This window comes from Monodon monoceros, unplaced genomic scaffold (assembly GCF_005190385.1).
Source record: "Monodon monoceros isolate NGI ecotype Baffin Bay Population unplaced genomic scaffold, NGI_Narwhal_1 Super_Scaffold_13, whole genome shotgun sequence".
Classification (NCBI taxonomy): Eukaryota; Metazoa; Chordata; class Mammalia; order Artiodactyla; family Monodontidae; genus Monodon; species Monodon monoceros.
This window is the reverse complement of record NW_021703769.1, coordinates 31,266,795-31,410,973: the sequence shown is the minus strand read 5'-3', so window position 1 is coordinate 31,410,973 and position 144,179 is coordinate 31,266,795. Positions and strand designations below refer to the sequence as shown.

The window sequence follows — 144,179 nt, the reverse complement described above, 5'->3', positions numbered from 1 at the left end:
GAATAGTAACCACACATGAGGGGTGTAATCTCAAAAAGCAGAACTACAAACAATAACAGAAGGTTCCCCAGAACACAGATTGGAGTTGTATATATTAACCCACTTCCTAATATTCAGAATCATTTAATTACTTGCACAGACTGCCAATGAAAATGTAAACTAAGATCTAATTGACCAACCAAAGAAGAGTCGTACAGGAAGTTTCTCTACTGCAATGGTCTTCAATCAGCATTAGTGGAACATGTTAAAATACAGATTCCTGGTCCCCACTCCAAGCTTGAAATCAGAACTTCTGGGAGTGGGGCCCAGGTGTCTACGTGTTTCAATAAGCTCCAAGGTGATTCTGAACAGCCAACCAGGACGGAGAACCAGTGCTCTGTGGGGTGGGGAGACACACTACGGCCATTGCCAACACACAGACTGGACAATTTTAAGAGATATTTGGTAAGAAGTAAAGTTGGGGTTTTATAACTTAAAATAATAGACTGAACACTCAAATTTTTTGTGCACGAAACAAATTATTTCTATTTATTTCTTTTAAAATATCCTTCAATACTACACAGTAAAATGCATGAATCTTAATTTACTGAGATTGATTTTTACATATGATGCTTTGGTGTAACTATCACCTGTCAAGATGCAAAATATTTCCAGCATCTCAGAAAGCTCTCACGTGCCATTTCCCAGGACTCTCTTCCCCTGCCCAAGGGTACCATTATTTTAATATCTATCACCACAGATTATTACCTTTCTTAAACTTCAAACAAATAGAATTATACGTGTGCTATTTTCTGTGTAAATCTTTCATTCATCCATAGATCTCAAAAAGACTTTTTAAAAGGCATAAACCAAAAAAATGAAGACAGCAGGAGAGGAAATGACAGCCACCATATTTTGGAAGCTGGATCACAGTAGGATGTATGGTAACTGAGTTGGTAGACATGAGAAAGTGGAATACAAAGTCAACAGTGGGAAAACCCAAAATGCAACCTACTTTACTCAGCAGAAACCCCGAAAATTTCAGGACTGAGGGTGACGCTGAAAACAGAATGAGGTTGAGAGCCTAGTCGTAAGCAAACAGATGTCCAGATTCTCCTCTTCAGTACCATCCAAAGACTGAAGGACTGTTTTTCCTAGAGAGAACACAGAGTAGACACCAGGTACAGCTGTGGGCAGGAAGTATCTTATCAAAAACTGGAAAATAGGCAAAAATCTGTCTACATACTGAATGTTGACACTACAGCCCTATTCCTCCTCTTGTTCGCTGAATTCTGGCAGCGCAGGTAATACCGCTGGAACTGGGCAGACAAGTTTTCTTCTCTAGAGATTGGCCTAGCCCAAAGGGGAAAGACGTAGAGATAATGACATGGAATTTCCCTAAAAAAATAGCCCAACCAGGTCATTCTATGAGACCTACAGGTCAACAAGGTCACCCACAAGCACAGAACTTCCCATCAATATTAGTGACCTGCACTTCAACATGAGCAGACAAGCAAACATTTGAGGAAATCCAAGGATAGAGACAAAAATAATACTTAGAAGAAAGTAACTCAGAAGGGACAAACACATATATATCTGATATATAAATATATATAAGATATACAAATATATAAATATATTAAAATATACTATTTATATAAATATGTAATATAAATTAAATATATAATGTACTATATGTATAAATATACCTCCAGGTCATCTGTGTAACTCTGATGTACTCCTTTTAATTACTGCACAATATTCTGTAGTGTTATGCCACATTCAAGCATGCCTCCATTTGTGGGCATTTTTATTCCTACTTTCTTCTGGCACAACAATATTATAATAAACGTTTCTGTACCAATTTCCTTTTGTATAGACTGGTGGTTCTAGTTCATGAGATAGATTTCCAGGAAGGAGTTACAAGGGGGCAAAGATAAATGTATTTTTAAAATTTTGTTTCTTTTCACTCAGGTGTAATTTATGTACAGTAAAATACACAGTTCTTAAGTGAATGGCTTTGTAAAATTTTAAAGGGTATATATATATTTCTTTTTTTAATTGTGATAGATGTTGCCAGATTGTGTGTATAATTCACGCTTCCACAGCAAAGAGTGAAAGTGCCTTTTGCCTTCACATCCCTGCCAGTGATTTTTTTTTCTAATCTGATAGGTGTAAAGTGATATTCATTGTTACTTTTTCGCGTTTCCCTGGCTGCTAGTGAGTTTGAACCTCTTGTCACTTATGGTTTAACTATGAATTTGCTTCTCCATAAATCATCTTTTCGAATCTTTGCCCATTTCTTTTCTGATGGGTGGTTGATCTTTTCCTTGTGAATTTGTAAGACCTCTTTGAATATTAGTGATATTAACTCTGTCATCTGCATTACTGATATTTTTCTCAATCTATCATTTATCTACTAACATTGTCTATGGTTCTTTTTCTCCATAGAAGGCTGTTAATAACAGCTAAAGGTGGAGGGGTAATGTGGGTAAAGATCTGAGAAGAAAGAAGGAAAGGGACAGGTAAGAAGGAAAGGAACAGGTAAGAAGAAAAACAATACTACATTTGAAATAAACCCTGTGCATTTACGTAAAATTACATATCAGTTTAAAGAAATTAAATACAAAGATTTTAAAAAATTTTAAAGAGGGGCTTCCCTGGTGGCGCAGTGGTTGAGAGTCCGTCTGCCGATGCAGGGTACACGGGTTCGTGCCCCGGAACGGGAAGATCCCACATGCCGCGGAGCGGCTAGGCCCGTGAGCCACGGCTGCTGAGCTTGCGCGTCCGGAGCCTGTGCTCCGCAACGGAAGAGGCCACAGCAGTGAGAGGCCCGTGTACCGCAAAAAAAAAAAAAATTTAAAGAGATAACGGGACTGCTTTTCTTTTTTTTTTTTTTTTTTTAGTTTTTGGCCACACTCCTCGGCATGTGGGATCTTAGTTCCCTGACCAGGGATCAAACCTGCGCCTCCTGCATTGGAAGGCAGAGTCTTAACCACTGGACCACCAGGGAAGTCCCGGGACTGCTTATCTTTTTAATTAAACTCTTTATATTGAGATAATTTTAGATTCACATGCAGTGGCAAGAAATAATATAGAGAGATTCAATATGCCTTTTACCGTTTCCTCCAATAAAAACATTTTGTAAAACTATAGTAAAATATCAAAACCAGGTTACTGACGTTGATACAGTCAAGATTCAGAACAGTTCCATCACCACAGGGATCCCACATATTGCCCTTTTATAACCACACCCACTTCCCTCCCATTCTTGCTCCCTCCTTAATCCTTGGCAACCACTAATCTGTCCTCCATTTCTATAATTTTGCTCAAGTATGTTATATAAGTGGAATTATACAGCATGTAAATTTTAGGATTGGTTTTTTTCACTTGGCATAATTTTCTGGCATAAGATTCATCCAGATTGTTGCATGTATCAATTGTCATTCCTTTTTTAATGCTGAGTAGTATTCCATGATGTGGACACACCATGACTTACATAACCATTTACCCATTGAAGGACATCTGGATTGTTTCCAGTTTGGGACTATTACAAATAAAGCTGCTATGAACATTTGTGTACAGGTTCTTATATGATAAATGCCCAGGAGTACAACTGCGAGGTCATATAGTAGTTGCATATTTACGTTTTATGAAACTTCCAAACTATTTTCCAGAGTGGCTGTACCATTTTACATCCCCAACAGCGACGTCCGAGTGATTTAATTTTTCCAAGTGCTCACCAGTGTTTGCTATTTTCACAATTTATTTTAAGCATTCTGATAGGTGTATAGTGATATCTCATTGTGGTTTAGGCATAATTTGGGAATGGAAATCCCAAGCTGTTATGGGTTCATGCAGCCCCATTCCCTATACAACCTCCCTACTCAGCCCAGCACTCACAGAGAGTCCCTGGCCATGCCAGGGACACGCTCTTCTCCATACAGCACAGTGGCCAGGAATCGCAAGTGCCTGTCTTGTCTCTCCTAGAGATGGGGAAGGGGTTGGGTATTGTCATTCCTTAACACCCTCCTTCTCATGAATACTTGGAAATGAGGTGGATTACACTTGTTACACTTCCAGCTAACCAGAGCTCTTTCAAGATTAAATAAAATAAAAATCTCAAAAATATGTTACACACTTCCCTGCTTCTCAACATTTTATTAAGGACTCAGGATCACTCATGTACTCATCCATGCCACAAATGTTTGTTGTGGTCTTTCATACAAACGAAATCACTACTATAAAGCATAATGTAACATGATAGTTAAGATTATATTGGAATGCCAATGGAAGCCAGTCTGCTTAGGTTTAGAGACTCAATTCCCACCTTCTAATATATGGCATTGGACAAAGTAACTAACTTCTCAATGCCTCAGTTTCCCCACAGCTCATGGGATTGCTGCAAGGGTTAAACTGGAATAATTCTGATGAAGAGCTTAGTGCAGTGCCTGGCACATATTAGGACTCAATGAATGATAACTATTATGGTGACCATTTTGGGGTGCTTACTCTATGCAAATCTCTGCTCTAGCAGATTGACTTAAATGATCTCTTTTAATTCTCACAGTGAGCACACAGAGTTGATGCCAAATTTTCATAAAAAGTGTAACTGAATCTTGAGGAGACTCTTCTATGTGCTGGATTTGTGTTAAGTGATGCAAAGAGGGGGAATAAGATGCTCTCAGTCCTGTCAAGTTTGTGGAAGAGACAGAAAAAGAACATGGCGATGATCATCCAGAGTGATGGGTGAGTGGAAGTGAAAGCATAAACAAAGTCTGTTTTGGAGTCCCAGAGCCATTTATCAACCATTTCACTCCTTCCTCCTCTTGCAATGGCCCCCAATAGCACATCTTATGTTTCCATGGACTGTGCTTCTGTTTCTGCCTCTTTTATGTTTCGTCAGTCTAGTTTTCTCTCCCTGTGGCAATATCACATTGCCTTAATGACTCCAACATTTAATGTCTTGATATTTAATAGAACAGAACCTTACCACTACCTTGTTCTTCTCTGACAAGAGGGTCTTGGCTATTCTTGGGTTTTTATTCTTCCATATCAGCCTGTTGGGGTCCAGAATAACTTTATTGGAATTTTTCCTGGAATTGCATTGTATTTATAGCTCAATTCTGGGGAAATTGACAACTTTATGGCATTGTACCTCCCTACCCATAAACATGGCATTTCTCTGTATTTGTTAAGATATTCCTTATATCTTTCAATAAAATTTTATCATTTTTCCTGTAGTAAGTCTTGTTCTGACAGGTGAAAATCCTGAGTTTACATGGAAAGCCTCCTTATCTTAATTTCCAAAGTGCTCATATAGTTTTCACTGATTTTCATTGATAGTGGCTGATGCTATAGAACTTCAAGAAGAGCTCTTCAGTCTAGGTTTTCATAAAGAGGTGCAAAGGCTGGGAGGAAACATCATCCCCAGGAGGTTTTTAATTAGTTAATTTTCTCATCCACTTTTTCATGGGGAAAAGAAAATGATCACTGCTTAAGCAGTGTTCCAGGATTTAAATAGGTTTTCAAAAGTTATATTCTTTCACTTTTCCAACAGACACTTTTACTCCATGTGCTTGGCACCATGTTGGAGGCTACCAGGGAGGAGCAGGTAGGAAGCATATTGTAATTGGTGTCTGTCCTCCTAGAATTTACAATGTCTCTATATTTTTTTAATTGAAGTATAGTTAATTTACATTGTGTGTTAGTTTCAGGTGTAGAGCAAAGGGATTCAGATATATATGTATATATTCTTTTTCAGATTATTTTCCATTATAGGTTATTATAGGATATTGAATATAGTTCCCTATGCTTTGGTAAACATAACTTTGTTTTCTATGTCTGTGAGTCTTTTACTGTTTTGTAAATAAGTTCATTTGTATCATGTTTTTAGATTCCACATATAAATGATATAATATGATATTTGTCTTTCTCTGACTTACTTCACTTAATATGATAATCTCTATGCCCATCCATGCTACTGCAAATGGCATTATTTCATTCTTTTTTATGGCTGAGTAATATTCCATTGTGTGTGTGTGTTTGTGTGTATATATACACAAATACCGCATCTTCTTTATCCATTCATCTGTCAATGGGCATTTAGGTTGCTTCCATGTCTTAGCTATTGTAAACAGTGCTGCTATGAATATTGAGGTGCATGTATCTTTTCAAATTAGAGTTTTCTCCTGATATATGCCCAAGAGTGGGATTGCAGGATCACATGGTAATCTACTTTTAGTTTTTTAAGGAACCTCCATAGTGTTCTCCAGAGTGGCTGCACCAATTTACATTCCCCATCAGCAGTGTTCATTTTTCTCTCCACGCTCTCCAATGTTTATTATTTGTAGACTTTTTAACGATGGTCATACATATCCATATAGAGACAAGTCACCATTTGTCATTTTAAATTCCACAGCCCAGAGCTTCAAGCATTTCAACCACTGATTTCAGTTTGTTCCTCACATTTGGCCCAAGAAAAAGTGATGATGTTGCCTGAAAATATGCTTCTTCTTCATCCCCATAACATACTTTCCAAAAAACTTTTGCCACCCCTTTTTTATGAAACCAATGGCTTCCTTTCTTCTATCATCCTATCCCTCATAAAGAAGGAGATGAGCGTCTCCTCAATACACTGTCTTTTTCTTGGCATGTGTGAGTTTCTTGTATTATGTCAGGTAGTACTATCTCTATCATAAGCCTTATATCTCTAACTGGAGAACAAAAGACTTCACCTGCTGTTAGAAGAATTTTATGTCAGCATTGGAGGAGATACGTTTTTGGAGGAGGGGACTTAACAAAGGAGAAGAGAGTAGTTGAAATTTAGTGGCCATGTACAGCCCAGAGGAGAAAAAGATTGAGGCTGTCCCACTTGCACTAATGAAAAATAAGCCTAGAGTATGGGATAAAGGAAGGGGTATGCACATCCCCCTGCCTGTAACTTCCCAAAGGAAAAATAATTTGAAACTATGAAATATGATAAAAACTTACCAAAGTGTATTGTGTATACATTTTGTAGGCAGGTAAATTGTGAAACATAAGTTACATTTCCCTTCTGCAACAAAATAGAAGTTATAAATCTTCCATCAATGTAGAAAAGAAAATGTAAGATCAGATCACTTTGGTGTAACTCAGCCATGTACATTGTTCAGATTATGCTATCTCTACATCCCTGCACCAACTCCTTCATGTTGACACGTGCAGTTCTCTGTTGCTTGGTTCACACACTTCATATTTTCCCTTCAGCCATTAGACCTTTTAGGCATGTTTGGCTGTGGTTTCCTTCCAGCACTGCACTGTCTAATACAGTAGCCATTAGCCACACATGGCTATTTAAATTTTACCTAATTTAAGTTGAGGACTTCCCTGGTGGTGCAGTGGTTAAGAATCCACCTGCCAATGCAGCGGACATGGGTTCGAGCCCTGGTCCACGAAGATTCCACATGCCACAGAACAACTAAGCCAGAGCGCCACAACTACTGAGCCTGCACTCTAGAGCCCGCGAGCCACAACTACTGAGCTTGCGTGCCACAACTACTGAGGCCCGCGTACCTAGAGCTTGTGCTCCACAACAAAAGAAGCCACTTCAATGAGAAGCCCGTGCACCGCCACAAAGAGTAGCCCCCCCTTGCTGCAACTTACAGAAAAGCCCATGCTCAGCAATGAAGACCCAATGCAGCCAAAAATTATTTTTAAAATGGAAGACATTTTTAAAAAATTTTAAATTGAGCAAAATTTAAAATTCAATTCCTCAGTCACACGACACCACATTTCAAGTGCTCACCAGCTACATGTGACGAGTGGCTTCTGTGTCAGACAGCACAAATATGGAACATTTTCTTCTCTACTGTACAGTGTTGTTCTTGATAATTGGAAAAATTTGAAAATCATATTAGAACAAAAGTCTCTCTCTTTCCTCCTGACACCTCTCCTCTCTCTTCCCTCCCTCCCTTTCTACCACAGCCTCTTCTTACATCTGGTTCAGAATTCCTAGAAGAGATTGGATAGGATTCTCCAGGGTTTGGGGGTGTGAAGAAACCCTGAACGCTACAACAATGACTCCAAACTTCTTATAAAGCACCCCATCAATAAAAATACTTGAGCTGCAATCAAAGGAAATTTTAAAAGGATGAACTGAATATGAAATAAACATTTAATAAATAGTTTTATAAATTCATTCATTAATAGGTTGATAGTTTATTATAATAAATAGTTATTAATATAGCATTAAAATATGCTTATTGTTAGTATTTTGAATTAAACAAAATTCAATACACTTAACTTTTTTTAATGTTGATTTAACATTTTGTGATAATATTATAGAAGGTCTATTTCTTTCAACACTTGCATTTGATTACTGTTGTATCAGAAGAAGACTTCTCATAAAAAGTAAATGTAGTAAGGACATCACTGGATGTGCTCTCCCAAATTGTGATACTCATTTTTCTGTCTCTTCCACCACCAAATATGTAAAAATTCACCATATTCCCTGATGTTCTTGCAGACTAGTCAGAAGGTGCTGTATTCTTCTGTATTTAGCAAAGTGTTTCAGTACAAAACCTACCAAAATACTTCATTTGGAAAGTTTTAAACAGCTCAACAGTTCTGTTTCCAAGTCCCCCCACCCACATTTTTTATTGTGGTAAAAAACACATAAGTAAAATTTAACATCTTAACCATTTTTAAGTGCACATACAGTTCAGTGTGTTAAGTATATTCACATTGTTGTGACTGTATCTCCAGAACTTTTTCATCTTATAAATATGAAACTCTATACCCATTACACAACTCCTCTTTTCCCCCTCTACCCTGCCCCTGGTAACCACCATTCTACTTTCTGTTTCTATGATTTTAACTATTTTACATACTTCATGTAAGGTCCTCAAGGTTTATCCATGTCATAGCATATGATGAAATTTTCTCCCTTTTTAAAGCTGAATGATATTCCATTGTATGTACACACCACATTTTGTTTACTCTTTCAACTGTTGACAGACGTTTAGGTTGCCTCTGTCTGTTAGTTATTGTGAATAGTGCTGCTATGAACGTGAGTGTGCAAATATCTCTTTGAGATTCTGATTTCAATTCTTTTGGATATATACGCAGAAGTGGAATTGCTAGATCATATGATAATTCTATTTTTAAATTTTTTTATTCCGTTTTTCCATAGCAGTTGAACCAGTTGCATCCAACAGTGCACTATGGTTCTAATTTTTCCACATCCTCACCAACACTCATTATTTTATGTTGTTTTTGTTTGTTTAATAGTAGTCATCCTAATGGGTAGTAGGTAATGTCTCATCGTGGTTTTGATTTCTCTGATGATTAGTGATATTGAGCATCTTCCAATATGCTTGCTGGCCATTTCTATATCATCTTTAGAGAAATATCTATTCAGGTCCTTTGTCCACTTTTTTTCCTTTGTCCATTTTTTAATTGGGTTATTTGAATTTTTGTTGTTGAGTTGTAAGAGTTTTTTATGTATGCTAGATATTAACCCTTTATCAGCTATATGATTTATAGGTATTTTCTCCTATTCTATAGATCGCCTTTTCAGTCTGTTGATTGTGCCCTTTGATACACAAAATTTTTTAAGGTTGATGTAGTTCCATTTGTCTGTTTTTGCTTTTGCTGCCTCTGCTTTTGGTGTCATATCCAAGAAAATCCATGCCACATCTAATGTCATAAGTTTTTCCTCTAGGTTTTCTTCTAGGAGTTTTAGGTCTTAAGTTTAGACCTTTAATTGATTTTGATTTAATTTTTGTATATAGTGTAAGATAAGGTCCAACTTCATTCTTTTGCATATGAATACTCAGTTTTCCCAACACCATCTGTTGAAGACTGTTCTTTCCCCAAGATCTTGGCACCTTTGTCAAATATCCTATGACCATAACACAAGAATTTATTTCTGGGCTCTCCATTCTATTCCATTGTTCTATTTGTCTGTCTTTATGCCAGTACCACACTTTTTTGATTACTGCAGCTTTGTAATAGGTTTTTTATTCACATTATAGAAGTACAGTTGATTTAAAATGTTGTGCTAATTTCTACTGTAAAGCAAAGTGATTCAGTTACACATATATATACATTCTTTTCATATTCTTTTCCATTATGGTTTATCACAGGATATTAAATATGGTTCCCTTCCTATACAGTAGGACCTTGTGGTTTATCCATTTTATTTTAAATTTTTTTTGAAGCATAGTTGATTAACAATGTTGTGTTAGTTTTAGGTGTACAGCAAAGTGATTCAGTTATGCATAAACATGCATCTATTCGTTTTTAAAATTCTTTTCACATTTAGGTTATTACAGAATATTGAGCAGAGTTCCCTGTGCTATACAGTAGGTCCTTGTTGGTTATCTATTTTAAATATAGCAGTGTGTACATGTCAATCCCAAACTCCCAATCTATCCCATCCCCCACACACTCTTCCCCTTGGGTAACCATATGTTCATTTTCTAGGTCTGTGACTCTGTTTTGTAAATAAGTTAATTTGTATCATTTTTTTAGATTCCACATATAAGGGATATCACATGATATTTGTCTTTTTCTGTCTGATTTACTTCACTTAGTATGATAATCTCCAGGTCCATTCATGTTGCTGCAAATGGCATTGTTTCATCTTTTCAATGACAGAGTAATATTCCATTGTATATATGTACCACATCTTCTTTACCCATTGATCTGTCAATGGACATTTAGGTTGTTTCCATGTCTTGGCTATTGTAAACAGTGCTGAAATGAACATTGGGGTGCATGTATCCTTTCAAACCATGTACTTCTCTGGATATATGCCCAGGAGTGGGATTGCTGGATCATATGGTAGCTCTGTTTTTAGTTTCTTAAGGAACCTCCATACAGTTCTCCATAGTGACTGTACCAACTTACATTCCCACCAACAGCATAGGAGGGTGCCCTTTCCTCCACACCCTCTCCAGCATTTATTGTTTGTAGATTTTTTGATGATGACCATTCTGACTGGTGTGAGGTGATATCTCATTGTAGTTTTTGATTTGCGTTTCTCTAATAATTAGTGATGTTGAGCATGTTTTCATGTGCCTCTTGCCATCTGTTTGTCTTCTTTGGAGAAATGTCTATTTAGGTATTCTGCTCATTTTCTGATTGGGTTGTTTTGATATTGAGCTGCATGAGCTGTTTGTAAATCTTGGAGGCTAATCCCTTGTTGGTTGCAGTATTTGCAAGTATTTTCTCCCATTCTGTGGGTTGTCTTTTTGTTTGGTTTATGGTTTCCTTTACTGTGCAAAAACTTTTGAGTTTAATGAGGTTCCATTTGTTTATTTTTGTTTTTATTTCCATTACTCTAGGAGACAGCTTAGAAAAGATATTGCTGCGATTAATGTCAAATTGCTGTCATTTATGTGTTCCACCTTTATGTTTTCCTCTAAGAGTTTTATAGTATCTGGTCTTACATTTAGATCCTTAATTCATGTTAAGTTTATTTTTGTGTATGGTTCTAATTTCATTTTTTCTACATGTAGCTGTTCAGTCTTCCCTGCACCATTTATTTTTTATTTTTTTAATATCTTTATTGGAGTATAATTGCTTTATTATGGTGTGTTATTTTCTGCTTTATAACAAAGGGAATCAGCTATACATATACATATATCTGCATATGTCCTCCCTCTTGCATCTTCCTCCAACCCTCCCTATCCCACCCCTGTAGGTGGTCACAAAGCACCAAGCTGATCTCCCTGTGCTATGTGCCTGCTACCCTGTAGCTATCTATTTTACACTTCCCAGCACCATTTATTGAAGAGATTGTCTTTCCTCCATTGTATAGTCTTTCCTCCTTTGTCATAGATTAATTGGCTACAGGTGCCTGGGTTTTTCTGTGGGCTTTCTATCCTATTCCACTGATCTATTGATTTATGTTTAAATCAATAAAACATAAACATTGATTTACGTTTTTGTGTCAGAACCAAAATATTTTGATTACTGTAGCTTTGTAGTATAGTCTAAAGTCAGGGAGCCTGATTCCTCCAGCTCCATTTTTCTTTCTTAAGATTGCTTTTGCTATTCATGGTCTTTTGCATCTCCATATAAATTTTAAGATTTTTTGTTCTAGTTCTATGAAAAATGTCATTTGTAATTAGATAGGAATTGCATTGAATCTGTAGATTGCTTTGGCTGGTACAGTCTTTTTGACAATATTGATGTTTCCAATCTAAGAATATGGTATATCTGTTCCATCTGTGTCATCTTCAATTTCTTTCATCAGCATCTTATAGCTTGCAGAGTACAGGTCTTTTTTCTCATTAAGTATGTTTTTCCTAGGTATTTTATTCTTTTTGATGCAATGGTAAAAGGGATTGTTTCTTTAATTTATCTTGCTGATCTTTCATTGTTAGTGTACACAAATGTAACACATTTCTGTGTATTAATTTTGTGTCCTGCAACTTTACTGAATTCATTGATGAGCTCTAGTAGTTTTCTGGTAGCATCTTTAGGATTTTCTCTGTATCATATCATGTCATCTTCAAACATTGACAGTTTTACTACTTTTTCAGTTTGGATTTCTTTTTCTTCTCTGACTGCCATGGCTAGGACTTCCAAAACTATGTTGAATAAAAGTGGTGAGGGTGACAGGCCAATAGCACTGATGAACATAGATGCAAAAATCCTCAACAAAATACTAGCAAACAGAATCCAACAGCACATTAAAAGTATCATACACCATGATCAAGTGGGGTTTATCCAAGGAATGCAAGGATTCTTCAATATATGCAAATCAATCAATGTAATACACCATAATAACAAATTGAAGGAGAAAAACCATATGGTCATCTCAATAGATGGAGAGAAAGCTTTCAACAAAATTCAACACCAATTTATGATAAAAAGCCCTCCAGAAAGTAGGCATAGAGGGAACTTTCCTCAACATAATAAAGGCCATATATGAAAACACACAGCCAACATCATCCTCAATGGTGAAAAACTGAAACCATTTCCACTAAGATCACAAACAAGACAAGGTTGCCCACTCTCACCACTCTTATTCAACATGGTTTTGGAAGTTTTAGCCACAGCAATCACAGAAGAAAAGGAAATAAATGGAACCCAAATCGGAAAAGAAGTAAGGCTGTCACTGTTTGCAGATGACATGATACTATAGAGAATCCTAAAGATGCTACCAGAAAACTACTAGAGCTAATCAATGAATTTGGTATAGTAGCAGGATACAAAATTAATGCACAGAAATCTGTGGCATTCCTATACACTAATGACGAAAAATCTGAAAGTGAAATCAAGAAAACACTCCCATTTACCATTGCAACAAAAAGAATAAAATATCTAGGAATAAACCTATCTAAGGAGACAAAAGACCTGTATGCAGAAAATTATAAGCCACTGATGAAAGAAATTAAAGATGATACAAACAGATGGAGAGATATACCATGTTCTTGGATTGGAAGAATCAACATTGTGAAAATGACTCTACTACCCAAAGCAATCTACAGATTCAATGCAATCCCTATCAAACTACCACTGGCATTCTTCACAGAACGAGAACAAAAATTTTCACAATTTGTATGGAAATACAAAAGACCCCGAATAGCCAAATCAATCTTGAGAACGAAAAATGGAGGTGGAGGAATCAGGCTCCCTGACTTCAGACTATACTACAAAGCTACAGTAATCAAGACAGTATGGTACTGGCACAAAAACAGAAATATTGATCAATGAAACAGGATAGAAAGCACAGAGAGAAACACACGCACATATGGTCACCTTATCTTTGATAAAGGAGGCAGGAATGTACAGTGGAGAAAAGACAGCCTCTTCAATAAGTGGTGCTGGGAAAACTGGACAGGTACATGTAAAAGTATGAGATTAGATACTGTCTAACACCATACACAGAAATAAGCTCAAAATGGATTAAAGAGCTAAATGTAAGGCCAGAAACTATCAAACTCTTAGAGGAAAATATAGGCAGAACACTCTATGACTTAAATCACAGCAAGATCCTTTTTAACCCACCTCCTAGAGAAATGGAAATAAAACCAAAAATAAACAAATGGGACCTAATGAAAGTTCAAAGCTTTTGCACAGCAAAGGAAACCATAATCAAGGCCAAAAGACAACCCTCAGAATGGGAGAAAATATTTGCAAATGAAGCAACTGACAAAGGATTAATCTCCAAAATTTACAAGCAGCTCATGCAGCTCAATAAGAAAAAAACAAAAAGCCCCATCCAAAAATGGCCAGAAGACCTAAATAGACATTTCTCCAAAGAAGATATACAGACTGCCAACAAACACATGAAAGAATGCTCAACATCATTAATCATTAGAGAAATGCAAATCAAAACTACAACGAGATATAATCTCACACCAGTCAGAAAGCCATCATCAAAAAATCTAGAAACAATAACTGCTGGAGAGGGTGTGGAGAAAAGGGAACACTCTTGCACTGCTTGTGGGAATGTGAACTGGTACAGCCACTATGGAGAAGAGTATGGAGGTTCCTTAAAAATCTACAAATATGGCCTCCTTGGTGGTGCAATGGTTGAGAGTCCGTCTGCTGATGCAGGGGACGCGGGTTTGTTCCCCGGTCCTGGAAGGTCCCACATGCCGCAGAGTGGCTGGGCCCATGAGTCATGAGCGCTGAGACTGCGCATCCGGAGCCTGTGCTCTGCAATGGGAGAGGCCACAACAAGGAGAGGCCCAAGTATCGCAAAAAAAAAAACAACAAAAACTACAAATAGATCTACCATGTGACCCAGCAATCCCACTACCTGGCATATACCCTGAGAAAACCATAATTCAAAAATAGTCACGTACCAAAATGTTCATTGCAGCTCTATTTACAATAGCCAGGAGATGGAAACAACCTAAGTGTCCATCATCGGATGAATGCATAAAGAAGATGTGGCACATATATACAATGGAATATTACTCAGCCATAAAAAAATGAAATTGAGCTATTTGTAATGAGGTGGATGGACCTAGAGTCTGTCATACTGAGTGAAGTAAGTCAGAAAGTGAAAGACAAATACCATATGCTAACACATATATATGGAATTAAAGAAAAAAAATGTCATGAAGAACCTAGGGGTGAGACAGGAATAAAGACACAGACCTACTAGAGAATGGACTTGAGGATATGGGGAGGGGGAAGGGTAAGCTGTGACAAAGTGAGAGAGTGTCATGGACATATATACACTACCAAACGTAAAATAGATAGCTAGTGGGAAGCAGCCGCATAGCACAGGGAGATCAGCTCGGTGCTTTGTGACCACGTAGAGGGGTGGGATAGGGAGGGTGGGAGGGAGGGAGATGCAAGAGGGAATAGATATGGGAACATATGTATATGTATAACTGATTCACTTTGTTATAAAGCAGAAACTAACTCACCACTGTAAAGCAATTATACTCCAATAAAGATGTAAAAAAAAAAAAAGTGGTGAGGTTGAACATCATTTTCTTGTTCCTGATCTTAGAGGAAGCGCTTTCAGCTTTTCACCATTGAGTATGATGTTAGCTGTAGGTTTGTCATATATGGCCTTTATTTTGTTGAGGTATATTCCCTCTGTGCCCACTTTCTGGAGAATTTTATCATAAATGGGTGTTAAATTTTGTCAAGAGCTTTTTCTGCATCTATTGAGATGATCATGTGGTTTTTATTCTTCAATTTGTTGATGTGGTGTATCAAACTGATTGATTTGTGAATATTGAAAAATCCCTGGGATAAATCCCACTTGATCATGGTGTATGACCCTTTTAATGTACTGTTGAATTCAGATTGCTAGTATTTTGTTGAGGATATTTGTGTCTATGCTCATGAGTGATATTGGCTTGTAATTTTCTTTTTTTTGCAGTTTTAGTATCGGGTGATGGTGGCCTTGTAGAATGAGTTTGGGAGAATTCTTTCCTCTGCAAATTTTTGGAATAGTTTCAGAAGGATAGATGTTAATTCTTCTCTAAATGTTTGATAGAATTCACCTGTGAAACCATCTTGTCCTGGACTTTTGTTTGTTGGATGTTTTTAAATCATAGCTTCAATTTCAATACTTGTGATTGATCTGTTCATATTTTCTATTTCTTCTTGGTTCGGTCTTGGGAGAATTTCTACGGATTTGTCCATTTCTTCCAGGTTGTCTATATTATTGGCATAGTTACTTGTAGTAGTCTCTTATGGTCCTTTGTGTTTCTGTGGTGCCATTGTAACTTCTCCTTTTTCATTTCTAATTTTATTGATTTGAGTCCTCTCCCTTTTTCTTGATGAGTCTGGCTAAAGGTTTATCAATTTTGTTTACCATTTCAAAGAACCAGCTTTTAGTTTCATTGAGCTTTTCTATTGTTTTCTTTGTTTCTATTTCATTTATTTCTGTGCTGATTTTTTTGATTTCTTTCTTTCTGCTAACTTTGAGTTTTGTTTGTTCTTCTTTCTCTATTGCTTTACCTGTAAGATTAGGTTGTTTACTTGTGATTTTTCTTCTTTCCTGAGGTAAGATTTTATTGCTATAAACTTCTCTCTTAGAACTGCTTTTGCTGCATGCCATAGCTTTTGGATCATTGTGCTTTCATTTTCATTTTTCTCTAGGTTTTATTTTATTTCCTTTGATTTCTTCAGTGATCCATTGGTTGCTTAGTAACATATTCTTTAGCATCCACATGCTTGTGCTTTTTACAGTTTTTCTTTTCTTGTAGTTGATTTTTAATCTCAGCATTGTGGTCAGGAAAGATGCTTGATATGATTTCAATTTTCTTAAATTTCCTGAGGCTCACTTTGTGATCCAGCATGTGATCGGTCCTGGTGAATGTTCTATGCGCACTTGAGAAGAATGTGTATTCAGCTGCTTTTAGATGGAATGCTCTATAAATATCAATTAAATCCATCTGGTCTAATGTGTCTTTTAAGGACTATGTTTCCTTATTGATCTTCTGTCTGGATGATCTCTCCATTGATGAAAGTGGGGTGTTAAAGTCCCCCACTATTCTTGTGTAACTGTCATTTCTCCTTTTGTGGCTATTAGCATTTGCCTTATATATTGGGGTACTCCTATGTTGGATGCATATATATTTGCAATTGTTATATCTTGTTCTTGGATTGATTCCTTGATCATTATGTATTGTCTTTCTTTGTCTCTCTTAACAGTCTTTATTTTAAAGTCTACTTTATCTGATATGAGTATTGCTACTCCAGCTTCCTTCTGCTTTCCATTTGCATGGAATACCTTTTTCCAACCCTTCACTTTCAATTTGTATGTGTCCCTAGATCTGAAGTGGGTCTCTTGTAGACAACATATATATGGGTCTTATTTTTGTATCCATTCAGCCAGCCTATGTCTTTTGGTTGGAGCATTTAATCCATTTACATTTAAGGTAATTATCAATATGTATGTTTCTATTGTCATTTTCTTATTTGTTTTGTATTTGTTTTTGTAAGTCTTTTTTCTTCCCTTCCTATTTTTTTCTCTTCTCTTGTGATCTGGTGACTAACTTTAGCATTGTGTTTGGATTCCTTTTTCTTTTTTGTGTGTATATCTATTGTAGATTTTTGGTTTGTGGTTACTATGAGGTTTTGATATAGCAGTCTATATATAAACAAGATTGTTTAAAATTGCTGGTCTTTTAATTTCAAATCCATTTCCAATATCATGCATTTGTTCTCTCCTCTTCTCACAATTGCTGGTTTTGATATCATATTTGTGTGCAGACGATTTCGTACCTTTACTTTGTGTTTACCTTTACCAGTGAGCTTTTCCATTCATAATTTTCTTGTTTCTAGTAGTGGCTTTTTCTTTTCCACTTAGAGAAGTTCCTTTAGCATGTGTTGCAAAGATGATCTTCTAGCTTTCTCTTGTCTGTAAAGCTTTTGATTTCTTCATCGAATCTGGATGAGAGCCTTGCTGGGTAGAGGATTCTTGGTTGTAGGTTCTTCCCTTTCATCACTTTAAATATATCATACCACTCCCTTCTGGCCTGCAGAGTTTCTGATGAGAAATTAGCTGATAACCTTATGGGAATTGCCTGGTATGTTATTTGTTGCTTTTCCCTTGTTGATTTTATTATTTTTTCTTTGTCTTTAACTTTTGTAATTTGATTACTATGTGTCTCAGAATGTTCTGCCTTGGGTTTATCCTGCCTGGGACTCTCTGTGTTCCCTGGACTTGGGTGACTATTTCCTTTCCCATGTTAGGGAAGTTTTCAGCTATTATCCCTTCAAATATTTTCTCAGGTCCTTTCCCTTTCTCTTCTCCTTCTGGGACCCCTATAATGTGAATGTTGGTGTGTTTAATGTTGTCCCAGCAGTCTCTTAGACTGTCTTCATTTCTTTTCATTCTTTTTTCTTTATTCTGTTTTACGACAGTGATTTCCACCGTTCTGTCTTCCAGCTCACTTATCCTTTCTTCTGCCTCAGTTACTCTGCTATTGATTTCTTCTGGTGTATTTTTCATTTTGGTTATTATATTGATCATCTCTGTTTGTTTGTTCTTTAGTTCTTCTAGGTCTTTGTTAAACATTTCCTCCATCTTCTCTACCTGTGCCTCCATTCTTACTCCAAGACCTTGGATCATCTTCACTATCGTTACTCTGAATTCTTCTTCCAGTAGATTGCCTATCTCCACTTCACTTAGTTATTCTTCTGGGGTTTTATCTTGTTCCTTCATCTGGGACATATTCTTTTGCCATCTCATTTTGTCTAACTTTTTTTATTGCAGTTTCTGTTCCACAGACTGTAGGATTGTAGTTCTTCTTACTTCTGCTGTCTGCCCTCTGGTGGATGAGGTTATCTAAGAGGTTTGTGCAGGCTTCCTGGTAAGAGGGTCTGGTTCCTGCCCCTTGGTGGGTGGATCTGGGTCTTTTTCCTCTGGTGGGCAGGGCTGTGCTCAGGAAGACTTTAAGCAGCCTGTCTGCTGATGAGTGGGTCTGTGTTCCGACCTTGTTTGTTGTTTGGCCTGAGGTGTCCCAGCACTGGAGCCTACAGGCCATTGGGTGGCTCTAGGTCTTGGGGAGGAAATGGCGGCCTCCGCGGGGGCTCATGACAATGAGTACTCACCAGAGCTACTGCTACCAGTGTTTTTGTCCACACAGTGAGCCATAGCCACCTCACCTTCACAGGAGACCCTTCAATACTAGCAGGTAGGTCTGGTCCAGCCTCTTATGAGGTTACTGCTTTATACCCTGTGTCCTGGTGCACACAGGACCTTGTGTATGCCCTCCAAGAGTAGAGTTTCTATTTTCCCCAGTCCTGTGGAATTCCTGCTATCAAACACTGCTGGTCTTCAAAGCTAGATTCTCTGGGGGCTCCTCCTCCTATTGCCAGACCTGCAGGCTGGGAAGCCTGACTTGGGGCTCAGGACTTTCACTCCTCTGGGAGAACTTCTGTGGTATAATTATTTTCCATTTTGTGGGTTGCCCACCTGGCAAATATGTGATTTGATTTTATCATAATTGCTCCCCTCCTACAATCTCACAGTGGCTTCTTCTTTGTCTTTGGATGTAGGGTATCTTTTTGGGTAGGTTCCAGTGGGGGTTTTGTTTTGTTTTGTTTTTTTGTTTGGGGTTTTTTTTTGGCAATGGTTGTTCATCGGTTAGTTGTGATTTGGGTGCTTTTTTTAAAAGGGGTGAGCTCATGTCCTTCTACTCTGCCATCTTGCCAGCCAGTCTTTAATTAGACTCCATTTTAGATTGTGGTTTCAAGGTGTTAGGCTATCTGTTGGCTTAGCTGACTAATCTACCCCTTTGATAAAACTGGTTCTTATATTTTTCCTTTAAAAATACTGAAAAGAAATTTGTTGGTGGGGAGTGTAAGGGAGGGCTCTGCCACAGTGAGGTGAGAGCACTGATATGGAGAGGATATGTTTTGAAATCAAGACATGTGAGTTCTCCAACTTTGTTCTTTTTCAAAATCGTTTTGGCTATTCAGGGTCCCTTAAGATTCTATATGAATTTATGATAAATTTTTCTATTTCTACAAAAAAATACCATTGGGATTTTAATAAGGATTGCACTGAATCTGTAGATTGCATTGTGTAATATCCTAACAATATTAAGCTTTACAATCCATGAACACAAGATCTCTTTTTATTTATTTCTGTCTTCTTGAACTTCATTCAATAATGTTTTGTAGTTTTCAGCATAGAAGTGTTTCATCTCCTTGGTTAGGGTTTTCCCTAAGTATTTTATTCTTTTTTATGCTATTGTAAATGGAATTGTTTTCTTAATTTCCTTTTCAGATTGTTCATTGTTTTTCCCAATATTTTTTAAATGTAGCAGTAGGAAATTTGGTAGATGACATTTGTATTTCTTTTATCAATAAAATAATGTAACAATGGAAACATTCAAAATGTTCTCTCCATACATTTTATTCAAAAAAATATCTACTTTTGGGCTTCCCTGGTGGCGCAGTGGTTGAGAATCTGCCTGCTAATGCAGGGGACACGGGTTTGAGCCCTGGTCTGGGAAGATTCCACATGCCATGGAGCAACTGGGCCCGTGAGCCACAATTACTGAGCCTGCATGTCTGGAGCCTGTGCTCCGCAACAAGAGAGGCCGTGATAGTGAGAGGCCCATGCAATGCGATGAAGAGTGACCCCCCACTTGCCACAACTAGAGAAAGCCCTCACACAGAAATGAAGACCCAACACAGCCATAAATAAATAAATAAATAAATTTTAAAAAAATATCTACTTTCTTTCTCATGCTCAAACATCATCTTCACCTTGATGGTATAGATTTTGCTTATTAATTTTTATTTATTATAAAAACTCTTATTATGAAAATTTTCAAACATACAGAAAAGTAGAAAAAATGGTATAATGATCTGCCATATATACATTACCTACACTTAACAATTCTTAACATTTTGCCAGATTTGCTTCATGTGACTTATTGCCAAGGTATTTGTAATAAATTGCAGACAATGACATTTTACCTCATATCACTTTCATGTACATCTCTAAAAATAAGGACTTTCCCAACATAACCACTATATCATTATCATACCTAACAAAATGAACAATAATTCCTTCATATTACCTAATACCCAATCCATATTCGAATTTCCCTGATTGCCACCAAAATATCTTTTGCAGTTGGTCCATCTGAGCTAATATCCACACAAGGACTACATATTGCATTTGGTTGTTCAGTCTCTCAAGCTCCTCTTAATCCAAAAACAACCAGACAGCACTAAGTTCAGGAATGTGTCTGGACAAGACAATGCTAGCCTGGGGAGGCAGAGGGGACACAGAAGGCTATGTTCATCATAACTGAGGGTACTGGGACCTGTTAATAGTATTTATACCATAAACTCCAAGAGTGACGAAGTGCTCCTGGCTCTAGTGCAGAACTAACTATGTAAGTCTGGAGCCAGAGAGGCAGGCTTCCAGAAGTTCTGATGGAATCCTCACTCATCAGATGTTGTCATCTGACACTGCATAGCTCTGGAAGAAGCTTTAGTGCGCAAGTTTATACCTCTATGTGGCTCAGTTAATGTTCCTAATCTCTTTGCAGTGAATTCTGACTATGCCAATTCCTTTCCATTCACAAGATAAGTGAACCTGGTCAATTTACCCATCCATGTCTGTTTCTTGGCTTTCTGCCAATCTGAGCCCTCTAGTGTCATTTGTCAATTCTGTTGCTAGTCATTTGTCTTCCCAGGCTCCCAAATTTGAAACATTTGTCTTGTTTTAAAGGAAAACTGTGTAATTTATCTTTAAGTTAGAAGCTCTTTTACAAATTTTGCCACCAGATAACCAGTGAACTCCTATGTAGTCAAATGATTTTCATGCTCATGTTTTTAAAAATGTTCTCATGCAGTGAGCTACATCAGTGGAGCATTTCTGGTTTCCACCTCTTTGCTGAAATGCCTCATCTCTGAAACAGTGATGGATGCATTTTTTAATGGGATGTTCCGTACCCTTTCTGTTCCCCTCTCAAATCAAAGCAGATGATTCTTGGTGCCTACAAGGTTTTTGATTATTACTTTTCATTGAACAGCAGTTTTACTCAAGAAGTCATTATTGTTGAGACTATTATCTTATCTACTTCATCTTTCCTTTCATAGCTTAACAAAAAGTAGCTCTTGCCTTTTATTACTGACAGAGTTTAACAAGCACTACAAGCTGGGACACATTAGGAACATTTATCTGTACTCTTTTCAAACTGTAATGCAAATTTCCCATGTGTACAATTTGTTTTAATATTTCCCAAATCTCCAGAAATATTTTCTAGGTGTCTTCCATATATTTTCTGACCAAGGACCGCATTTTACTTTTGCTACCATATTGTTTCCATATATTCTTTCAATCACTTTTATTCCAGTAGGATGAGACAGTGTTTTACACAATGGCTTTTCATCTTTTACTGATAAATAGAAAATATCAAAAGAGGCTCTGTAAGTGTTTGTCATTAATGAAATTTTGTCACATTCTGAATCAGGTTTCCCATTACTTCCAAAACAAAATGATGAAAACGTATAGAGCTTTGGATTAGGCTCACCCTATTCCAGTATGACCTCATCCTAATTACATCTGCAAAGACCCTATTTCCAAGTAAGGTCATCTTCTGGGGATCAAGAGGTTAAGACTTCAACATATATTGGGGGGAGACACAGTTCAACCCATCACAGAACTCTAAACAGTTGTTGGAGGGATAACTATGAACCCTCCCAGCACTAACATCCCATATGTCTATAAATGAGATGAACCATGTGAAATTCTGTCAAATCAAGAAGCTACACGTGTAAGATCACAGTGGCTATGCCTTTTGACTCTTGGTGTGGATGATGTTGACTGGAGATATCATTCTGACCTCTTGCTCTGCCATCAGATTTAGCTTCATCTGGACCCAGATGGGCTGACCTCTAGCTACTGTTAAATCAAAATGTGTAATTGTATCCTCTAGCCATAGGAGTGCTCTGTTCAAGGACTTTTCTTCCTACCTGTAGAAATAATTGATGTTCACAATAAAAGCCCAGTGACACTGCAATTTCAGGGAATATCTTCTGAATTATCAAAGAACAACTAAATTATCTTCTGAAGAGTGTTCCTGTTAAATGCATTTGAGTAATTTCTTTGAAATTTGTAGTCTCAGGGTAAGCCCCTTAAAAACAGAGGCTGAGACAGGATTTGGGTGTGCATGATTTATTGACAGTGACTCAGGAGAAGAGGAGTGAGAGAAACAAAAGGGGCAGAGGAAGGAGCTGAGCAAGGATGTGGTCTCGGCTGGAGTCTAGCGTCAGCCTGGTCCACAGGGAGCTCTGAAGCATGAACTGTACCACATAGTCCCACCAGAGATCAAGGGGCCTGGCCTTTTGTACCCCCATAGGGGTACAAGGAGGAGTGGGGGCATAACTTCTCAAGCAAGGAAGCTCCTGGACAAGGAAAATTCTGCATAGATGGGGCAACTGTGAGTCATTAGCTGTTAACACTCACAGCAGCTGAGAGATGGCTGATAAAGGGCATCAGCATTCTGTACAATTGGTGATGTGTATGGAGTAGAAAGGATGTGTGCCTGTCATCGTTATGGGCTGAATTATGTCCCCCTCACCACCACCAAATTCACCTGTTGAAGTCCTAAGCCCAGTACCTCAGAATGTGACTGTATTTGGAGATATGTTCTTAAAGAGGTAATTAAGGTTAAATGAGGTTATTGGGTGGGCCTTAATCCAATAGGACTGATGTCCTTGTAAGAAGAGATTAGAATACAAATACATACAGAGGGAAGGCCACATGAAGACACAGGGAGAACACAGCCAACGACAAGCCAAGGAGAGAGGCCGCAGAATAAATTAACCCTGCTGACACTTCGATCTTGGACTTCCAGCCTCCAGAACTGAGGAAAATACATTTCTATTTAAGCCACCCAGTCTGTGGTACTCTGTTATGGCAAACTAATACAGTTACCTACATTCATTAGCTCCCCGAAAGCTGGGACGTGTGGCTAGCCTGGAAATCTTATCTCCCAAACCTGCTAAAACACCTTGACCATAGTGTTTCATTATGCCCACTGTCCAGAGGCCACCAATAAACATAAACTCATCTAACACTCTACATCTGTGGAAACATGCTTACATTCAGGCATCTCATGAGTGTATTTCCCATACCCATATCAGGGTAATATATACAGCCAGGAAGCAGGCTTTGTTTTGCTAAGAATTACAAATGTGAGAGCTCCTGCATTAGGTGGTTTGAATAACAGTGGGAGAGAAAAGACCAGGAATGTTCACTGTCTTCTGTTTATAGAACGTCTTCACTCTGTAATGGTGTCAGGGGATATTAAAACGTCCTTGATGGACAAAGGCTTTGTAACAACACAATCTTGTAACAACACAATCTTACCCAGAGACTTATTGATGGTTGGATTATGATGAGAAAGTACTCAAATAGTTGTTGATTCCTGTTGCGTTGTGTGGGGGAAATATACGGTGCTCTGATTTTACCATCATCTTCAAAACAACTGGCAAAGAGTCACTCTTTGGTAAGGAACTGCTGTAGGTTTGGATACATGTCACTGTTTATGGAAATAAAGCTATTTTTTAATCACCTTTTCCATAATGGGAGCAAAGAGCTGAGGAGACTGAAATTCCCACAAAGTCAATGTCCTTTCCTTTCCTCTCTTCCCTAGACCCTTAAGCAGATAGCAGTGCTGGCTCCTCAGAGTTTCTTCAGTTTTTATTTCCCTGTCCATTGACTGATGGAATACCAGTGAAGACGGGAGATGGCAGGCTCCAGAGGAAACAGGAGAGAAAGAGGAGATGTGTACCACAAACTAGATCGTGCAATTCTCATTTCACCTTAAACCTGGGCTTCAGAGCTTGATTGGGGCCAGTGGCTCGATGTTTCCTGCAGTTGGCCCCAGAGGCATCACCCAGGCTTCCTGACCTCTCATTTCTGTTCACGGGTCCTCGGATAAAGCCCTCTACCTGAGGCAGAGGTCCATCATTCCCTAGATTTTACCCCTACAGCTGCTCAGAATCTTCTCCCTTAACTCTGTGGGGATTTGGGGGGGTGATTTTTCTCCCCAGGGGACATCTGACAATGCATGAAAACATTATCGGTTGTCTCCTGGTGGGGACAGGGGAGTTGCTACTCGTATCTAGTATATAGAGGCCAGGGGTGCTGCTAAACATCCTACAATGCATAGACAGCTCCCCACACACATAAGAATTATCTGGACCAAAATGTCAATAGTGGGAACTCCCTGGCGATCCAGTGGTTAAGACTCCGTGCTCTCACTGCCGAGGGCCTGGGTCCGATCCCTGGTCAGTGAACTAAGATTCCACAAGCCACGTGGTGCGGCCAAAAAACAACAAAAACAAAAAAAACCCAAAATGTCAGTAGTGCTGAGGTTGAGAAACCCTGCTCTAACTATTCTTCATCAGAAACTCCCTGCTCCAGCCTTTTATCCTACCTTCACCTACATTATCCTTCTATGCATCTATCCATCCAGTTCATAAACACTCACCAAGTGCCTTGTCTATGCCTGGAACTATACCATTTACTTTCAAACACACATAGAACAAGAATGATAAAGTTTTTAATTGAAGTATAGTTGATTTACATTATTGTGTTAGTTTCAGGTGTATAGCATAGGGAACTATATTCAATATCTTTTAACAACCTGTAATGGAAAATAATCTGAAATTCTTTATATATATATATATATACACATTATATACACGTATATATACACACATATTTTATATACATATATATACTCTTTCAGGTGTACTGCAAAGTGATTCATATATGTATCACTTTAAGAATGATTGTTTTAAGCTATAGCTTGGTAACTAATAAGGGCAATAATTCAGAGAGTGACTTGACTTTAGATACTTGTTAGAACATTGTGTGTGATAGATGGGCTGGGCTAGCAGGATGCCTGCTCAACATGGTGTTGGCTGGCTCCCCTCATGCATTGTGGTCAGCTCATGGTCAATGACCTCACTCACACCGTTGATGACTGGCTGTCGGCAGGGACAATAAAGGTCCCTTTGTCAGAGTATGTGTTGCTCATCCTTCAGTGGGTTCATTCACATAGTGGTTGTTGTAGAGTTCCCAAGAAGGTCATGTAGGGCAAGCTTCATTGTGCAAGCACTTTTCAAGCTTCTGTTTGCAATGCAAAGTAAGTCACATGGCCAAGCCAAATTTCAAGGGGTGAGAAATAAACTCTACTTCTTGGTGGGAGGAGCTAAAAAGTCACGTTGCCAAGGGGTATGGATACAAGGAAGGGAAGAATTGGAGCTATTTTGCAATCAGTCAACAAAGAGTAATTTACTAATCTTTCTTTCTGGTTCTTCTCCATGACCAAATACTGGGTTCTTCCCAGTATTGGTTAACAACTATTTCTCACTTTCACATTACTTAAGACTCACCCCAATCCCATGTGGGTTGGCCAGGCAAGTTTGGTTTGTGCTGTTGTTGTTCTTAGTTTATAAGTGCAAAACTTGAGTCTCAGCAAAATAGAGTTTTAGCCCAAGTTCAGAAGCTAGTAAGTGACAGAAGTAGACCATAATAATGGCCATCATGTGTTGACTGACCACCAGGTGTCAGGCACTAGGCTATGGACTTTCTTAATCCTCACAACATCCCTCTCATGGATCCCATTTTACATATGGGTAAAGTGAAGCTCAGAGAGGTTAAGGAACTTGCTCAAAATCACACAGCACATAGGGTTGAGACTTTAACCTAGGACTTAAATGCAGATTTTTCTGATGCCAAGACAAGTGATCTCTCAATATAACAGGGTCATTGTAAAAATTGGCTGAGCCCTTGTTGAACCATTAGGTGGTCCCATATCCATGGTAGAGCAGGGCAAAGCTATAGTTAGCTGGGGCCATCTCTGAACTAAAAGCAATTTCCCTACTGTCTAAGCTGGTACAATTGAAGAGCAAGGTCCACCACAACCTCAGTGGTGATGTGGTCTGGCAGGACTTACAGAGCCAGTTACACTGCTTACACTGCTGTTTCTTCATGGAGGTAGAGGCTCAGGGTAAGAACCTATATCTCACATCTGCTGACCTTTAACAGCACCCCATCCTTTGATCAGCACCCCAGCTTAGGTGAAGCCTGTTAGTATGAATGATAGAGCCTCATCTGAGGTTGCAGGAGAGGCAACTGGGAGAAGTAGTAGTTTTGCTCGAACTATTGAAGTCAAAACTCATGGACACAAGAGGAAAGACAATATTCTTTTTCTTGATATATTTTTCTACTTACAAAAAGCATATGTAAAACACTGAAAACACACAAATAGTATCTTTCCAAAAACTCCAAATCACCTTCTCCTAATGTACCCATTATGAATATGGCCATGTCTACTTTCTCCATGTTTTTTTATATGTAAACATATATAAATCATATATAAAAATATATGATTTGTAAATATATTTTAAATATATTTAAATAACAAATATTTACCATTTTTATATAAATATGTTACATATTTTAACTTTGTATTTTAAATATTTTTAAATATCAAAAATATTGTGTTTTAATATTTAAATAGAATATCCAAATATGCAAATATATGATTGACTTTTGTATGTAAATATTTAAATTGTATATTACAAATAAAATTTTAATATTATAAATATTTAACATTAAAATATTTAAAATACAATATTTAAATACGCAAATATATGATTTATAAATATATTACACAATGTAAATTGAATATTGTAAGCATGTGTTTTGTGTATGGAATAATTTACAAATGCATTTATAATTTATATCTGCCTATATAATTTATGAAAAATCAGGACCACCTGTACCTTCTGCTTTGTAGTCTTCAATCTACTGTGAATATTTCCCCCATAAGTCAACAATCTTTTTTTTTTTTTTTTTTTTTTTGCGGTACACGGGCCTCTCACTGTCGTGGCATCTCCCACTGTGGAGCACAGGCTCCGGACGCACAGGCTTAGCAGCCACGGCTCACAGGCCCAGCCACTCCGCGGCATGTGGGATCTTCCCGGACCGGGGCACGAACCCGCGTCCCCTGCATCGGCAGGCGGACTCTCAACCACTGCGCCACCAGGGAAGCCCCAAGTCAACATTCTTAATCCATCATATTGTCACACCTTGATCATGTAGATGGATCCCAGGGTTGGATGTTTAGGTGGACAGACTTGCAGTTAGTTGCATGTGGAGATTTTCCCCCCTTATCTTTGAGGCAAAGAGTTGGTCTGGGGTGGCCAGATGGAGATGAGGACTGAGAGGGAGAGCAAAAACCTCTGTGGCTTGTGCCCCCTCTTCACGCCTTCTTCTCCCTCGAGCCCACACAGGGGCCCACATTCCTTGAGTTAATTAGAAATGTTTGGGGAGCACAGAGTGACAGTGGAAGATTAAATATCTCAAGGTTCCATGGGATTGCTAGTCTAGTTGGGACATGGAGGCTAACATTTGTATGCTAGATATTCAAGAAAAATTACAAGTGCAAGTATATGCTTGAGGCTGATTGGCAATTTGAGGCTACATGCCGATTTTTAAAACAATAAGATTGAGAGTCCTCATCCTTTCTCTTTTAGAAAACTTCCAGGAAGAAGGAATATTAGTTTCTTGTACAATTTGTATCTCGGCTTGTCATCATTCATGTGGCCAACAGACAGTATGTCTTACCCCAGATGCTCTGTGAATGAACAGCACTTTTCACCTGTGGCCTTCTTAGTATACCTGAAGCTCACTTTTGCTCATATGTCAGATGTAATGAGGAAAATCCTTTTTTTTTTTTTTTTACCATTTTGTATGCTTCTTTTTTTTAATATCTTTATTGGAGTATAATTGCTTTACAATGTTGTGTTAGTTTCTGTTGTACAACAAAGTGAATCAGCTGTAAGTATACATATATCCCCATATCCCTTCCCTCTTGAGCCTCCCTTCCACCTTCCCCATCCCACCCCTCTAGGTCGTCACAAAACATCGAGCTGATCTCCCTGTGCTAGGCAGCAGCTTCCCATTAGCCATCCATTTTACATTTGGTAGTGTATATATGTCAATGTTACTCTCTCACTTCGTCGCAGCTTCCCCATGCCCTGCTGTGTCCTCAAGTCCGTTCTCTACATCTGTCTTTATTCCTGCCCTGCCACTAGGTTCATCAGTACCGTTTTTTTAGATTCCAAATATGTGCGTTAGCATACGGTATTTGTTTTTCTCTTTCTGACTTACTTCACTCTATATGGCAGACTCTAGGTCCATCCACCTCATTACAAATAACTCAATTTTGTTCCTTTTTATGGCTGAGTAATATTCCATTGTATATATGTGCCACATCTTCTTTATCCATTCATCTGTCGATGGACATTTAGGCTGCTTCCATGTCCTGGTTATTGTAAATAGTGCTGCAAAGAACATTGTGGTACATGTACATTTTTGAATTATGGTTTTCTCAGGGTGTATACCCAGTAGTGTGATTGCTGGGTCATATGGTAGTTCTATTTTTAGTTTTTTAAGGAACCTCCATACTGTTCTCCATAGTGGCTGTATCAATTTATGTTCCCACCAGCAGTGCAGGAGGGCTCCCGGAAAATACATTTTTAAACTGCTTGCAGTTTGAGCAACAGCTCAAACTCAGAAAAGTGAGCAAAATGTGCAGGGTGAGATCTACTGTTTTGTTTAGCCAAGTGTCTTGATAGGTGGGTTCGTAGAGAGGATAAATATCCCTGAGGGCATAATTTAGGTGAGAGGGGTGAGGATAAGGAACAGCTAAATCATGCTGCATAATAATTTGAGAGTTGACTATTGGGGCCTGGGGACTGTGGGAGGATGAAGATTGTGGGAGGATGCAATCAATCCAGAGAAAGGGAGCCTATGGAGGAAATTCATAAGCTACTCAGTTCCCTGGAGGTGGCATGCATAATGGGTGACTGAGCTGAAGTCAAAGAGCAGCACCTTAGGTGGGTCCTCCAGAAGCTGACCCTGAGATAAGAATTTGAGTGCAAGCAAATAATAAATAGACTTATCATGGTGATAATTTTGTAATGTAAAAAATAGCAAATAACTATGTTGTACACCTAAAATTAATATGTCAATTACAATTCAATTTTTAAAAAATTGAAAGCAGATTATTAGGGAGGTGATCTTAGGAAACATTGGTAAGGGGAGTAGGGTGAGTGATGTAAGCATGGCAGAGAGTGGTAATGAGCAGAATGCCACTCTGGGCAACTGGAGCTCAATCTTGCTGGGAGACAGCACTGAACACACCTCAGAGCTATGCCACCAGAGGGGCAAAGGGACTTGGTTATTTATCCACCAACTCTTATACATCATCAGCTGAAGGCCACTCCCAGGAACACTTACTCCCCAGAACTTTCAGCCTCCACCAATGTGGAAAGAAATCCTTCAGGCATACATATGATCCAGCAATCCCACTCCTGGGCATATATCCAGACAAAACTATAATTCAAAAAGATACATGCACCTCTATGTTCATAGCAGCACTATTCACAATTGCCAAGATGTCCACCAACAGATGAATGGATAAACAAGATGTGGTACATACACACAATGGAATACTACTCAGCCATAAAAAGGAACTGAATAATGTCATTTGCAGCAACATGGATGGAACTAGAGATTAACATACTAAGTGAACTAAGTCAGAAAGAAAAACGAATACCACATGATATCACTTATATGTGGAATCTAAAATATAACACAAATGAACTTAACTACAAAACAGAAACAGACTCACAGACGTAGAGAACAGACTTGTGGTTGCCAAGGGGGAGGGAGGGTGGGGGAGGAATGGAGTTGGAGTTGGGGGTTAGCAGATGCAAACTATTATATATAGAATGGATAACAAGGTCCTACTGTATAGCACAGGAAACTATATTCAATAGCCTATAATAAACCATAATGGAAAAGAATATTTTTTAAAAAGAACAGGTATATATGTATAACTGAATCACTTTGCTGTACAGCAGGAATTAACACTACATTGTAAATCAACTATACTTAATAAATAAATAAATAAATTCTTCCAATCCATGACAAAAGAAAGAAAGGAAGGAAGGAAGGAAGGAAGGAAGGAAGGAAGGAAGGAAGGAAGGAGGGAAGGAAGGGAGGGAGGGAGGAAGGAAGGAAGGAAGAAAGAAAGAAAACCTTCAGGCGTAAAGGCACAAGAACTTGCAGTAGAATACAGTCAGCATGTCCTAGAATGGTGAGTGCCAACTTGGGCTGGCCACTGACGCTGTCTGCTGCAAGCAGCTGAGCCTGGGACTCACCAAAGGAACCCAGTCATTAATTGCCTTGATAATATAGTCTCGTTGAAGATTGGTCACACAAAAGCAAAAATAGAAAAAAAGAAAAACAACAACTAAGATTTACAAGATTAAATTCAGGATTTAGGAGCCCCAGATCATCCAGTTCAAAACCATTATTTTACAGGAAACAATAGCCCAGAGGATTTCATGACATCTTTTGTCCATACAGTCAGATTATAAATACAGCAAGAGATTAGGAGGTGAGGCCAAAACATCTAACCTTCCACACACCTGGAAATCCATGAGGGAAGTGATTTCAGTGGCCAGGAGAGATGGTTGCTGATAAATTCATAGAATGAGCCCTTCTAGGTTCCCACTGTTCACATTTAATCTGTATTTGCAGGGCTCTTACTATGGCCCAGGCACTGCTCTAGGTGATGAGGACACAGCAGTGAGCAAAGCAGGCAAAATCCTTGCTCTCAGGAATCTTAGCTTCCAGAGGGAGAGATGGACAATAAACAAAGACATAAGTAAAATTTGTGGTGTGTTGGATAGTGACAAGAACTAAGGAAAATTTTAATGAAGAAAGGGGTGTAGGTGTGCACACAGTTGGGTGGGAGGTCTGATGAAGTCCAGTAAAAAGACATTTGAATAAAGACCTGAAGGAGGTGAGGGAGTGAGCCATGTGGACATCTGGGGTAAGGGCAATCCAGGCAGAGGGAAGAGCAAATGCAGACCCTGAGGTGGGATGTGCCTGGAATAGCATGCTATTCCAGGGGACAGTGTGGTTGTTACAGAGTGAATGAAGGGGATGTGAAAAGGAAATGGAGCCAGGTCACACAGGCATTGTGAGGACTCTGGCACTTACTGAGTGAGAAGAGAGCCCCTGTAGGGCTCTGGGCAGAAGAGAGACACGATCTGAGTGAGCTGGGTCACTCTGGCAGCAATGTTGATAATAGAGTGAAGATAGGGACAGAGAAGGGAGACAGGAGCGTGGCTAATCTAGATGTGAGATGAGAGTGGCATTTTCCAAAGTGGTAGCAAGGGGTAAGAAGAGATCAGATGAAAAGTGCATCATTTTTAAGAGAAAGTGTAAGTAAACTGTGCATTTGTGCCAGAAGTGATATTCTAGATATTCATACCATAAAAGCTTAAATGGCAATAAGAGAGCCAGCCATGGACATGGCCTGTGTGAAGTGTGGGCTTGGAGAGAGGAGGGGTAGTGTCAATTCCTTCCTCCTAGTTCCTTTTCTCATGGCAAAGACCCTCATACACTTTCACTGCTTTCTCCATGGAGGGTCCATTCCTATAAGGTGCCCAAAGTTGGAGTTCAGATTGCAACTTTCCTATTTACATTATTTCAGGCCACCAAATCACTCTTGTCTCAGGATATTGAATTTCAGGGGACTCTGAAGTCAGCATGGTCTTATTACTTCCACATACCTTCAGATGCTTCTTCTCTTATTTGTAGAATGGGGTCCTGGTTAATTGGTACTTGCTATTATTATTGTTTCGAAGTAGAAGGTATTCTTAAAGACAGCTGACATGACTTTCCACTTAGTCCGTCTCAAGTTAACAGTTAAGTATCCTCAAAAGGGTCAGTGTGTATTTGGACTGATGTGGGAAGAAATATGGCAGCTCCCAGAACTAATTATGATTCATCTTCATGTTCACACTGAACACCAATGCAGTGCCTTTATTATAAGCAACCATTGCCCTAAAGACATACCATGGCTATAAATCACTGTTTTCTAAACTCACTTTTCCAATTTGGTATTTCCCTTAACTCATATGGCAACTTTGTGTAAATTAGAAAAAGATACATCCTTCAGACTGGATGTAGACTCCTTGTGTCCAGATGTAACCAGATTGGATACAGCTCCTTGCTGGATGTAGGACTAGGTGAATGTAGCTGTTCTGTGTATTGGACACCATCACCCTGCACAGTCGATGTGATGTCGACTGAAAACACACACACACACATACACACATAACCTAAAAGTTGAGAATTAGGTTTTATTTGGCAGACAAAACTGAGGACTTAAGCCCAGGTCACAGCCTCTCAGATAGCTCTGAGGGACTGCTCCAAAGAGGTAAAGGAGGAGCCAGGATATATGGGCGGTTATTTTTGTTTGTTTGTTTGTTTTGTTTTGTTTTTTTGCGGTACGCGGGCCTCTCGCTGTTGTGGCCTCTCCAGTTGCGGAGCACAGGCTCTGGACACGCAGGCCCAGCGGCCACGGCTCACAGGCCCAGCCGCTCTGCAGCATGTGGGATCTTCCCGGACCGGGGCATGAACCCGTGTCCCCTGCATCGGCAGGTGGACTCTCAACCACTGCGCCACCAGAGAAGCCCAATATAGGCATTTTTGCAACCAAAACCAGGTAGTCGGAACATCAAAAGATTACTGTTAATTAAAGGAAACCAGACATCTAAAGTTAAGGAATTTAGCACTTTTCTATATATGGGAAGATACAAGAGTCTGGGCTCACTGAAATCATCTCTTTGATAGGCACCTTGACTATCTGGGGACAGTATCCTGCTTTTCTCCATCCTGAATTCCCTCAGGGTGCACAGTTGGGGGTAACTATAGTGGCTGAGGGCTTGTCAGTGGGCAGCCTGTTTGTCTCCATACTGAGCTCCCTCAGGGCTCACCATCCAGGATGGCTGCAGTGATCTGATGGCTGCAACATCCTTTGTTTACTGATAACATTTTTGATTTCACAGTAATTTGCAATCTGCCCCCATACCCAGCAAGCTGAGCCCAAATGAGCCAGATATTGAAATCGTGCCCCATAGGATTAACAGAATCTGGTGACTAACAGAAATCCTTGAGCTTGTCTTACAGAATAGCAGGTAAGGGAACAGCTTGTTTAAAAACAAAAACAAAAAAACCCTGCTTGTAACCTGCCTTTACTGATTAAGCTCACTTTAGTTTTTTGTGTTGTGTTGTTTTGTTTTTTCCTTTAACTGCATACCCTCCAAGCTTCACGTAGTTTAAGTAAGATATCACAAGACCCCTTAACCACTCCTATAGATAACACATTTGATGTGTGGGCCACTATAGTAACAAAGGGTTTAAGTTGTTTTCCAGGAACTTGGAATCAGTCCCTGTTCAGTTCAAGCCAGCTAAAACTGGTTGGGACCACTGACCCTAAAACTGGCCCTGCACAGGTGTCCAATGAATGACCTTTTGATGTCAGAGGGCCAAAATCTCCACCCTTAGATCATGCTAAGTGCCTCAATTTTTGAATACGCACCCCATGAAGAAGGATGTAACTCAGATAAGCTTGTGTAGAACACAGATTACCTCACCTTTTCCCTACCTTCAACCACACTTTCCCACCCTAAGACCATATTGCTTGTCCCATAAATGCCCCAACCCTCTCACTATCAGAGAGGTGAATCTGAGACTTCTTCTCCTGGCTTGGCTGCCTTGCTCTGCTGCAAAACTTGGCATCTAAGGATTTGCCTAGCTGTGCATCAGGCAAAACAAACTGGCTCAGTAACAGTATCAATAAATTAAAGCCAGCCAATTATCCTGATACCTTATGCATTGAATTACTGGAAAATACCTGCTACCCCCAGCCCATACCTTCTGCAGGTCTTGCACAGGCTGGGTACAAGCTGACCATTTAAAAGGACAGAATAGTTGGATGAAATATTGATATCAGGAATTATTGGCCTATTTTAGAGATGGAACTATCATGGAAATTATTTTGCTACTGTTTATAAGCTGTTGTGAGAATCTCAAACCATGAAACCGCCACAGGAGACAATGGCATCTTTTGTGTCATACATGGAAAAATCATCTGCGCGCCCTCCCATGCCTTGGGTCCAGCAACCCACATCTTCCCTAAAAGCTATTATAACAGGTGAGGTCAGTGCTCCACCCATCTCTCCCTGGCCCTCGCCATTCCTGTGCATACAATGGCCTCCTAGAGCAAGCACTTGTGACTCTGCCTGAGAGGTACCTCTGGCTGTAGGAATGTTCTCAGCCCACTGGCACAGCTGGTATGATGTGCTGGAAGATTTGATGCCCCCAGGGGCTCTCCTCTGCCAGTAACAAAGCAGGTTGGAGGAACTTCCTCACCTCTTAGTAGTGACAACTCTAAGGAATGTGCTCTCCATAGTCTCCCAAGTTTCTGCAGGGGGATTAAACCCCAGTAGCCCCCAGCAGCAACCTGCTCATTAATACACACTTTTCTGTCTCACCTCACTGTGCCAATGCAGGTTTGTCCTTGTCTCAGGGTCTGCTACTGGAGAAGCCCAACCTAAAGCAGCAGCTTAATGGATTAGTTAAGTTGATTCTTCCTTTAAGTCTTCAAGCCTAGTTCTTCACACTACAGTGTAGACAGGAAGTATTGATAATTTTCACAGAGGAATTTAACATATGCAAATGACATTCAAATCATGCCCACTCAGTTGGCAGAATAAGAAGTACTATTATTTCTGCAAACGTAATAATGCTGACACCCACCAAATGCCAGAGAAAGAGACACTGTCAAAACAAAGATAACAGAAACAAACCCTGCAAAGCAATCAGCCCTGGCCAGTGTAATCACCTCCCAGGTGAATAAGAGGAGTTCTGATTTCCAAAATGGGTAGAGGGAAAGTGAGAGATGTTTCAGATGTCTCCCCTCTGAAAAACCCTCTGCCATCTTCGCCGGGTTATGTTCCCACTCCCTCAAATCTCTCTCCATCTCCATAACAACCTCTGTCCTATAATAAGTAGTGAGATTCTTACAAAGAAACAATGACACCCTGTCCACCTATTGTTGGGCAAGGCTCACATCTAAGACTCATTCCTGATTCCTCTTTCCCCCACCACCGTGCATCCAACTCACCAGCAAGCCCCACTAGTCCTACCTCTAAAATATATCCCAAGGGCCCCATGCCTCTCACTTTCCAGCCCTACCACCCAAGTCCAAGTTGCCATCAGCACCCCCACCTAGATTAATGTATTAGCCTCTTACCTGGCCATGTCTGCTCCAGGAGTCAGTTTCAGTAGTTTATGTCTTTCTAGGAATTTGTCTATTTCATTTATTTAATTTGCTAGCATACAGTTTTTTTATAATTTTCTCTTATAGTCCTTTTTATTTCTATAAATTGGTAGTGATGCTACCTCTTCATTCCTGATTTTAGTAATTTGGGTCTTCTTTTTCTTGGTCAGTCTAGCTAAAGTTTTGGCAATTTTGTTGATTTGGGTTTGTTGATTTTCTCCATTGTTCTCCTGTTCTCTATTTCATTAATTTCCTCTCTAATCTTTATTTCCTTCCTTCTATTTGTTTTAGTTTTAGTTTGCTCTTCTTTTTCTAGTACCTTAAGGTGGAATTCTATTTTAATGTAGGCATTTACAGCTATAAATTTTCCTCCAAGCACTGCTTTAGCTTCCCTCCATACATTTTGGTATGTTATGTTTTCATTTTCATTCATCTCAAAGTATTTTCTAATTTCCTTTGTGATTTCTTCTCTAAATAACACACTGGCTATTTAGGAGTGGTTGTTTAATTTCCACATATTTGCGAACTTCCCAAATTTCCTTCTGTTATACTGTAGTTGTGAAACTGAGCAGGACCCTATGGGGCTCCTGGGCACAAAAGCCTTTCTGTGTCCCCCATTTCTTGTTTGCAGGAAATAGGCTTCCTTCAGCCTCTATGACCTTCCCTGAGTTCTAAGGGGCAGGTTCAAACATTTGCTAATTAGGGAAGGGAGGGGATGTGAAGACAACAGAGGAGTAGTCAAGAAACAATAGTGCAGCCTTGAGGCAGGTCCTGGTTCCCCCTCAAGGGATATACATAACAATATCTTTGAGCTGTTTTGCAGATACTGAAGCCCCTACAAGGTGGGAGAAGTTAACTGTATGCTGCCTGCAAACATGTAGATCCCAAACCTGTTAGAACCAGATAGTTGATGTTGCTGACTCCCAATTACCTCACCATCAACCAATCAGAAGAATGTCCATGAGCTGATCATGCCCTCCTCTTTGAACCATTAGTATAAAACTCATCACTACCCCCTCCAGGTCAGGACACACAGTTTTGAGGGCATTAGCCCACTGTGGCCCCCTTTGCCTGGCAAAGCAATAAAGCTATTCTTTTCTACTTCACCCAAAACTGTCTCCAAGATTCAGTTCAGTACTGGTGTACAGAGGCCAAATTTCAGCTACAGTTGGAGAACATACTTCATATGATTTCAATTGTTTTACTTCTATTGAGGCTTGTTTTACCCCTAGTATATGGTCTGTCCTGGAGCATGCTTGAAAAGAGTGTGTATTCTACTATTGCTGGGTAGATTACAGATGTCTGTTAGGTCTAGTTGGTTTATAATGTTGCCCAAGTCTTCTATTTCTTTGTTGATCTTCTGCCTAGTTGTTATATCCATTATTGAAAGTGAAGTATTAAAGTCTCCAACTATTATTGTTCAGTTGTCTATTTCTCCGTTCAATTCTGAAGGTTTTGCTTCATGTATTTTTGAGCTCTGTTGTTAGGTGAATATATATTATAATTGTTATACCTTCCTGATGCACTGACTCTTTTATCATTATAAAATGGTCCCCTTTATCTAGCATATTTTACTTTAAAGTCTATTTTGAGTGGTATTAATATCACCACTCCAACTTTCTTAGGATTGCTGTTTGCATGATATATCTTTCCCCTCCTTTTATTTTTAACCTATTTGTATTTTTGAATCTAAAGTTTGTCTCCTATAGACAGCATATAGTAGGATCATGTGTTTTTTTTTTTATCCAGTCTGACAATCACTGCCTTTTTCATTCCATTTGCTATTCTATCCACATTTAATATTATTGATATAGGTAGATTTACATTTGCCATTTTACTTTTCATTTCTGTGTCTCATATCTTTTTTGTCCTCTGTTCCTCCTTTCCTGCTTTCTTTTATATTATGTAAATATTTTCTAATGTAACATCATAATTCCTTTATTGATTTTGTTCACTATATTTTGAGTTATTTTCTTAGCTGTTGCTCTAGGGCTTACAATATACATCTTAACTTGTCAGAGGTACTGACTCTTCAGCACACCATGCATTGGGTTTCTTTCCTTCTCTGTTGCAAATTTCCTCATACCCTTCTAGTTTTCAAAGACCACTTCCCAAATAAACTGTAGGCACTCAAGTCCCTCTAGAACCTAGGGGAAACTCAACCTAAGATGAAAGGTTCAGCTCAAGCAGGGTTAATGCTCTCAACCTCCTGAGAACTAATGGGAATGAAGTAGAAAGTAAAAAAAGAAAAGAGTTTCTACTTTTTCCCCACTCCAGGCAGGACACAGCACATGCTGAACACTGAGAGAGGAGGCAGAGTTGTTCTGACATCCTGAACATACCTGAAGAAACTGGGTCCTTTTGAAACAGGAGGGAAGGGAGCAGGGCATAACCTTTAAAAGAATGATGTAGCCATAGGACATGACAAAAACTGGTTAGAACCAACTAGGCCCAAGGTGGAGGAATATTCAACTTCCAGTAGAACTTGAGCTTCATTATATGCTCATTGTAATACATTAGCTGAATGACACACCCACCAGTGCCATGACAGTTCAGAGCTAACCATATAAGGCCAAAAAGCGGGCAGTGGTCCAATTCCTGGAAATCCCCACCCTTTCCCTCAAAATAGTTGGAATAATCCTCCCACTCATTAGCCTATGAAATTACCCAGCCCATAAAAAATAACCAAGCCATATTTCACAGCCTCTCACCTTCTGAGATGGCCCACACTCTGCCTGTGGAGTGTGTTTCTACCAAGGCCTCTAACCTTCTGAAATGGCCCACACTCTGTGGGTAGAGTGTGTTTCTCTCTAAATAAATCCACTTCTCACCTATAACTTTGTCTCTCACTGAATTCTTTCTGTGATGAGACATCATGAACTTCATTAAGTCCTGAGACCAGGTATGTGATCTCAATTAAAAGACTTGGCTCAAGTCCCAATCTGGTTTTGGCCAGATTTGAGTCCCAGTCTGAGTTGCACAGTTTCACTTCCATCATTTATCATGGGAAGACAAACTTCAACCTGGTGTGTCTCAGCAGGTGCAACAGCTGTGGCATAGACATGTTTGTACACTGTGCCTTGGGCCACTGCAGAAAGATAACCATTATGTTTTCTCTATTTGGGGCCAGCCAGTTATAACCCTAAACCCTTCTTGGAGTGGCTGGGCACAAAAGGGGTGCTGCCCTGAGGCATAGGTAGCCACCACCAATCCTTTTTAAATCTATAGCTGAAAAATGAAGCATACTCTACTTTCAAACATGGCATCAGCACTCTGCCACCTTATAGTCAAGTGCCACTAGCCAGATTTTTCATTAAGACCTCAGGCTTCAAATAATTTGGGAGACAGTTTGATAACAAAGAAAGAGTAATTGCCAAGCAGCATCTGATTGAGGGGCCAGGACCTGTAAAGAGGATTGTCTTGAGATCCTTGACAATACACTTGACCAAGTTACTAAACCCTTATGAACCTCAACTTCATAATCTATGAAATAGGTAGAATATTACTTAGCTCATAGGGATATCATAAGGATTAAATGAAATGGTGCAAATAAAGGGTCAGCCACAATACTTGGACCATGGAAAACTTTCATAAATGTCATTGATGATAAGCTACTAATAATCCTCCCCACAGTGTTGCAGTGGTCCATTTTAAATGTCTGTCTCTCATGAATTGGGAGATTGGGATTGATGTTATATACGCTACTGATACTGTGCATAAAATAGATAACTAATGAGAACCTACTGTATAGCACAGGGAAATCTACTCAATGCTCTCTGGTGACCTAAATGAGAAGGAAATCAAAAAAGAGGGGATATATGTATATGTATAGCTGATTCACTCCAATTAAAAAAAAAAACAACCACCATGAAGTGTAATAACAATGTTGAGTAGATTAGGCACATTCATCAATACACCTCATGCTTATTAAAGGTTTGTTTTCGTACTAACAAGGGTAGGGAATGATTTACTTGCCCTTGCATATGTTTTTGGTGAATAAATAAAAGGATAATTCTAAGCAACTGAAGTTTTTCTGACTCCTTTAAGTACTTGAGGCCCAAAGCCCACAGGTTAAGGAAAGGGAAGGGAGAGGAGGGGGAAGAAAGAGAAGGAACTATCTCTGAGCCCTCTGAGCCCTCTTCTATTTCCCTAAATGCCTTCTGATTATGTTCTCAGGGGCTACCAAACCACCCCCCACAGTGTCTCATCAGAATCTTAATCATCACCAATTGCCAATTTCACAATCTTAACAGTTTGACAACAGAAACCAGCTGTCAGTGATGCAGAGGAGACCTGTTTTCCTCTCCCACCCCATTCCTATTCTGCAACCACCACACCACCGTTCCTAATCCAGGTGATACAGCAAGGCAAAGGAGAAATATCAGTTACTCAATGAGGAGACAGGCTTTCTGGGGACACTCAGCAAGATAACAACAGGGCAAATGAGGGAGTTAGCCCACCACCCAGGAAGAGCCTGACAGACAGGAAAGAAAGAGAGAGAAAGAAAGAGAGAGAGAGAAAAAGAGAGAGAAAGAAAGAAAGAAAGAAAGAAAGAAAGAAAGAAAAAGAAAGAAAGAAAGAAAGAAAGAAAGAAAAAGAAAGAAAGAAAGAAAGAAAGAAAGAAAGAAAGAAAGAAATGAAGAGAAAGAAATGAAGAGAAAGAAAGGAGAGAAAGAAAGAAGAAAGAAAGAAAGAAGAAAGAAAGAAAGAAAGAAAGAAAGAAAGAAAGAAAGAAAGAAAGAAAGAAAGAAAAGGAAGAAAGAATAATAAAACTATAGACTATAGATGGGCTTAATCATAAACCTCACTAGGACTAGAACCAGGTCTTGCTGTCATTGCATCCCTCAATATACCTAACACAATAGTCTTTTAGTCTAATTTTCCTTTTTTTTTTCTTTTATAGTTAGCTCTTTTGTATTCTCTTCAAGAAACATTTTCCTACTCAAAGTCATGAGATGGTCTCTTATGGTTTCTTCAAAAGGTTTATTGTTTTACTTTTCTCATTTAGACCTACAATCCATCTGGAACTGATTTTTTTAGTATAATGTGAGGTAATTTTTTCACATGGATGTCCAATTGATGCAGCCTATTTATTGAAAAACCACCCATTTTCCACTGTACTACCTTTGTCACAAATAAAGTGACCATATATGTGCAAGTCTGTTTCCCAGTTTTTAATTCTTTCACTTTATTTACCAATTTAAAAATTACTACCTATGTTGCTAGTTGCTTCATCTTTATGCAGCAGGTGCTTGATACCAATGGTATGCTTTATTTTTAAAAGGCAGGATAAATGCTTGATTCTTCCTCTTTGTTTACTAGTCTTAGAAATAGATTTGGCTTACTAGCATCCTCCAGTGGTGATCAACTGCATTTTTAAAGTATTGTTATGAATTCATGTATTTAAAATGTAATTGATATGTTTCAATACACTGCAGTTATCCTCACTGATGTTCAAAATGTCCCATCTTTGGGAGCATCTTCTTACTAGCTCCGAGGCGTTTTGATATGATCCTGTTGTGGGCTTTCTTGTTTGTTTTGTTTCTTGTTTTTTGTTTGTTTTGGCCATGCCATGAAGCTTGCAGGGATCTCAGTTCCCTGACCAGAGCCTGAACCTGGGCCATGGCAGCAAAACCCCGGAATCCTAACCATTAGGCCACAAGGAAACTCCCAGCCCTGTTGTTTTTTAACAGCACCTTTGCTCTCTGGTATGTTTGCTGCAATAGATAATGGACAGGTAGAGAGCCGTTGGTTGGGTGAAAAGTCCACAAGGTTGACTGGTGGCTATGGAGAGTTCAGTGTGAGCAGCAGGGAGGTTCAGACCCAAGAGTAACTCCCCCACCCACAGTGGGACCATCTCCGGGGTGATATGAAAGGGCCAAGCACACGAATCAGGAAGAAAAGAGGGAGGGATCACTGAAATAACAGGTAATATTTATGAAAATTTACTATGTGCCAGAAGCTAATCTAAGCTCTTTACAAGTGCTAACTCATTTTACCCTCACAATACCATGGGGTGGGCACTATTATTATCCCCACTTCACAGATGAGGAAACTGAAGTACAGAAAGGTTAAGTAACTTGCCCAAAGCCACCAGGTCACACAACCAGTAAATGATAAGAGTCAGGAGCTGATCACGGTTGCTCTCCCAACCAAAATAGCAAAGAAGACAAACCACTTCTCCTTCATGGGTTTGGTAAGGATGGCTGTGGAGGGGGATTCCAGCACAGGTTGTGAGTCTGGACAATGCCGCGAAATGTTCAGCCAGCATTCCAGGGTGAATTTTCGTTCCAACTGGCCTTGAGGTACCCGAGGTCACTAGACTCAGATTCCCTCCCCTTCCTTCCCAAGGGTGCTCCCTTCCCTGTGCCCCCACCTTCACTGGAGTGTTGGTGCCAGTTCCTTCCCCTGCATCCCCCAGAAATTCACTTCTCAGGCCAAGGTGGCAATATTACAAATAAAAGGAGTGATTAGTAGGTGCTTGGTGCTGGATAAGTACTTTGCATATTTTCTCAATTACCTCCATTTTATAGAGGAGAAGGCTGAGTGGTTGAGTGTTTCATTCAAGGTCACAAAGTCAGTGACTGCTGGGCCAGGATTCCACCCAGATATGTCTCACTCCAAAGCTTTGCACCTCGTGACCTGCTGCTGCCCTCTGCTTGGTGTGGGACAGCACTGCCCTGCTGTACTGGGTACCAAGTTTTAACTACAGCACACAGGGTGCTAAGTGGTTCCATCTGATGAAGGACACGCTGGGGGTGAGGAAGGAGGAAGCAGGTAGGGTAGTTCTGGTTCTCAAAGCCACTGCAGAGCCCATCAAATTGCATCAGCCATAACTATATGTATTATTTTGCTATGAAGAACACTATTGGGATAATTGGTGAAATCTGAATAAGGTTACATAACAGTAAAGGGGCATGATGTCTACAAATTTCAGTTTTTAAAAGTGCATGTGTGTGTGCATGGAGAGAGAGAAAGAGAGACTAATTAAACAAATGTAGTAAAATGTTAACATCTGGGGAATTTGGGTGAAGTATGTAGGGAATTCCTTATACTGTCATAACTTCTCTGTAAGTCTGAAATTACTTCAAATAAAAAGGTTAATCATTGTACCTTCAGGAAGCCAACCACCATAGCTCCCCAGGTTGCTGGGACTTTCTCTGGTAACTGATAGGGTCCGTGGGAGATTGCAAATTTATTATCCACAGGGGTACCTCTCTGGCTTCTCTTCAGGTTGACAATCATGACAATCTTGGTAGGCAGGGAGTATAGGGACCCTCGAGATGACAGGAGGAAAGAAGCTACCTTTGAGCAGTAGCTCTCGGGGTCTTCAGTTCCCACAGGACCCCATGTACACCCCCTCCAAGGCACAAACATATTCATATTCACAACTACAGGCAATGATAGAGAACTCCCAAAAAGGATAAGCTTGTGTGTGTCCAGACACTGGTTAGCATAGCAAAGGGGCTGGAAGGCATTTCTTGTGAGGAAGAGTGAATAGAATAAGATGAGGAACTTGGGAAGAGAAGGCTAGGTGGTGAGGGGAGGAGCTGGCTGGGGGGCACATGAGAAACATTCTAGACATTTGTCAAACAAACAGAAAGCAGACTCAGTCTGTGAGATGCAAGACAGAATGAACACTGAGGGGAGGTACTGGGAGGCACACACCTTTCTAAACCGTGGCTTGTGGTGTGGATCATTCCAGTGATTACACCAGAAGGCTCACCTCAGGATACGCTGAGGCTCTCCCCTGGGGACAATCGGGCACAGGGTGCCAACCACTGTGTGTACGTGGAGAGGGGTTGTCTGAGAGGGGATGGACTCACTGAAGGGAGTTTCAGCCACTGGTTCTCAAACTTGGCTGCCTGTTGGAATCTCCCCAGGAATGTTTTTAAAATACTGATGCCAAAGATTCTGACGCGGGATTCCCTGGTGCTGCAGTGGTTGAGAATCTGCCTGCCAATGCAGGGGACATGGGTTCGTGCCCTGGTCTGGGAAGATCCCACATGCCACGGAGCAACTAAGCCCGTGAGCCACAACTACTGAGCCTGCACGTCTGGAGCCTGTGCTCTGCAAAGGAAGAGGCCGCGACAGTGAGAGGCCCGCGCACCGCAATGAAGAGTGGCCCCCGCTCACCGCTACTGGAGAAAGCCCTCGCACAGCAACGAAGACCCAACACAGCCAAAAATTAATTAATTAACTAATTAATTAAAAAAAAAAGATTCTGATGTAATTGGCCTGGGGTGCCGCCTGGACATCAACATTTTTTAAAGTTCCTCAGGTGAATCTAATATACACCTAAGTTTGAGAATCGTTTGCTAGGGATGCTCTAAGGTTCTGTGAATCTCAGAGAAATCGGACCATGTGGACAAGACCAGAGCACCAGTATTTGCTACAGGAATGAACAACTTCAATTACCCTGGTCAAACGGAGATCAGAATTTACCCTGCAAGTAGTCTCAGACTGATGGACGAACTTTTGACCCCAAAAGTGTGCTGAGATTTCTTTTTAAAATTGAGAAGAGACATAACGGCAAGTGACAGCACAGCTTTACTTTATTTTTTTTTAACATCTTTATTGGAGTATCATTGCTTTACAATGATGTGTTAGTTTCTGCTGTATAACAAAGTGAATCAGCTATACGTATACTTATATCCCCATATCCCCTCCCTCTTGCATCTCCCTCCTGCCCTCCCTATCCCACCCCTCTAGGTGATCACAAAGCAGTGAGCTGATCTCCCTGTGCCATGCAGCTGCTTCCCACTAGCCATCCATTTTACATTTGGTAGTGTATATATGTCAGTGCTACTCTCTCACTTCCTCCCAGCTTACCCTTCCCCCTCCCCATGTCCTCAAGTCCCTTCTCTACGTCTGCATCTTTATTCCTGTCCTGCCCCTAGGTGCATCACAATCATGATTTGTTTTAGATTCCATATACATGTGTTAGCATATGGTATTTGTTTTTCTTTTTCTGACTCACTTCACTCTGTATGACAGACGCTAGGTCCATCCACCTCACTACAAATAGCTCAATTTCATTTCTTCTTTTGGCTGAGTAATATTCTATTGTATATATCTGCCACATCTTCATTATCTGTTCATCTCTCATGGACACTTAGGTTGCTTCCATGTCCTGGCTATTGTAAATAGAGAAGCAATGAACATTGTGGTACATGACTCTTTTTGAATTATGGCTTTCTCAGGGTATGTGCCCAGTAGTGGGATTGCTGGGTCATATGGTAGTTCTATTTCTGGTTTTTTAAGGAACCTCCATATTATTCTCCATAGTGGCTGTATCAATTTACATCCCCACCAACAGTGCAAGAGGGTTCCCTTTGCTCCACACCCTCTCCAGCATTTATTGTTTGTAGATTTTTTGATGATGGCCATTCTGACTGGCGTGAGGCGATACCTCATTGTAGTTTTGATTTGCATTTCTCTAATGATTAGTGATATTGAGCATCCTTTCATATGTTTGTTGGCAATCTCTATGTCTTCTTTGGAGAAATATCTATGTAGATCTTCTGCCCATTTTTGGATTGGGTTGTTTGTATTTTTGATATTGAGCTGCATGAGTTGCCTGTATATATTGGAGATTAATCCTTTGTCAGTTGCTTCATTTGCAAATATTTTCTCCCATTCTGAGAGCTCTCTTTTTGTCTTCTTTATGGTTTCCTTTGTTGTGCAAAAGCTTTTAAGTTTCATTAGGTCCCATTTGTTTATTTTTGGTTTTATTTCCATTTCTCTAGGAGGTGGGTCAAAAAGGATATTGCTGTGATTTATGTCATAGAGTGTTCTGCCTATGTTTTCCTGTAAGAGTTTTATAGTCTCTGCCCTTACATTTAGGTATTTAATCCATTTTGCGTTTATTTTTGTATATGGCGTTCGGGAGTATTCTAATTTCATTCTTTTACATGTAGCTGTCCAGGTTTCCCAGCATCACTTATTGAAGAGGCTGTCTTTTCTCCATTGTATATTCTTGCTTCGTTTATCAAAGATAAGGTGATCATGTGTGCATGGGTTTATCTCTGGGCTTTCTATCCTGTTCCATTGATCTATATTTCTGTTTTTGTGCAAGTACCATATTGTCTTGATTATTGTAGCTTTGTAGTATAGTCTGAAGTCAGGGAGCCTGATTCCTCCACCTCCATTTTTCGTTCTCAAGATTGATTTGGCTATTCGGGGTCTTTTGTGTTTCCATACAAATTGTGAAAACATTTGTTCTAGTTCTGTGAAAAATGCCTGTGGTAGTTTGATATGAATTATATTGAATCAGTAGATTGCTTTGGGTAGTATAGTCATTTTCACAATGTTGATTCTTCCAATCCAAGAACATGGTATATCTCTCCATCTGTTTGTATTGTCTTTAATTTCTTCCATCAGTGTCTTATAGTTTTCTGCATACAGGTTTTTTGTCTTCTTAGGTAGGTTTATTCCTAGATATTTTATTCTTTATGTTGCAGTGGTAAACGGGAGTGTTTCCTAAATTTCTCTTTCAGATTTTTCATCATTAGTGTATAGGAATGCAAGAGATTCTGTGCATTAATTTTGTATCCTGCTACTTTACCAAATTCATTGATTAGCTGTAGTAGTTTTCTGGTAGCATCCTTAGGATTCTCTATGTATAGTATCATGTCATCTGCAAACAGTGACAGTTTTATTTTTCTTTTCTGATTTGGATTCCTTTTATTTCTTTTTCCTCTCTGATTGCTGTGGCTAAAACTTCCAAAACTATGTTGAATAATAGTGGTGAGAGTGAGCAGCTTTCTCTTGTTCCTATTCTTAGATGAAATGGTTTCAGTTTTTTGCCATTAAGAATGATGTTGGTGGACTTCCCTGGTGGTGCAGTGGTTGAGAGTCTGCCTGCCGATGCAGGGGACATGGGTTTGTGCCCTGGTCCGGGAGGATCCCACATGCCACGGAGCAGCTTGGCCTGTGAGCCCTGGCCACTAAGCCTGCACGTCCAGAGCCTGTGCTCCACAGTGGGAGAGGCCACAACAGTGAGAGGCCCACATACGGCAAAGAAAAAAAAAAAAGTATGATGTTGGCTGCTGGTTTGTCATATATGGCCTTTATTATGTTGAGGTAGGTTCCCTCTATGCCTACTTTCTGTAGAGTTTTTATCATAAATAGGTGTTGAATTTTGTCGAAAGCTTTTTCTGCATCTACTGAGATTATCATATGCTTTTTATCCTTCAATTTTTTAATATGGTGTATCACATTGATTGAGTTGTGTATATTGAAGAATTCTTGCATTCCTGGGATAAGCCCCACTTGATCATGGTGTATAATCCTTTTAATGTGCTGTTGGATTCTGTTTGCTAGTATTTTGTTGAGGATTTTTGCATCTATGTTCATCAGTGATATAGACCTGTAGGGTTTTTTTGTGACATCTTTGTCTCGTTTTTTCTGGTTTTGGTATCAGGGTAATTTTGGCCTTGTAGAATGAGTTTGGGAGTGTTCCTCCCTCTGCTATATTTTGGAGGAGTTTGAGAAGGATAGGTGTTAGCTCTTCTCTAAATGTTTAATAGAAATTGCCTGTGAAGCCATCTGCTCTGGCCTTTTGTTTGTTGGAAGATTTTTAATCACAGTTTCAATTTCAGTGCTTGTGATTGGTCTGTTCATATTTTCTATTTCTTCCTGTTTCAGTCTCGGAAGGTTGTGCTTTTCTAAGAATTTGTCTATTTCTTCCAGGTTGTCCACTTTATTGGCATATAGTTGCTTGTAGTAATTTCTCGTGATCTTTTGTATTTCTGCAATGTCAATTGTTACTTCTCCTTGATTTGAGTCTTCTCCCTCTTTTTCCAGCTGAGTCTGGGTAATGGTTTATCAATTTTGTTTATCTTCTCAAAGAACTGGATTTTAGTTTTATTGATCTTTGCTATCATTTCCTTCATTTCTTTTTCATTGATTTCTCACCTGATCTTTATGATTTCTGCTTACTTTGGGGTTTTTTTTGTTCTTCTTTCTCTCATTGCTTTAGGTGTAAAGTTAGGTTATTTATTTGAGATTTTTCTTGTTTCCTGAGGTAGGATTGTATTGTGATAAACTTCCCTCTTAGAAATTCTTTTGCTGCATCCCATAGGTTTTGGGTCGTCGTTTTTTCATTGTCATTTTTTTTCTACGTATTTTTTTATTTCCTCAGTGATCTCTTGGTTATTTAGTAGTGTACTGTTTAGCCTCCATGTGTTTGTAATTTTTACAGCTTTTTTCCTGTAATTCATATCTAGTCTCATAGCGTTATTGTCAGAAAAGATACTTGATATGATTTCAATTTTCTTAAATTTACCAAGGCTTGATTTGTGACCCAAGACATGATCTATCCTGGAGAATGTTCCATGAGCACTTGAGAAGAAAGTCTAATCTGTTGATTTTGGATGGAATGTCCTATAAATATCAATTAAGTTCAACTTGTTTAATGTGTCTTTTAAAGCTTGTGTTTCCTTATTTATTTTCATTTTGGATGATCTGTCCACTCGTGAAAGTGGGGTGTTAAAGTCACCTACTATAATTGTGTTACTGTTGATTTCCCCTTTTATGGCTGTTATTAGTCACCTTATGTATTGAGGTGCTCCTGTTGGGTGCATATATATTTATAATTGTTATATCTTCTTCTTGGATTTATCCCTTGATCTTTATGTAGTGTCCTTCTTTATCTCTTGTAATAGTCTTTATTTTAAAGTCTCTTTTGTCTGATATGAGAATTGCTACTCCAGCTTTCTCTTGATTTCCATTTGCATGGAATATCTTTTTCCATCCCATCTCTTTCAGTCTATATGTGTCCCTAGGTCTGAAGTGCATCTCTTTTAGACAGCATATATACAGATCTTGTTTTTGTACCCATTCAGTCAGTCTATGTCTTTTGATTGGAGCATTTAATCCATATACTTTTAAGGAAGTAAATGTATGTTCCTATTAATACATAAGAATGTATGTATTCCTGTGTATGTTCCTATTACCATTTTTTAATTGTTTTGGGTTTGGGTTTGCTTTTGTATGTCTTTTCTTTCTCTTGTGTTTTCTGCCTAGAGAAGTTCCTTTAGCATTTGTTCTAAAGCTGGTTTGGTGGTGCTGAATTCTCTTAACTTTTGCTTGTTTGTAAAGTTTTTAATTTCTCCATCAAATCCGAATGAGATCCTTGCTGGGTAATCTTGGTTGTAGGTTTTTCCCTTTCATCACTTTAAACATGTCCTGCCACTCTCTTCTGGCTTGCAGAGTTTCTGCTGAAAGATCACCTGTTAATCTTATGGGGGTTCCCTTGTATGTTATTTGTTGCTTTTCCCTTGCTGCTTTTAATATTGTCTCTTGTTTTTAACATTTGATAGTTTGATTACTTTGTGTCTTGGCATGTCTCTCCTAGCTTTATCCTGTATGGGGTTCTCTGTGCTTCCTGGACTTGACTATTTCCTTTCCCATGTTAGGGAAATTTTCAACTATAATCTCTTCAAATATTTTCTCAGACCCTTTCTTTTCCTCTTCTTCTTCTGGGACCCCTATAATTCAAATGTTGTTGTGTTTACTGTTGTCCCAGACATCTCTAAGATGGTCCTCAATTCTTTTCATTCTTTTTTCTTTATTCTGCTCTGTGGTAGTTATTTCCACTATTTTATCTTCCAGGTCACTTATCCGTTCTTCTGCCTCAGTTATTCTGTTATTGATTCCTTCTAGAGAATTTTTAATTTCATTTATTGTGTTATTCATCATTGTTTCTTTGCTCTTTAGTTCTTCTAAGTCCTTGTTAAACATTTCTTCTATTTTCTCCATTCTATTTACACGATTTTGGATCATCTTAACTACCATTACTCTGAATTCTTTTTCAGGTAGATTGCCTATTTCCTCTTCATTTGTTTGGTCTGGTCAGTTTTTACCTGACTGCTTCATCAGCTGCATATTTCTCTGTCTTCTCATTTTGTTTAACTTACTGTGTTTGGGGTCTCCTTTGTGCAGGCCACAGGGTCATAGTTCCCATTGTTTTTGGTAGAGTTCCCTCACCCAATGGGTGAGGTTGGTTCAGTGGGTTGTGTAGGCTTCCTGGTGGAGGGGACTGGTGCCTTGTTCTGGTGGGTGAGGCTGGATCTTGTCTTTCTGGTTGGCAGGACCGCATCTGGTGGTGTGTTTTGTGGTGTCAGTTAACTTAGTATGATTTTAGGAAGGTTCTCTGCTAATGGGTGGAGTTTTTTTCCTGTCCTGCTAGTTGTTTGGCATGGGCCATCTAGCACTGGAGTTTGCTGGCCATTGGATGGAGCTGGTTCTTAGCATTGAGATGGAGATCTATGGGTGAGCTCTCGCTTACTGATATTACCTGGGGCTGGGAGGTCTCTGGTGGTCCAACGTCCTGAACTTGCCTCTCCCACCTCAGAGGTTCAGGCCTGACACCAGACCAGAATATCAAGACCCTGTCAGCCACACAGCTGCCAAATCAACTAGCTCTGAAAATGGATGGTGCTGGAGCCTGGGGCCCACACCCACCATTGCTGGCAGTGGAGAGCACGGAAGAGGGTCGGCAGTGGTGATGCAATGTAAGGTGTTGTCGGTGGGGGGGGTAGGCATCCTTGTGCATGCCCCTCGTTGTGTGCCCCTCCCACCACCCAATTTTACTTAATTTGAGGGTTGCCCGGGTTTTGGTTGATTATGGAACTGGCAATGTCCTTTGGTAAATATGGGGAGGTGATGGGTTTTGATTTAGTTTGCCATGGCTAGGCTATCAGTCCATTCTCTGGGGCTATCCATACAACTGCCTGTCCCCTGAATAACCAAATATAGATGTCACTCTTGTGTCCATCTATAGGGGTGGGATAGGGAGGGTGGGAGGGAGACGCAAGAAGGAGGAGATATGGGGATGTATATATATGTATAGCTGATTCACTTTGTTATACAGCAGAAACTAACACACCATTGTAAAGCAATTATACTCCAATAAAGATGTTAAAAAAAAGTCACTGTTGCTTTGTTTCCCACCCCCATCTTCCCCCAAGAGACCAAAAAGGTGATTGTGCATTTCCTCCTCCAGAAGTGCAGCCTCCTTCCCCAGGAAGAAGCTGGTCAGCTCTCAGACAGGAGTGGGGCCACCTGAAGACAAGATCCATCCAGGCCCTTTTCTGGCCTGAGAGCTAGATTGTCTGAAGCTCCCTGAGGAAAGAAAGTCTACCTGAAGGGATGAAGGGAGTGGCCCTCACTGACAAGAATTGGACCCTCAAGTCAAAAAAGAATGGCAGGGGATGGGGGGCTCAGCTGTGGACCTCAACTCTTTTGTTAAAAATAAATTTATTTATTTATTGGCTGCACTGCATCTTCACTGCTGCACACGGGCTTTCTCTAGTTGCGGTGAGCGGGGGCTACTCTTCATTGCGGTGTGCATGGTTTCTCTTACTGTAGAGCACGAGCTCTAGGCACACGAGCTTACTTGCTCTGTGGTATGTGGGATCATCCTGGACCAGGGCTTGAACCCGTGTCCCCTGAATTGTCAGGAGGGTTCTTAACCACTGAATCACCAGGTAAGTCTCTTTTTCTTTTTTTAATATTTTTTTTCACATTTTTATTGGAGTATAATTGCTTTAAAACGGTGTGTTAGTTTCTGCTTTATAACAAAGTGAATCAGTTATACATATACATATGTTCCCATATCTCTGCCCTCTTGCGTCTCCATCCCTCCCACCCTCCCTATCCCACCCATCTAGGTGGTCACAAAGCACCGAGCTGATCTCCAAATGCTATGCGGCTGCTTCCCACTAGCTATCTATTTTACGTTTGGTAGTGTCTATATGTCCATGCCTCTCTCTCACTTTGTCACAGCTTACATTTCCCCGTCCCCATATCATCAGGTCCATGCTCTAGTAGGTCTGTGTCTTTATTCCTGTCTTACCCCTAGGTTCTTCATGACATTTTTTTTTCTTAAATTCCATATATATGTGTTAGCATACGGTATTTGTCTTTCTCTTTCTGACTTATTTCACTCTGTATGACAAACTCTAGGTCCATCCACCTCATTACAAATAGCTCAATTTCGTTTCTTTTTATGGCTGAGTAATATTCCATTGTATATATATGACACATCTTCTTTATGCATTCCTCCGATGATGGACACTTAGGTTGTTTCCATCTCCGGGTTATGGTAAACAGAGCTGCAATGAACATTTTGGTACATGACTCTTTTTGAATTATGGTTTTCTCAGGGTATATGCCCAGTAGTGGGATTGCTGCACCATATGGTAGTTCTATTTGTAGTTTTATAAGGAACCTCCATACTGTTCTCCATAGTAACTGTACCAATTCAAATTCACACCAGTAGTGCAAGAGTGTTCCCTGCTCCCCACACCCTCTCCAGCATTTATTGCTTCTAGATTTTTTGATGATGGCCATTCTGACTGGTGTGAGATGATATCTCATTGTAGTTTTGATTTGCTTTTCTCTAATGATTAATGATGTTGAGCATTCTTTCATGTGTTTGTTGGCAGTCTGTGTATCTTCATTTGAGAAATGTCTATTTAGGTCTTCTGCCCATCTTTGGATTGGGCTTTTTGTTTTTTTCTTATTGAGCTGCATGAGCTGCTTATAAATTTAGGAGATTAATCCTTTGTCAGTTGCTTCATTCGCAAATATTTTCTCCCATTCTGAGGGTTGTCTTTTGGTTTTGTTTATGGTTTCCTTTGCTGTGCAAAAGCTTTGAACTTTCATTAGGTCCCATTTGTTTATTTTTGGTTTTATTTCCATTTCTCTAGGAGGTGGGTTAAAAAGGATCTTGCTGTGATTTAAGTCATAGAGTGTTCTGCCTATATTTTCCTCTAAGAGTTTGATAGTTTCTGGCCTTACATTTAGCTCTTTAATCCATTTTGAGCTTATTTTTGTGTATGGTATTAGGGAGTGATCTAATCTCATACTTTTACATGTACCTGTCCAGTTTTCCCAGCACCACTTATTGAAGAGGCTGTCCATTCTCCACTGTACATTCCTGCCTCCTTTATCAAAGATAAGGTGACCATATTGCATGGGTTTATCTCTGGGCTTTCTATCCTGTTCCATTGATCTATCATTCTGTTTTTGTGCCAGTACCATAGTGTCTTGATTACTGTAGATTTATAGTATACTCTGAAGTCAGGGAGCCTGATTCCACCAGCTGTTTTTCATTCTCAAGATTGCTTTGGCTATTCAGGGTCTTTTGTGTTTCCAAATTGTGAAATTTTTTGTTCTCGTTCTGTGAAAAATGCCAGTGGTAGTTTGATAGGGATTGCATTGAATCTGTACATTGCTTTGGGTAGTAGAGTCATTTTCACAATGTTGATTCTTCCAATCCAAGAACATGGTATATCTCTCCATGTACTTGTATAATCCTTAATTTCTTTCATCAGTGTCTTAATAGTTTTCTGCATACAGGTCTTTTGTCTCCTTAGGTAGGTTTATTCCTAGATATTTTATTCCTTTTATTGCAATGGTAAATGGGAGTGTTTTCCTGATTTCACTTTCAGATTTTTCATCATTAGTGTATAAGAATGCCAGAGATTTCTGTGCATTAATTTTGTATCCTGCTACTTTACCAAATTCATTGATTAGCTCTAGCAGTTTTCTGGTAGCATCTTTAGGATTCTCTATGTATAGTATCATGTCATCCGCAAACAGTGACAGCTTTACTTCTTTTCTGAATTGGATTCCTTTTATTTCCTTTTCTTCTCTGATTGCAGTGGCTAAAACTTCCAAAACTATGTTGAATAAGAGTGGTGAGAGTGGGAAACCTTGTCTTCTTCCTGATCTTAGTGGAAATGGTTTCAGTTTTTCAACACTGAGGACGATGTTGGCTGTGGGTTTGTCATATATGGCCTTTATTATGTTGAGGAAAGTTCCCTCTATGCCTACTTTCTGGAGGGTTTTTATCATAAATAGGTGTTGAATTTTGTTGAAAGCTTTTTCTGCATCTATTGAGATGATCATATGGTTTTTCTCCTTCAATTTGTTAATATGGTGTATCACGTTGATTGATTTGTGTATATTGAAGAATCCTTGCATTCCTGGAATAAACCCCACTTGATCATGGTGTATGATCCTTTTAAGGTGCTGTTGGATTCTGTTTGCTAGTATTTTGTTGAGGATTTTTACATCTATGTTCATCAGTGATATAGGCCTGTAGTTTTCTTTCTTTGTGACATCCTTGTCTGGTTTTGGTATCAAGGTGATGGTGGGCTCGTAGAATGAGTTTGGGAGTGCTCCTCCCTCTGCTATATTTTGGAAGAGTTTGAGAAGGATAGGTGTTAGCTCTTCTCTAAATGTTTGATAGAATTCGCCCGTGAAGCCATCTAGACCTGGGCTTTTGTTTGTCCGAAGATTTTTAATCACAGTTTCAATTTCACTGCTTGTGATTGGTCTGTTCATATTTTCTATTTCTTCCTGATTCAGTCTTGGCATGTTGTGCATTTCTAAGAATTTGTCCATTTTTTCCAGGTTGTCCATTTTATTGGCATAGAGTTGCTTGTAGTAATCTCACGATCTTTTGTATTTCTGCAGTGTCAGTTGTTACTTCTTTTTCATTTCTAATTCTATTTTTTTACATCTTTATTGGAATATAATTGCTTTACAATAGTGTGTTAGTTTCTGCTTTATAACAAAGCGTATCAGTTATACATATACATATGTTCCCATATCTCTTCCCTCTTGCATCTCCCTCCCTCCCACCCTCCCTATTCAACCCCTCCAGGGGGTCACAACGCACCAAGCTGATCTCTCTGTGCTATGTGGCTGCTTCCCACTAGCTAACTACCGTACGTTTGGTAGTGTATATATGTCCATGCCTCTCTCTAGCTTTGTCACAGCTAACCCTTCTCCCTCCCCATATCCTCAAGTCCATTCTCTAGTAGGTCTGTGTCTTTATTCCTGTCTTACCCCTAGGTTCTTCATGACATTTTTTTTCTTAACTTCCATATATATGTGTTACCATATGGTATTTTTCTTTCTCTTTCTGACTTACTTCACTCTGTATGAAAGACTCTAGGTCTATCCACCTCATTACAAATAGCTCAATTTCATTTCTTTTTATGGCTGAGTAATATTCCATTGTATATATGTGCCACATCTTCTTTATCCATTCATCCAATGATGGACACTTAGGTTGTTTCCATCTCCGGGTATTCTAAATAGAGCCGCAATTAACATTTTGTTACATGACTATTTTTGAACTATGGTTTTCTAATTCTATTGATTTGAGTCTTCTCCATTTTTTTCTTGATGAGTCTGGTTAACAGTTTATCAATTTTGTTTATCTTCTCAAAGAACCAGGTTTTGCTTTTGTTGATCTTTGCTATCGTTTCCTTCATGTCTTTTTCATTTATTTCTGATCTGATCTTTATGATTTCTTTCCTTCTGCTAACTGTGGGGGTTTTTTGTTCTTCTTTCTCTACTTGCTTTAGGTGCAAGTTTAGGTTGTTTATTCGAGATGTTTCCTGTTTCTTAAGGTAGTATTGTGTTGCTATAAACTTTCCTCTTAGAACTGCTTTTGCTGCATCCCATAGGTTTTGGGTCGTCGTGTCTCCATTGTCATTTGTTTCTAGGTGTTTTTTGATTTCCTCTTTGATTTCTTCAGTGATCACTTCGTTATTAAGTTGTGTATTGTTTAGCTTCCATGTGTTTGTATTTTTTACAGATCTTTTCCTGTAATTGATATCTAGTCTCATAGCATTGTGGTCGGAAAAGATACTTGATACAATTTCAATTTTCTTAAATTTACCAAGGCTTGATTTGTGACCCAAGATATGATCCATCTTGGAGAATGTTCCATGAGCACTTGAGAAAAATGTGTATTCTGTTGTTTTTGGATGGAATGTCCTATAAATATCAATGAAGTCCATCTTGTTTCATGTGTCATTTAAAGCTTGTGTTTCCTTATTTATTTTCATTTTGGATGACCTGTCCATTGGTGAAAGTGGGATGTTAAAGTCCTCTACTATGAATGTGTTATTGTTGATTTCCCCTTTTATGGCTGTCAGTATTTGCCTTATGTATTGAGGTGCTCCTATGTTGGGTGCATAAAAATTTACAATTTTTATATGTTCTTCTTGGATCGATCCCTTGATCATTATGTAGTTTCCTTCTTTGTCTCTTCTAATAGTCTTTATTTTAAAGCCTATTTTGTCTGATATGAGAATTGCTACTCCAGTTTTCTTTTGGTTTCCATTTGCATGGAATATCTTTTTCCATCCCCTCACTTTCAGTCTGTATGTGTCTCTAGGTTTGAAATGGGTCTCTTGTAGACAGCATATATATGGGTCTTGTTTTTGTATCCATTCAGTGAGTCTGTGTCTTTTGGTGGGAGCATTTAATCCATTTACATTTAAGGTAATTATCAATATGTATGTTCCTATTCTCATTTTCTTAATTGTCTTGGGTTTGTTATTGTAGGTCTTTTCCTTCTCTTGTGTTTCTTGTCTAGAGAAGTTCCTTTAGCATTTGTTGAAAAGCTGGTTTGGTGCCGCCGAACTCTCTCAGCTTTTGCTTATCTGTACAGGTTTTAATTTCTCCATCAAATCTGAATGAGATCCTTGCTGGGTAGAGTAATCTTGGTTGTAGGCTTTTCTCCTTCATCACTTTAAATATGTCCTGCCAGTCCCTTCTGGCTTGCAGTGTTTCTGCTGAAAGATCAGCTGTTAACCTTATGGGGATTCCCTTGTATGTTATTTGTTGTTTTTCCCTTGCTGCTTTTAATATGTTTTCTTTGTATTTAAGTTTCAACAGTTTGATTAATATATGTCTTGGCATGTTTCTCCTTCGATTTATCCTGTATGGGACTCTCTGTGCTTCTTGGACTTGATTAAGTATTTCCTTTCCCATATTAGGGAAGTTTTCAACTATAATCTCTTCAAATATTTTCTCATTCCCTTTCTTTTTCTCTTCTTCTTCTGGAACCCCTATAATTTGAATGTCGGTGCATTTAATGTTGTCCCAGAGGTCTCTGAGACTGTCCTCAGTTCTTTTCATTCTTTTTTCTTTATTCTTCTCTGCAGTAGTTATTTCCACTATTTTATCTTCCATGTCACTTATCCGTTCTTCTGCCTGAGTTATTCTGCTATTGATCCCATCTAGAGTATTTTTAATTTCATTTATTGTGTTGTTCATCATTGTTTGTTTCATCTTTAGTTCTTCTAGGTCCTTGTTAAATGTTTCTTGCATTTTCTCTATCCTGTTTCCAAGATTTTGGATCATCTTTACTATCATTACTCTGAATTCTTTTTCAGGTAGACTGCCTATATCCTCTTCATTTGTTAGGTCTGGTGGGTTTTTATCTTGTTCCTTCATCTGCTGTGTGTTTTTCTGTCTTCTCATTTTGCTTATCTTACTGTGTTTGGGGTCTCCTTTTTGCAGGCTGCAGGTTCGCAGTTCCCGTTGTTTTGGGTGTCTGTCTCCAGTGGCTAAGGTTGGTTCCGTGGGTTGTGTAGTCTTCCTGGTAGAGGGGACTAGTGCCTGTGTTCTGGTGGATGAGGCTGGATCTTGTCTTTCTGGTGGGCAGGTCCACATCTGGTGGTATGTTTCGGGGTGTCTGTGGACTTATTATGATTTTATGCAGCCTCTCTGCTAATGGGTGGGGTTGTGTTCCTGTCTTGCTAGTTGTTTGGCATAGCATGTCCTGCACTGTAGCTTGCTGGTCGTTGAGTGAAGCTGGGTGCTGGTGTTGAGACGGAGATCTCTGGGAGATTTTCACCGTTTGATATTATGTGGAGCTGGGAGGTCTCTTGTGGACCAGTGTCCTGAAGTTTGCTCTCCCACCTCAGAGGCACAGCATTGACTCCTGGCTGCAGCACCAAGAGCCTTTCATCCACACGACTCAGAATAAAAGGGAGAAAAAGTAGAAAGAAATAAAGAGGATAAAAGAAAAGAAAATAAAGTAAGGTAAAATAAAATAAAGTTATTAAAATAAAAAAATAATTATTAAGAAAAATATTTTTTTAAAAATGTAAACAAAAAAAAAAAGAAGAAATGGACGGGTAGAACCCTAGGACAAATGTTGAAAGCAATGTTATACAGACAAAATCTCACACAGAAACATACACATACACACTCAGAAAAAGAGGAGAAGGGGAGAAAATAATAAATCTTGCTCTCAAAGTCCACCTCCAAATTTGGGATGATTCGTTGTCTATTCAGGTATTCCACAGATGCAGGGTACATCAAGTTGATTGTGGAGATTTAATCCGCTGCTCCTGAGCCTGCTGGGAGAGATTTCCCTTTCTCTTCTTTATTCGCACAGCTCCCAGAGTTCAGCTTTGGATTTGGCCCCACCTCTGCGTGTAGGTCTCCAGAGGGCAGCTGTTCTCCGCTCAGACAGGACAGGGTTAAAGGAGCCGCTGATTCGGGGGCTCTGGCTCACTCAAGCCGGGGGGAGGGAGGGGGACGGAGTGCGGGGCGAGCCTGTGGCGGCAGAGGCCTGCATGACGTTACACCAGCCTGAGGCGCGCCGTGCATTCTACCGGGGAAGTTGTCCCTGGATCCCGGGACCCTGGCAGTGCCGGGCTGCACAGTCTTCCCGGAAGGGAGGTGTGGAGAGTGACCTGTGCTCGCACAGAGGCTTCTTGGTGGCGGCAGCAGCAGCCTTAGCGTCTCATGCCCATCTCTGGGATCCGCACTGTTAGTCGCGGCTCGCGTCCGTCTCTGGAGCTCCTTTAAGCAGCCCTCTTAATCCCCTCTCCTCGCGCACCAGGAAACAAAGAGGGAAGAAAAAGTCTCTTGCCTCTTCGGCAGGTCCAGGCTTTTTCGCGGACTCCCTCCCAGCTAGCCGTGGTGCACTAACTCCCTGCAGGCTGTTTTCATGTTGCCAACCCCAGTCCTCTCCCTGCGCTCCGACCAAAGCCCAAGCCTCAGCTCCCGGCCCCGCCCGCCCTGGCGGGTGAGCAGACAAGCCTCTCGGGCTGGTGAGTGCTCATTGGCACCGATCCTCTGTGTGGGAATCTCTCTGCTTTGCCCTCTGCACCCCTGTGGCCGCGCTCTCCTCCGCGGCCCCGAAGCTCCCCCGCCTCCGCCACCCGCAGTCTCCGCCCACGAAGGAGCTTCTAGTGTGTGGAAACCTTTCCTCCTTCACGGCTCCCTCCCACTGGTGCAGGTCCTGTCCCTATTCTTTTGTCTCCGTTTATTCTTTTTTCTTTCACCCTACCCAGGTACATGGGGAGTTCCTTGCCTTTTGGGAGGTCTGAGGTCTTCTGCCAGCGTTCAGTAGGTGTTCTGTAGGAGTTGTTCCACCTGTAGATGTATTTCTGATGTATCTGTGGGGAGGAAGGTGATGTCCGCGTCTTACTCTTCTGCCCAAGATTTTTTTTTTTTAATCTGGACCTTTTTTTTTTTTTAAGTCCTTATTGAATTTGTTACAATATTGCTTCTGTTTTATATTTTGGTTTTTTTGGCCGCAAGGCATGTGGGATCTTATCTCCCCGATCAGGGATTGAACCTGCACCCCCTGCACTGGAAGGCAAAATCTTAATCACTAGGCCATCAGGGAAGTCCCTAGACCTCAACTCTTCATCAGTGATCTCATCCAGTATCCCGGCTCTTGCAGAATAATATCCACATTGTGACCACCCCCCTGGACTGGACATCCCCAAATGGATATTTCACAGGCATGTCAGACCTACTGCGTCCAAATCAAAATCCTGATCTTCCTTCTCTGCTCCACCTCCCACCCCAATTCTGTCTTCCCACCACAGCCTTTTTCAGGTCAGAAAAACAGCAATGCCGTTCTTGCAGTTGCCAAGGCCAACAACGTCACGGCCATCCTTGACTCCTCTTCTCTCCCAGGCCACATAGAATCCTTCAACACATCCTGATGATCTGATCATTTCTCACTGCATCAACGGAGCTCAGCCACCATCCTCTCTTGCCCAGATTGCTGCTGCACCCTCCTCCCGCCCTTGCCCCCTCTGAAATCAAGTCTGAGTGCAGCAGCCAAGTGACACTTTGAAAACAAACAGATCAAGTCACTCATTGGCTTTTAACTCTCCAACAGCTTCTCATGTTGCTCATAGTAAAAGCCAGTGGCCTTGGCCCTGCTTAATTACGTAGTCTCTTTGGGACCTCATTACCTGCCACGGCTCCCTCCCAACTCACCCTGCTTCATCCATGACTGCTGTTCCTCGAAGGCACAGGTGTCTGCACTTGCTCTGCACCTGCCTGGAACACCCTCCCCCACCTCCCTCAGGTGTGTGTCCATTTGCCCAAACATCACTGTGGTAGCAAGCCCCTCCTTGAGGGCCCTATTTACAATTGCAAGCTTTCCTCACCAGCATTCCCTGTTCCCCTCTCCTGGCTACAGTTTCTCCATCTAACGTGGCTTTTTCACATGTTTGCCACCCTCTCCAAAATGAGCACCTTGAGAACAAGGGACGGTGTCAGCTTTATTTTTTGCTGCATCGCCAGTGTCCAGCCAGGGCCTAGCACAGGACAGGCACTCCACAAGTGTTTGTCGAATGCATGGAGAGGGTCAAGGCCTGAGTGCGGGGGCCCTGAGGTGGCAGGATGTCAGATGCAGACAGCTGCAGGGGTGCCCAGGGAGGTGGGTGCTGACACACTGACTGGGGAGTGAGTGGATGGACCTCACAGGCCTGGATGAGGAAAGCCTTCAGTAGATGGACTGAAGACATGGGACCCCCCTGTCTCTGGCACCACACGAGCCCGTGGGAGCAAGGCAGTAAGGGAAGACAAGTAAAGTTGGGGTTCTCATCAATCGCGGAAACTGGTGGCTTGGAGTCACATTTTGTTGGATTTAGGGAAGTAAATGCAGTATCTTTTACACTTTGAGTGTTGGGAAGCAATTCATTCCAGAAGTCCCACCATTTAGGGTCCCTATAGGTGAGAAAGGCAGAGGCTCCTACCCAAAAGGCAAGTTATCTAGAGGTCCCACTGGCCCAAGGCATTAGCCCCTGGACTTCAGAGCCAGGGCAGCCACCACCCTCCCACCAGGGCCCACAGTCCTACCAGGAAAGCAGTCCTGGGGTGGGGAGCACATAGGTCTCCCGGGTCGGGTGCTGCTGACGGTGGGACAGTAAGATGAGCAGGAGTTAGGCAGCCGAGGTGAGCCAGGGAGGGAGAGAGGAGGAATCAGGCAGAGGAAACAGCATGTGCAAAGGCTAGGAGATGAGAGCACCTGGGACAAAGAGGGGACAGCAGGAGTGTGGCTCTGAGAGGGCAGGACCTGAGCGTGGGGTCAGGTCTCAGCAACAAGCCTCAACTAAGGCCACAGGAAGGCGCCAAGCAGAGAAATCTCACCCCAGCTATCGTGTAAGGAATGAATGAGTGGAGGCAACGAGGCTGCATGGAGCCAACTGGCAGTCAGGATGAATCTGAAGAATATTTAGAAAGTAGAATGGGCAGGCCTTGGATACTGATGAGGTCACTCCTAGTAAAGAATTGATGGTGGTGAAAGAACACTGGATTGGGGCAGGTACAGGAGGAGGGCCTGGGTCTGGCCATGCAAAGTCCACACAAAGAGGCCTCACAGGCTCATGAGGGTTAGGAATGTGGACTTGGAAACCGCAGGATTATGGTGACTGAAGCCCTGAGAGTAGGCAAGAACACCCAGGAGAGAGCATTCAGTGGGGAGAAGTGTCTCGAGCAGAATGCTGCCAGCTAAGGGCAGGGCCAGCAGGAGGAGAGATGCCCAGAAAGGCAACTTAGAAGGAGCAGCCAAGGCAAAATGAGGAAAGGTGGAAAGCCAGAGAGCAGGTGAAGGCCAAGGGCAGAGGATGCCTCTAGAAGGAGGGAGTGGTCAGCAGCGCCCTGGGAAGTGATACTGGTTCCATACAGACAACCCCCCACATCTCATACCAAGTCAGCACACCCCCTATCAGATACCACAAATGATGCAGAATTTAACAGATGTTTATTTGTGTAGTAGGAAGATTCAGGTATATAAATAAGGTGAATACTTTCCAATGTACAGTATATCATGATCTGACACTTCATTGAAAAAGAATCAGTTCAATACTGATCAGACAGTGCACAGAGAAAGGTCAGCTGGGGCAAAAACACATGGATTTAGTGAAATGCCAGAGGCAGGGCCAGGACAAACTCGGGGCCAAGCTTGGCAGCACAGACACTGCAGTGGGCTACATTTGACTACCTGGCACTCCCCAGTGGGGCCAGGGAAGCCATTTCTATGTTTTGGGGAACCTTGTCACTAAACAGGTCTTCAGAGTGAACAGAACTGAGGAAGTGCCTGACTCACCAAACACCACCAGGCTTCCCAACAATATTGAACAGAGGGGCCGCTTGTCTCTAACACTTTGGTCTTCCCCTCCTGTTTTGGAAAGTATTAAACACCAATAAAACTTAAAACTTGGTATCAGCATCGACTCCAGAAGAGAATCCACAGTGCATGAGCGTTGAATCCAGGGAGACCTGGATGGGTTTCTGAGCCCAGTTTCTGTTCCCGCACCCACAAGACACTCAGGGCTGGCCTCCGCCAGCTGCAGGACTCATGGCCTCTCCTCTGCCTGCACTCCTCCTGCTGCTGCTCCCATGGCTTCTCAACAGTCCTCTGGCTGGACGACAATAAACCAGTGTATCCTGACACTGCCTTTTGTTCTCTTGGCTCCAAGTCCTTTGGTTATGTTGGCCCTGATGTCTGCTCAGCTCTTTCCCTTTGTAATCAGCTCCCAGACACCCAGCCAGTGTGACATAAGGCAGCAACACAGTGCTGTGTGGCAGCCACACGGTGCTGTGTGTATGGAGGATTCAAATGCAACAGAACACAAAGGACATCCTTATAAAAACAGGTAGGTACATTCTCAACCCCCTTTCTATTCTGGCATTCCCTGGCACAAAGCCAGCAAAACCAGCACATGAAACTAACAGAGGTAAGAAATGGGTGCTCCAGCAGCCGAGGACAGGGACTGCGCTATGGATGATGTCAGCAGAGAATCTCACCTAGGACAGTCACCAGGTGGCTAAACCCAACTAGAGACTCTGAGCACTACATAAGGGTCTCCCGAGACCTGGGAGACCACTGCAGCAGCATCTTCAGCCCAAGGTGCAGAGGGCCCTTGCCCCTGGTTTGGAGCTGTTTTCTCTACAGATAAAAAGCTGCCTGGGTCCATTAGATGCAACGATGAGGGAGGAAGTGCCCGGCCTGGCAAGCATGGGTCCAGAGGAGCGGGAGGCAGGCCCCGGATCAGTCCATCACAGCAGCTGCTCACTAACCCCCCACAACTGTGCTCCTGGCTCCTGTCATAAGCAACTAACTGAAGGGGAGAGACTACCATTTAAACACATGGGCCTTGGGTCTAGTCTTCATTCCCCTCACTCAGGAAACAGCCCACAGTCAAGCCAGTGGTCCTAGGTCATTATTATTCTATTGGCTTGAGAACTTCCGGGATACCCTGTCAACACCATTCCTTCCAAGTGAAGAATGAGCCACCTCAAACACACCCTCCCCAACTCCTCTGTCTGCATTCGGAAAACTAAAAGAAATAGTTTTCATTTTTCATTAATCCGGTGCCTACTCTCCTTTCATTCATGAATCACCGCTGAGATCCTCTGCTAACCTAGAATCCAAGAGAAACACCCTCTATCTATCCCCAAGCGGTCACCTGCGTCCACCCTGTTAACACTTTTAAGAAAGCAAGAAACACAAAGCCCCTGACTTATTATGTGTAAGGACATGAGCGAGAGCTTTAGGCCTTCCCTCTGTACTATCATCTACTACAGAGCAGCTTTCTCTCTCTCCCACTCCTCTTGGGCCCCGCGGTGTCCGCTCACACGGAGGGCTGCTGCAGGTCCCTGAGCTGTGTGCACAGAGCACAGTTCTTGGCAGAGGGGGACATGGGGTCCACAGCAATTCACAGATCAGCCCTTACTGCCCAGGAAGTGGAGGCACCACCAGGCAAGAGAAAAGGGCTTCCTTCCCCATGGCAAGTCCAGACCAGGGGCAGCAGGAGGTGAGCAAAACCTCAGGCAAACCATTCCTACCAGGAATGGAGAATCCTGGAACTTGTCCACATCCTCTTTCCTTTCGTCAGGCTGGCTTTCTAAATGAAGTGGGAAGTAACCAGTCGCTGTAGATGGGTAAGGTCTGGACTGATTCTCTCAGAAGGAGAGTGTGGTCACTTTCTAGACTTTGTTAACACCCAGGCTGTGTGCAGGGAAGAGGCAGTGTAGTGGCTGAGAAACAGTCTCCAGCATCACACAACCCTGGGTTCAAATTACCAGCTGGGTTCAATAAAAACAACTACCATTTATTGAGCTTACTATGTGCCAGGCACTGACAAATATTTACATGCATTACCTCATAAAATCCTCACAACAATCCCGTAAGGGAGCTGCTATTATCAGAGACAGCTGGGTTGGAATTGTACCTAGTAACCTGCCCAAACCTAGGGCTATTTGAGCCCAAAGTCTATCTTAACCACTGCACTTTGCCTGTCATGGTACCTCATTTTCCTCATGTATAAAATGGAGATAATACCTGATCAAAGGTTGTTTTCTGGATTAAAAGGGATAATGCATCCTTAGCACTGTGCCTGGCACATATTAAGCACTATTATTGCAATTATTATTAATAAACACACTGCTGGTAACTTAATGACTCGAGAATAAAAAGGAGCCTCATCAGATAGGCATTTGGTAGAAGAGGGGAAGGGGGGCAGGGTTTTCAAAGAGCCAATGGATTTGAAAGCCACTGGCAATAAAATCCTAGACTTCAGATATTCTGGCATTCTATTCTCATAAATCATCTACATGTTCTAAAATCCCAACACTTCAGCACCCAAAGTATATCTCCCAAACCACCCTCCCAGCTGAGATCTCTTTGTCTTTGAAACCATGGCATACATACGGACAGGTGAAAGCCTTGCTCTATCAAGAGGCAGCCCCAGGTAAGAACAGCAGCCTCTACCCACCTGAGAGGCCAGGTGAATAAGGTTACTGCCGGTCAATCTGAAAGGGGCGGTGGGGGGGGTGGCGGGCAGTGATGGGAGGAACAGAAAGATGGGGCCACCTTCAAATGGAAATAGGCAGTCAGCAGCTGGGACTCCATTCCTGAGAACGGGCCCACCTTCTGCAGGGAATGTGGGTGAACAGAGTTCAGGATCAAGAGGAGGTAGGCCTAGAAGAACCCTTAAATTAGCCTCATTCATCACCACTTGGTCCAAGCCCAGCACCCTATGTAGGTCGTGCCACAAGGGCCCCCACCCAACAAGGGAAAACAAGTTAGGAAGTGGGAGCGGGTAATCTCTTTAAAAAGTGAAAGCTGGGTAATTGCGAGCATGGAAGGTGATCAAGGGAAAAGGAAGTTCGTTTCACCAAGACAAGGACAGAATAACGAGGCTCTGCCCAAGAACCAGACCCTCTCTTCAGGAAGCTGATGGTTTGTTCCAGCCACTCTTTCGGAGCCCCTGCTGACAAGCACAGTGAGAGTCGGCCCATGGTTTGTTGTCTTGCAATGTGTGTGTGACAGTCACCTGGACATCCTTCTGTGGAAGAACAGCACCCTGGGCCTAAGGGAAACTTCCCACCCTGACTGTGGAAAAACAGGAACCCTGGGCCTAAGGGAAACTGCTCCCTCCCCACTCCACCCCTTCCTCAGCACATAATCACAACGCACAAGAAAGGTGGGCACACATGAGAGTTACTCCCAAAGACAAAAGGCGATGGTGCCTAAGATATCGGTGACACAAGAAGAAGTTTCAGAGGTGCCACATCTAGTACAGTAATGCAAATCTACTTCCTTGGAAACTGACCTTGGGCAGGCTTCTTACTGAGCAAGGCCACTGCTGTCCAGTTTTCCAAGCAATGATGCTCTTTGCCCTGAGTCAGTCATGCACACCCCTGCCCCTGGCAATGTCAGGGATGCTCCTTAGCCTGCCAGGGGCTCACTGACAGTCTGAAGATGTGAACTTAAGGATCCATTCGAATCAGCCTCCAGCTAACTCGGCAACTAGCTCATTCAAATCAAAGGGCCCGTTTAGTCTCCGTTAAAATATATTTTTGGAATCTTCTTATACAATATAAGTTACAGGATAAAAAGCACAGCGGGGAAAAAATAAATACCATAAAATGATTTCAGAGTCTACCTGTGTAAGGCTAAGTTACATTTTGCCCCTTCTGAAAGAGACATTAGTTTCAAACATACATTACAGAATTGTACAACACTAGAAGGAAATACATCTTAAATACAGTTAAACTATACCTACTAAAATGCTCAGAATATGAAACAGGCAAGAAGTAATAAACATAAATAAGGCCCAGGCTGCCTTAGAAGGTTTCACTTTCAGAAGCAAAACATAAATGTGTACTTTTTCGATGCTGAGAGCAACTGAGAGGGTGGCACATGCACGCAAAGGGAAAAGGTGTGGGTGTCCTGCGAGCAGTCACGAGAACTCGCCAGGGAGGACGCCCAGGCCCAGCTCCTGCAGATGCTCCCTGGTTTCTTTTTCCATCAGCTCCTTATGTCACCAGGTAGGAGCTAACAGCAACTTAAGCTCCAAACATGGCACACAGGTCGGGCCTCCTGAGCTTGCCGGAAGGAATACTGCGCTTTCCCAAAGGTGAGGAGGCCCGGGGATGATAAGTCCTTGTCCTGCTGGTGAGCACAACCACCACGTGACCCTGGGGAAGCGCCCCCCGGCCCTCGGCTTCCTCATCAGCAAAGGGCTCATGCCTCCGACCTGAGGTACCTCAGAAGGCTGCTGTGAGACAATGTACAGGATTCAAATCGGAAAACAAAACAAAAATCTCTACAACAGGACTGCACAATACGTATGAACACAAAATCAAATGGGAAACATAAAACCATGCATGGGAGTTAGAAGCTAAATCCACGACAAGGGAGGGCACACAATTTGTCACATTTTATTTCTCACAAAAAAAAATGGATCTGAAGCAAGTTATGCCACTCATTAATATCTGCACAGCTGTGTGTTACAAGTCTCTGGAAACTTGTCTATTTGGTGAAAGATTTTCAATAAATGGGAGAAAGAAAAACAATGTGCTATATAGACACAAGGTGGCATCAGTCTCCTGGCTACTGACTATGAAATTCCCCTATTTCACCAGAAAGCAGGAAGGGAATCAAAAGAAAACAAAATCCCAGCTGACCCTCGGGCTTTCTTGATGGCAGCTCTGTTGAGCTTCCAGCTGCCATTTCCCAGGACCCCCATCAGCAGCCATGTCCACAGGAATGTGCCAGGCTCCCTGATCCCAAAGGAAGACCTATTCAAAGGTGGCTCTCTGCTGCCGAGTCCCAGCTGAGACTCCCTGCACCCAAGGATCCACCATCTGCCCACAGTAGGGCACCACGAGACAAATGTGGCGCCATTCCATCTCTGGTTTGGGGAACCAAGTTCATTCTGCAATCAGAAAACTAGATTCATTACTAATCACCTCCACTTTTTAAGATTTATTGCTGAGGACAAGCATTTTAAGGACAAGTTATTTAGAAAAGGCCTGTAAGTACTTGCTTTTTGGGTGCCCAGGACATGACTCAATACCTGCAGCAGCCTCTGGTTACATGTACTTGTTCAGCCAGAATCATGGAATATGGGAATTACAAGACAGCTCAGAAAATGAGGACCCACAGAGTGATGTGTCTGTCCTACCTAGAGTCACAGCCAGCACTAAAACCCCATGCAAAAACACATTTTGTTTTTAAGGGGGCCTTGGACCTGAAAAAGAAAAGCCATGTAATGAACTGGAAATAAAAGTTCAGAAGAAAGAAGCTGTTGCACGTGGAAGGTCACACAGCAACTGTGAGCTGAGACATCAAGAGGGGTCTGGTCCGTGCTGGACGCTTTAGTGATCTGGGCTGGCTGTGAGCATCCACGGATGCAGTGAGGCTGAGATAAACAGAAATAAAGCAAAGCAGCACCAGCCCAAGGTGCTGAAGCAAGCTGTTACACCCCCATTTGGCAATGAGAACCAATATGGCACAGAATAATGGAACACACTTGGCCACCAAGCTCTCCCCTTGCTTATTGTCCTGACAAAGAACATATATTCCAAAAGTCAACCTCACTCCTCTACTTAAAAGGAAACAATAAATAAGTCACAGTTGAAAAGAAAAACGGTCCCCCTGTAAAATATAAACTACATTTAAACTGGTCACATTATACAACAAGTGTGCATTTAATCTTCAGAAGCTTCAAACCTCTAATTGGGTTGGGTTATGCAGAGTTGTAAGCAGGACTTTGTGGTTTCAGTGAAGAAGTCATGGTACAATTGAAATCACTGTAAGAAATGAGTGATTTCTAACACACACACAGATACACACTTGCCTTAAGAGTTATACATATATATATTATATATATAATATACACACACACACACACACACACAACACAGCAGCTACGTGGGTGGTCAGCAAGGCCAAGGGCATGGGCATGTGAAAGAGAAGCCCTCTGCTCCCTGTCAAATGGGAAGCCCCCAGAAGGGATTCAGCAGCAACAAGTCTACAGCACAAACGTGAACGACATCATCCCTGAAAAGACCCAGTTAACCGACTGCCCTATAGGAGCCACTTGAGCCTAAACTCTGTGGGAAAAGGCCCAATTACAGTATATCCTACTGCATACACTTGAAATAGTACAGTGTGGCTTTTCTCCAGACTATTATAATTTTTCATGCTTTCTGAAAAAAATTAAAACTGAAACCTTCTTTCAGTCTGTGATGAAGCGAGGTGAACCCATATCATAAAGCAGAGCTCATACTCCACAGGATTTGTGAACAGAATGCCTATCTGATTAACAAGTCTTCATCCCTCCAGCCTCAGGAGGCAGCACTCCTGTAGCTCCAAGGCAGGGATTACTGAGAAGCCCAGGGAAAGCACTCCAGTAGTAAAGACATCCAATCTGTGCATCTCTTCCCTGCTGGGGGTCAGCTACAAAAAGAGCTTGGGGTGGGGGGGTGGCTAAACTGGACGAACACAGATGAATGACCACTCTGATCAAGCCCAGCAGGTGCTTCAGAGCTGGGCAACACTGTCTTCCAGGTTGTTAAAAACTTCGGTTTTAAAAACCCAAATGGTTTTACCACCATGACCTCTTTCCAACTCAAAGCTGTAGGTTACTTACAACCCAAATCATAAGCACATAGACTGTACACACAGATTTTTTTTTTTAAAATCCACAAATAAAAAACACTGTAAAAAAAAAAAAAAGACAGTGAGTTGAAGTCTTGTCTTTGTCCAGCTGGGCTTGCCCTGGAGCCCTGCCCCTCACTCAGCCCTGTTCCTGCTCTCCTGGCCCTCGGTGGTCCCTATTCGTCCTCTGTGGCAGCTGTCAGCATCCCCTTGTCAGTCAGGTGAGATTTGAGCATGTTGAAGATGTGGAGCTGCTGATCTGGCCTCAAGGTCAGGAACTGCTGAACCAGCTTACTCGGGTTAGGGCCCCTGGAAGAGGATGAAGAAACAGCACTGAGCAAAGCAGCGGCCAAGCAACTTCGAGGGCCTGATTATTTAAGTAGCTGTTCCCTCTCTGGATTCTCTACTAATGGAGGGTAAGGGTCCTCAGGGAATCCATAACGAATAGCAACTGAAAACTGCATTCACACTTGGTTTTTTTCACTCAAACTGAGTAGCTAGAATTCTAGAATTTCACCACTTAAAAATCCACTAAGTTGGTTCAGATGGAAAGGTACTATACCTGATAAAACTGGCAATATACACATTGACAAAGGTGGCCATCAGATACTGGCAGTCAAAGCGATCCATGATGCCTCCATGGCCAGGAATGGTATTGGCAAAGTCCTGTTAGAGGAGAGGAAGGATTGATGAGCCTGGCCTCAGCCAAGTCAAAGCCTGGTTTATGGTCCCACCTCAATGTCCAGCTACTGTAACTGAATAGCTGAGGGCAACAGAAAGTGAAAGGTATTGATTCAAATGCTGAAGCTATAATAGTACACAATCTTATTAAATTACAAAATGTTTCTTTTGAAGAAAGAATATATTAACAAATATACTGAAAATCCAACCACTGAATTTTCTTAGAAACAATGTATCTTCCTTTAACCTACTTAAATTCCATGCATGGGTGAAGAAGAGCACACATTAATAATCAGAGTTCATAGCTTGGTATTTTGAAGGGGGTGGTGGCTGATGAAGTGGGGCAGGAGGAGGAAGGCAGAAGACGGGTGAAAAGGGGCCCAGCTAGGAGACAATGAGGGGAAAAGAAAAGCGTTTTCCTACTTTGATTTTAAAGGCTCGCTTGAATCCACTAGCGAAGAACCCTCCAAAGGGGCCAATGAGTGAAGCAAAAGTGGAGAGGGCAATGCTGTGAATCTGGAAGGGGTACATCCGGACTGTTTTCTGAAAAGAATAAATGAAGTCAGTTGAGATGCCTGCAAGCCCAGGCTTATTACTTGTTAACATTAAAAAACAAACAAACAACAACAACAACAAAACCACCTCTTTATGAAACTATTTCTCTCCCCCCACCCCAAAATAATTTAGGAAAAAGACTGGTTTGGGGGTTTTTGTTTGTTTTTGGTAAATCTCTAATATATGGCTTAATAGAGGACATTAAGGTACTACGCGTTCAGTCTACAGCAATATGATGTTTTGGTTGAAGTGTATGAAGAAAATCTAGCCCTACAAGGATACATTGTTGAAAAAAGGAAGAGTATTTTAGCACCGTCTTTTCAGATAATTATGGGTATTCTTCTCTGATACTACACCAGAACTTGAGCGGTAGTTTTCTAAAAATTTGGTGCAATGTGGAATCTGAAAGCCTATCAATGACCATTTGAATGGATCGTTTACCCGTGCATGACTGTGTAACACCATGCACTGGCCATTTCAAAAATACTGGTTCACTGAGTTACACAGATCTTTCAAATGTAGACAAATTTTGCCATACAATGTCAAAACGTCATATGTTAAAATCACCACAGATCCCTCAGAAAAGCCTTTAAGTATTAAGAAGCTGTCAAACTTACAGTGGCAGGTATACACTTTCCAAAACTCTAATTTGTACTTGAAAGCCAAATTTTATCATTGGTAACAACTACTGTCAGTTGTTTTCTTGAAGTGACAGACTCACTTTGTTTCTTTTCAAGAAAAATGTCTGCCAAAAATCCAAATCTGAAAAATTATAGTTTGCCGGTTCTTTTCAAGTAAAAATTATGTCCCCATAAAAAAGCCGCTAGTTCAGCTCATAACTCAAGCAGGTGCACACGCAGTCTTCCTTTAGGTGAGCACTGTCCTGCAGCATTTAACAGGAGCATTTTATGTATAATTTCCATTTCGGTACCAGAGCATTAGAAAGGTGTGTATTCAAGGGTCAAGATTTAATAAAATTAATAATTTTACTATCTCATCAAAGACATTCTTAAAGTGAGCTGGCTGAGTCTTCCTGTGAGTATGTGGCATAATGAATTCAATGACAGTCCAGTTTAGTGCCACTGCCTTCACTCATGCTAAGGTGCCAGCACTGCTTTTGCACCATCATGGCAAATGTTGACAAAGTGAAAAAGTGAAACTTTCTTCATTATGTTATGAAGAAAGTACAGACCCCCTGAGAGGACCTCAGGGTGCCCCAGGATCCAAAAGCACACTTTCAGAATCCTGGTCTTAATGATTTGAAGCGGGAGGAAATGTCTCCTGTCTTCACCCTGAACTGACTTGAGCAATTCTCCAACCTGGGGCTTACAAGCTTTGGGGAGGGAGGAAGCTAGTTGTTTTTGAGGGAAGGCAGTGGTGGAGAGGGGGCTCTCTCTTTGTAGTCACTATCCAGCCAAGGATCATTCGCCCCATGTGAGTGGCACATACCCAGCCAATGACCGACTGGATCACCCCAGGAATGTTGTACTCCTGCAGACGAAACAGGTCCGAGGGCTCACAGTCCACAGTGAAGCTGTTGGTATCATTGTTGTACTCCACGGGGCAGACAAAGCATCTGTACCCCGACATCACATAGGACAGCTGAGGGTGAGAACAGACAGACTAAGGAGACAAGTTCCAGCCATCTTGCCTGGGCAGCACGTGCCTGGTTCAGCCAAGTCCCTCACAGTGCCTAGCACCCTAAGTGCAAGCTATGCACTAAATCAGAGGTTCATATTTCACGATATGTGTATTTTACCTGTATCTGGAGAAAAAAAAATGGAAAAGAGGCTGATGGCCCACTGAGGCTTCAATGTACTTGCTCCAACAACCAGGCCCTGAATAAATCCAGGAAAGACCTGAGGGAATTTGGGCAAAGAACTACAAGAAGTTTCACCCATTTGGAGGAGCGACGGTCCATTTTTCTCAGGATCCCTTAATTCAAAATGGCAGGTGGTGAGGGGAGTGGTATAGTGAGAGGGAGACAACCAGGAGGAGAGAAGGCTGAAGAGCAGTAAGTAGGGGGTCAGCCCTGAAGGGCAGCTGGACAACTCTGAAAAGGGGAGAGACAGGCCTGAGGGTCAGAAGCAGCGAATGGTGCTCTAGAAAGGGCTGGGAGATCATTCCTCTCCAGGAAAGACACGCACAGGAGAAAATCTGGGTTAGAATGGCATATCCCACCTCACCTCTTACTCTCAGGCAAAATATCAATTGCCTGGACAAGAATGCCATCTCCTGAGTGTTGCCAGGCCTCAGACTGAGAGGAGTACAAGGTGTGCACGGCACCCACTCCTCTACTGCTTAAAGACTGGCAGATAAAGGACAGCTGGCATTGCCCATGCCATGTTCATGCCCCGCTACAGGGCAAGGTTGCCATTCAGCAGGACAGAGTCCTTGGCCTCGGGGGACATGCTCACTAGCCGTGGATGGGCTTTGAAGGTGGGTGGGAGGCCTCTGCCCATCCCCCACCCAACTGGGAGCACCACCTACCAGAAGGCCAAATACCACAGTAGCAAAGCAGCCCCCGATGAAGCCTTCCCAGGTCTTCTTCGGGGACAGCTGTGGACAGAGAGCAAGTTCTTAAAAAAAGGCATTTTGATAACTCTAGCATTGGGAATAATGATTAACTGTTAAAAGTCTTTCTACTATTAAAAAAACTCATTCAATTAAACCACCTCACCTTCTAAAGTACCCCATACTTGGTTTCCTTGTTCCCTGTCTGATAGCCCTCAGTTTCCTTTCTGTTTCAATTGGCCAAATAATTTAATTATATTATAAAACAGGAAACTATTTAAATGATAACACTCAAATTCAGATCAAAGCCACAAAAGTGTGCCTACACCGTCTATAAAAATATTTTCCCTATTAGCTCTTTTTTTTCCTATGAGTAGTTGTCAAGTCTTCCTCTGGCTTTTCTCTTGAAGCTAATTTATTACTAGCCTTTCATCAGGATGACATAAAGATGTACACACCAGCTAGACCTCTTCTGTCTCCCAAGCTGATCTACTCATATTGAAAGCACCACCCTCCCCTCACGGTGATGGTCCATGTTAGGGTGATCCACTTACCTTGATGAGTGGGGTTCGACCAAAGAAGAAGCCAAACATATAGGCCATGATGTCATTACAGATCACACAAGAAATGGGGACAATGAACCTAGGAAATAAACCAAAGTAAGAATCAACACTACCAACATGATAATACCTCAGAAGTCCACAAAACAATGCCATTCATAAATTTCAGTACCAGAATAACCCATATAGTACTTATTAACCATTAAGGAATAAGTTTAAAAGAAATAAAATGCCACATAAGCCATACCTAGTACCCAGCACATAGCAGCATTCAAATGTTTACTGAATGACTACTGAATAAATGGAGGTGGTATCCTATAAAATGTCATTTGTTCTTTTTTCATTATAAAGTAATATAAAAATTTAAAGTGTAAAGAAAAGAAAAAATAAAAAGTTGCCTTGTTTCCCCTATCCCTATCTCCATTCTCCAAAATAACTACTTTTAAACATTTCTGACTTTTCTTCTTCTAGTAGTTACCTCCATAATCCTAAGTAATACATTTATTATCTATTTCATAATTTTTTTTTTTTTACTGTTTATTACTAGCTCTAGTGAGCCCAACTTTTCCCCAGGACTACACTGAGAGCAAGACCAAGTACATATAGCCAGATTTCTTCTCTGCCTCCCTCTGCTGGTCTGGTCATCCCCACCATGAAAAAAAAGGGACAGTTTCCAAACTTGTACCATCTCTCTCTTGTCACTTTCTGCTCTCTGACAGTCACTTTTTTCAAATTTCCTCTATTACAGTTTAACATAACATACAAAAATCCTAGCCCTTCAACTACAGGCAATATTTTCTGACTTCCTGCTTGTTAAGGTAGGGATTTAGAGCACCTGTATCCACCCAACCACCCATAGTATTTACTTTGTTGAGGCTTCTAGCAACATTCTCTGCTCTACACCTATAATTAAGTCTTGACGGTTCAGTCTAAAAACCAATAACTAGAGATTTTAATATGATTCACTCTAGAGCCAAGTGGTATGTCTAGCCCTGAAGATGAGAACTTAGCATGAGCCCCTCTTTAGAATTACTTAACAACACTCTGAAAGAGGGAGAGTACATCTCCTCAGGCCATTATCATTATTTTAAACATAATAATGCCATAAGGCGAACATTTAGATGAGCTAGTCTCTGTTCTAAGCACTTTACATATTTTTACTAATTTATTCCTCAGGCAGTGGGTATTACTGTACCTTCACCCTGAGAACAGGAAACAGAGGCACAGTTTGGGATCTTAATCACAGTACTTTAGCTCCTCATATACACGAGGATATGCCTTCACATTTTCACTAAAAGCATAGCTTCTTCAGTCAGCCTACTGATTTCTATCAATGGTGACAGATTTCCTGCTGAAACCATTGCATTTGTGGAATAAAATCTACTAAGTATATCATTCTTTTGACACATTGCCAGATTCCATTCGCTAATAGTTTATTTAGAATAGTATATCTATAATCATAAAAGAAATCAGTTTATCATTCTTGTTTCTCCCTCCCTATGCTTTTATCAGCTTTAATATTAAGGGGTGGATAAAACTCAGCTGCTATCATTGGTCATTTTTTCCAGGTGTGGATTCTTATGCAATTTTCAAAGTTCTTTTATAGTTACTGATCTATTCAAGTTTTCTTCTTCGTGATTTTTACTCGGTGACCTCTTGTCAGGAAATCATGATTTTTTCTTCTAGATTTTCAAATTTGTTGCCATATAGTTGCATTGCCTTTGATTCTTTAAATATCCCTACACCTGTTAGTCTAGAACAGTGGTTCTCAAAGTGTAGGTCCCAACCAGCAGCATCAGCATCACCTGGGAATGTACCAGAAATTCAAGTTCTCAGGCCCCACCCCATAGCTACTGAAGCAGAAACTCAGGAGTGGGGGTGCCCAGCAACCTGTGCTGCAACTAGGCCTGCAAGGGATTCTGATGTAGCTCAGGTGAGAACCTCTGGTTTAGACAGTTCATCAGAGTTTCTCAGCCCACCTATATGGAAACATCCACAAAATAAAAGGAAACCCCCCCCCAACATCACTCACCAGATCATTCCTTCAAACAGGTTGTGGATAACAAGATGTGACTGGGTTACAACAATCAGTAATGTTACATGGGTCCAGCCAAACTGCAAAAGAAGATAAAGGATAAACTTTACCTAACAGTTTAGCTTGAAAGGAACTTCAAATAACCGTTAATACCAAATAGAAAATTGGTTAGAAACAGGTAGGAAAGACATCTGCTTCTGTACCTGCCTTACAGGAAGTTAAAAAGGTATAGAACAGGCCTCTGGGAAGAACTATGTTCCCCAGCTACAGTTGCCATCAAAAGGAGGGCCCATATGGCCCATTAGTTAGTCCTTCTATGCTCCAAAAGCCTGGGTACTTCTCATTTTCTTAGTAAGTATTTATTGAGTGCTTAGGACACTCAGAGAGGGGATGTTTTTAGGTTGAGGGAGTGATATAGCAGGCAGGATATCTATGGGCAATGCCTAAAGCTTCACCTTGAGCCTTACCTGGAGGCCACCCTCAGGTCCAGAGGGCAAAGACTACTTAGGGTGTAAATTACATAACAGCGATTGGGTCTAGGTGGATAAAGAGCCACCAAACTTCACTAGGGATGCCTCCTTCATCCTCTAGGTTCCAGATGAATAAAAACAGACTGCATTCCAGGGTTTTGATTTATCACTGAAAGGATGAGAGGCCTGTGGAGTTTCCACAGAATTTCACTTATGCCAAGAATTTGGACACTGACGCGCATATTTCCCTTACCATGTAGAACTGCAGTCGATAATGCTTCTTGACCAGACTCAGCACAAACATGCAGAATCCTAGTTTGAGGAAGAGGAGGAGAAAGGGCAAAATGAATCACATTCTGCATCTGTCTTTGTCCTAGTCATTTCCTTTAGCTGTGTTAAGCAGTCCTTTGCTAATTTCCTGGCAGCAGTTAACCAACCAGGGCACAAATTCAAAGCCCAAGGGAATAAAACCAGATAAGCAGTCAGGAGGAAAAAATGACTCCTTCAAGACAATTAAAGGAAGGCAATATTTTAAAATCTTGCAGACTACACTCAACTTAGGACACCGTTCACCAGATAGAAATGTTTTGATCCTAGAGCAGGGGCCGACAACAGTCAGGCCAGCTGCCTGTTTTTATAAACAAACTTTTATTAGAACACAACCATACCTATCTGTTTACATATTGTCCAGGGTTCCTTTTGTGCTACAATGGCAGAAATGAGGAGCTGCAACAGAGACCCTATAGCCCCCAAAGCCTATAATATTTATTATCTGGACCTTTTAAGAAAAAGTTTGCCAACCTCTGTCCTAAAGAACAGGCAGAAGGGGGATCCACCTGGTATGGGGCCAAGGCCATCCCTGCATCTCTCTCCTACTGACCCATACGACCGAACTCTCCAGGAAGAAAAGGGATTTTACCCATAAGTGTGCTGAGTCCCTCAAAAGCAGCCCTGCCCAGAAGAGAGCACATCACTATTCAAGACCCCTGGCCTCCCTTTGTGGGGCTGCTCCCAGGCTCTGAGGCATGCTGTCTATCCTCAACACAGCAAACCTCTCAGAGGTGGACTTCATATTTTAATAGCCAGGTGTCTTTCACGGAGCCGAGTATTGCCATCAAGCTGATGAACAACAGGTAAGACTGAAACTTATTAGGTCAGAACAAATTTCTCATATGCCTCAAACTGGCTTTTAGGGTAACTATGAAGAACACATTACTAGCATTACTATACAGTCTTAACTGAGTTTAGATTGACAGAGCACTTTACTGTTTGTCAAGTTGCAATGTATCTGTTCAAATCCTCACAGTAATGCTCCTGTTTTAGCTTTAGATTACAGAAGAGCTAACTGAGATTCAAAGAGTAAGCTCCTGGCTCCTTTGAAGTCACAGGTCTTTTTAAACCCAAATCAATAAAATTTCTAATATACTGCAATGTCCCTTTTTTTAAAATTAATTTTTATTGGAGTATAGTTGATTTACAATGTGTGTTAGTTTCTGCTGTACAGCAAAGTGAATCAGTTATACATATATATATATCCACTCTTTTTTAGATGCTATTCCCATATAGGTCATTACCGAGAACTGAATAGAGTTCCCTGTGCTATATATACAGCAGGTTCTTGTTAGTTATCTATTTTATATATAGTAGTGTATATGTCAATGCAATGTCCCTTTTTATATACAAGTTCCTGGGTGGTTTTTGTTTCAGTCACGCTGCAGAATCTCTGCCAAGAGGACAGTCAGGACAAGACCATGCTATGCAGTCCTCCAACAGAGGCTGGAACACAAGGACAGGTGGCATAAACTCAGCCTCCACAACCACACAAGCCCCTTGGTCTCATTTCTCTTAGTAAAGAGCTGCTACAGCTCACGTAAGGCAGAATCCTTAGCTCTGCTCCCCTAAGTGGTCAGAGTTAATGTCATCAAAACCTTACATTGACCAAGAAATGCCCCAGCTCAGCAGACATGCAAAAACAAGGCATACACAACTGGTGAGCTGCTTGACTCATACCTGTTAGATAGAGAGTAAAGGAAATGAATCGGTGGTATTTACTGAGAATCCGCAAAGGTTCCTCTCTCTGGACCAGAGTGAAGAAGTAATCTGTCACTGTTTCGCCATAGAAGAAATAATTTACACACAGTAGAAAGTACCTGTAAGAGAATACAGGTCACTGCCAAGGGGAGCACATGTGGCCTCTCCTTTAAAGCGAGGCTGTTAGAAAGCTTCGAGGACCAGAGGTCCACCTGACCCCCAAGACCCCCGGGGGCAGCTCACACAGGGACAAGTAGATCACCATTCCCTGTTCTCTGGTGACACTGCAGGTGAGACGTTTATCTAGAAATTTGTGGCTTTCATTCACTCTCCATTTATCATAAACTTGGGACTCAAGTTTTTGCCCCTTCTGTAGCATTACCAGGCCTAACTTAACACTCAAACTGTAAGACAACCCTCTGAAAGGCACCTCATCCTGCCTCCGCAGCCTTACATCCACTCTTCCTGACACAAACCTTGCACATCTATCAAAATGGACTTCTCTGGCTTTGCCACCTGCCTGCTTGGTTCCCTTCTTTTCCCTGCCTGGAACATCCTCTTCACTTACCCAGTTTATCACTCGTTGCTCAAATACCATTTTCTTCATAAAAACCTTGCATGACCTAACATGATATCTGCCTCCCCTGCATTTATTTCTATAGTACAAAGTATTTGCTCCTTCCACTAAGCAATTAATTATGCTTCAGACTGTCTTCCTCTCTGATGCCTGGCTTTGACACACAAACCTTTCACTAGCACTAACTCTTCATCTGTTTATAACCTCTCTCCTCTACTGGAAGGAGCTCTGAGGAGGGAGAAGACATGGCTCATATACCTTTGCGGCCTCACTGGTGTTTCTGAGTATGGGAACCAGCAGCCCCACTCTAAACACTCAACAAGGATCCAGACAAAGAAGAGAGGGGAGAGCTTCTCTCTTCCATTTTTTCTTTTTTTTTTTTTTTAATTGTGTAAGTTCAAGAACTCCCATACTGGGTTTGTTTTCTGTTATGTGAAAAACACTTCCTTTGTACAGTGACCACAGTCAGGGGTCAGACATCCTGAGTATGTTAACAAAATTCATAACATTGCTTTCCAGCTATAGAAGACCCACAAGAGAGACCTACATCTTAACCCAGGTGGCAAGCACAGGCCCTGTGGAGACTGCGAGGCAGCTTGTGCTGCTGGATGACGAGGAAGCATCTCTCAGAGGATGTGTCCAGGCCAAGTCCGAGCACATCAACTCCCTTGGCCATAACCAAGTTGCCGGGGCCCAAAACACTACTCTCTGGCCTGGTAAGTAATGAAATCAATGCCCGAGACCCAGCACAGCAGGGTGAGAAGAATCTGTATTTGCCCGAAGTCTTCTCAGGACTACACAGTACTCTGCTCACATGTCACCACCTGAGAAGAGTGTGGTCAATACAGCAGCAAGTTTCAGGTCAGGAAGGGGTCTCGGACATCATCCGCACTATAGGTTTTGATCCTGTTTTTGCTTCAAGACAGCCAAGCCCGGAATTCCCTGGTGGTCCAGCGGTTAGGACTCTGCGCTCTCACTGCCGAGGGCCCAGGTTCAATCCCTGGTCAGGGAACTAAGATCTTGCATGTAGCGTGGCGTGGCCAAAAAAAAATAAAAGCCAAGCCCCTTCCTAGGAGGAGAAAGCAGAGTTCCTCTGAGGAGCCCTGATCCCCTGCACTCAGTCTCACTCCTGCTCACTGGCACCCAAGGAGCCTCCGAGGAACTAGGGCTCCAAAACCACAGTTTGAAAAGCACTGACTAGGTCTCAACCATCTGTTTTAAGGATGAGGAAGTCAACTTCCAGAGATAGCAACACCAGCACTGACAACTCCCAGATGATTCTTGTGGGATGCTGAGATACTAGAGCATGAAAAATGTACTGATATAGAAAAGGGGGGCCATTGTGCAGAGTCTAAGGAATCCAAATACTGATGCAAACACAGTCACAGATGCAGCTGGTCTGGTTTCTTCTGAGGAAGAGTCCAGACTCTGGGTAACTACTCAAACGCTCCTCACAGGCCAACTATACAGTCGGGCCTATGCAATACTTGGGTCTCAAAGGCGCTGTGAAGGTCCATGGTCATCACAGCCTCCCTCCCACCATGATTGTAAATACCTACCACAAAACACTTGTCCAAATCTGTTAAGGGTTTCTGTGGGGCTAAAGAGCTTACCAGCTGAGGGTTCTGAACCAGGGCAGGTCATAGGAGTGGTAGACATTGTAGCCAATAGTGATAATCTCATGGAAACACTTAATCTGAACACACATCACCTGCAGGACACAAAAGAATTAGAACACTTGTCAACTCCCCAATTCTTATGATCTTTGGAAACAGAAACCAACAGGTCATGGGCCTTCAAGAAAAACCATTATATTTAAGAACAATGTCGGTCCTTCAGTGATTCCACTCTCCTCCTTTCTCTCTCACACCACCCCACAGGGTAGTGAGGCCCTTTAAGTCACACAGAGTAGATGCAATTTCTCACAATAAATATATGCTTCTGAAACTTCAATTAACTTTTTATTGTAGAACACCCCCCACCTCGGGACTCAGTATCTTCCATTCTTGACTTTGAATAGAAATACATACTTGAAAAGTCCCAACTGCTCTGCTCAGCACTCATCTGTTAGTCATCTGACCCTGTCCATGACAGTGCGAAGACTAACAGCAAAGTACTGTGGACTGGGGTTTCTTAACAAAAAAGTCCTAAAACCTAGGAGGGAGACTCCAGGAAAACAAGAAACAAAACCAAGAGTCACACAGAATCGTAGCCAGGGTCCCAGTTTGATCAAAGAGCTGAAGTAATAAAATCAAATTTTAAAGTGATCCTGAATTCACACACAAATGGCCCTCCAGTTGGCCGCTGGAAGGTGAGAAATCACAGCTATTCTAAGGCAGATGTGGTCTGAAGAGCCTGGACCCCAAGTGATTCCCAGAACCAACCCAACACCTGGCACTTAAAATGACCAGTCCTGTAGGGAAAAGTGAAGGCAAAACTATAAAACAGCATATAAATGGCACTTACAATCATCATTAAAACCATTGGTCCAAGGTAAATGATGATGAAGAAAAATGCAATCATGGCCAAAGTCAAGATGCCTCTCACCCACCAGTTCTTCCATCTAAGTTAGAGAGGAGGGGAAGGAGAAAACATGTCAGGGGCCCAGAAAGAACTGAGGCACAAACCCAAGGGGGATGGTTCTTCCTGGGTTGAGAGGGCCCTGAGGTCAATCCTTTCCAGGAGTATGTCCTTCACCTTGACAGAGGCAGTAGCCCAGTAGCCACATGCTGGGAGGAGCAGAGCCGCCAGAGCCATCACATCATCCACGCTAAACTCAGCAAGTCCTCCAAGGTCCACAGAAAAACACACCCAGCTTGTGTCTTAACGAAGGAATCAGGCAAAAAACCCGAGGGAACAATGCCCTCTACTTCTGTATCTACTTGGATGGCTTCTATGGGCTTCTCTATCTGAGGAAAAAACTATGAACATTTTTCCTGCAGCAGAATCCTACATTGCTCTGACCCTGCATTGCTATGGCAATAACAGTATCAAACACAGTGGTAATAATAGCTATCATATGTATGTATCTGGCACTTCTATAAGGACTTCACATGTATTAATTGATTCAACCCTCAACACTACTAGCTTTTACAACAGATGAAGAAAGGGATGCACAGTTCATACACCTGTGAAGTGTTTAAGCTGAGATTTGAATCCTGGGAGTCTGGCTCCAGAACCCATGCCCTTAACCACTGCACAATACAGCCTTTCAAAGGGACAAATGTGTGGGAGGCATGCCCAGGAACACTCTTAGATAATGTTTTGGGGTCTTATAGTTTGCCTTTTTAATCTGCCCATGCAGCTGGTATCGGAAGGACTAGAATCTCAAGGGACCAAAATTTTAACCCTGAATTCACCGAAGTTGAGATGTTTCTCAATTCTTATAGGAAAATTCAAGGAATGTCCACAATGTGTATGTGTGTGAGAGAGGGAAAACTGAACTCTTAACTAGAAACTTGGGCTCCTCAGTGTAAAGCAACCTGCCCATTAGTCACAAACCCCAAGGATCATTCATCTTCACATGCTGTGTCAGTGACCACCCCCATGTCCACTCGCTCCTCCTCCTTAGACAGCACCTCCCAGACAGCCTAGAGCACCCTTCAAGGCCAGATCCACCCAGGCGGCGCTCGTAGTCACTGTTAAACACTAGATGATACTCAATGGAGCCCTAGGCAAAGGCAGGGGAGACTGTGGCCAATGAAAGCGGGCAGGTCTGCAACCTCACATTCTAACAGATGTGGGCTCCTGTTACAACACTGTGGGCTCTCTAAGGGCTTCGGGTCTTCCATGGCACTTGGAGACAGTGCAAGACCCCAGCAAGCACTTGCATCATTAAGCCAAGCTACCTTGAAGACAAGTTGGAAAGGGCCCTGTTGAGGACCTCTGGGGTATCGTCTACAGAGGTTGGTAGGGTGACAGCTTCCACTCGGCTCTCACTGTCCGATGCAGTCTCTCCATCTGCCTTTGCTTCTGCCTCCGACTCCTACATAGCAGAAAAACAGAAGAGGAAAAGGTCACAAGCGCTGAGTAGGATACCGGGTGTAGACATCCAAAAAGACCCATCCACCTTTGAGAACCCCTCTCCATCAACACCTAAGTCACACAGGGAGCAGCCCCTGCTCTGCCACAAGCTATGGATGCTCAGAACCACCAAGACAGCCCAGGCTCTCTCGGGGAAAGCTGGGTGTTCAGGCTATTGCCCCCCGCAACAGGGCTCCCCAAAGTCCATGGTGTTACTTCCAGACTTCACAAGAACACCCCATAAGGAGGCCAGCCCCACTCAGTGTGAAAGCCCTATGGGACCACTAACTCGAGTCACTGCTTCACCAGGACTGGTGTGTACCACTGCCCTCTCCCAGCCACCAGGCCTGGGCATCAGCAGACACTTTGATGTCACTCACAGAGTTGCCACCAGACCCCAGGCACATAAGGAAATGCTCACAGGAACTCACCCTGCTCCCCAGCCTGTGTGAAGGGACCAGAGCCATGCCAACAACAGGTTCTCCATCCAGAGTACCATGGAGCAGGCTGCTCTACATCCTAGGGACCATCCTTCTACTCAGAGCTTTTATTTCTTAGGAGAATTTAGAATAGCTGCTGTGAGAAGAGGTGCAGGAGAAATCAAATCACTTGGAATCAGAGTAACAATACTACACAGTATTTGAATAGCCCTTCACAGTTTTGAGAGCATCTCCCACACCTGTGAACATCTGAGCAGCTCTGGGAGGAAGGGAAGGAAGACGGAAAGATCCCTGTTTACAAATGAAGAAACAGGGGCTCTGAGAAATTCGATGGCTGGCCCCAAATCTCCTACTAACCAGGTCTCTGACTTCAGTGTGTTCATCCCACTAGATTTCCTTTTATGTAAGCATCTCGGAATCCGTTTTATTCTTCAGTAAGAGATTCAGAATAAAGTAAACTGAAAATGGCAAAAGGATGTTTCACCAAAGTGTCAAAGATTTCATTACATACATGTGCAAACAAAAAGACAGTTATATCTTTCTTCAAATTGGACAATTTGAATTTCCCTGATGACTAATAAATATATGAAACTGAGGATCCCTTCACATGTTTCTTGGCCATTTGGATATCGTCTTCTGTGAAGTGTCTGTCAAGTCACTGCCCAGTTTTCTACTGACTTTTCTTGCTTTCCTTTTTATTGATTTGTAGGAGTTTTTTTAAATATGTTTCAGATGTAAGTACTTTGTGTCACTAACCTGTTCCTCCAGCCTTCTCTAACCCCCACGCCCCACCTCAGTCCTTCCCTTTCCTACAGTCAGACCTTCTCCCTCCGGCTCAGCACTGGCCACAACGGGGACTTGGTGGGAGATTTTATAACTGTCTTCTGCCCCAACTGGCCATAAGGTCCCTAAAGACAAGGATTATAACAACTTTTTCTCAGGATATCCTCATGCCCGGCACAAAGATACTTACATAAAATACTTACAAATATATGTAAGGATGGTGGGAGGAAGAGAGGAATTAATTCCAGGTGTGGTAAAGCTGCCCCTGCCCTCATAAAGACAGCTGTTTCTAAATTAACTCACAACTGTGATAACACCACAAAACAGAGGCTTTAGTGCAGAGCTGCTGATACAGAGACAGCAGGCTTTGGTAAAGAACTTATGGAGGCACTTTGCTGTACAAAAGAAATTAACACAACATTGTAAATCAACTATACTTCAATTTAAAAAAGAAAGAACTTATGGAGGTGGCCTCATCCGTAGGATCTGAGGGGGAAAGCCACAATTTCCGATGATGGGGGTGAGTGCTCCTTCCTCCGCCATGCTTAGCCAGTGGCTCTGGACAAGTCACCCAAGTGACTTGTACTGTGCTTCCTCACCTAATAAAAGAAGCCCAGAAAGGACCCTCCTTATCTGGTAGGGGTTCCCTAGAAAGATTTAACTAAACCCCCACCCAGAGCTGTGCCTATTCCACTGCCTCACAAGGTTCTGAAATGCATGGATAATGTGGGATTATCCCTCTCTGATGAGACTGCGTAAAGACTGAGGCATTTGGAACAGCTTTCCATTCTTCATGTTAACATTATCATCCCCTCCCCATCAGCTACCATCAGGAATATGAGGTAACGATGTTGTGGGATTATCTAGATCTGACCCCTCAACCAAGGGGCTTCAAAATGCAAGTACCAGAGCCCCACCAAGGCTTCCCACAGATGTTCTCCAGGAGTATCTAGAAGCCACAGGGGCTGAGGTGAGCACAGCAGGCGAGAGGACACAGGCATGCGTGCATGCACACACACAAGCCCTAGCACAGTTTATTTTTAACTTATCCATCCTGTTGTCAAGGAAACTCACAAAGGCTGCTGGTTCCCCAGGCTAGGAAGGGCAGGAAGGAACCCAGGCAGAGCCCCTGCAGGGGAGGGGCAGGGACCTCCGGCTCCGTACTAAGTCTCTGGACTTTGCAGGCCCTTTTACGAACGTTAGCCCAGATATCGCCATATCCGACTCCTCTCCTTCCTTGCTAGGAAGAAGTGCAGTGAAGAGAGGTATCCTGAAGCAGAAAGTAGTAAAAGGACAGAGAGAAATGTTACAAAGATGCTGTGACTGTTGTTACTGTCAAGACATCAGGGGGCCTGGGATGAACAACTAAGAAATGAAGTAAACGCCCTAAAGAAACAAGCCTGAAGGAGATTAACTTTCCAGGTGTCACCTGCCTGTAAGCAAGTAACTCACTCCAGGCTCCTGAATAAGCACCCTCAGAGCCCTTACCTGGAGGTCTCCTCAGAGCAGGAGACAAACACCTACACAGGCAGCCACTCTCCCACAAGCTGAAACAGAGCCAAAAAAGGCAGAAGGGCAAATTCCTGTGTGGGAGGAAAGAGCACAGCCTGGGAAGACATGGATCAGGGTGGGGCAAATCGGCCAGCTCTCTGGGCTCCAGGTGGAGATGTCTAGAAAGCAGGGCAATGAACAGAAACCTTGGAGAACCTAGAATCCTGCGGTGTTCTGGCCCCTCCCCATGCATGGGCAGGGCCTTCCACTTGGGCTGCTCATGCCCGAGTGAGGAGGCGAATGCTGGCGGCAGCTTCCATAGTGGGCCCAGAAGGAGGCAGAAACCTGGAGCCCAAGTTTTCACCCAGCAGAAAGTGGCACACGCAGGACCAAGAGTCAGAGATGTCAAGCACTTCACTGGTTTGCTCCTCCAGCGGATGGTGAGACAGGCAGACGCCACGGAAGACTTTCTGCAGGAGGTGGCGGCGGCAGCCAGTCAAATCCCAGCCCTGGTGCTCATGACACTCAGCACAGGCCTCCAGTCTCTGGTCTTACCACTGGGGAAAGACCCCCCCCCCCCACCTCAGATGGTTGTTGGGATGATCAAATGCAACATCAGTGAAAGTCTATTAAAACTATAAAGGGACTGAATAGCAACAGGCACCTGCTACACCCACACCCCCCCCCCCAGTAGGCTGACCATGGCACACACGACAGGAGCCCAAGAACCCTAAACACCTACCCCAGGCAACCTGGGCACCCTTCCCAAGGAGGGTAGAGTGGTGAAAGAATGGTGGTTATCAGGCTTTGCTGGGGTCCTGGGCTAATCAATTCTGTGAGCTCAGCATGTGCCTGCCTTGCTTCCTGTTTCCTGTTTTCCATTCATCCAACAGGCGGCCCCAACTCAAAAATGATCCACTTCTCAAAGCTCCCATGAAAGGTGGAGGTCTGAGACACAGGCAGCAGTACATGGCAGTGCTCCCTGATGTGGGATGTGTATAGCACAGTCCACTGAGGTGTGGGAGGAAATATTAGGACTTATTTCTATTTAGCTCATTCAGCTTTCCTTCCTTGTGCATGCTTTATAAGGGACCTATCAGCACAGGTATATAACTGAGTGAGTCTGTGCAAGCTGGGGCACATGGTAAAAGCATCACATATATGTTGGACACAGTGGTGTGTCAGTGACTGTGGTCTTCTTGATTCCCACGCACTGAGCAGTACCTGGAACGTAGCAGGTGCCCAAAGATTTGTTGGACTAATGAGCTAATTAATTCTACTTAACCTACCATGGACCAAAGTGTCTGTTTGCACTGAGCATATGACAGAACCCACTTGGATTTCCAGCTCGTGTGGCCCTTGCAGCAGAGCCAGACTAGTGCCCACTCTCATCCCCTCTCCCTGCTGACTGGTGGGTCTTAGGACTCAGCTCAGTAGCTCTGGGGCCAGAACACAGTGGCGGGGAAAGGTTGCCTTGCTGCTTCAAGCTGTCTCGGCACGGCTCCCAGGCATCCCCTCCTCCTTCCTTTCTTTCTTTTCAACCCAAGGGCCCAGATCAGAGGCTGAGTAGGGCAGACCCTTGTCTCTCAGATTCTCTCTCAGTCACCGCCCATCCTCCCACAGTCCAGCAGCCATTTCTCAAGGGGGTTGTGGTGCTGGTGTAAACAGGAAACAAGAGCATTGCTTTAAAAGGAAAAAAAAAAGTTATCTCTAAGGCCTCCTTCCTTCTGGTTCACTAAGACTCTATAGGGAAAGGCAGAAGCACTTCAGGTGAGGGACACATGGAAAGTCTTGGGTACCAAGGGCTCAGACCTGTCAACATTCTTAGAGAAACTCATGCCTGAAAGGCTTCCCCTACCAGCCTACCAGGGTTCCTCAACCTCCTACAGCTGCCCAGACACCAATGAACTAGGGCTCAAAACAGCACAGAAGGCTTCCTTCAACACAAGCAAGAGAAGGCAGCGAGGCAGGGCCAGAAGGAGCTGTAATGGTGGGGAGAGGGGAGGTCCCTGTGGTCAAGGTCTGGCTTCCTGGCCTGAGAAGGGACCTGGCTTGGTCCGGAACAGCATCCGTAGGACTCATTTTCACTGTTATAATCTACTTAGAAAACCCTAGAGAGAACACAAGCAGTTTAGAGAATACTAAGCTGCATTAAAACTCGTAAGTTTCATTTAATGAGCGACTTCACAACTTACACAAACTATTTTTTGTACTGCTTTAGATGCAAATTACAAACCTTGTCCTGGAGGAAAATCATTCAGGCTGAGCCTAACCTTTCCACTAAGTATCATGCCTGCCATCTTCTTAAACAAGCCCTGTGGCCAGTTGCCAGGAAAATCGACTCCCCCACTTGTAAGGAAAGAAATTACCAGAGACAGGTTTATCCTTAATATGAGTGTAAGGGACCTATGTGTCCTTCTTACTGAAAAAGCGAAGTAGACTTTCATCTGAGTTCCTATTGGGGGGGAAAAAAGTGTGTGTGTGTGTGTGTGTGTGTGTGTGTGTGTGTTTAGTGTTTGGAACAGCAAAGAAAATATTTCTAGCTTTTTCTAACGCTAACCTCATTTGACAAGTTCAATTGTCTGAACAAAGGATCAAAGGGGAAGAGCCTGGTTCTGAAAGTTTAGAATCATCCCTGGCATGGCCATATCCTGCCTTCAAAAGCCTCATATCAGTAGCGTGATCCACAGAAAATGCATTCAACTACTCCAGATGGACTGCTTCCTTAAAGTACCTCCACACCAAAGAGCTCTCCAGAGGACACGGAAAGACACACGTGCGGGAGGTTCAGCTTTTTGAAACCTAACTGGCTCTGAACCGTTTCACCCACAGACAATACTATCTACAATGAGCCACAGAGGTCTTTACAGAGAACACACCACCGCCAGCCTTGGGCCCAGATAGGGCTCCTGTGGGAGGACAACTGTTCCCAGGACACCAGCACTGGAGCCTCCCACGTGCTGCCATCCCCTTTCCTCCCCCTCCTCGGAGACCTTGCTCCACTGATCTCCCCTCCCTCCCCTCTGTCCTCCCGCCTCCCCCTCACCCCTGGCCCTCATTTACACCATTCAAACAGGCTCATCCAAGGAAAGCACCCTCTTCCCCTTTGGGGAAGGATGAACCTTTGGGAAGAGCTTTGAACATCCCAACCCCTCCCTTGACTGACCTTCACCCTTGACGGGCTTTCATTCCTCCCTCAACCGACCTTCATTCCTCAAGCCACACCAAGCCACCTTCATCCCCGGGCATTCCCAGTCCTCCACCACCGGCACAGCCTTGCAGCGGCTTCTGATGCTATTATCGAGACACACTCTTCCTTTGGCTTCCAAGCAGCACATTCTCCTGGTTTCCCACCTGCCTCTCTAGCCAGGCCTTCTTTAGCCAGCTCCTCCTTGGCAGCTTCCTCTTCTTCAGCCTGTCCCTTAATTGAGGGACTCCACGAGGTTCTGTGCTGGGCACTCCTCCTGTTCTACTGCCCACTCTCCCTGAGTAATCTCATTCACTCTGATGCCTCTAACTGCCTCTTCTGGAGCTTCAGACCCACATATCCAAACATACTGGATGTCCCCACCTTGGATGTCCCAAAGACATCTAAAATTTTCTGTGTGTTCAAAACCAAATTCATTCCCTTTCCCCTGAATTGGCAAGTGAGAAAGGTGGCCATCATCCTTGGTGCTTCCTGCCTTGGCTCCTATCACCAGGTCTGGGATCACTACCTCCAAAACAGCTTTTAGCTCCATCTATTCATTCCCCTTGCCTCTAGACCCCCCTTAACTCAAGCCAACATTGTCCCCCCTGGATAACTGTGACAGCCCAACCAGCTACCTCATCTCTGGCCTTAGTCTATTCCTACCTCCACTCTACTCTTCACACTGCACCAAGAAGGACCTTCCAAAAAGAAAATCTGACCATGTCAACTCCCTGTGCAATACTCCTCCTGGAGCTCTCTGGGCTAAACTGAGGTGATTTTTCCACCTCTAGCAGTCTAAAGGATAGACTAAACTACAGGACAGATCTAAACTTTTTTTTAATGGTCTACAAGCCCCTTTGGGATCATGGTCTTGTATACCCTTCCAGCCTCGTCTCTCTCAGCCATTCTGAACTACGGTCAGTTCCTAGAACAGGCTGTACTTTCTTACCTTAGGCCTTTTGCTCATTCTGTTGCTACCTAGAACAGTCTCTGCAAATCACCCTCTTCAGAAACTCATCTCTCTTCTGGCCAACTATTATTTACTTCAGATCTCAGCTAAGAGGTACCTTTCTCTCCAAACCTTCTGCCATGTGTCCCAGTGACCCCCATCCTCCCTCAAGAATGCACCCCACACTGTATGGTCTCCTCCTGTAGACCACAATCTGGGTGGGGGCAAGGGGGAAATGTTGACTTCCTCACCACAGTACCCCCTACATCTGGCATGGTGCCTACAGAGAAGACAGTAAGTCTCACCACATCTGCCTAAGCAGCCACAGACAATCATTTGGAGAGGACCCAGGGTTTACTAGATTGGCAGATAGCCGAGCGACATACAGCAATTCAACATTTTCCACGCTCTTAAAAGCACTATATGAGGCATTATAGGGTTGCAACCCATTGTCCCACTGTTCATCTCCTCTTCTTTCTTAGAACAGAAGCCTTGATTTTTAGCTGGGCTTAGAACCAAGACTGCATTTTCCAGTTCTGGTCAATGAGATGTTAGCAGAAGCACTGTGTGCAATTCTACCATTTTTCTTTTATGCTGACTGGAATGTGGAAAGGCTAGTTGGAGCTCCGGCAACCATCTTGGCCCATGATGTGAAAGCCACCTATTACCAATGACTAAGCAACAAGAAAAAAGGAGGAGACCATCAAGGACAACTATGTAGCACGACAAAAATGGTATGGACTGCTTATTACATGAGAAAGAAGGGCACTTCTATCTTGGTAAGCTAGTGATATTCTGAGTTTTCTGTCATTTGTGGCCAAATACATAAGTGATAGAGGGGACTCAAAGAAGCACAGGATTTGTGATAGAGGTATGTCTGAGAAGGAGTTCAGAAAAGGAAGACGCAGCCTGCTTGAATACAAGGTTTTCTAATTCAGACAGACACTGCTGGATTAGGTCCCAACCTCCTCAAAACTGCTCTCTCATACATTAAACCGAGAGTTTGGATGACATAGGATAATTCCTGTTTGTTCTTTCTCCCAACACTCTCCTACCTCCCCCCATTAAAGCCTCCGTCTGGAGTAAATGTATTTGTTTACTAAAAGAACAAGCATACAACTCTAACCTAGTACCAACCATCATCAAAAGACATTACTTAATTCAGGATAGAGACTACCAGAGCTGGAAAAATCACCTCTGTCTCCTGGGAGGCTCTGCCCACAGTTCTGTTCTAATGATACCACTTGTTTTCCACTGTCCTCCAGAGTCAAAGCAAGACATCAAAAATTAGAAGCCCCGCTGGAGTCCAATAAGTCCTCTTATCATCAGTTACCTAGTCAGGCATCTCTATTAGTATTTAAGAAAAAATGAGTCCATCCTGGGGGAGAAAGTAATTTTTTTTAAGTTTCCTCTTTATTAGAATAAGGCTCTTGCAAAGAAGAAAGTTTATCAAATATTACCAAAAGATCTAATAAGATGGGAAAGAAAAATACATTTGCAATCTCAAAATTGGGCTCAAGTGTACTCCCTAGACCTCAGCCAGAAAATGAAACCAGGACCAGCTGCTGGATTCCACATCTGACGAACCCCTAAACTATAAACTGACATCCAGTACCCACCTCAGTGTCATGCATCTCCAACAGTTCTTACTACAAAGATTACTAGACAAGGTAAGTGGACATGAGAGCTAATGTCCCCAGTATCTCATGCCTCAAGCTCCCCTGCCCCTGTGGGTAGGCAAGCACCCTGAGCTGTTTACAGTATTGGAATAGTATAGTGTCACTTTATTTTAGTGTCACTATTCCTGATTCATAGCCAACAGTCATAGAAACAAGTGCCAATCAAATATACTGAGGACAAAAAATTAACAGTGTTCTCATCCCAAAATTTCCATATTAGTTGTAGAAGAAATTATGAAAGCAACAATGCAAAATAGTTTTTGATAAATGACTAAGATCCCTGGGAAAAGGTGAAATAGGAAAACGAGAAAGCCATTTAAGAAATATAATACTCCTAATGATCAAAGATGAGACAATTTGAGCATTAAAATAAATAATAAACCAAAAGTGATATAAACACAAAAATATGAAAATCTGAGTTCATAATGATAACTGTGCAAAGCCACAGAGACCACCTTTGAAGGTTGCTGGGACACCAGATCATCTTTTGAAAACCAATCATTAAAAGGAAAAGTGTGTTTATCGCACCCCTTCTGTACAATGGGTACAAAGAAATTGATTAAACTATTCTCTTTTGTCTTTGAAAAGTTCCTTTAATACAAAGGTTAAAAAAAAGAGTGCCTGGTCAGCTCAACTGCATATGACTTTCAGATATCCAGTACCTCAGCAGAGAAAAACCAATGTGCCCTCAAGTGTGATGTCCCAGACTCTGGGGACTAAAATGAGTCTAAAATTTCTAACACATGAAGTAAATAAAACAACCTCAAAGATGCCAAATTGAATGGACATTCCACTCTTCATCTTATGCAGGTCTTCTTCACCTCTTGGCAATATTAGATCTAGCTGACCACTTCTCTCAGCTTCCACGATACATACTTTCCAGGTTCTCATTCTACCTGACTGGCTGCTCTCAGTCTCCTGTGCTATTTTCCCTCTACCTGTCCTCTAAATGTTGATCTGGACCTGGGCTCAATTCTGGACCCACAACACTCTCTCCCTTAAGTATTACCATCCAGCCCCTTGCCTTTAATTACCAATACCACGCCAACAACTCTGATGATTGTATCACCAACCCCAACCTCTCCTCCAGCGCCAGACCCAACTGCTATATTTCCAACTACTTACTGACATCTCCACTAGAAAGTTCTCACAGGCATCTCAAACATATCTGAAAAGAACTGCTGACATTACCCACGAAACTGTTGATTCTTAAGTGCCTAGCTAGCCAGTTGATGGCGCCACAATCTATATCCTGCCTAAGCCAGAAACCCGGGAGTCATGCTTAATTCCTCTCTCCTCATTTTTCCCCAGGTACTGGACACTGCAGCTGACTCCCTCCTAAAATCCATTCTACTCCCCTTGCATGGTGTGTAGTAGCCTGTGCAAAATAATCATTTTAATCCCATGCTCTTTTCCACAGCGACAGGTTCACGAACAGGCATTTAACCCCAGCATAACCCAATGGGGAACATGACTGTTCTCGAGTAGGCACTTGGCCTAAGATAGTATAATCAAATTAGAACTCTAGAATCAGTTAGATGACTGTGGGGAGAGACACTTGAGCTCTCTTTCCCCCACCAGCCTGAGGAAAAGGGGAACAGGTGGAAAGGCAGAGCCCCAGGTGCTACCGGCACTAGCCTGCATCTTCATGGGAGTCTTCAGATGATGCCAACACCTGAAAGCCACAGTGGAGTGAGGACCAATGGCTTAAGCCAATGAATTGCATGATCTGCATGATCTATTATCTGCAACTGAAAAACAATTCAAGTTCTGTTGGTTCTACAGCCAAAATACATATTGAACATATCCTTTCTATCTCCTCGGTCACTAGGCTCATCCCAGCCCCCATTATCTCTCACCTGCAACAGTCTCCTAATTGCTCCTTCCACCCTCCACTCTCCTCACAAATAGCCAATGATCTTCCCAAAATACCTACCAGTGCATGCATCTCCCCCATTTAAAACCCCTTTAATGACCTCTCACTATCTTAGCTTAACTTACCAGATCCCAACCTACCTCTCCTAGCCCCTCCCTGCACCAGTGATCTCCAGGGAGGATGGACCCACAGCCACAGTGGCCTTTCTGCTGTCTCTCAATACACTGACCTAACTCCTGACTGAGAGCCTTCACCCCGACTCTGGAATGTTCTCACTGCTCAATCAGCCACCTCACTCAGTCTCCATTCAGACAGTCCCTCCTCAAAGAGGGCTTTTCTGACCACCCTACTCATAAAAGAATGGCTCAACTCCACCTCCATCATTCTCTATCTCCTTACAATGCTTTCTTTTCTTTATAGCACTTACTAATGCCTGAAATTTATTATCAATAAATTTGAAGGCACTAGGGAATGCATACCGCTTCAACCTTTATCTGGTCTTGATAAACATTTTTCTTAAAGTAATACATATTCCTTAAAGATAACTGGGATATGCATCTTTAGAACCTCCAAATTATCCAAAATAATTAACGTTCTGATGTATTTCATGCTAGTCTTTTTCTACGTATACATGTTTTTGGGGGGATAATAGCTGTAATCACACTGCACACCCAAGTCCTGTTTGCTTCCTAGTCACCTCTGTCATCAATGACTTAGGTGAAACCACTGATGGCAGACTGATAAAACATGCAGGCAACACAAAGCTCAGAAAGATAGACAAACACTTAAAAATATCAATGTGCTAGAAAGACGGGCCAATTATACAAATATAAAATTAGACTGCAATTAACAGAAGACTTCAACCACCAGTTCAGAAGCACAAATTGAGGGAGACATAGCTTAACAGTAACATATACACCCGAAGACTTAAGGACTTTGTTTGACAATCACAGATTAGTTTGAATAACAAAAACAAAAACTGGTCCAATCGGTTCAAAACAAGACAACAGGCCCAAAATGGAGTCACTTATGTTAAGTTCCCATCACCAAACCGAGACAACCTACAGCTCTGGCTCCCCTAGAAATGGAATCTTAAACCAGTCAGTCAGGAGTTACCTAACCAGCACTATTTTGGGTAATGTGCCCAAAATCCCTGCCATATCCTAAAGAAACGTAACTTTGCAGTAACTAATCTACTTTTTTGCCTAGTGTTAAGTCCCTTGTTCCCACTCTCTCCTGCCTATAAAAGTCTTTCATTCTGTACTGCTCTGGGAGCTCATTTCTGTCTGCTACACTGGATGCTGCCTGATTCATGATCATTGAATGAAGCCAATAATATCTTCAAATTTTACTCAGTTGAACTTTGTTATTTTAAAAAAACAAACCTGGGCTTCCCTGGTGGTGCAGTGGTTGAGAGTCCACCTGCCGATGCAGGGGACACGGATTCGTGCCCCGGTCTGGGAGGATCCCACATGCCGCGGAGCGGCTAGGCACGTGAGCCATGGCCGCTGAGCCTGCGCGTCCGGAGCCTGTGCTCCGCAACGGGAGAGGCCACAACAGTGAGAGGCCCGCGTACCGAAAAAAAAAAAAAAAAAACCTGAGGTTGTATTAACACAGGCATGGTCCTGCTCTACTTAGCGTTGGTCAGACCTTACCTAGGGGCAAATATGTCCAGTACAAAGGTTAAAACAGTAAGGAGATACAAAAGGAACAAGACTGTAATAGAAATAGATGAAGAAACCAGAGAGGCTGAGCCTGGGGACCACTGAGAAATGAACATGGCATCACTGCATTGATAAAAAAGCAGAAACAGGTTTTATGTCCCTTGCCAAGGAAAATTACTAGGTAAATTATGGTAAACCAACTTTCTGTGCAGCTATTAACAATACAACTATAAACACCATGCAGCAACACGAAAAAGGCAGAATGCAAAATTATGTCTATATGGGGTTTTAACTACATAAAGCTTGAAAACAGTTGGCATATGTATCAGTTATCAATCTATTACCTCTCAGACTGGATCTTTGGTGATACTGCTGGGCTTGGATCAATCCTGGTATACTGCACATGTAGTGTTTTAATACCCAGGTTTGGGTCTCCCTTTTGTGATAACAGTTCTTTAATTTTGTTTTGGGGTAATCCTCTCTCCACCCCCACCCAGTGTAAGCAGGTAATTTATAACTAATTAGAGCACTGTGCTCCCTAGACCACAACCACTGGGTCAGAGGTAAACACATGACCCAATCATAGCAATTCCTTGTACTTCTTCTGGAGCCCCGAAGAAGAAGGCATAACCTTGTCAATGGGACCTTCCACCTGCTGGAAAATCCTGTAACCATGTGAAACCTAGAAATGAAGCCAACGTGAAGGAGAGCCAAGAGATGGAAGGAGACTGGGGCTTGATGACATTGAGGCACTAGATTAAACTAGGCCTGAAGCTAGAACCTCCTTGGTCTTTAAATTACATGAGCTAATAGAGTCCTTTTTCCCTTTTAATCAAGTTTGAGAAGCTTCTTGCATTTATAACTGAAACAGTCTTATTTTATTCCTCTCCTCACACTTCTGTTCTTCTTCCCCACACTTCCTAAATGCCAGTGTTCCCCAAGCTTGTATTTCTGTAGTGCAGTGTACTGCACCCTTAGTACCATCAGTCTCTCTTCTATGGACCTACCTTCCGTAACAGTAGATATATCCTCTCTCCCAAGCTACAGCACTACATTTCAACCCGTCAACAAGACACCTCTATGTCCAACCAGCACCTCAAAACTCAACAGGTCCAAAACGAACCACCTCCTTTACCACCCACACTAGCTCTTCCTCCTGTTTCTATCAGAATCGAATCTACCTGAGATGTGCTCCATAGGGAACAGTGACCTCATCACCACCTCCAAATCCCCCTCCCTACACCCATCTGTCCTCAAACTGTGTGATCCTAACACTCCAGGGTTTCTCTTTATTCCCACTCTCACCCCTAGTATGCTTGCTAAAGTTTGCATGTCAGCCCTTCTCTACTACACTGGCCTCCCAATTGATTTCTCCACTAATTCCTCCCTTCTCTAACTTATTCCCCACACACTCCCAAATTAATCTTCATAAAGCACAGCTCTGATTACACGCCTCATCCACTCATTTTTGCCCAGTGAACTAATGACAAATGGCCTCTCACCTCAGGTCCTCCAAGATCCGTCCACTACACCCAGCACAAGCCACATGCTCCAACCAAGCACAGCTACTCATTGGCCCTGATTACCTCCCACCCTGTTCTCTTCTCCAGCTTTGTTCCCAGCCTTTTTTCCTCCTTGCTCATCCTTCAGGTCCCATCTTAGGAGCACTAAGACTCCTCAAAGAACGTCTTCCCTGATTTCCACCTACAGTAAACAGGAAAAAAAAAAAACACCCCTCCCCAAAATAAATTGACTTCCTAGAAATCTGTGAATATTACATTACGTGGCAAAAGAGTAAATATTACCTTATATGGTAAAAGGTGTGTTAATTAAGTTAAGGATCTTGAACAGAGGTGCTTATCCTGATTATCCAGTTGGGCCCTAATGGAATCACATGTATCCTTATAAGAGAGAGGCAGAGGGAGATCTGATGCAGAAACAAAGGAGAAGACAATGTGAAGAAAGACCAGAAAGAGAGAGTGAGAGAGAGAGACAGATGTGGCCACAAGCCAAGGGATGCCAAGATGTCACCAGAAGCTGGAAAGGGGCCTGGCATGGATTCGCCCCAGAGCCTCTGAAAGGAGTATGGTCCTGCCAATACTTTGATTTCAGGCTTCCAGCCTCCAAAACTTGTGAGAGAATAATTTCCTGTTGTTTTAAGCCACCGGGTTTGTGGCAATTTGTTAGAACAGCTCCAGGAAACTAATACCCGACCCTGCTCACCAGTTTCCTCTTTCAATAAAGTTCCCACAGCATATTATGTGTCCTTCCTCCCACTAATTTTTGCACTTTGTAGTCATGTTCAGAGGGCGTAATCTTAACATAATCTAATTTAGATTTCAAGCTCATCAAAAGTAAGGACTGGGCTTCCCTGGTGGCGCAGTGGTTGAGAATCCACCTGCCGATGCAGGGGACACGGGTTCGTGCCCCGGTCCGGGAAGATCCCACATGCCGCAGAGCGGCTGGGCCCGTGAGCCATGGCCGCTGAGCCTGCGCGTCCGGAGCCTGTGCTCCGCAACGGGAGAGGCCACATCAGTGAGAGGCCCGCGTACCGCAAAAAAAAAAAAAAAAAAAAGTAAGGACTGCCCTATTCATCTTTCTTTACCTTGAGTGCTCCTGGCCTAGAAGCTGGTTAAAGCTTAATGAGTGTTTTTTTAAACTCACTGAATTTTAATCAAATTCATCAACCTTTATCTACAAAACCTGGAATAATGGCTGCCACCATTTGGGTAGGAAAGACAACTTTAGAGCTACAGTTACACAATTACAACTAATGACTAAAAGGACTAAATTTTCAGCCCTTCCCAAAGATTAAAATTATTTGGGGAGGGACACCCATAAAACCCAGGTGATAATGAGCTGTATTTCTGGACAGCAACTAATGTGTTGTCAGGAATAAAGAATAAGTTGGCAGAGTGAAACCTTTTAAGCCCAAAATGGTTCAATGCTGCAAGAACATATAGGTACACTCATTTCCCTTGAATAATGGGAAATACTCCAGGCAGAATCAGAACACATCTGTCGTTTAAGCCAACTGGACTGCATGCTGGAAGGTCCCTTCCAATGCTCACACTTTGAAATGCTACCTTCATGTTAAGAAACACCTGCTTTATTCTTCTTTGTAAGATCATTACTACCTGAAATTATTACACATTTTTCTGTCTCCTCCACTAGAACATAAACTCCATGTGGAAGGGACTTTTATTTACTGCTATATCCCCATGGCCTACGACACTGCCTGGTACATAGAAGGTCCTCAATAAATGTCTCTGTACAAAGGGAAGAAGGGAAGAAAGAAGACAGCTTAAGGAATGACTAAGGAGTTATCCACTTCTGAGTCTGTAGGTTAAAATGGCAGGCATAAATATCACACCACAATAGCCAACCACTTTGCACAAAATGTCTCCATCTCACGTCTGCAGGTTCTGTGTGGAAGGAATGTGGAAGTCTTAAGAACGTCATAAGGATGAGCCATCAAACAAGAGAACAGAGGTGGGTAGCAGAACTGAGAAGACAATCTCAAGCAGCTGCTGACTGCCTTTCCCTCCATGCATTCATGCAAAAAAGGAATACATGCCTCCTGCAGCTTGGGCTTCCAGAAGCTGAGTTCTCCACCAAGCTAGTTTCTGCTCCAAGCACAGACAGACAGATGCACCAACCAAAAAAGAAATTACTCGCCACCTTAATAACATAGGCAACAGTGACTGGCGGCCACTTATTCTTCACACTGAACCGGCAGGCTGTCACCTCTACCCAACTCGATCTCAGCTGAGGGTTGAAGGTTTGATGAACAGAATAAATTCTAACATCTCTGCTATCTAGTATTAAGGAAAAACCTGTTAATCCATAGTGAAATTTCTAGATAACCAAAATGTACCTGCTTCATCAATAAAAAATGGTTTTCTTTTAAAGCTATTTAAAAGCAAATCTGCTACCCAAAAATGATTAACCACCTCTGCAAAAAGGATGCTTAACCTATTATTCTACGTTTCCTTTGTTAAAAAATAAAATTCAACAAAGTATATTTTAAAGATCTTTTTGGTTGTATTCAATCATGATCAGGCAGCATCCAACTCAGCAGAAAGAAATAAGCTCCCAGGAGCTGCACAAAATGAAAGGCTTTTATAGGAAGAAGGGAGTGTGAACAAGGAAACTATACTAGCAAAAAAGTAGATTGGGGGAATTCCCTGGCAGTCCAGTGGTTAGGACTCTGCGCTTCCACTGCAGGGGGAGGGGTTCAATCCCTGGTCAGGGAAATAAGATCCCGAATGCTGTGAGCAGTGAGGCCAAAAAAAAAAAAAAAGGTAAATTGGTTATTGCAATATTACTTTCCTTCAGGGAATGGCAGGGGTCTATCAGGAGATTACCCTAAATAGTGCTGATTAGGTAACTCCTGAGTGAATGGTCTAAGGTTCCATTTCTGGGAGAGCCAAAACAATAACTAGGTCTCTTTGGTGATGTGGAGCTTAGCATAAGTGACTCCATTTTGGGCCTATTGTCTTGTTTTTAACACCCTGAATTCCCATTGCTCTTCCACCTGTGCAGATCTCAGGAGCTAATGAATGAAGAGGCTGTCTTCCTCAGTAATACAGACCCTGTGCTTTAGTGCTCAGGTTTGAATCCTAGAGTTTATCCTCCCTCAGTATCAGGCTACTGACATACTTGCCTTGAGAGCACTTCCAAGCTGCCTCTCTCCCAGAGAACTCTATCAGGGGTAGAGCCTCTATCCAAGGCTCTGAGAACTAGGCCTGAGCTAATTATGGACAGAGCCAGTGAACTGTTCACAGCCTGAGAGAGTGCTCAGGCTCAGTGCCCAGTCAAGGATTTCTGGGCATAGACTGTGGATATCAGCCCCAGCTGTTCTCAGAGCATTTACTCCGAGAGGTCCTGGCTGGGAGCAACAATCTCTTAACCAGAAAGGCTTGAGGACAGCTCAGTACTTAGGCCTTATAGGTAGGTGAACCTGAGAAAGACACAGGGCAGGAAGAAATCTACCCATAGGCTTCCACAGGCAGGGAGGGAAATCCAAGTCACCACAGTGCTCTGCTGCACGGTGAGAGTGGAAGCTGTGTTCATGCAATCCAAGTTGCTTGTCACACCTGCATGCCATCATTGAGACTCAGGGCAGGCCACCCCAAAATATGTCACAATGGTATATTGATTATTTTGAATTAGTTATTTAAGAAACAGCCAATGCAAGAAGGACACTTTGACCCTCCTTGCTGTCCCCTGAAAGCAGGAGATCTCTCATGTGTAAGGTGCACTCCCTGCATCTGGAGCTTTAGGAGGACACCCTTATAGCCAAGTGATAGGGAATTCAGCCAAGAAGCCTATATAAACAAACCTTGTTAACTTCTTTAATTTACTACCCCAAGCCCAAACTCTGTTTACATTCTTCACTAATTGGGCACCGAAAACCTAAGCTTCTTCATCCTGTCAATTCTTCACAAACTGTCTAAAAAGTATAAAAGCTGCCTGCTGTGGCCACTTCTTAGGTCCCATTCCTATGGGACCTCCACGCGCATGAATTAAAATTTCTTTTTCTCCTGTTAATCTGTCTTGTGTCAATTTTATTATTAGTCCAGCCACAGAACTTAAGGGGGGTAGAGGGGGAAATTTCCTCCTCCCCAACAACAGTAATTTTTAGTTTAGCCTTTTTATGCATTTAAATTTTTACTTGATATTCTGTAGTGTGTCCAAATTTTGTGCATCTGAACCATTTAGTTTTATTTTTATTTTCATAAATTCTAAACACTTTTCAACAAATGTTGGGATTGATACTAAGCACATCATGTATTAATGCAGCATGGTACTTCAATACTAAAAATAAACACTGACCTGCCAATGTTTTCTTTTTGCTCCACTACTCTAGTCACTAAGCTCAACAAATTCCTCCTGAAACCAGAGGCCTGGTTCAGACCACCCAGCCAGTTGCTAATCTTCACAGCTGACTTAACACCACTCAACCTCCCGACCACTTTACGTCTAGGAACAGCCAAGTCTGACAGCAACTGGGAGTTTATATGACCAAGAGGTCATAAAGGAAAGCTGTGCCTTTGGGCTCTGCTTGCTTTGTTACCCCAGTTTTGCCAGCCTGCCAGGAACCCCCATGACGGATCAACCTGCCTTTACTGCAGCTCATGGGAACTACAGAAATTCAAGACAAGGAGCCCAACTCCAGAGACTTCATCTGCTGAGGAGATAGCACCTAACCAGGATTTGAACAGTCAATTTCCACAGAAGCATGGAGAAGGGAGGAGGAAGAAGAAATGGGGTGCAGGAGTCAAGAGGGCTCCACAGAGGAGGCTGGGGCTCAGGGGACAAGGGATCCATGCCACACAGGCCTCATACCAGTGTAGCTTCCAGCCTGCTTGCAGCCTGCAGGGCCTGCACTGGCTGAGATGTCCCTGCTTCCAGTTTGCAGGCCCCAAGGAACTCAGTGGCCACTGTCACCAGCTCCTTTCTCACAGACTGGTGCAGAGTGAGGTAAAGGCTTCCCCACTGCCCTCCCAACAGCCCTGTTGGCTAACCCTGAGACATTCATAGGTCCTCCTGTGTTAGGGACTCTCTGGCCACACGGTGACTGAGGAAACGAGGAGGCCAAGGAGGCAGAAGGCTAAGGCAAAGAGCACGGAACTCAGATTCAGCCCACCTGGGTTCAGAATATAGCTTGAATTTCAAGCCTTTTTGCTCATCCCTATAAAATAGGAGCCAAAGCTTCTGATAATGCAGCAAGCCCACTTCTAGACATGTATACAAGTGGCCGGCTGGTCACTGCATGGTCAGGCCTTGTAATAATATCACAGGCCTACTGAGCACCCCACTGCCCAAATTCCTGCTAGGCTGTCACAGTGGCATGTCTGTGAAAAATGGATAATCATTTCCAAAAATCCTTTAAGAACAATACCAGTTTAGATCTTTCAACCTCTTTACTAAAAAAAAACAAACCTTACAATTAGTAAGAAAAATGTGAACATACCAATAGAAAATTAAGCAAAAGAGAAAGACAATTTGCCAAATACAAATAAATATTTACAAATATTTGTAAATGATGCAAAAAAATGGCCACGAGAAACCATTTTCCTCACATCAGATTGAAAGAATAAAAAGAATATTAACTGTGGATGGGGGGGGGCAAAAACCAGTGCACTCATGCGGTACTCATGGAAATGTAAATTAGGACCACCTTTCCGAAAGGCAATTTGGAAATAGGTACAAAGAGCCTTTAAATGGTTCACATCTCCTCTGATCTAGTCATTCCATACTGAGACACTACCCTAAGTGAATGTCTAGAGAAACACAATTTATGAGGATGTTCATCACAGCATTATTTATAGGAAGAAACAAGCTATATGTCCAACAATAGAAGATTCTGCCATGATCTATTCAACAAAGATAGGGAGGAATGCCAAGCAGCCATTTTAAAACCACAGGAAAAAGATTAGCAGGACATGATGAAAATGTTAACAGCAGTTATATTCTGGGTAGTGAAATTAATGTAGTTTATATTCATTTATACTTTCCTGTCACCTCCACATTTTCCACAAAACAAGTATTGCTTCCATAATTTAAAAAGTACAAAATGGATATATCTAAGCCTCTCACTCCTCTGTGCTGACACTTTACTGGCTTCCCCTAAACTCTGTGGCAGGGCACTCAAGGCTTCCCCATCGTACTTTGGGACCCTTGACTCATTCTCTGTCCATCCTTCCCAGCAGATTCCTGCTCCTACAACTCAAATGTCACCACCCCTGTACCAAGCCCTTTCCTCTCCCCCTACCCAAGCGGTGCTAAACACTTCACAATGATGAGTGAGTGAGCCCTGGAGTCACACACAGATGAACACACGAGGCAATATGAGATTCTTCGAAGCAACCAGAAAAACCAGCCCTAAGATCAGCTTCCACAACCACATTACCTGTGGTGAACTCATCAAAGCCAAGAGAGATTAGTGGACAACAAAGTCTGGAAATCCTGAGCCAGTTTCCCTGAAAAGGAAGGACCCTGAAAAATCCCAAACCATCCAATCTCAAACCATTCTATCCCCTTTTGGATCCCCAGGACACTAAAAATCTTTGTTTCTTCAATTTCAAATGATGGTTCATTCTAGTGTTTTGGATATATTAAGACCAATGAGAAATATAAGAGTCATGTTAGAACACCAAACTGAATAATCAGAATAACTCTTCCCTGAGATCTAGGAAACAAGATGTCTAACCAAATCTCCCAGGACTCAGCAGGACCCTACAGAATGATGAGATGTCACTTGTCCGATGGAAAGTCCCTAGGAGAGGCTATATCTACAGAAGAAATGGTTTCTTTGTCAGAAGTTCTCAAAAAAACTACTCCCCAGGGGCACCTTTTCGATAGACCACTATGTGCGAAGTGAAAAGTGTCTGTACAGAGAATTCTGTGGAACAGACAGGAGATAGAAATGGCAACTGTTCAAGAGAAGACTGGGTGTTTGGCTGACATCCCTGTAAGAAAACAAAGCTCGTGTGGCCCTTGGTCTCCCAAAACTACAGGAGGGGAAAGACATCAACCCAAACATAGCGCAGACAGGAACCTAGTGGGAGATTCTATTCAAAGTAGCCAAAGATCAGCAATGAAGGGGCTTCTACAAACACCTTCACACTCAGCACAGGATGAGACACTATAAACCACAATGGAAGGGAACAGAGAAGATTTATACCTTTGGAGTTAAGCCCATGGCAAAAAAAATGGCCAGAGGCAATAAGAACTCCAGCCAGCCAGTCTCCACATGTAACATAATGAGACTATTTCTCAATCTTATCCTTTAGTTATTTTTCCACCAAGGACCTCTTATTTTGAAGACTGCATTTATTAATAACTGATTTGTTTCTCCAAAGATAACTGCCACATTGCACATCCTTGTTAGGCTCTCTCAGGTTTCAATGCCAGCCCTGCCACCTCCAGCAAGTTACTGCTCCAACACACAGGAAACATACATTTCTGATGCAATAGCGGGAAGGGGGTGCATGTGCAATGATAACTTTTATCCAAAGGCATCTTGTTAAAGCCACACCATTTCTGGCTCTTCCCACACAATTTTGTAAGAATTCAAGATCATCATTTTGAACAACAATTATTGCTCCATCCTACAGAGAGATCAAAAGATATAAATTAGATGATGATAGACAGGAAACCGAGGGCCTGGTTCTTCCTCTAGTTTTAGAAAAGTGGTGCTGGACATCCATCTTGGGAGATACTAGTATGCAGTGACTTTTCTACATATTACTCCTTTGTTTACCAAACATTCAAGTACTATACCGTCCAAAAGATGCCTATGCCTCGAGGGTTCTCCCACTGAGGAGCAGGCAGCTGCCTGTGCTTGACCCTCAGCCCCTTCCTTCCTATCCCCAAACCTGCAAAACAGTTCCCCTTTTCTTGTTTCCTCACTTCCCATGAATCAGCTGCCTGCCACCACTGGAGAAGACCCTCAGCCACCCCTGTTCTCCCCTCCTCTCTGCCCTCATTTTCCCCAGCTTTTCTTTTTCATTGCTTAGGAGATCTGCTGCCAATTTTTGATAGGCATCTTCAGGCCTTTGGAAGTGCTGAGAGGTCACTGGTTGCCCCAACATCCATTCTCCCTTCTTTCCCATTGTAATAGAACCCCAATGCTTAGCCAAGTGCATGACCATTTCCCAGCTTCCCTTGCAACCAGGCGAGGACAAGTGACACAGTGTGGCCAATAAGCTATAAGCAGAAACAGTGAGTGCATTTTCTAGGAAATATCCTTACAGGAAAGGAGCAGGCCTCTTCTTCTCCTGCCCTTCTTCCTGCTTTCTGAAACACGGATGTGATGGCTAGAACTGCAGCAGCCATACTGTACTAGAGGCAAAAGTCACATACTCAGGGTGGTGGAACAGCAAAAGAAGAAACCTGAATCCTTGACACTATGAAGCTGCTGGAATGCTGACCTCTAGACTTCTTTTTTTTGTGAGAGAAATACACTTCCATCTTGTTTAATCCTCTATCATTTTTGGTTTTCAGTCACTTGGAGTTAAACAGGGCAAGAAGCCTGAGATTTTGCTAGAATGTTTAAAGAAATAGGCTATAAACACACAGTGCTAGTCATTTCAAAAAGCTACATAGAGACTAAAAAATATCATTAAAAAGAGCTTAGCAAAATCCATAAAATGGCAAATGTATGTATAAAGATTTACTGTTCAAAAAACCTTGTGAGATACCATCTTCCATAAAATGATTTTTGGGTCACTGAGAGAAAATATAGAGGCAGAGGATAAACCACATTTACTCCTTATTCTACTTGACATCTCCATGGCACTTGTTCTCTCAGGCTTTGGTAGCACATCACACTCTCCTTCATTGGCCTCCTACCCTGTCTCATCTCCTCTCCTCCATCACACAACTCCAACCAAACGCAGGCACTTCCCAGGGTCAGTTATCAGCTCTTTTGCCTTTCTTGCTTGTCAGAAGCAGAAGCCCAGAATTCAGTGTTCACCAATCAAGAGGAACCAATTTTATTTTCGCCACACACATAAAACAACAACAAAAACAGTGTTGCAACTACCTGCTTCTAATGTTGTAAGATGAACTTGGTCTCTCAAAACTCAAAACTCCCTGTTGAAGAGGGCAGACAGAGCCCATGCCCTTTGACCTCAACATCCAACTGAAATCAATGTCAATGGGTACAGTACGTAATAAAACCAGGGCCTCAGACGAAATATTAGGGGACAGAGATCATCAGTGGATGAGATTTCAACAAATTTCTGGATGACAAAGTAGACTGAAGAGCTAAGATGGATGGAATAAAACAGAAAAAAAAAAAAAATGCAGCCAAGAGATTATATAGAAGAAAGGCTCCAGGCAAAGTAGGAGCCCTCTGCCCTCTGAAACCCTGGAGGAGCTCTGGACTGAGGTCTGACAGATAAGATGGTGGATGAGATTTAGGGGGCTCTGCTCCCCACCCACTCAACCTAAAATGAAGCCTATCAGGCAACAGGCCCCATTTAAGCACACAGAGGTCAGGCAATTCCCGTTCAGGACACAGGTGAGCCAAGACACTGCTGTGTCTCTCCCATTCTCTCCATGTCTGAATGGGGTTGTCCTGCCCACCTTCATCCTGTCCCTCTTCCACAACTGTAATTGAAGGGGCAAGAGATGACAGATAGATAATAACCCTTTCACGTACAGTCGCGAGACCCAATGAGGAGACTGCCGGATATCAAACTGCATGCGAACTATGAGCGAAACACAATGACTAGTAACTGAACGGAGCTTTGTGCTGCCGGCTTTGAGAGGAAGTGTTCTGCAACCCAGAAGAGAAGACTGGATCAAGCAAGCACACCCTGCAAACCCTCCCCAGCTAATGTTTTCCTGGGAAGACATGCATGGATTAATATACACTTCACAGACTGCACATGACCCTCAACATGATGTTTTCCGTCAGTGTTTACAGAGGGAAAAAAATGTGTATTAACGTCCCGAAGATCCATTCAGCATTTTAACAGAAGAAAGCATTGGGGAAATTTTTTAGTTACATTTCAAACAACACTGGGAGAACATCAGAATCATTACACATTTTGAATAGTATATTAAATTTCAAGAGATGTGTGATCTCCAAAGGTACTGATATTTTGAGAGTCATATTGGCAACACATGCCTTGTGAAGATCCGATGAGAAGCCTCCTTTTATTTTTTTATATTAATGATTCTTTTTTTTATTGCTTTACAATGGTGTGTTAGTTTCTGCTTTATAACAAAATGAATCAGTTATACATATACATATGTTCCCATATCTCTTCCCTCTTGCGTCTCCCTCCCTCCCACCCTCCCTATCCCACCCCTCCAGGCGGTCACAGAGCACCAAGCTGATCTCCCTGTGCTATGCAGCTGCTTCCCACTAGCTATCTACCTTACATTTGGTAGTGTATATATGTCCATGCCTCTCTCTCGCTTTGTCACAGCTTACCCTTCCCCCTCCCCATATCCTCAAGTCCATTCTCTAGTAGGTCTGTGTCTTTATTCCTGTCTTACCCCTAGGTTTTTCATGACATTTTTTTTCTTAAATTCCATATATATGTGTTAGAATATGGTATTTGTTTTTCTCTTTCTGACTTACTTCACTCTGTATGACAGACTCTAGGTCTATCCACTTCATTACAAATAGCTCAATTTCGTTTCTTTTTATGACTGAGTAATATTCCATTGCATATATGTGTCATATCTTCTTTCTCCGTTCATCCGATGATGGACACTTAGGTTGTTTCCATCTCCGGGTTATTGTAAATAGAGCTGCAATGAACATTTTGGTACATGACTCTTTTTGAATTATGGTTTTCTCACGGTATATGCCCAGTAGTGGGATTCCTGGGTCATATGGTAATTCTATTTATAGTTTTTTAAGGAACCTCCATACTGTTCTCCACAGTGGCTGTATCAATTTACATTCCCACCAACAGTGCAAGAGTGTTCCCTTTTCTCCACACCCTCTCCAGCATTTATTGTTTCTAGATTTTTTGATGATGGCCATTCTGACTGGTGTGAGATGATATCTCATTGTAATTTTGATTTGCATTTCTCTAATGATTAATGATGTTGAGCATTCTTTCATGTGTTTGTTGGCAGTCTGTGTATCTTCTTTGGAGAAATGTCTATTTAGGTCTTCTGCCCATTTTTGGATTGGGTTGTTTGTTTGTTATTGAGCTGCATGAGCTGCTTATAAATTTAGGAGATTAATCCTTTGTCAGTTGCTTCATTCGCAAATATTTTCTCCCATTCTGAGGGTTGTCTTTTGGTCTTGTTTATGGTTTCCTTTGCTGTGCAAAAGCTTTGAAGCTTCATTAAGTCCCATTTGTTTATTTTTGTTTTTATTTCCATTTCTCTAGGAGGTGGGTCAGAAAGGATCTTGCTGTGATTTATGTCATAGCGTGTTCTGCCTATGTTTTCCTCTAAGAGTTTGATAGTTTCTGGCCTTATATTTAGGTCTTTAATCCATTTTGAGCTTATTTTTGTGTATGGTGTTAGGGAGTGATCTAATCTCATACTTTTACATGTACCTGTCCAGTTTTCCCAGCACCACTTATTGAAGAGGCTGTCCATTCTCCACTGTACATTCCTGCCTCCTTTATCAAAGATAAGGTGACCATATTGCATGGGTTTATCTCTGGGCTTTCTATCCTCTTCCATTGATCTATCTTTCTGTTTTTGTGCCAGTACCATAGTGTCTTAATTACTGTAGATTTATAGTATACTCTGAAGTCAGGGAGCCTGATTCCTCCAGCTCGTTTTTCATTCTCAAGATTGCGTTGGCTATTCAGGGTCTTTTGTGTTTCCAAATTGTGAAATTTTTTGTTCTAGTTCTGTGAAAAATGCCAGTGGTAGTTTGATAGGGATTGCATTGAGTCTGTAGACTGCTTTGGGTAGTAGAGTCATTTTCACAATGTTCATTCTTCCAATCCAAGAACATGGTATATCTCTCCATCTATTTCTACCATCTTTAATTTCTTTCATCAGTGTCTTATAATTTTCTGCATGCAGGTCTTTTGTCTCCTTAGGTAGGTTTATTCCTAGATATTTTATTCTTTTTGTTGCAGTGGTAAATGGGAGTGTTTTCTTGATTTCACTTTCAGATTTTTCATCATTAGTGTATAGGAATGCCAGAGATTTCTGTGCATTAATTTTGTATCCTGCTACTTTACCAAATTCATTGATTAGCTCTAGTTTTCTGGTAGCATCTTTAGGATTCTCTATGCATTGTATCATGTCATCTGCAAACAGTGACAGCTTTACTTCTTTTCCCATTTGGATTCCTTTTATTTCCTTTTCTTCTGTGATTGCTGTGGCTAAAACTTCCAAAACTATGTTGAATAAGAGTGGTGAGGGTGGGCAACCTTGTCTTCTTCCTGATCTTAGTGGAAATGCTTTCAGTTTTTCACCATTGAAGACGATGTTGGCTGTGGGTTTGTCATACGTGGCCTTTACTATGTTGAGGGAAGTTCCCTCTATGCCTGCTTTCTGCAGGGCTTTTATCATAAATGGGTGTTGAATTTTGTCGAAAGCTTTCTCTGCATCTATTGAGATGATCATATGGTTTTTCTCCTTCAATTTGTTAATATGGTGTATCACACTGATTGTTTTCCGTATATTGAAGAATGCTTGCATTCCTGGGATAAACCCCACTTGATCATGGTGTATGATCCTTTTAAGGTGCTGTTGGATTCTGTTTGCTAGTATTTTGTTGAGGATTTTTGCATCTATGTTCATCAGTGATATTGGCCTGTAATTTTCTTTCTTTGTGACATCCTTGTCTGGTTTTGTTACCAGGGTGATGGTGGCCTCGTAGAATGAGTTTGGGAGTGTTCCTCCCTCTGCTTAATTTTGGAAGAGTTTGACAAGGATAGGTGTTAGCTCTTCTCTAAATGTTTGATAGAATTCGCCTGTGAAGCCATCTAGACCTGGGCTTCTGTTTGTCCGAAGATTTTTAATCACAGTTTCAATTTCACTGCTTGTGATTGGTCTGTTCATATTTTCTATTTCTTCCTGATTCAGTCTTGGCAGGTTGTGCATTTCTAAGAATTTGTCCATTTCTTCCAGGTTGTCCATTTTATTGGCATAGAGTTGCTTGTAGTATTCTCTCATGATCTTTTGTATTTCTGCAGTATCAGTTGTTATTTCTCCTTTTTCATTTCTAGTTCTATTGATGGGTTTTCTCCCTTTTTTTCTTAATGAGTGTGGCTAATGATTTATCAATTTTGTTTATCTTCTCAAAGAACCAGCTTTTAGTTTTATTGATCTTTGCTATCGTTTCCTTCATTTCTTTTTCATTTATTTCTGATCTGATCTTTATGATTTCTTTCCTTCTGCTAACTTTGGGGTTTTTTTTGTTCTTCTTTCTCTAATTGCTTTAGGTGCAAGGTTAGGTTGTTTATTCGAGATGTTTCCTGTTTCTTAAGGTAGGATTGTATTGCTATAAACTTCCATCTTAGAACTGCTTTTGCTGCATCCCATAGATTTTAGGTCGTCATGTGTCCATTGTCATTTGTTTCTAGGTATTTTTTTTATTTCCTCTTTGATTTCTTCAGTGACCACTTCGTTATTAAGTAGTGTATTGTTTAGCCTCCATGCGTTTGTATTTTTTACATATCTTTTCCTGTAATTGATATCTAGTCTCATAGCATTGTGGTCGGAAAAGATGAAACAATTTCAATTCTCTTAAATTTACCAAGGCTTGCCTTGTGACCCAAGATATGGTCTATCCTGGAGAATGTTCCATGAGCACTTGAGAAAAATGTGTATTCTGTTGTTCTTGGATGGAATGTCCTATAAATATCAATTAAGTCCATCTTGTTTCATGTATCATTTAAAGCTTGTGTTTCCTTATTTATTATCATTTTGGATGATCTATCCATTGGTGAAAGTAGGGTGTTAAAGTTCCCTACTATGAATGTGTTACTGTCGATTTCCCCTTTTATGACTGTTAGTATTTGCCTTATGTATTGAGGTCCTCCTATGTTGGGTGCATAAATATTTACAATTGTTGTATCTTCTTGGATCGATCCCTTGATCATTATGTAGTTTCCTTCTTTGTCTCTTTTAATAGTCCTTATTTTAAAGTCTATTTTGTCTGATATGAGAATTGCTACTCCAGCTTTCTTTTGGTTTCCATTTGCATGGAATATCTTTTTCCATCCCCTTACTTTCAGTCTGTATGTGTCTCTAGGTCTGAAGTGGGTCTCTTGTAGACAGCAAATATATGGGTCTTGTTTTTGTATCCATTCAGTGAGTCTGTGTCTTTTGGTGTGAGTATTTAATCCCTTTACATTTAGGGTAATTATTGATATGTATGTTCCTATTCCCATTTTCTTAATTGTTTTGGGTTTGTTATTGTAGGTCTTTTCCTTCTCTTGTGTTTCTTGCCTAGAGAAGATCCTTTAGCATTTGTTGTAAAGCTGGTTTGGTGGTGCTGAACTCTTTCAGCTTTTGCTTGTGTAAAGGTTTTAATTTCTCCATTAAATCTGAATGAGATCCTTGCTGGGTAGAGTAATCTTGGTTGCAGCTTTTCCTCCTTCATCACTTTAAATATGTCCTGCCAGTCCCATCTGGCTTGCAGAGTTTCGGCTGAAAGATCAGCTGTTAAGCTTATGGGGGTTCTTTTGCATGTTATTTGTTGTTTTTGCCTTGCTGCTTTTGTTTTCTTTGTATTTAATTTTTGACAGTTTGATAAATATGTGTCTTGGCGTGTTTCTCTTTGGATTTATACTGTATGGGACTCTCTGTGCTTCCTGGACTTGATTAACTATTTCCTTTCCCATATCAGGGCAGTTTTCAACTATAATCTCTTCAAATATTTTCTCAGTCCCTTTCTTTTTCTCTTCTTCTTCTGGAACCCCTATAATTCAATGTTGGTGCATTTAATGTTGTCCCAGAGGTCTCAGAGACTGTCCTCAGTTCTTTTCATTCTTTTTTCTTTATTCTGCTCTGCAGTAGTTATTTCCACTATTTTACCTTCCAGGTCACCTATCCGTTCTTCTGCCTCAGTTATTCTGCTATTGATCCCATCTAGAGTCTCTTTTTTTTTTTTTTTTTTTTTTGCAGTACGTGGGCCTCTCACTGCTGTGGCCTCTCCCGTTGCAGAGCACAGGCTCTGGACGCACAGGCTCAGCGGCCATGGCTCACGGGCCTAGCCACTCCGCAGCATATGGGATCTTCCCAGACCGGGACACGAACCCGGGTCCCCTGCATCAGCAGGTGGACTCTCAACCACTGCACCACCAGGGAAGCCCTAGAGTATTTTAAATTTCATTTATTGTGTTGTTCATCGTTGTTTGTTTCATCTTTAGTTCTTCTAGGTCCTTGTTAAATGTTTCTTGCATTCTGTTCATTCTATTTCCAAGATTTTGGGTCTTTACTATCATTATTCTGAATTCTTTTTCAGGTAGACTGCCTATTTCCTCTTCATTTGTTAGGTCTGGTGGGTTTTTATCTTGCTCCTTCAACTGCTGTGCGTTTTTCTGTCTTGCCTGAGGCACGCCGTGCGTTCTCCAGGGGAAGTTGTCCCTGAATCCTGGGACCCTGGCAGTGGCGGGCTGCACTGGCTCCCCGGAAGGGGGGTGTGGATAGTAACCTGTGCTCGCACACAGGCTTCTTGGTGGCAGCAGCAGCAGCCTTAGTGTCTCATGCCCGTCTCTGGGGTCCACGCTTTTAGCCGCGGCTCGCGTCCTTCGCTGGAGCTCCTTTAAGCAGCCCTCTTAATCCCCTCTCCTCGCGCACCAGGAAACAAAGAGGGAAGAAAAAGTCTCTTGCCACTTCGGCAGGTCCAGACTTTTTCCCGGACTCCCTTCCGGCTAGCCGTGGCACACTACCCCCTTCAGGCTGTGCTCACGCCGCCAACCCGTCCTCTCCCTGGGATCCGACCGAAGCCCGAGCCTCAACTCCCAGCCGCGCCCACCCCAGTGGGTGAGCAGACGAGCCTCTTGGCCTGCTAAGTGCCGGTTGGCCCTGATCCTCTGTGCAGGAATCTCTCCGCTTTGCCCTCCACACCCCTGTTGCTGTGCTCTCCTTCGCGGCGCACAGCTCCAAAGCTTCCCCCTCCGCCACCCGTAGTCTCCGCCCGCGAAGGGGCTTCCTAGTGTGTGGAAACCTTTCCTCTTTCACAGCTCCCTCCCACTGGTGCAGGTCCCTTCCGTATCCTTTTGTCTCTGTTTATTCTTTTTTCTTTTGCCCTATCCAGGTACGTGGGGAGTTTCTTGCCTTTTGGGAGGTCTGAGGTCTTCTGCCAGCGTTCAGTAGGTGTTCTGTAGGTGTTGTTCCACGTGTAGATGTATTTCTGGTGTATCTGTGGGGAGGAAGGTGATCTCCGCGTCTTACTCTTCCACCATCTTCCCGGAAGCCCCCGCCTCCTTTTATTTTACTTTTTCTGGCCATGCTGCACAGCTTGCGGGATCTTAGTTCCCTGACCAAGGATTGAATCTCGGCCTTCAGCAGTGAGAACACGAAGTTCTAACCTCTGGACTGCCAGAGAATTCTCTAACCACTAGACTGCCAGGGAATTCCCGAGAAGCTTTCTTTTCAAAAAAGGTCCTGACATACATCATATAGCACCATACAAAGAAAAATTTAATGTAACCACCAAGAGTATAACAAAGCTTCATTCTGCAGTTTTTCCATCCTAAAGCATGGTCCACCATGGTTCATAGGAAAATGAAAGCCTGCCAGCTCAGGAAGATCTACAGCAGCACCAAAACAAAGATAACTTGATTGCTGAGTCTGACAATTCACCTCATGTGAGGTGAATTGTCAGAACCATCATTAGGGTGACCTATAACGTATCCTCCAAACTGAGACACTTGAGGGCAAAAGGGCACCTCTTTTTCCCTCAAGTGTGTCACCCTATTCATTGCCCAACTCATCCACACCCATCAACAATGACTGTTTCAACCTTTCCCTTCCTTGTTAAGTAATACAGTTCATTAAAGCAGCAGTTCTTGAATTTTTTCATCTTAGGACTTCTTTACACTCTTAATTATTGAGAACTTCAATAGCTGTTTATGTAGTTTATATCTATCAATACTTGCAATATTAGAAATTAAAAGTGAGGTTTCTAAAATACAAGAATACGTAAATATGGCAGTTCCTCAAAAATTAAACATTGAAGTACTTATGACCCAGCAATTCCACTTCAGGATATATTGCCCAAGAATTGAAAGCAGAGACTCCAACAGATATTTGCAGACCCATGTTTATAGCAGCATATTCACAATTTGGGTTGTTTGCAGATTGGGGCTACTACAAAGCACACTGCTTTTAATCTTCTAGAACTTGTCTTTTAGTGAACATGTGTACAGATTTCTGTTGGGTAATCACCTAGGAGTGGAACTACCAGATTGTAAGGTTTGTATGTATTTAGCTTTAGAAAATATTGGTGGGACTTCCCTGGTGGCGCAGTGGTTAAGAATTCGCCTGCCAATGCAGGGGACACAGCTTTGAGCCCTGGTCTGGGAAGATCCCACATGCCATGTAGCAACTAAGCCCGTGCGCCACAACTACTGAGCCCACGTGCCACAACTACTGAAGCCTGTGTGCCTAGAGCCTGTGCTCTGCAACAAGAAGCCACTGCAATGAGAAGTCCATGCACTGCAATGAAGAGTAGCCCCCACTCGCCACAACTAGAGAAAGCCAACACGCAGCAACGAAGACCCAATGCAGCCAAAACTTAATTAATTTTAAAAAGTAGTTTTAAAAAAAAGTAAAGAAAATATTGCTAATTTTCCAGAGTGATTGTACCAATTTATACTCCCACAAACAGTATATAAAAGTTCCATTTGCCCCCCACACTTGTCAAACCTTAGTATTTTCAGTCTTTTAAATTTTAGCCATTCTGGTGGGTGTGTAGTGGTATCTTATTGTGAGTTTTGCTTTGATTTTCCTGATGACTAATGACATTGGATATATTTACTGACCATTTGAAGTACCCATTTTTCTACTGAGTTTCCTTTTCTAAATTCATTTTGTAGGAATTATTTATAGATTCTGGATATGAGTCCTGTGTCAGATATTTTTTTTTATAAATATCTTCTCATTGTCTGTGGCCTTCCTTTTCACTCTCTTAATAGCACAGTAAATAGAATTTCTTAATTTTAATGTAGCTCGAATTGTCAATTGTTTCCTTTATAGTTAGTGCTTTTTGATAGGGACTTAACATCACAATATCATTATATCACATCTGAAAAGTTAACAATTCCTTTATATTAAGTATCCAATATTTGAATTTACCCAATAATTTCATTTTTTCTCTTTATAGCAGTTTGATTGAATCAGGATCCAAATAAGGTCCAGAAATCATTAATCTGTCTTAAGTCTAATTTGTAGGTTTTATCCTCCATATATCTATATCTACTGCTTCCCCCCTTCTTTTTTTTTTTTTTTAAGTGGGGGAGGTGGGTCTCCTTGCCATTTATTTTCTACAGCTACCAGTTCATTTGTCCAGTGCTGTTTCTCATCGTTCCCTGAATCTCCTGTAAACTAGCAGTTAGAACTAGAGTCTTGAAGAGTTTGGGGTATGATTTTTTTGACAAGATTCCTCCATCAGTAGTATTGTACATATACTTCCATCAGGAAATACACAATAACTGGTTGTCTGTGATGGTAGTAGCACTGATGGTTATTGCCTCATTTCAATTAATCCAATGGGGTGTGGAAATATTAATATTCTATCACTCCTTTTCCAATTATTCTATAAAGAGAAACTTTTAATCAACTATTTGGTTACTCGAAGGTACAGTTCATACAAGAAAGGCATAATGCCTCAGAACAACCCCACTCTAAGCCCTATTGTTCAGATGAGAAAACTTAAGCACATTAGTGGTAGAGTCAAGTTATAAACCAAGCAGTCCAACTTGAGGATTTGTGCTTGTAACCACTAGGCCAAAATTCCTCTCCTAAAATCAAGAAACGAGTGAATACTCAGTATTCCTTTCTGGGGGGAGACCACAAGGTCAAATACTCTCATGCAGTTACGGTGACTACAAATTTACTGCAGAAGAAAATATATTATTTGTAACAAAAGCTTAAATAATGTACATCCTTTTTGAGTTGGTAGTTCTAAACATAGAACTTATCTAAGAATATGCATGTGCAGAAAGTTGTGTGTGTGTGTGTGTGTGTTAAATCGAGGGTATTTGCTACACCTTGCTTAAAACAGCAAAAAACTTAAAACAACTTAAACGCCTGATTGGTTCAGTAAGTTAAGGTACAGCCTCAGCAAAATGACACAAAACCACTAAAAATGATAGCAGGTCAAAATGTTTAAAGACCTGAACTATATTTAGGGCATATTCTTCTGTTAAAAGTGAGTTACAATAGTACACATAGTGCAGGAATGTGCAGTGTGTATAAAAATAAATATTAACAGTGGTTATCTCTGAGTGGCAGGATTACAGTGATTTCTTTTTCGCGCTTTTACAATGATTATCTTTTGTTTTCACCTATGCCTTTAATAATTTAAAAAAAAGTTTGAAATGCTGTTTGAAAAGAACCTTTATGAACCTTAACGATGTGGGAAAAAGTTCCTGACAGCATAAAAAGGCAAGCTATCATCTACGAGCTCTATGATGTCATATCTTATATTTAAGTCTTTTTCCCCCAACAGATTTTTTTTTTTGGCTGCATTGGGTCTTCGTTGCTGTGCGCAGACTTTCTCTAGTTGCAGCAAGTGGGGGCTACTCTTCGTTGCGGTGCACAGGCTTCTCATTGTAATGGCTTCTTTTGTTGTGGAGCATGGGATCTAGGCACACGGGCTTCAGTAGCTGTGGCATGCAGGCTCAGTAGTTGGGGCTCACGGGCTTAGATGCTCCACAGCATGTGGGATCTTCCCGGACCAGGGCTCAAACCCACGTCCCCTGCATTGGCAGGCAGATTCCTAACCACTGAACCACCAGGGAAGTCCCTATATTTAAGTCTTTAAGCCATTTTGAGTTTATTCGTGTGTATGGTGTGAGGGAGTGTTCTAATTTCACTGATTTACATATAGCTGTCCAGGTTTCCCAACACTACTTGAAGAGACTGTCTTTTCTCCATTGTATATGCTTGCCTCTTTTGTTGAAGATTAATTGACTGTAGGTGTGTGGGTTTATTTCTGAGCTCTCTATTCTGTTCCATTGATCTATATATCTGTTTTTGTGCCAATACCACACTGTTTTGGTTACAGTAGCTTTGTAGTATTGTCTGAAGTCTGGGAGGGTTATGCCTCCAACTTTGTTCTTTTTCTCCAGGATTGCTTTGGCAATTCTGGGTCCTGTATGGTTCCATACGAATTTTAGGATTATTCTGTTCTAGTTCCGTAAAAACGTCATGGGATCACTCCCTCTTGAGAGAGCACCAGAATCACAACTAACTGCTGAACAATCAAAGACAAGAAGACACTGGAACTCACCAAAAAAGATACCCCACATCCAAAGACAAAGGAGAAGCCATAATGAGATGGTAGGAGGGATGCAATCACAATAAAAGTAAATCCTATAACTGCTGGGTGGGTGACTCACAAACTGGAGAACACTTACACCACAAAAGACCACCCACTGGAGTGAAGGTTCTGAGCCCCACGTCAGGCTAGCCCAACCTGGGAGTCCGGCAATGGGAGGAGGAATTCCTAGAGAATCAGACTTTGAAAGCTAGTGGGATTTGACTGCAGGACTTCGAGAGGACTGGGGTAAACAGAGACTCCACTCTTGGAAGGCACACACAAAGTAGTGTGCGCATTGGGACCCAAGAGAAGGAGCGGTGACCCCACAGCAAACAGAACCGAACCCACCTGCTAGTATTGGAGGGTCTCCTGCAGAGGCAGGGGGTGGCTGTGGCTCACCATGGGGACAAGGACACTGGAAGCAGAAGTTCTGGGAAGTACTCCTTCACATGAGCCCTCCCAGTAGTCCCACCAAAGAGCCAAGTAGGCTCCAGTGTTGGGTCACCTCAGACCAAACAACCATCAGCAGACAAGCAGATTAAAGTTTTACTGAGCTCTGGGAACCAGAGCAACACCCAGCTCTACTCACCACCAGTCCCTCCCATCAGGAAGCCTGCACAAGCCTCTTAGTTAGCCTCATCCACCAGAGAGCAGACAACAGAATCAAGAAGAACTACAATTCTGCAGCCTGGGGAAGGAAAACCATATTCACAGAAAGACAGACAAAATGAAAATGCAGAAGACTTTGTACCAGATGAAGGAACAAGATAAACCCCCAGAAAAACAACTAAATGAAGTGGAAATAGGCAACCTTCCAGAAAAAGAATTCGGAATAATGACAGTGAAGATGATCCAGGACCTTGGGAAAAGAATGGAGGCAAAGATCAAGAAGATGCAAGAAATGTTTAACAAAGACCTAGAAGAATTAAAGAACAAACACAGAGACAACAGAAGCAAGAAGAACTACAATCCTGCAGCCTGTGGAACAAAAACCACATTCACAGAAAGACAGACAAGATGAAAAGGCAGAGGGCTATGTACCAGATGAAGGAACAAGATAAAACCCCAGAAAAAACACTAAATGAAGTTGAGATAGGCAACTTTCCAGAAAAAGAATTCAGAATAATGATAGTGAAGATGATCCAGGACCTCGGAAAAAGAATGGAGGCAAAGATCAAGAAGATGCAAGAAATGTTTAATAAAGACCTAGAAGAATTAAAGAACAAACAAACAGAGATGAACAATACAATAACTGAAAACTACACTAGAAGGAATCAATAGCAGAATAACTGAGGCAGAAGAACAGATAAGTGACCTGGAAGACAGAATGGTGGAATTCACTGCTGCGGAACAAAATAAAGAAAAAAGAATGAAAAGAAATGAAGACAGCCTAAGAGATCACTGGGACAACATTAAACGCAACAACATTTGCATTATAGGGGTCCCAGAAGGAGAAGAGAGAGAGAAAGGACCAGAGAAAATATCTGAAGAGATTATAGTTGAAAACTTCCCTAACATGGGAAAGAAAACAGCCACCCAAGTCCAGGAAGCTCAGCGAGTCCCATACAGGATAAACCCAAGGAGAAACACTCCAAAACACATAGTAATCAAACTGGCAAAAATTAAAGACAAAGAAAAATTATTAAAAGCAGCAAGGGAAAAACGACAAATAACATACAAGGGAACTCCCATAAAGTTAACAGCTGATTTCTCAGCAGAAACTCTACAAGCCAGAAGGGAGTGGCGTGATATACTTAAAGTGATGAAAGGGAAGAACCTACAACCAAGATTACTCTACCCAGCAAGGATCTCATTCAGATTCGATGGAGAAATCAAAAGCTTTACAGAGAAGCAAAAGCTAAGAGAATTCAGCACCACCAAACCAGCTCTACAACAAATGCTAAAGGAACTTCTCTAAGTGGGAAATGCAAGAGAAGAAAAGGACCTACAAAAACAAACTCAAAACAATTAAGAAAATGGTCAGAGGAAAATACATATCGATAATTACCTTTAACGTGAATGGATTAAATGCTCCAACCAAAAGACACAGGATTGATGAATGAATACAAAAACAAGACCCATCTATATGCTGTCTACAAGAGACCCACTTCAGACCTTAGAGACACATACAGACTGACAGTGAGGGAATGGAAGAAGATATTCCATGTAAATGGAAATCAAAAGAAAGCTGGAGTAGCAATACTCATATGAGATAAAATAGACTTTAAAATAAAGAATGTTATAAGAGACAAGGAAGCACACTACATAATGATCAAGGGATCAATCCAAGAAAAAAGATATAACAATTATAAATATATATGCCCCCAACATAGAAGCACCTCAATAAATAAGGCAACTGCTAACAGCTATAAAAGAGGAAAACAACAGTAACACAGTAGTAGTGGGGAACTTTACACCTCACTTACACCAATGGACAAGTCATACAGACAGAAAAATAATGAAACACAAGCTTTAAATGACACAATAGGGCTTCCCTGGTAGGGCAGTGGTTAAGAATCCACCTGCCAATGCAGGGAACATGGGTTGGAGGCCTGGTCCAGGAAGATCCCACATGCCACGGAGCGACTAAGCTCGTGTGCCACAAATACTGAGCCTGTGCTCTAGAGCCTGAGAGCCACAACTACTGAGCCACATGCCACAACTACTGAAGCCCACGCAGCTAGAGCTCACGCTCTGCAACAAGAGAAGCCACCTCACTGAGAAGCCCACGCACCACAACGAAGAGTAGCCCCCCTCGCCACAACTAGAAAAAGCTCGCGCGCAGCAACAAAGACCCAATGCAGCCAAAAATAAATAAAATTAAATAAAAATAAATAAGATTAATTACACAATAGACCAGATAAATTTATTTGATATTCTAAGACATTCCATCCAAAAACAGCAGATTACACTTTCTTCTCACGTGCACACAGAACATTCTGCAGGATAGGTCACATCTAGAGTCACAAATCAAGCCTCGGTACATTTAAGAAAATTGAAATCATAACGAGCATATTTTCCAACCACAACGCTATGAGATTAGAAATCAATTACAGGGAAAAAAACATAAAAAACACAAACATATGGAGGCTAAACAATACATTACTAAATAACCAAGAAATCACCGAAGAAATCAAAGAGCAAATCAAAAAATACCTAGAGACAAATTACAATGAAAACACGACGATCCATAACCTATGGGATGCAGCAAAAACAGTTCTAAGAAGGAAGTTTATAGCAAAACAAGCCTACCTCAAGAAACAAGAAAAATCTCAAATAAACAATCTAAGCTTACACCTAAAGGAACTAGGGAAAGAAAAACAAAAAAAACCCCAATGTTAGTAGAAGGAAAGAAATCATAAAGATCAAAGCAGAAATAAATGAGATAGAAACAGAGAACACAACAGGAAAGATCAATAAAACTAAAAACTGGTTCTCTGAGTAGATAAAATTGATAAACCTTTAGCCAAACTCATCAAGAAAAAGAGGGAGAGGACTCAAATCAATAAAATTAGAAATGAAAAAGGAGAAGTTACAACAGACACCGCAGAAATACAAAGCATCCTAAGAGACGACTACAAGCAACTCTATGTCAATAAAATGGACAACCTGGAAGAAATGGACAAATTCTTAGAAAGGTATAACCTGCCAAGACTGAACCAGGAAGAAATAGAAAACGTGAACAGACCAATCACAAGTAATGAAATTGAAACTGTGATTAAACATCTTCCAACAAACAAAAGTCCAGGACCAGATGGCTTCACAGGTGAATTCTATCACACATTCAGAGAAGAGCTAACACCCATCCTTCTCAAACTCTTCAAAAAATTGCAGAAGGAGGAACACTCCCAAACTCATTCTATGAGGCCACCATCACCCTGATACCAAAATCAGACAAATATACTACAGAAAAAGGAAATTACAGACCAATATCACTGATGAATACAGATGAAAAATTCTCAACAAAATACTAGCAAACAGAATCCAACAACACATTAAAAGGATCATATACATCATGATCAAGTGGGATTTATCCCAGGGATGCAAGGATTCTTCAATATACGCAAATAAATCAATGTGATACACCATATTAACGAACTGAATAAAAAGGATATGGTCATCTCAATACATGCAGAAAAAGCTTTTGACAAAATTCAACACCCATTTATGATAAAAACTCTCCAGAAAGTGGGCACAGAGGGAACCTACCTCAACATAGACCATATATGACAAACCCACAGCAAACCTCATTCTCAGTGGTGAAAAACTGAAAGCATTTCCTCTAAGATCAGGAACAAGACAAAGATGTCCACTCTCGCCACTATTATTCAACACAATTTTGGAAGTCCTAGCCACGGCAATCAGAGAAGAAAAAGAAATAAAAGGAATACAAATTGGAAAAGAAGAAGTAAAGCTGTCACTGTTTGCAGATGACATGATACTATACATAGAGAATCCTAAAGATGCTACCAGAAGACTACTAGAGCTAATCAATGAATTTGGTAAAGTTGCAGGATACAAAATTAATGTACAGAAATCTCTTGCATTCCTATACACTAACAACGAATGATCAGAAAGAGAAATTAAGGAAACAATCCCATTCACCATTTCAACAAAAAGAATAAAATACCTAGGAAAAAAAACTACCTAAGGAGTTAAAAGACCTGTACTCAGAAAACTGTAAGACACTGATGAAAGAAATCAAAGATGACACAAACCTATGGATAGACATACCATGTTCTTGGACTGGAAGAATCAATATGGTGAAAATGACTATACTTCACAAAGCAACCTACAGATTCAATGCAATCCCTATCAAATTACCGGTGGCATTTTTGTTTTTTTACAGAAGTAGAACAAAAAATCTTAAAAGTTGTATGGAGACACAAAAGACCCCAAATAGTCAAAGTGGTCTTGAGGAAAAAAATACGGAGTTGGAGGAATCAGACTCCCTGACTTCAAACTATACTACAAAGCTACAGTAATCAAGACAATATGGTACTGGCACAAAAACAGAAATATAGATCAACGGAACAGGATAGAAAGCCCAGAGATAAACCCACGCACCTATGGTCAACTAATCTATGACAAAAGAGGCAAGGATATACAACAGAGAAAAGACAGTCTCTTCAATAAGTGGTGCTGGGAAAACTGGACAACTACATGTAAAAGAATGAAATTAGAACACTCCCTAACACCATACACAAAAATAAACTCAAAATGGTTTAAAGACCTAAATGTAAGACTGGACACTCTAAAACTCTTGCATGAAAACATAGGAAGAACACTCTTTGACATAAATCACAGCAAGATCTTTTTTGATCCACTTCCTAGAGTAATGGAAATAAAAACAAAAATAAACAAATGGGACCTAATGAAACTTAAAAGCTTTTGCAAAGCAAAGGAAACTACAAACAAGATTAAAATACAACCCTCAGAATGGGAGAAAATATTTGCAAATAAATCAACGGACAAAGGATTAATCTCCAAAATATATAAACAGCTCATACAGCTCAATATTAAATAAGCAACCCAATCAAAAAATGGGCAGAAGACCTAAATAGACATTTCTCCAAAGAAGACATACAGATGGCCAAGAAGCACATGAAAAGCTGCTCAACGTCACTAATTATTAGAGAAATGCAAATCAAAACTACAACGAGGTATCACTTTACAGCAATTAGAATGGGCATCATCAGAAAATCTACAAACAACAAATGCTGGAGAGAGTGTGGAGAAAAGGGAATCCTCCTGCACTGTTGGTGGGAATGTAAATTGATATAGTCACTATGGAGAACAGTATGGAGGTTCCTTAAAAAACTAAAAATAGAATTACCATATGACCCAGCAATCCCACTACTGGGCATATACCCAGAGAACACCATAATTCAAAAAGACACATGCACCCCAATGTTCACTGCAGCAGTATTTACAATAGCCAGGTCATGGAAGCAATGCCATCGACAGACGAATGGATAAAGATGTGGTACGTATATACAATGGAATATTACTCAGCCATAAAAAGGAACGAAACTGGGTCATTTGTAGAGATGTGGATGGATCTAGAGACTATCATACAAAGTAAGTCAGAAGGAGAAAAACAAATATCGTATATTAACGCATATACGTGGAACCTTGAAAAATGGTACAGATGAACCGGTTTGCAGGGCAGGAATAGAGACACAGATGTAGAGAACAAACGTATGGACACCAAGGGGGGAAAGTGCCGGGGGGGGGTGTGTGTGTGGGGGTGGTGTGATGACTTTGATTGACATGTATACACTAATACGTATAAAATAGATAACTAAGGCTTCCCTGGTGGCGCAGTGGTTGAGAGTCCGCCTGCCGATGCAGGAGACACGGGTTCGTGCCCCGGTCTGGGAAGATTCCACATGCCGCGGAGCGGCTAGGCCCATGAGCCATGGCCGCTGAGCCTGTGCGTCTGGAGCCTGTGCTCTGCAACGGGAGAGGCCACAACAGTGAGAGGCCCATGTACCGCAAAAAAATAAAAAATAAAATAGATAACTAATAAGAACCTGCTGTATAATAAATAAATAAAATAAAATTCAAAAAAAAATGTCATGGGTAATTTGATAGAGACCAAAGGCAAAAATTCTGACATAAATCCCAGCAATAATTTCTTCGATCAGTCTCTCAAGGCAAGAAATAAATGCAAAAATAAACAAATGGAACCTAGTCAAAGGTATAAGCTTTTGCACAGCAAAGGAAACCATAAAAAAAATGAAAAAACAACCTACAGAATGAGAGAAGATATTTGCAAATATTTGCAAACCATGCAACTGACAAGGGCTTCATTTCCAAAATATACAAACAGCTCAATATCAAAAAAAAAACCCAATCAAAAAATGGGCAGAAGACCTAAATAGACATTTCTCCAAAAAACACATACAGATGGCCAACAGGCACATGAAAAGATGCTCAACATTGCTAATTATTAGAGAAATGCAAATCAAAACTACAATGAGGTATCACCTCACACCATTCAGAATGGTCATCATCAAAAAGTCTAAAAATAATAAATGCTGGAGAGGGTATGGAGAAAAGGGAACCTTCCTACACTGTTGGTGGGAATGTAAACTGGTGCAGCCACTATGGAGAACAGTATAGAGGTTCCCTAAAAAACTAAAAACAGAGTTACCGTATTATCCAGCAATCCCACTCCTGGGCATTTATCTGGAAAAGACAAAAACTCTAATTCGAAAAGATACATGCACCCCAATGTTCACTGCAGCTTTACAATAGCCAAGACGTGGAAGCAACCTAAATGTCCGTTGGCAGATGAATGGATAAAGAAGATGTGGTACGTATATACAATGGAATATTAATCAGCCATAAAAAAGAATGAAATAATGCCATTTTCAGCAACATGGATGGACCGAGAGATTATCATACTAAGTGAAATAAGTCAGAAAAAGAAAGACAAATATCATATGATATCACTTATATGTGGAATCTAAAAAAATAATATAAATAATATTAATGAACTTATTTACAAAGCAGAAACTGACTCACAGATACAGAAAACAAACTTATAGTTACCAAAGGGGAAGGGAGGAGAGGAGGGATAGATTAGGAGTTTGGGATTAACAGATACACACTACCATATATAAAATAAACAACAAGGACCTACTGTATAGCACAGGGAACTCTATTTCACATTTTCTAATAACCTATAATGGAAAGGAATGTAAAAAATTCATAGGGACTTCCCTGGTGGCACAGTGACTAAGAATCCGCCTGCCAATGCAGGGGACATGGGTTCGAGCCCTGGTCCGGGAAGATCCCACATGCCGCGGAGCAACTAAGCCCGTGCGCCACAACTACTGAGCCTGCACTCTAGAGCCCACAAACCACAACTACTGAGCCTGTGCGCTACAGCTACTGAAGCCCGTGTACCTAGAGCCCGTGCTCCGCAACAAGAGAAGCCACCGCAATTGGAAGCCCACGCACCGCAACAAAGAGTAGCCCCCGCTCATCACAACTAGAGAAAGCCCACATGCAGCAACAAAGACCCAATGCAACCAAATAATAAAAATAAATTTTAAAAAAACAGTATAGATTTATGAATCACTTTGCTGTATACCTGAAACTAACAGAACATTGTAAATCAACTATATTTCAATTAATAAAGAAAAAAAGGCAAGCTATCAGACCATGCATGGTAGCATTACAGCCACATAGCAATCTGCACAGGAGGGATATGCATTTGAACAATGGTTGTTTCTCTGAATGATGGGATTGTAGGTGGATTTCATTCTCATTTGCACACATTCCTATGATTTCTACAATACATACATGCCTGATGAAGTATTGAAATGGGGAAGATCTAAAATGGACTTTGAGAAAATAGGACTTAAATAGGTAGAGGTGGAAAGAGGGGTGACAGAAAATGAACACATTTCCTACGGTTGGAAATAGCAAGAGCCAAGATCCATGTCACAGAGGCTCCAAGCAGGAAAAGGGGCTGGTTAAGAAACAAGGCCATAAAGGACCAAATTTAAGAGATCTGAAACAGGGGCTAAAAATTTTTTTCCCTTCTGTAACTCATAGGGAAGTTTCAGAATTGTACAAAGAAAGGTCAGGTGGACTAGAAGGGGCTGAGAACAAATCCTGAAGGGAGGGAGCTCAATTAGAAGGATTTATAACAGTTCAGGCATCAAGTCCTGAACTATCTGAAATACACCAAAGCAACAGATAAGGAATCCAGGTGTTATCTGATGAGAACCTGTGACCTGGACTGGATGAGGGAGCAGAGACACAGGGACTAACGGATTTCAAGCTGGAGCAGAGCAGACGGGAGGAGGAAGGTCAACGTCTAAAACGAGAAAAGTCAAATTTCAGACAAACTAAGTTTGCGTTGACTGAGGGACGTATACCTAGGAATTTCCTGCAGATCACCGAAACCACAGGACTAGCAGGACACAGACTGTGCGGACAAGGCTCTGAGAGTCGTCCACTGAGGGATCCAGGTCAGTGACAGATATCCTCTCAAAATCTCACCCAAGGACAGAGAATGTTGCCAGTAAATCCCAGGTCTCAAGAGCTCTTTCAAAAACGCAGCAAAGTCTTCACAGAGAAGCCCCAGGCTGGCCCTGTGGTGACTCTAATATAAAAGAGCTGCTGCCAAAGGGCAACAAATCCAAAGGACAGTTCAGGTCCTTTCGCACCAGCAGCAGGTGCTCGTGAGCACCCTGGCAGGGGTGTGCTGCTGCTGGGGAGGAGAACCAGGGAGGCAGCAAGGAGGCGTTCACAGTGTACGCTCTGCACCTTTCAAATTCTGAACCACGCATGCACTGTCTAGTCAAGATAACATAAAGTTTAACTTTCTTTAAAAGGTCACTCAACTGAGTGGGCCCTATGCCATCCCCACTGATGAGGCAAACAGCACAAGAACAAAGATCATGGACTGGCAGGGCAAGCTGCCTAATGGGGACCAGGTCTGCCCTGGTTGGCACCACATCACTGCCCAAGCAAGCAACCACTGCATGGCAAGGCCTGGAAGGCAGGAACTCAGCCCAACCCCAGGAACAAATCAGTATTCTTCCAAGGAGAGTCTGGCAAAATTAACAGTCAAGAGTCTCTTTTCCAAACCAGAGGCAGTCTGTAAGTGAAAGGCTGTGCTCTGTCACCCCCAGCAGCCTCTAGCACCAGTCAGGAAGGCTGGGGAGGCTGTCACAGCACAGGGAGCAGGTTAAGAAGCTGTGTGCAGCAGAATTACTCAGCAAGCTCTCTGCAAAACTAACGAATTCAATACACTTCACCTGTGTGGATCCCAGGAAAGACAGCAGAGTGCACAAATCAGAAATAGTGATGCACATTTTTTTCAAACAGTTTAAAGGGTGATTATTTGCACTGTGAAATAAGTTAGGAGAGTCATTTCAAAAGTTTCCTAGATGCATTCAAAGTCTCCTGAAATGCCAACCCAATCATAAATTTTATGATGGCAATCTTTTGGCCCACATTTCATTCTTGTCTTTCCTAAGCACCACTGGAAAAACATGGATCGGTGGGAGGAAGACCACTTTCAAAGCTTAAATTCCAAGTTTCTTAGTTTGGCAACAATACTGTGCTTTTGGAATTTAAAATTATAAGCACGGTTCCCAGAGGAAAACGTTTCCTTTATTAGCAACTGGCTTTGACAATTCCATTTTAGGATGCTAAATGTAACAAAAAACCTTCTGACTTTTATAATAAACACATTCCCCAGATTGTTTTGTCTGCTTATTTATAAGACACTTTGCCACAACAGTTAAGCAACTGAAACATTTTTTTAAATCTTTCAAATTTGTTCCAGTTCTTTTAATGAATTGACCTAATACTGTTTTCTGAATTCTTCTACTATAAAATAAGCAAGTTCCCATTTCACCATTTATTTCCCTAAAAAGATATCCTTGTTTTATTATTTCTAATTTTCTTAAATTTTAACCTAAGAATATCAGCAAAGCCAGAATTATGGAAGTTTGAAATCCCATGCATGATAATCAGAAATATTGAGCAATGGAGGAACTGTCTTGCTCTGGGCTAATGGACTACATTAGGCTTTTAACAGAAAGCAAGTAGGTGCTGTGTTTCTGGAGCAACAAGCACTTAGTGAACCTCTAAGCCCCAGGCATTCTGTCATCATAGAAGCAGTTTAAGTGCAGTTGTAAAAAATTAAGGTAACTTTAGCTGGATAGTTCCTCATATCCTCCCTACCTACAACAACGGTTGGGAAAGTACTTAAGAATCAACCGCCCAAGACCAGATGGCTACACAGGCAAATTCTATCAAACACTTAGAAAAGAGCTAACACCTATCCTTCTCAAACTCTTCCAAAATATAGCAGAGGGAGGAACACTCCCAAACTCATTCTACGAGGCCACCATCACCTTGATACCAAAACCAGACAAGGATGTCACAAAGAAAGAAAACTACAGGCCTATATCACTGATGAACATAGATGCAAAAATCCTCAACAAAATACTAGCAAACAGAATCCAACAGCACCTTAAAAGGATCATACACCATGATCAAGTGGGGTTTATTCCAGGAATGCAAGGATTCTTCAATATACGTAAAACAATTAATGTGATAAACCATATTAACAAATTGAAGAAAAAAACCATATGATCACCACAACAGATGCAGAGAAAGCTTTCAACAAAATTCAACACCCATTTCTGATAAAAACCCTCCAGAAAGTAGGCATAGAGGGAACTTTCCTCAACATAATAAAGGCCATATATGACAAACCCACAGCCAACATCATCCTCAATGGTGAAAAACTGAAAGCATTTCCACTAAGATCAGGAACAAGACAAGGTTGCCCACTCTCACCACTCTTATTCAACATAGTTTTGGAAGTTTTAGCCACAGCAATCACAGAAGAAAAGGAAATAAAAGGAATCCAAATGGGAAAAGAAGAAGTAAAGCTGTCACTGTTTGCAGATGACATGATACAATACATAGAGAATCCTAAAGATGCTACCAGAAAACTACTAGAGCTAATCAATGAATTTGGTAAAGTAGCAGGATACAAAATTAATGCACAGAAATCTCTGGCATTCCTATACACTAATGATGAAAAATCTGAAAGTGAAATCAAGAAAACACTCCCATTTACCATTGCAACAAAAAGAATAAAATATCTAGGAATAAACCTACCTAAGGAGACAAAAGACCTGCATGCAGAAAATTATAAGACACTGATCAAAGAAATTAAAGATGGTAGAAATAGATGGAGAGATATACCATGTTCTTGGATTGGAAGAATGAACATTGTGAAAATGACTCTACCACCCAAAGCAATCTACAGATTCAATGCAATCCCTATCAAACTACCACTGGCATTTTTCACAGAACTAGAACAAAAAATTTCACAATTTGTATGGAAACACAAAAGACCCCGAAAAACCAAAGCAATCTTGAGAACGAAAAACGGATCTGGAGGAATCGGGCTCCCTGACTTCAGACTATACTACAAAGCTACAGTAATCAAGACAGTATGGTACTGGCACAAAAACAGAAAGATAGGTCAATGGAAGAGGATAGAAAGCCCAGAGATAAACCCACACACATATGGTCACCTTATCTTTTATAAAGGAGGCAGGAACGTACAGTGGAGAGAGGACAGCCTCTTCAATAAGTGGTGCTGGGAAAACTGGATAGGTACATGTAAAAGTATGAGATTAGATCACTCCCTAACACGATACACAAAAATAAGCTCAAAATGGATTAAAGACCTAAATGTAAGGCCAGAAACTATCAAACTCTTAGAGGAAAACATAGGCAGGACACTCTATGACATAAATCACAGCAAGATCCTTTTTAACCCACCTCCTAGAGAAATGGAAATAAAACCAAAAATAAACAAATGGGACCTAATGAAGCTTCAAAGCTTTTGCACAGCAAAGGAAACCATAAACAAGACCAAAAGACAACCCTCAGAATGGGAGAAAATATTTGCAAATGAAGCAACTGACAAAGGATTAATCTCCTAAATTTATAAGCAGCTCATGCAGCTCAATAACAAACAAACAACCCAATCCAAAAATGGGCAGAAGACCTAAATAGACATTTCTCCAAAGAAGATATACAGACTGCCAACAAACACATGAAAGAATGCTCAACATCATTAGTCATTAGAGAAATGCAAATCAAAACTACAATGAGATATCATCTCACACCAGTCAGAATGGCCATCATCAAAAAATCTAGAAACAATAAATCCTGGAGAGGGTGTGGAGAAAAGGGAACACTCTTGCACTGCTGGTGGGAATGTGAATTGGTACAGCCACTATGGAGAACAGTATGGAGGTTCCTTAAAAACCTACAAATAGAACTACCATACGACCCAGCAATCCCACTACAGAGCATATACCCTGAGAAAACCATAATTCAAAAAGAGTCATGTACCAAAATGTTCATTGCAGCTCTATTTACAATAGCCCGAAGATGGAAACAACCGAAGTGCCCATCATCAGATGAACGGAGAAAGAAGATGTGGCACATATATACAATGGAATATTACTCAGCCATAGAAAGAAACGAAATTGAGCTATTTGTAATGAGGTGGATAGACCTAGAGTCCGTCATGCAGAGTGAATTAAGTCAGAAAGAGAAAGACAAATACCGTATGCTAACACATATATATGGAATTTAAGGGAAAAAAATGTCATGAAGAACCTAGGGGTAAGACAGGAATAAAGACACAGACCTGCTAGAGAATGGACTTGAGGATATGGGGAGGGGGAAGGGTAAGCTGTGACAAAGCGAGAGAGAGGCATGGACATATATACACTACCAAATGTAAGGTAGATAGCTAGTGGGAAGCAGCCGCGTAGCGCAGGGAGATCAGTCTGGTGCTTTGTGACCGCCTGGAGGGGTGGGATAGGGAGGGTGGGAGGGAGGGAGACGCAAGAGGGAAGAGATATGGGAACATATGTATATGTATAACTGATTCACTTTGTTATAAAGCAGAAACTAACACACCATTGTAAAGCAATTATACTCTAATAAAGAAGTAAAAAAAAAAAGAATCAACTGGCACTTTTGTCTGGGAGATGGATCCAAGTAGTTAGGTGGAGAGGGTAGAAACTGTTTCACCTCATAATCTCATGGTTTTAGGGTATGTGGCTTTGCTTGTTTTTACCACTGAGTAAGTCTAATTATTACAAATAGCTTTTCAAAAGTACAGTCCATTAGGTATCATGCCTTCTTTTTTTCTACCTCTTCTCACACCTTCTAAAACCACGAAGTCCCATTAACATCAAGTCTGATCTCTCACCCTTAAACAGGGCTACACAGCCTCCAAATATCTGTAAACTCCCCCAACAGGCATATGCAGTGTGGCAACAGAACTCTTCCAGGCCCAGCTAGGGTATTTAATGGGAAGATTAGAAACTTCAAAGTACCTTGTCTCTGTAAGCGACTCCTAAACTTGCACCCAAGCCCTAAATTTTCTCCAAAACATATTGTAAAAATCAGTATGGAGAGTTCTCCTTGGGTGATCCACTGTCATAACCAAAAAAGTTGTTTAAAATCCCATTATCTTTCACCCAAAACATTCCTTCCAGTATAACTGCTGTTGACACCCTGACACCTAATCTTGTGCCTTCCTCCTTCCTGATATCTCCCTAATGTTCCTTTCCTCCAGTTACCAAAAACGGAAAGCTACATAAATGGGTGCTGTGGACCTGGTGTAGAGCAACAGGGATTGGTGGGAACAGCTGTTCCTCAGTTCCAGCCAAACGTTAATCAGGTGGGAATGTGATGGCAGATCTTCCAATGACCCAAAATAGGCAATAAATTCAGACTGTTGGGAGAAATATTCTGGTTTTTAAAGCAACACAGGGACCAAAGAAAACAACTGCAGGTCACCTGTTGGCAACCCGCGAGTCAGCCAATGTTTCATTCTGGTCCATGCTCCCTCAGTCCAGTCTACACATCACTGTCAGATCAATTTACCAAATAACACTGCTCCTGACCACTAACTCCAGGCTCGAAATACTACCACTAAGTTTATGCTGTCATTCAACGTCCACAGTAACATAATGACTCCTCACCTTCCTCAACTCCCTTACCTTTCACTTCAACCAATTAAGTCCGCTGCCCTCATATCTCAACCCCAACCAGCTACGTCCCTGCCAAGATGGCCTCTGTTCTACCCTCCTCCTCTACCCTATCAACGCCCACATCTGAAGCAGGAAACAAGCCCATCTTTGGGGAATATACCTTCCAACACCTGCTGACTACATGAATTAAGAGACTTCTCTGCTTAAAGCCAAAAGATTTAACTTTCGAGAAAGAGTTTAAATCTCCTAACAGGCAAATCACATGGCCTTGTCTTGTTACACCTCCAGCCCCCAAATAACATTTTAAAGAAGTTCAGAGAGGCTAAGTCACGCTCTGAGGAGTCTCTCCGGGGTCTCGACGTCTTCACACCGAGGAAGGCCTCGGGGAGGTGGATTGGCGTAGGACCCCGCAACCAGCCCTGCGAGGGCTGCGGACGTGCGCAACCCCCGCGCTCTCCTTCCTGGGCCCCGGAGATACCACCCCCAACTGGACCCCAGAGCCATGTCCCCGGGACCCCGACCTGCTGAACCCTACCGCGAGCTCCGCGGGGCCCAGCACCCGAGGACCCTTCCCGCAGGCCAGGCCCGGGGCCGCCGACGGCCGCGCAGAAGATGGCAAGACGACCCCTCTGCGCGCGCCCCCGCACGGACCTCCGGGGGACTCCGCTGCCCCGGCCGCGCCCAACCGATGCTGCCGCTACCTTGTCCTCGGGTGGTGCGTCCGGCTCGCGGGCCATCCTTTGCCTTAGCTCCGTCATGCTGGGAACACCAGCGCTTCGTCGCTGCGGCCGAGTGGCGCAGCCGCCGAGGCCGGCAGCTCAGCGCGGGCGCGCGCGGACTCTGCTCGGCCAGCCCCCCGTCGCCTAAGCAGCGCGCAGCTTCGCAGCGGCTCCTGGCGCCACCACAGCCCGGCCGCCAGCCCTGAAACTTGGCCCCGCCCGGTGCAGCCACCGCCCTTTCACCCGGGCAGAGCGCGACCAGCCTCCTCCAGCCCAGCCCCACCAACTCCTTTTCTCGGGAGGGCCCCGAACAAGCGCGCACGCGCACAGCTGCCATCACAGCCACGGAGCTACACCAATGGCGCGAATCCGTCAGGGAGGCGGGGCGGGGGCGGGGCAAGCGGAGAGGATCGGAGAGGCGTGCATTGGATAGCAGCCTGAGAGGGCTGGAAAAGCCGTGCTTTTCTGAGGGAGACTACTAGATGGGGGCTCGGGAACTGGAGCCCGTGGTCTTAGAGATAACAGGTTGCTGGGGGCCATGGGCTGCAGCCCCGAGCCTCCAGCCGGCCTAGTGCTTGCTGCCTTCGGCTTTTTGTCTTTAATAGCCAGGGCTCTTCCCTCTCACTGATAAGTAGACGCTTGTTAGGCCCTGAGCGGAAAGGCCTGGGGAACGCACCTGTGTAAAACGAGGAGCTTACGTGATAAGGAAGTGAAAGCCAAACTTAAGTCTGCGTTGCTTTGCCAAGTTATCTTCTATTTAGTGAGCGTTAATTATGTGCTGGGCACTGAACTATGTACTCTCTTTAATGCATCTCATTTAATCTGTACAACGCTTGGAAGTGGATATGATTTTCATTTTGCAGCTAGGGTCTTCCACAGTTATTCAGCTTTCTTTTCTCTCTTCTGGACTATTGAAGGATATTTTTGGACAGGAATGCTGCCTGCTTTGTTCACAGCCCAATCTCCTATGTACCTGATGCATCCCAAGTACCTATTTAATAGATTTAAAGTTTCTCCTGAAAGAAAATGATTTAACCAAGGTCTCACGGCTAGAAAGTGCCCACTAAGAATACGAACACAGATCTGTTACCAACGCACTCTTTAACATACTCCTGGCCTTCCTAAATTCATTGTTAATATCTATGTTGTTCAGCATTGCCTTCAACAGTTCCTGTTCACTGCCTTTAAGTGATGTAAAACAAGTATAGAACAGGGCCCCCTCCCTTAAGCATATTGTAATTTAACAAGGAGAGAAATTTGCACACATAGGAGTTGCAATTTTGTGTTAGCAATTTTGACCTGAACTGTAAGGTTTGGGGAAAGTAGTGAGAATTCTGAAAAGGGTGTTATATTTTCTTGATTTCTATAAAAGTATATTCCCAAGTGCCTGTAACACTCCTTCAAAGTGACAGTAAAATAGGTATAGAGGAACACTGAACTCAGGGTATGCTTTGTTCCCTATTAACGCACAAATACTTGTTTTTTTTAGAGAAACAGACCACTCCCTTCAGGCCATAATTTATTTAGAGAAAGCTGTGCTCTTTTGTTTTATTTGTCTTTTGTTTTAATCATATTTATAAAAGTAAATAACATGGGACTTCCCTGGTGGTCCAGTGGTTAAGACTCCAGCTCCCAATGCAGGGGACCTGGGTTCCATCCCTGGTGGGGAACTAGATCCCGCATGTATGCCGCAACTAAGAAGTCCACACGCCGCAACTATGAGCCTGCATGCCGCAATGAAGATCCCACGTGCCGCAACTAAGACCCGGCACAGCCAAAATAAATAAATAAATATCTTTTTAAAAGTAAAAAATAACTTATTTTTAAAAAGTAAATAACATGCTGATGGTAATTTTAAAACTCTTTTAATCTGTTGGAGACTGTGTGACCACCATTTTGACTAATGTCAGTGATCACTTCTTGAAATAAAGACCAGACACTTCTTGGGTAAATTAAGCAAGGTTTATTATCTAAAGGATCTAGAAGGATGTCAACACCTTTAAGACAGGTGGAAGTGTTAGTAACCAGATTCTCACCTTTATGGAACATAATTGTGAAATGTCACACCCGAGTAAGCATCACATCAGTCCTCCTGGAACCTCAGCTGTTTGCTTTGAAACACAGCCTAACTGGAGAACCAGTGCACGTAGATCAGAGTTTCAGAACGCACAGTATAATTACTAGGGTAGATAACTCCCTACAGTTTGGCCCGAACAAACTTCTTATCTGTCATACTCAGCCCTCCCAAGCTAATGGAGCTCAGACCAGGTACAATTCTGAAGTTGGTACTGTGGTAAACAGGGATCAGATATTCAGACCTCTGGAAGTCATGTTAACAGGTATTTAGGCAAGCTTTAGAGCCTCTCCCTCAACTGTAGGAAGAAATTAAAAGTAAAAAAATTTCCCTCACCTCCAGCCCAAAGAAGAATTTTGTTCTTTTACATTACGTTACACCTCCTCCTCTACCCCTGATTTTGCCCTTCAATAGAAATACCTCATAATAATAGAATACTTCATAATAGCTCTTTCCTCTAGGGTCATTTCTTCCAGGCTTGTGACATATCTTGTATATGGTGATTCTTTTCATTGCACTCCTTCTATTGCACTCCTATACATATACTTAGTATATGTATAGGATTAGTATAGGTAACTAGCATGAGATTTTTAGTCCTCCAGAGTGTGCAGGCTGACTGCAAGCTCAGCATAAGTGGGCAGGTATTGCTATAATTATTATCATTCTATAATAAAAACACTTCCCACCTTCTTGATAATTTGAAAACTGCATTGGTACAAGTGACAAGAAAATTCTTCAGTTCCCCGAATAGTGTTTTTCCTCTCTTAGAAGGGAAGAACTGTCAATAAATGAATTATTTAAACAATACATTTTTTAAAAAATTGTCCATAAACAAAAACAGACTTGATCTGCTCTTTTTCTTGTCCTTCATATTGCCTTTCTAGATCTTATCTTGACAAGTGTTCTCAGAAAGCTAAAACTTCTTATTCAGTTTAATGAGATGACATGCAAAATGGAATTGAGAATGGGCTAGGCAGAACTGTATAACATCTTAAAGTTTCAAAAATACAAATCCTGCATTCCCACAAACTTGTAGACCTATTAGATTATTAGACAGTCCATCTAAACTATAATTTCAGTCTTCTCTCTGACAAAGCATAGGTCTTACTTTTTCAAACCAACAGTCTATATGGAGGTGCAGGTGGCTTTAAGCATAAATATTCATCAATTGATCACACATGCTGAAACAGTACTTTCTGGTCCTAATTATTTATTAGAATTACCTGGGGAGCTTCTAAAAATGCCAATGGATGGCCCATCCTAGACCAACTAAATAAGAATCTCTAGAGATGGAACCTAGAGGAAATAGGCTTGTTTCTTTCATTTTGTTAAGCTCTCCAGATGAGTCTAATGTGCAGCCAGGAATGAGACTCAGTTTAATATGTGATATCACCTTGTAAAGAAATTTGCCAGAAATTATATTAAATAGTTCACAGCATTTTTCTCTCCCAGCATGCATTAACACTTTCAGACCAACAATACATGTTTGATGAAGAGATTGTGGGAAATGCAGAAAAGCATAACGAAAAATATTAAGATCATTTGTGGTAGCATCAGCCATAGATAATTACTGTTAATATCCATATTATTGCCTTTTTATTCTATTTTCTGTGCACTTACACTCAGATATAATAATTTTAGAAAGTTGGGATACTATTGTTTATACTGTTTCATAACTCAAAGTTTTAACATCAAATGCCCTTTGAGAATGGTAATTTTTTTTTTTTTTTTTTTTTGCGGTACGCGGGCCTCTCACTGTTCTGGCCTCTCCCGTTGTGGAGCACAGGCTCTGGACGCGCAGGCTCAGCGCCCATCGCTCACGGGTCCAGCCGCTCTGCGGCATGTGGGATCTTCCCGGACCGGGACACCCGTGTCCCCTGCATCAGCAGGCGGAGCCTCAACCACTGCGCCACCAGGGAAGCCTGAGAATGGTACTTGAAAGGCTTTATAGTATTCCATCTTACAGATTTACCATAATTTACCTAACAAAGACCATGTTGTTAGACCTCAAGATTATTTCCAATTTCAGGGGAATTGTTAATAATTCTATAAGAAACATTCTTAAACATGCCTCATCGTGGTAAGTAACTCTGATCACTTCTTTGGGAAAAAAAAATCCTATAGGTTGAATTTCTGTGTCAAAGACTAAATAAAAAATTCCAAGGATTTTCATACATATTTCCAAATTCCCACTGGAAAAATTATACCAATTTATACTTTCATCTTCAAGTCATGAAAGTACTCACTTCCTTATATCCTTCCTAAGAAATGGGTGTTAACACAATTTTTATTAATTTGGTAGATTAAAATTTTATCTCCCTTTAATTTATGTTTCTTTGCTTATTAATATGCTAACCATTTTTCATACATTTACTAAGACTGGACCTTAGGCACTAGAAGCCAGGGACCTCTGGATTTTGTTTAGATACATAAAGTGCCCTTTTATTCAGTTTGAATTGGGTTCTCTGTTGTGGGAACAAAGTATATTAACCAACACAAGTTTTTAGGCACACTGAAGTTTTAAAACTTATGTAGTCATTCCTATGTTTTATGGGTTTTTTTTCCTTTTATGTTTAGAAGCCCACAGCAAGATCTCTTAAATATTTACCAAAATATTTTTCCATTTCTTATTGGGTTTACATTTATTTGAATTTTAATTATTTAATCTATCTGGAAATTATTTCAGTAAACAGTTATTAGGAAGAGTCTATAGCTTTACTTTTTCCTAGAAGTTTAACGAATTGTTTGGTCATAATTTAATTCATTCTTTTTCTCACTGATTGAAATAGCACCTTTACTAGTTGTTAGAGTAATCCTCTTAAAACAGAAATTGGGGACTTCCCTGGTTACGCAGTGGTTAAGAATCCACCTGCCAATGCAGGGGACACGGGTTCGATCTCTGGCGGGGGAAGATCCCACATGCCGCGGAGCAACTAAGCCCGCGCGCCACAACTACTGAGCCTGCATGCCACAACTAATGAAGCCTGCTCGCCTAGAGCCCGTGCTCCGCAACAAGAGAAGCCACTGTGATGAGAAGGCCGCGCATGGCAATGAAGAGTAGCCCCCACTCTCCGCAACTAGAGAAAGTCCGTGAGCAGCAACAAAGACCCAACACAGCCATTAATTAATTAATTAATTTAAAAAAAAACAAAACAGAAATTGTCTCATGCCAAAGACCTTTTGATAACTTTCCTTTTCACTTATAGAGGGCTTGTAAAGGGCTATAAGATCTCAGCCCTGACTCTCTTTGCAACCTCACCTTGCACCACTCTCCCCATTGTTCAGTGTGTTCCGGACACATCAATCTTTGAGTCCTATTGTATGTCAATTACATCTCAATAAAACTGGGGAAAAATACTTATAAAAAAAGCTTTGAATTTTAAAACAAACTACTATCTGAACACTTTCTAAGCATGCTGTCCTTTTTAAACATGTTATTCTTTCAGCCTAGAATACTTTCTCCCACTCTCCAAACAGCTAGTTTCTCTGGTAACCTGCTACCTCCGCAGAAGGCCTTCCCTGACCACAGGTCATAGCCATTCTTAAGTCATGGGTGGAGTTTAATTGCCATTTAAAATACCTTCAAATCAACACTTCGATTTGGCATTAAACCAAAATGTTATTATGTAAGCAGAAAGCACAGAAACAGAGTAGTAGAGTATACATTCGTTATTAGTGAAGCAAATGTTTCTCACTGGAGGAATGAATACATTCCACATTTTGCAAAGGAACTGAGACACTAAAAGGACCTGGAGGGACTTCCCTGGTGGTGCAGTGGTTAAGAATCTGCCTGCCAATGCAGGGGACATGGGTTCGACCCCTGGTCTGGGATGATCCCACATGCTGCAGAGCAGCTAAGCCCGTGTGCCACAACTACTGAGCCTGTGCGTCACAACTACTGAAGCCCGCATGCCTAGAGCCCATGCTCTGCAACAAGAGAAGCCACTGCAATGAGAAGCCACAGCACCGCAATGAAGAGTAGCCCAGCTCACCACAACTAGAGAAAGCCCGTGAGCGGCAACGAAGAACCAACGCAGCCATAAATAAATGAATAAATGAATAAATATTTTTAAAAATAAATAAATAAAAGGACCTGGAAAGGAAAATACCTACAAATAGATGAAACCGTTGTGTTTTGATATAAAGATGTATGCAAAAGGATAGTTGATTATACATAAAGGAAGTGCTAGTATCAAAATTTACGAATGGGTGGCAGAGACTTGGAAGAAATTCCAGAGACAATAGAGGAGCACTCTTAAGAATGCTGCATCATCCACACCCTTGACGACAGAGTATGATATATGGAAAAACAGCAGTATCAGTAACTGAGTGAGAAACTGAATGTGAAGATATATTACAAGTGCTTTAACCAATATATATAGTGTGTACATATTATGCACATGAGTGATATATGATACAAATGTTTTTAAAAGTCTAAAAGTTCTTTTGATAATTACAAAATAGACATTCTAAATGATAAATCATATGATAGTTTGACATTTTATTTTCTTGTGCTACATAAAATGGGGCATCTTACAATTGAAGGTACCTTAAATTCAGTGCATATATACACCTAATAAAAGTGGTAGAGGGAGGGGCTTCCCTGGTGGCGTACCGGTTGAGAGTCTGCCTGCCGATGCAGGGGACACGGGAAGATCGCACATGCCGCGGAGCGGCTAGGCCCGTGAACCAGGGCTGCTGGGCCTGTGCGTCCAGAGCCTGTGCTCCGCAAAGGGAGAGGCCACAACGGTGAGAGGCCTGCACACTGCAAAAAAATAAAATTAAAAAAAAAAAAAAGTGCTGGAGGGAGAGAATAGAGAAAGGCAATTTTTGAAGCCATAATGGTTGACAATATTCTAGACTTGATGAAATACATGAATCTTCTGATTGAGGAATACAAAATTTTCTGAACAGGAAAAATAAAACTAAATCCACACCAAGATACACGGTAGAAAAACTAAAGAATTCTACAGACCAAGGTAAAATATTAGAAGCAACTAAAGAAAAATGCTGTAAACAAAGCAAAAAAGAAACAAAGGAGGGATATTTATAATAATAAGATTATTAATATATGAAGTGCTCCTTTTAATCAATAAGACAGTGGTCAAGAACTATATGAACGATATCCAACTTGCACCAATCTTTTAATACACAAACTGAAATTTCCACATGAGCACAGATTTAAAAACAAGATTGCTAATATCTATAGAAAGAAAAATTAGGCGAAATGAGCATGCTCGTAGTTTTGGCTGAAATGTAAATTGCAATCTTTTAGAAGTCAATTTAGTAACATTAATCAAAATTTTAATGTGTATGCTCTTCGATCCAACAATACTTCAAGGAGTTGCCCAAATTACAAGCACTTTTTAAGTTGGTTACATACGTAGGATATTATGCCATCTTTTTAAGAGGTGCTGATATAGAAAACATGTACCTGGCATAAAATTACACATGCTTTATTAAGTACTTTGCAAAAGGGTCTACGGTATAAATTCATTTGTTTTTTTAAAAAAGGTATATTTGTAGAGAAAATAAAAAAGCTTAGAAAGTTGCATACGGTAAATGATACGAGTTTGGTGTGTATGTGGCGGAGGAGGTTTAAGAGCTGGTGGTCAAGACAACTCTTCAGGCAACAAGGCGGCTCTTTCTCCTAGCAGGCTGGATTTGCGTTTCACTTTCGAGGCCGGAAATTCCCTACCCCTCAAGAGGAAGATGAAGCACCACGAAGACGCAGTTCAACGACTCCCCCCCACCCCCACTATAGGCCTGACCTTCACACTCGGCCGGACTTTTCTAACGTCCGGTTCCGGAACGTGACAAAAAGGCGGGGATTCCCGCCGGTCGCCTATCAGCCGGCCCTCAGAAGGCGCAGCGCTCACGCTCCGTCCCCAGTCCGCACCCTCCAATAGATGTTAGGGGTGGGGCGCACTTCGTGCGGAGCGGGTACACGATTGGCTCTGCAGTCTCTCCGCCCAGGCAGCAGGCGGGGCAGCGTGGTGACGTCTCCGCGAGGGGCGCGGGGTCGTAGCGCGCGCTCGCAGACGCGGCAGTATTAAACTGCTGCAGGCGCGGCGGGCTCGTTGTGGGCTTCCTCCGTCTCAACCGTTCGTGAGTTAGCTCCGTCGCTCGCTCTCATCTTCTGAAGCCTAAGCCGGCTATACCTTCCTCCTTCCTTCCGCCAGCAGCCGTGTCGTTGCGACTCCGCCACCATGTTCGAGGCGCGCCTGGTCCAGGGCTCCATCTTGAAGAAGGTGCTTGAGGCGCTTAAGGACCTCATCAACGAGGCCTGCTGGGACATCAGCTCGAGCGGCGTGAACCTGCAGAGCATGGACTCGTCCCATGTCTCTTTGGTGCAGCTCACCCTGCGCTCCGAGGGCTTCGACACGTACCGCTGCGACCGCAACTTGGCCATGGGCGTGAACCTCACCAGGTGAGCCCCTAAGCAGTGGATAGCCGGGCCCTGATCCACCTCCTCTGGCTCTTGGCGGGAGCGCCTCCGGGCCGGGCCCTCATTGGCTGGAGTGGGCCATCTGCGCCTTCTCATTGGCTTGCGGCACTAGTGGGGCGGGACCCAGCGGAACGCGCGGTTCGGAAAGCCCGCGCTAGCTGCAGCGCGAACCGGCTCTTTCCGCGCCAAAGTCACAAAGCGGGTGGTGGCGGGAAAATGACGGACTTCTTTGCGGTGCCAGGAAAAGACTGTTGCAGAGCTCTTTGGTCATTAAGGGCAGGCGGCCTCGGATGAGAAACCTTGGTCCTGATTGACTTTAACTGCTTTATAATGTGTCCTAGTTCATTCGCCCTAACGAGCGACAAGAGTATTTCTTTTACTACAGAGTTGCGCTGAGCACCCCAAGATCCCGGTTTGAGGAAATATATCCCAGGGCAGTGCTTTCAACTTTTGACCACTACCTGTCTAGTACATACACATGTTTAAATCTTAAAGCTTGTGAGAAATATTTACCCCTACTACATGCAGTGTGTTTTAACTGGTTTATTAAATCGTTTTTAAAGATCGTTGTCCCAATAATTAACTTCACCCACCAAAGGGATTTGCAGTTCATAAAATAATGCTGTTTTATTTATATCCAGAAGTGAAATTGCTCTTGGTGGGGGGGCTGTTTAGTTTAAGTATAAATACTACCAGATTGCATTCCAAATGGCTGGACCGGCTTACACATCCTAACTCACCAATTCGGCAGATGGTCTAATGGTTAAAAGTGGTACCTCCTGGTTTTAATTTGTTGATTTTAAACGCTTTGTTCTTCTGTGTTCTAGCATGTCCAAAATATTGAAATGTGCTGGCAATGAAGACATCATTACACTAAGGGCTGAAGATAATGCGGACACCTTGGCACTTGTATTTGAAGCTCCAAGTAAGTCTCACCCTTTACTGACTTATGCTAGAAGAAATTAAAATGTAGTGTCAGTATTTCCCAAGGCTGAGAGAAATTTAAGATAATGTTTGTGATGGCTGTAAAATATACCTGACATTTGTAAACTTACATGTTCTTCTTCAACATTTGGTTTCTTTTGGTAGATCAAGAAAAGGTTTCAGACTATGAAATGAAGTTAATGGATTTAGATGTTGAACAACTTGGAATTCCAGTGAGTATCAAAGTTTCTGATTGAGCATACTGTACAGTCTTGAAAGTTACATAAGATATATTAATATAATAATTTAAAGACTATTTCCTAACAGAACTTTTTCTGTATATCTGCTCATGCATGTTCCAGAGTGGGGTGTTTAAGACTGACATATTTGTCATTTTATTAAGTTATGGTGTTCTACAGTGGCTCATTGGTTTGAATTTATTTCTGCCGAGTGAATATTTACATTAACCTCTGCATCTTTTTTTTAATTATTATTCCTAGAGTGCTTGCTTTTTTTGTTTGTTTTTTTGTAGATCTTTATTTTTTAAATTTATTTTTGGCTGTGTTGGGTCTTCATTGCTGCATGTGGGCTTTTCTCTAGCTGGGGAGGGGGGCGCTACTCTTCATTGCGGTGCACAGGCTTCTCATTGAGGCGGCTTCTCTTGTGGAGCATGGGCTCTAGGTGTGCAGGCATCAGTAGTTGTGGCTCATGGGCTCTAGAGTGCAGGCTCAGTAGTTGTGGCACACGGGCTTAGTTGCTCCACGGCATGTGGGATCTTCCCGGACCAGGGCTTGAACCTGTGTCCCCTGCATTGGCAGGCAGATCTTAACCACTGCGCCACCAGGGAAACCCGAGTGCTTGATATTTATTGAGAGACGATCTTAAAGCCATTTTAGCAGAAATTCATTATGGTTAGGTTTATCAACATCAAAAGTGAGAAGAGGTGTTCTGATGTTTAAAATGCCTAACATCATATTCTCTTGTTTTGGAAAGCAGATCTGTTTGCGCCATCATCACTGAATGCCATACCCTAATGGCCTCTTGATTTAGCCCTACTGTAGGGTGATTAGGTGGAGGCTCTTGTTCCCGGGATAGTGCATTTACTGTTAAAAGTTTAAGCTCTAATTTGTTTTCTTAGTATGGTTATTCTTACAGCATACTTGTTTTATATCTGCATTTATTTTTTGAGTGGTTAGAGTGTTAAGAAATTACACAATGAGTGATATTTCAAAGTAATCAGAAAATCTTGAATTCTGAGTTCTTGTTTAGATGCTGAATCTTCAGAAAGTGAGGGTGCCAAATCTTTTATTTCTATGACATTTAAATTTCTTTGTTTTGGGGCTTCCCTGGTGGCGCAGTGGTTTAGAGTCCGCCTGCCGATGCAGGGGACGTGGGTTTGTGCCCCGGTCCAGGAGGATCCTGCATGCCGCGGAGCGGCTGGGCCTGTGAGCCACAGCCGCTGAGCCTGCACATCTGGAGCCTGTGCTCTGCAGCGGGAGAGGCCACAGCAGTGAGAGGCCCGCATACCACCAAAAAAAAAAAAAAAAAAAAAAATTCTTTGTTTTACAGGAACAAGAGTACAGCTGTGTAGTAAAGATGCCTTCTGGTGAATTTGCACGTATATGCCGAGATCTCAGTCATATTGGAGATGCTGTTGTAATTTCCTGTGCAAAAGATGGAGTGAAATTTTCTGCAAGTGGAGAACTTGGAAATGGAAATATTAAGTTGTCACAAACGAGTAATGTTGATAAAGAAGAGGAGGCTGTAAGTAGTTTTTAAGTAAACAAAATACCTTGAAGAAGAATATTAGGTTATATCTTAGTCTGCTAAGGCTTCTATAACAAAATACCATAGACTGAGTGGCTTCTAAACAACGAAAGTTTATTATTCACAGTTTTGGAGACTCGGAAGCTGGCAGATTTGGTGTCTGACGAGGGCCTGCTTCTTGGTTCACAGACAGCAGCCTTCTTACTTGGTGGAAGGGGCAAGGGAGTTCTCTGGGGTCTCTTTTTTAAGGGCATTAATCCCATTCATGAGGGCTCTGCCTTCCTAACACTAAGCACCTCCCAAAGGCCCCACCTCCAATACCACAGTATTGTGAATTTGGTTTTAACGTGAATTGGGGTGGTGGGGGGGGCCACAAACATTCAGTCTTTAGCAAGGTAATTGCTAAAATTAAAGAAAGCTCTAAAGAAAAACAGACAGAATTTGCATTTCCAAGTAACTAATATGTGAGAATTGAAACTTCTGAAATCTGCAAGTGATCTTATAGATGCCATCTAACTTAAATTTGTGAGAAGGGAATGCAAATTTAGTGCAACCTTTATAAACTGTAGAACAATGGGTTTGTGTATCAAACCCACACATACTCTTAAGGATAGGCTTGGGAGGCTAGCTTTAGCTTTCTGGAGGTACTATGTTTTTACCAAATAATTGAGCAACCCAGTAGGATCTAGTTGGGGGTAAAATCTAGCTGTTGTGTAATCCTTATATTAACTTTTAAATAAAGAGTTTAAAAATACATATATTAGTAACAAATATATATTAGTAACAAAACTCAAGGGGCTGATTCTTTTCTCCTAAATTACATTTCACTCTCCTGCCAATCTTGATTTTTGTTCTTCTCAAAAATGTTACTTAACCCATAGGGAATTCTCTGGCGGTCCAGTGGTTAGGACTCCGCACTTTCACTGACAAGGGCGTGGGTTCGATCCCTCATCAGGGAACTAACATCCCTAAAGCCGTGCAGCTAGAAATTTTTAAAAAAAGAAAAAATTCACTCATAAATATTTTA

At 41.8% G+C, this 144,179-nt stretch overlaps 2 protein-coding genes and 1 non-coding gene across 3 annotated transcripts in view; 2 read left to right on the top strand and 1 right to left on the bottom strand.

The window, feature by feature from the left end:
- Window positions 1-69,196: 69,196 nt before the first annotated feature.
- CDS2 (CDP-diacylglycerol synthase 2) lies at window positions 69,197-132,248 on the bottom strand. The gene is made up of 13 exons (XM_029219623.1): window positions 131,922-132,248; window positions 82,455-82,591; window positions 81,073-81,169; window positions 80,220-80,317; window positions 78,009-78,148; window positions 76,252-76,310; window positions 75,526-75,608; window positions 73,488-73,575; window positions 72,910-72,978; window positions 71,869-72,021; window positions 70,288-70,407; window positions 69,746-69,849; window positions 69,197-69,492 (listed from the first exon to the last, which is right to left on the bottom strand). The coding sequence occupies exons 1-13, from the start codon at window positions 131,976-131,978 to the stop codon at window positions 69,360-69,362; spliced, it is 1,338 nt and encodes a 445-aa protein (XP_029075456.1). The 5' UTR covers window positions 131,979-132,248; the 3' UTR covers window positions 69,197-69,359.
- On the top strand, window positions 79,546-79,618 carry TRNAE-CUC. The gene has a single exon. It is a non-coding gene; the product is annotated as a tRNA-Glu (tRNA).
- A 7,807-nt stretch (window positions 132,249-140,055) lies between the features above and the next one.
- Window positions 140,056-144,179, top strand: part of PCNA (proliferating cell nuclear antigen) — a 5,948-nt gene continuing 1,824 nt past the window's right edge. The window contains exons 1-4 of the mRNA XM_029222262.1: window positions 140,056-140,443; window positions 141,289-141,386; window positions 141,551-141,618; window positions 142,955-143,149. Coding sequence (XP_029078095.1) covers window positions 140,223-140,443; window positions 141,289-141,386; window positions 141,551-141,618; window positions 142,955-143,149 — 582 coding nt within the window. The 5' untranslated portion in view covers window positions 140,056-140,222. The remainder of the gene's footprint in view (window positions 140,444-141,288; window positions 141,387-141,550; window positions 141,619-142,954; window positions 143,150-144,179) is intronic.

Bases quoted from the DNA above. Each gene is read 5' to 3' on its own strand.
- CDS2 (XM_029219623.1), bottom strand. From the start codon at position 131,978: ATGACGGAGCTAAGGCAAAGGATGGCCCGCGAGCCGGACGCACCACCC. The intron at 75,609-76,251 runs GTAAGGGAAATA...CTTCTTTTGCAG, and splicing joins ATCGACTGCAGTTCTACATG to TTTGGCTGGACCCATGTAAC. The intron at 73,576-75,525 runs GTGAGTGATGTT...TTTATTTCCTAG, and splicing joins CTGTTTGAAGGAATGATCTG to GTTCATTGTCCCCATTTCTT.